Below are 144,179 nucleotides of genomic sequence, written 5' to 3'. Positions count from 1 at the left end.
TTGCATCAGTGACGCATTTCTGTTGTGAACTAATTTTCTGGTTTACCTCTGGCTTCTGGTAAGGGTGGTGGAGCTGGCTGTGTTGACATAGGAGTCGTGAGTTCTCCATCTGGGCTCCCTCTAGTGGTGACAGTAGGTAATGAAGCTGATCTAAATGGCAGAGACCTGCCACCTGAGGAGGAGGACTGTGAGTGGAAATCAGAAATCTCTGACTGGATATAAGACAGCCGACTCCCTAATTTTGTGCTGGTGATTTTTTCCTGCCCTGAGGTTCTGGTTTCCAGCTCTGTTCCTGCCTTCTCAAGCTAAGTGTGCTCTGCTATTTTTTCCCATGAGATTTGGTCTGGTTTACTCAATTTTTGTGGTTAGCCAGCCCCTGCTGGGGCTGTGCTGAATTTCCATTCTTATGTCTCTGTTTATCCCAGTTTGCTTTTTGTCCCTGATCAGATTGGTCTCTTTTTGCTCTGTGTTCAGAAAATACCAGAGTGCTGATAAAGGGAATTGAAGTCTAGTGACTTCAGGGTTTTTTGTTATCAGAAAGTGTTGGACATTTTTTGTCAGGGTTTTGTGCATGATTGCAGACAGCATCTTTCCTTTCCTGTCCGTTCTAGTTAGTGTGGGCCCCATCGTTTGCTCAGCCTATTTTTCTATCTGTGTTTGTGTTTTCATCTTGTCTCACTGACAATACATGTTTGGGGGCTGTCTATTGCTTTGGGGTCTGCTCTGGGGCAGTTTAGATTTCCCCTTTTCTTGCTTTAGGCTTATTTAGCTCTCCGGCTGTGACGAGGCATCTAGGATCATCGTAGGTACACTCCACGGCTACTGCAAGTTGTGTGGATAGGATCAGGGGTCTGCAATCCGCTTAGTTACCAACCTCTCTGGTTTTCTGTGGCTTAGCTTGTTTTTGTTTTTCCTCCTCGGTGACTCAATCATAACAGAATCACCAGCCATACCGCAGATTCTAGGGTACTCAAAAGCAGGGAAAAAAAATTGTAAAAAAAAAAAAAGTGTCAGAATTTTTTTTTTTATATTTATTTATTCCTCTTTTTCTCTGGGGCCGTAGAAGGATTTTTTCCTTAATGGAGATTAAGCAATTGTCTGATCATGTGGAGCAACTCGCTGCTGAAGTGCAGGGAATTTCCGCCTATCTCGCTCAATCACATGCTGTTGAACCAAAAATCCCTACTCCTGATGTGTTTTCTGGGGATCTATCTAAATTTTTGAATTTTAAGAATAATTGTAAATTATTTCTTGCCTTGAAGCCTAACTCATCGGGGAGCTCTGTGCAGCAGGTTAAAATTGTCATCTCCTTGCTGCGCGGCGATCTCCAGGATTGGGCGTTTTCTTTGACACCTGAAAATCCTATTCTGACTAATGTGGATGCATTTTTTCAAGCTTTGGGGCTGTTGTATGATGAACCTAATGCTATTGATCAAGCTGAGAAAGCCCTATTGGCATTGAACCAGGGTCAGGATTCTGCAGAGTTATACTGTCAAAAATTCCGAAAGCGGGCGGTCCTTACTACATGGAATGATGGTGCCTTGGCAGCTCTCTTTCGCAAGGGTTTATCAGAAACCGTAAAAGATATTATGGTGGGATTTCTTGTTCCCTCTGGTCTTGACGATTCTATGTCATTAGCAATTCAAGTTGATCGGCGTTTATGTGAACATAAAACTACACGACAGGTGTTGCCACCTTTTCAACAAATGTCTGAACCTATGCAATGCGATAGAGTTTTGTCTAGGGTGCAACATTTGGAGTATAGAAGACGTAATAAGCTGTGTTTTTTCTGTGGAGATGCCTCACATATTATTTCTGTCTGCCCTAAATGAGAGAAACGTTTTGCACACACATTTGCTGTGGGTGGCGTACAACCTAAGTTTCTTTTGCCAATTACTCTGATCTGCTCCTTATCCACATTTTCTGCCAAGGCTTTTGTGGATTCAGGAGCAGCTTTGAATCTGATGGATTTGGATTTTGCTAAACGTTGTGGTTTTCCCATGATACCTCTGTGGACGCCTATTCCTTTGAGAGGTATTGATGCTACTCCTTTGGCGGAGAATAAACCTCAGTTTTGGACCCAGGTGATAATGCGGGTCGCCCCAGACCACCAAGAAAATTGTAGATTTTTGGTACTGAATAATTTGCATGATACTATTGTTCTGGGTTTTCCCTAGTTGCAAATCCATAATTCAGTTTTGGATTGGAAATCTGTGTCTGTGGTGAGTTGGGGCTGTCGGTGTGCTCTTGGTGACACTCCTGTTTTCTCCACCTCTCTCCAGTCTCATGATGTTCCTGACTATTTGGCTGATTTTTATGATGTATTTAGTGAGAGTAAGTCTGCGTCCCTGCCTTCTCATAGGAGTTATGACTGTGCAATTGAGTTGAGGCCTGGGTGTAAATTTCCCAAGGGTCGGCTTTTCAACTTATCTGTACCTGAACATGAGGCTATGCGATCTTATATTAAGGAGTCGTTGGAGAAGGGTCATATTAAACCATCCTCTTCACCCTTAGGTGCTGTTTTTTTTTTCGTGGCTAAGAAAGAAGGTTCATTAAGGCCTTGTATTGACTATCGTTCCCCTAACAAGATTACGGTTAAATATCAGTATCCGTTACCCCTGATTTCTGATTTATTCTCCAGAGTTAAAGGTGCCTGCTGGTTTACTAAGCTTGACCTCAGGGGGCGTATAATCTTATTCGCATCAAGCATGGTGATGAATGGAAGATGGCGTTTAATACTCCGGAGGGACATTTTGAGTACCTGGTGATGCCTTTTGGGCTCACTAATGCCCCTTCTGTCTTCCAATCCTTCATGAATGATATTTTCCGGGACTTTGTGGATAAGTTTTTGATCATCTATTTGGATGATATTCTGGTCTTTTCCAGTGATTGGGATTCTCATGTGGAACATGTTCGTACTGTGTTCCGGATTTTGAAGGAGAATTCCCTGTATGTTAAGGGATAGAAATGCCTTTTTGGTGTACAGAGGATTTGATTTTTGGGATTTATTTTGTCTCCGTTAACTATTGAAATGGACCTGGCCAAGGTACAGGCCATTTATGATTGGGTTCAGCCCACTTTTTTGAAGGCTCTCCAGAAGTTTTGGCTTTTGCTAATTTTTATCGTAAATTTATAGCTAATTTTTCTGGTATTGCCAAACCACTGACTGATCTGACCAAGAAGGGCGCTGATGTGCTGAATCGGTCTCCAGAGGCTGTTTTGGCATTTCAGGAGCTGAAGCAGAGGTTCACTTCTGCTCCGGTTTTATGGCAACCTGATATCTCACTTCCATTTCAGGTAGAGGTAGATGCTTCGTAGATTGGTGCAGGAGCTGTTTTGTCCCAAAAAGATCCGGTGACTTCTAAAATGAATCCCTGTGCCTTCTTCTCCCGAAAGTTCTCCCCATCTGAACGCAACTATGATGTGAGGAATCGGGAATTGTTGGCCATGAAGTGGGCATTCGAGGAGTGGAGACATTGGTTGGAGGGAGCTAGACATCAAGTTGTGGTCCTCACTGACCACAAGAATTTGATTTACCTGGAGTCGGCCAAGCGCTTGAATCCTAGACAGGCTAGGTGGGCCTTGTTTTTCACGCGTTTTGATTTTGTGGTCTCCTTTCTTCCAGGCACTAAGAATGTTAAGGCAGACACCCTTTCTAGGAGTTTCTTTGCTGATTCTCCTATTGTGACCAAACCTACTACCATCCTAGGTGAGGGGGTAGTTCTTTCTGCCATCTCGCCCGATTTGAGACGTGCCCTGGAAGAATTTCAGGAGGACAAACCTGAGCGTTGTCCTATGGGAAAATTGTATGTTCCTGACCAGTGGAGGAAGAGAGTGATGTCTGAAGTTCATTGCTATGCGTTGGCTGGTCATCCAGGTATTTTTGGTACCAGAGATTTGGTGAGTCGGTCTTTTGGTGGCCCGCCTTATCTCGTGATGTCAGGAATTTTGTGCAGTCTTGTGGGACTTGTTTCCGGTCTAAACCCTGTTCTCATTCTAGCGGGTTGCTGATGCCCTTGCCGGTGCCCAAGAGGCCATGGACCCATATCTCAATGGATTTTATTTCTGATCTTCCTGTCTCTCTCAGAGAATGACTGTTATCTGGGTGATTTGTGATAGATTTTCTAAGATGGTCCATCTTGTACCACTCCCAAAGCTGCCATCTTTCTCAGAGTTGGTGCCCTTGTTTTTACAACAGGTGGTTTGGTTGCATGGGATTCCTGAGAACATTGTGTCGGACAGAGGAGTCCAGTTTGTCTCCAGAGTTTGGAGAGCTTTTTGTTCCAAGCTGGGAATTCAGTTATCCTTCTCTTCTGCATTTCACCCACAGACCAATGGGCAGACTGAGAGAACAAACCAGACTTTGGAATCCTATTTGAGATGTTTTATATCTGCTGATCAGGATGATTGGGTCTCATTTTTGCCCTTGGCCGAATTCGCCCTAAATAATAGAGCTAGTTCTGCCACATTGATGTCGCCCTTTTTCTGTAACTTTGGGTTTCATCCTCGATTTTCTTCAGGGCAAGTGGAATCTTCAGCCTGCCCAGGTGTTGACACTGTGGTAGAGAGAATGCAGCAGATTTGGGACCAAGTGGTGGATAAGTTGTCCCTCTCTCAAGAAAAGGCCCAGCGGTTTTCCAACCGGCATAGGACCATTGGTCCCCGGTTTAACGTGGGTGATATGGTTTGGTTGTCGTCAAAAAATATCTCTATGAAGGTTGCTTCTCCAAAGTTCAAGCCAAGATTTATTGGCCCTTATAGGATTTTGGAGATTCTTAACCCGGTTTCTTTTCGATTGGCTCTTCCAGTTACGTTTAAGATCCATAACGTGTTTCATAAGTCTCTGTTGAAGAGGTTTGTTGAGCCAGTGGTTCCTATGGCGGCACGTCCTGACCCTGTGTTGGTTGAAGGTAATGTGGAATATGAGGTAGAGAAAATACTGGATTCTCGTCTGGCCAGACGGAGACTCCAGTATTTGGTCAAGTGAAGGGTTATGGCCAGGAGGACAATTCTTGGGTCTCTGCCTCTGACATTCAGGCCAATAAATTGGTTCGTGCTTTTCACCGGGCCCATCCTGATCGGCCTAGTGGCGTGGATAAGGGTTCGGTGACCCCTCCTCAAGGGGGGGTACTGTTGTGAACTCATTTTCTGGTTTACCTCTGGCTTCTGGTGAGGGTGGTGGAGCTGGCTGTGTTGACAGAGGAGTCTTGAGTTCTCCATCCGGGCTCCCTCTAGTGGTGACAGTAGGTAATGAAGCTGATCTAAATGGCAGAGACCTGCCACCTGAGTAGGAGGACTGTAAGTGGACATCAGGAATCTCTGACTGGATTTAAGACAGCCGACTCCCTAATTTTTTGCTGGTGATTTTTTCCTGCCCTGAGGTTCTGGTTTCCAGCTCTGTTCCTGCCTTCTCAAGCTAAGTGTGCTCTGCTATTTTTTCACATGAGATTTGGTCTGGTTTACTCAGTTTTTGTGGTTAGCCAGCCCCTGCTGGGGCTGTGCTGAATTTCCATTCTTATGTCTCTGTTTATCCCAGTTTGCTTTTTGTCCCTGATCAGATTGGTCTCTTTTTGCTCTGTCTTCAGAAAATACCAGAGTGCTGATATAGGGAATTGAAGTCTAGCGACTTCAGGGTTTCTTGTTATCAGAAAGTGTTGGACATTTTTTGTCAGGGTTTTGTGCATGATTGCAGACAGCATCTTTCCTTTCCTGTCCTTTCTAGTTAGTGTGGGCCCCATCGTTTGCTCAGACTATTTTTCTATCTGTGTTTGTGTTTTCATCTTGTCTCACTGACAATACATGTTTGGGGGCTGTCTATTGCTTTGGGGTCTGCTCTGGGGAAGTTTAGATTTCCCCTTTTCTTGCTTTAGGCTTATTTAGTTCTCCAGCTGTGACGAGGCGTCTAGGATCATCGTAGGTATGCTCCACAGCTACTGCTAGTTGTGTGGATAGGATCACGGGTCTGCCATCAGCTTAATTACCAACCTCTCTGGTTTTCTGTGGCTTAGCTTGTTTTTGTTTTTCCTCCTCGGTGACTCAATCACAACACATTTCCGTCACATCTCCTCCAGTCCTTTTCCCCTGCTGTCACCCCTCACCTAACTAAAATATTTAACCTCTCTCACTCTTCTGGTATCTTCCCCTCCTCATTTAAGCATGCCATCATACATCCACTACTTAAAAAACCATCCCTCGACCAAAACTGTGCCGCTAACTATAGACCTGTCTCTAATCTTCCCTTCATCTCTAAACTCCTGGAACGCCTGGTCCATTCCCGTCTTATCCGCTATCTCTCTGATAACTCTCTTCTCGACCCTCTCCAATCCGGTTTCCACTCCTTACACTCTACTGAAACTGCCCTCACTAAAGTCTCTAATGATCTACTAACAGCTAAATCAAATGGTCATTACTCCATGCTAATTCTCTTGGATCTCTCTGCAGCATTCAACACTATGGATCATCAGCTCCTCCTAACTATGCTACGTTCCATTGGCCTCAAGGACACCGTTCTCTCCTTGTTCTCCTCCTATCTCTCTGACCGCTCCTTTACTGTATCTTTTGCTGGTTCCTCCTCCTCTCACCTTCCCCTTACTGTTGGGGTTCCTCAAGGATCGGTGCTAGGCCCCCTCCTCTTCTCCTTGTACACTGCCCCTATTGGTCAAGCAATCAGTAGATTTGGTTTCCAGTACCATCTCTTTGCTGATGACACCTAATTATATGCTTCTTCTCCTGACATCACACTAGCCTTTCTAGAAAACACCGGCGATTGTCTAAACGCTGTGTCTAACATCATGTCCTCACTATATCTGAAACTGAACCAGTCAAAAACTGAACTCCTTGTGTTTCCTCCCTCTACTAATGTACCTATACCCGACATTGCCATTTCTGTGTGTGGCTCCACTATTACTCCCCAGCAACATGCCCGCTGTCTTGGGGTCATACTTGATTCTGAGCTTTCCTTTGCCCCCCATATTCGATCAATGGCTCGCTCTTGTCATCTGCACCTCAAAAACATTTCTAGAATTTGACCTTTTCTTACTTTTGACTCTGCAAAAACTCTTACTGTTTCTCTTATTCATTCTCGTCTTGACTATTGTAACTCTCTTCTAATCGGTCTCCCTCTTACCAAACGCTCCCCTCTCCAATCTGTCTTGAATGCTGCAGCCAGGATCATATTCCTCACCATTCGTTACACTGATGCCTCTACCTTGTGCCAGTCATTACACTGGCTACCCATCCATTCCAGAATTCAGTATAAACTTATTACCCTCACCCACAAAGCCCTCCATGGCTCAGCACTACCCTACATCTCCTCCCTTGTTTCGGTATACCACCCTACCCGCGCCCTCCATTCTGCTGATGACCTGAGGTTAGCATCCTCTATAATCAGAACCTCCCACTCCCGTCTCCAAGACTTTACATGTGCTCCGCCAATTCTTTGGAATGCACTTCCCAGGTCAATACGATTTGTCCCCAATCCCCACAATTTTAAGCGTGCCCTGAAAACGCATTTATTCAGACTGGCCTATTGCCTCAACACATTAACCTAATCTATCCCTGTGTGGCACAGCCAAAAGCTTTACCATAACCAGGTTCCCCGCATCATGTTCCCACATGCTTTATGCATCCATTAGCCCTCTGTGTCTGTACTGTTACACACTTAACATTATGGCTGGTCCATACAATCAGGGCAAATGTTACCACCCACTTTTCGTGTCTACCTCTTTCCTCATAGACTGTAAGCTTGTGAGCAGGGCCCTCATTCCTCTTGGTATTTGTTATAATCTATGTGATTATTGTTATGCTGTAATGTCTATCGTCTGTACAAATCCCCTCCGAAATGTAAAGTGCAGCGGAATATGTCAGTGCTATAGAAATAAAATGTATTATTATTATTATTATTGAGGCCGCAGGAGTGCATTGCAGTAACAGGCATAGCTGTGATTGCAATGCAAAATAAAAGTGCAGTAAGTGTGGTCTTGGGCAAGCTATTTGTCCAAGGCAGATTTAAGAAAACCTGCTCTGGGCTTTTATTTTTGAAACGGACTACAGGATGGTAGTGGGGCGGTCCGTTTCCTTCCTGGCCGTGTTTTCCATGTGGCCTACGGCCACAGGTTGCTTGTAAAGCCCCCTGCAGCAAAGGGTTGAATGTGTCAGTCTTGTTTTGCAAACCTGCAGAGCAGAAGGCTCTGCCATAGCATCAGCCTGTGTGAAGCAACACGGAGCCAAGCGGATCCAAAAAGCCTGGCACCCCTCAGCGTACACGGCGGTGCAATCACCCACGGTAACCGGTACAGATTACGGACTATCTTGTTTCTCGACTGCAATCCGGAGGATACTATTTACTTTCTGTTTTGTGAGATAGGTAGAATGTTTCGACTGTGACCAGCTTTTCTCAAGGCATGAGAAAGGCTGGTCACAGCCAAAACATTGCCACACCATATGGGCTAATAAAGTCCACATTTTTTCATCATTTATTGGAATGCTGCCTCATTTTTTTTATCTATTTGTATAAATAATGATAGATAGATAGATAGATAGATAGATAGATAGATAGATAATTGTTTACAGTTGCCCTTTATGACTCGGTTAAGTAGCATAAGAGGACTAAAACAACCTGCCACTTGCCTTTAAACATCTGAAAGGACTAAGACTTAATTGCCTTCACAGTTTAGATTGTAACTAGTGTCATAGTTCCCCTTCCTTCTACTTCCCTTAAATGTTTGCTAATAGCCGAAGCATGTGAGGAAGTCATTTGACTTGTTGACCCCACTCATTTTGTTGAAGTCACGAAGGATGCCAAATGTGAAGCAGAAGGTTGTCAAAGATGAGTGAGATCTAAAAGAAAAAGTCTGAGCAGTAATACAAAGCAGAGGGGCTTCCCTTGGGACCTATTTATCTTTTAAGCAGTCTTGTGAACTGCTTTTTAGTATCAGGTGCATCATCTTGAGAAACCATTGTACATTCCAAGTAAAATTAGTTTAATGTTCCCACATAAAAAGGACCACAGCCAGGTGGCAGATCAATATATGACTACAATGTGCAAAATAAAGAGACCCTGCTTGCAAGAAGTTATGTGGACATTTATTAGGAATGCCTTTCTTATGTAAATCATGGGCATTTCTAAGCATCTGCTAATTTATGTGACAAGAAGATCCTTACAATTACATGACAAATTGCACCTCGCAAAATTGAATCATGCCAACACATTGAAGAATAATGTGTAGGCACAACCTCACTTAGCGTACAAGCCCCATATATATGCAATACATGTTTACATGAAGATAGATACAAGATGAAGAGTGTGACTGACATCAAACATCTGCACCGTGCCTCCAGAGTAAAGAGCGCTACATTCTTCATGCTTTCTACAATGCAGGTGTTCTTAACCTTGAATAATGGTTGATGTTGCCATAAAAAGAGGCATCCAGAAAACCTAATTGAACGGTGACAATCAATTCATTATCATATGCAAGTGCTGCCTAACGACCTGCATTTATACAATAATAAGCAGTCAGTCCTACCTACATGAAATAAGCCACTGACTTAAAAGACAAACATGCCTGATAGTGCCATACAGCACCACAATAATACTGTTGTTCAACACTCATAGCATACAGTACATAAGCATGTTATAATAGTATGTCCAAAAAATTAAACCGTAATGTATAATTCCTGTTTATGTGCTTCTCTTTACTTGATAGCCTAATCACATAACAAAGACAACCATATTGGTGACCATCCATAGTGTTCATACAATAGTGCCAGTCATAGTGTTGATATAAAAGGGGCATCATCAGTGTCCGGTAGTTATCTAACCTAAGCATTCTGTAACGCCTTTGGTCACTGTTGTTGTAAAAAGCCAGCAATACTGACATCTTAAGAAAAAGCTATAAAACAATAACAATGCAAATTATATACAATAATATATAGCTTCACAATATAAGAATAAAATGCTTAATATAATATGACACTGCAGCACCATGTTTAGATTGCAAATCAAATATGTATTCATAGGTAACTAACGGTGCTTGTTTTACTGATCTACGGTATCATAGAGCATGATCAGCTGCAGGTACACCATTAGTGGCACAGCTGTCACTAAGACGCCACTACCACCTCCAAGGCAGGTGCATGATGATGAACTTTTGGACTGAAAAGGGCCCATATATTGCGATCTTTCTATGTTCGCCCATGAGCATGATAGATCTAATTACCACAGTAAGACATATGTCTATACAAAATAACAACACTAAAGATGGGGTAAATTAGTTGTCCAAGACATGTCAGTGCCATTTTACTGACTAGACCGGATGGTGATGAGCTACTTGAGAGGGTATCCCTTCACTACACAACCGCTTTAACTTTCTGATAATCTATGTTAGCAGCAGATTAATCAGCGTAACATCCAGAGTCAGCAACACAGAATGTAGATTTATTCATATCCAGGTTGAAAAGCATACAGCATGAAATGTGATCAGTCTGGTATCTGCTGTGGCTTGCAGCATGGGAGCATTACAACAACAAGAAGGGAAGAGAAGGAGGGGGCATCCTGTCTGTTTTTTTTTTGTCACTGAACTTTGTTAACAATCTCACAATATGCACAATACATAAAACAGTAAAGTAGTTGTTGTTGCAGTACATACAGATCAATATGCATTATTCCAACACCCCCACTCAAAAACTACTTATCCTCTTAGTCCCAGTGTGGTCCTCAATTCTTGGAACCTGGCTTCTGAATTCTGAAACCATTGCTCGTGGCAATGGTTTTGTCATAATGTCAGCTGCCATTTTATCAGTTTCACAATAGACAAACTGAATTATGCCACGATCTATCAAATCACGTAAATAATGATGTCTGACGTCAATGTGCTTGGTTCTAGCACTGATCTTTTCACTGCATGCAAGTTTAATGCATCTTTGGTTGTCCTCATAAATCACCGTCGGCTGAGTTGACGGTGTGCCAAGATCATCCATCAATTGTTTTAGCCAAATGACCTCCTGGCTTGATTGTCTTTTTGCCCTGTGGCAGCTTGGTGAGTTTCCAAGTTTGAAGTTGATGAAGTGATTTGATTTCCTCATTAGCAGCATTGATCCACTTTGTTCTTTCATGGACAGGTAGTTCTTGCATTTCATCCCATGACTGCGGCTCTGATTCAGGTAGTGTCTTGACTATGTAGGACAGATGTTTAGCTGGTACACCTCTGTTTGATCTTGAAGATCTCCTGATTTCAGATTCACCTGATTTTTCTGTTGTTCCTTCAGTGGTTGAAGAATCCAGCCAGACCTCTACATCCTCCTTGTTATTGTCTTGTAATTGTGACTTCAGCTGGACTGCTGGCGTGATGTCACAAAACTTGGGGACACAAAGTTCTCATCAATCACTACATCTCTACTTATTGTGACCTTGTTTCCTTCTGGGTGTAGAATCCTATAACCTTTCTGGGTTTCACTGTAGCCTACCAGGATCCCTTCCTTAGCATGAGATTCCCACTTAGTTCACCTTTCTTTGGGAACATGTACAAGCTCTTTACTTCCGAATATTCTTATATGATGTAGTTTTGGCTTTCTGCTGTTCCATTGCTCAAACGGAGTTTTCTCTATAGCTTTACCTGGTAGTCTGTTCTGAAGATAGCAAGCTGTCATGATTGCTTCACCCCAATATGCTGTGGGCAGATTTGCATCAAACAACATACTTCTTCCACTTTCACAGAGTGTTCGGTTCCTTCTTTCCGCGACACCATTTTGCTCAGGATTGTACGGTACAGTGGTCTGAAATAGGATTCCATTTTTCTTTAAAATGCTCTGTGTCTCATTACTTGTGCATTCAATCCCATTATCTGCACGTAGAATCTTTGGAATTCTCCCAAATTTATTATATACCTCAGCTACATATACTTCAAGTTTCTCTGGAACTTCTTTCTTGCTGTGAAGCAGATGGACAACTGTATATCTTGAATGATCATCAATAAATGTGAGAAAATACCTCTTCTTCCCAGGAGTCTGAGTGCTCATTGGACCACAGACATCTGTATGTATTAAATCTAGTGTCTGTTCTGTTCTTGTAGTACTTCTCTTAGGAAAAGCTTTTCTAGACATTTTCCCATTGATGCAGCTAGTACATTTCATTATCTGCTTACATAGATCAATTGTAATGTCCTCAGCTAGTTGCTTTTGAACTAACTTCCTTATTGCTTCTGGGTCTCTGTGTGCTAGGCACCTATGCCATACATGAATGCAGTTATTGTGCCTTTCTTCCTGAGCAGTGTACACACACCCTTTGCATTTAAGCTGGTAAAGTTCATTTGTGATTTTTCCTTCTGCTAGTGTGTGGCCCTCTTTTGAGATGATGCAGCTAACATGCTTAAATGTAACTTCATTTCCTTGTTTTGTGAGTTTCTTCACAGATAGTAAATTACTCTCAAGACTAGGCACATAGAGCACATCTTTTACTGGGATCTTCTTGCTTTGTGTTGGTGAGATTTGACAATCAATATAACCATCTCCTATAAATTGTGAAGTCATGTACTGACCATTAGCCATAATCACTTTCTCTGACTTACTTTGGTTAAGCTTAGAAAAGAAGTCACTGTTATTAGTCATGTGACTAGTTGCTCCAGAGTCTATACACCATGCATGCTTTGATGTATTTACACTGACAGTAAATGCAGTTTCAGTATTCACAGAATCATTTTCTGCAGACACAGCACTTTTAACCCTTTGAAGACTGCTTTGCTTTTTCAGCTGATTCATTCTAGCTTTCCAGACTCTGCAGTCGGCTTTCAAATGTCCTGATTTCTTGCAAACAAAACATTCACGTGTTTCTTTTAGGTGCTTTCTGTTATCATTTAGATTTTGTGTCTGTAAAGCAGATTCTACTATGGTTACATAGAGATGCTACATATGCCATAAATAGAAAATTGAATACTTATCATGTTGCCAACACAAATAAACATACATTAACAAGTCCCTTTCCCTAGCATGATATCACCTGGTTTCTGAGGATGAACAAGCTACCGGGTAGGTTACATGGGACCCCCAAACCCACGCGTATCGACACAGTGATGTGTCTGTCGATACGCGTGGGTTTGGGGATCCCATGTAACCTACCCGGTAGCTTGTTCATCCTCAGAAACCAGGTGATATCATGCTAGGGAAAGGGACTTGTTAATGTATGTTTATTTGTGTTGGCAACATGATAAGTATTCAATTTTCTATTTATGGCATATGTAGAATCTCTATGTAACCATAGTAGTTATTGATAATATGGTATTTTTGATCCAAGGTCATGATTGTCATTACAATTGATTTGATAGACCCTAGGATGGTAACTAGCAGATACCTGGCATTATACTGAATGGTTGGCCTTGGGACCCATAGTATTTAACTATTTATCAAAATGACCCATTGTCTTTGTTTTGTTATCAGTGTCTGGTTGTTCAGACTTTTTAAATGTTTTTAAACAAAGTGTCTGTTTGTTGTGTCCATTAATAAAATTGATACTTTTTGATTATCATATCCTTGTGGTGATCCCTATTTGTGTGCATATACTTTTTTTCTTTATGTGTTTTCATGTCAATCCATTTATATGCACTAGGTGATCCCACCTAAATTGACATTGTGGATGGTGCCCGTTTATTCTATATCTTGTCATGTAAAGCAGATTCTGCATTGCATGTCCTGCTGTTTACACCTTCCGCTTTCCGCTTATATTCATCTATGAGCTTCCCTCTGACATACTCCAATGTAAGCTCATCATCTGGGCGCGCATCTAGTGCGGTTACAAGCATGTCATAGTTTTCTGGAAGACCACTAAGCAGTAATGCGGCTACATGAAAGTCCTTCAAATCTTGCCCAATGCCTCTCAGGCGTTCTACAATCTCTAGAATGCTTGTTATGTAGTCCTGCATATCCTGGCCATTCTGTAGTTTAGACTGGTACAATTTTCTCATGAGATAAAGTTTATTGCTTAAATTTATCCTCTCATGCACCTTTTGCAGCTGCTCCCACATTTCTCTTGCAGTTTCACTTTTACACACATGCACAATCTGATCATCATCTATACTGAGTGATATGGTACTTTGTGCTTTCTGATCCATCTCTATCCACTCCTGTGATACTGGGTCAGGTTTAGGCTCCTGTGTGTATTTCCACGCACCTTCTCTTATCAGCAGCATTTTCACTTTGAATTTCCAGGATTGATAATTCTGGTTAGTGAGACTTGGTAGTAAACTTCATGGAGTTGCTGCTGCTGGTGGCCATCTTTGCTATCTTCCTTTCTTTTCTTTTCTCTGTGCCCTGGGGATCTGGGACTCTAGGACTCTGGGACCATAACCTGTTAGCAGCGGATTAATCAGCGTAACATCCAGAGTCAGCAACACAGAATGTAGATTTATTCATATCCAGGTTGAACAGCTTACAGCATGAAATGTGATCAGTCTGGTATCTGCTGTGGCTTGCAGCATGGGAGCATTACAACAACAAGAAAGGAAGAGAAGGAGGGGACATCCTGTCTGTTTTTTGTTTTTTGTCACTGAACTTTGTTAACAATCTCACAATATGCACAATATATAAAACAGTACAGTAGTAGTTGTTGCAATACATACAGATCAATATGCATTATTCCAACAATCTAATTCATGAAGATTCATGAATTAGACGAGCTATGGCATAATGTTCCTGTCCAATCCCAGCTCAGGCCATTTTGGAGGAGCTAAGCAAAACTGGTGTGAAAAACACCAGACGTCAACATTTTTTGTGAAACTCCACTTTGCAGAAACTTTTCAAAGTGATTTATGACAGAATTGTATGTGTCCTAAAAGTAAAAATTTCATTTACACAATATACAGTATCTTAGAAATGTTTCTAGTGTTAGTTTCCTATATTCATCTGTATAGTATGCCTTACCCATTTACTTACATTATACTGCCTTTAGATCTTCTTCTTACTTACAGCTTCTCCATAATTTCACAACTCACAATGAAGACAACACATAGTAATCTAAAATCCTTTACATTTTAACGCTGTAGATATTAAAAGTTTTCTGATCATAAGTTCCTTTTTCATAGGGACAAGGTGGAGTGTTCTAGCTACACTATAGTGCTTTCCTGTACAGTAAGTTTTATCCAGGCAGTTATTTAGAGTGAATCCATTCCAAAATATGCCTCAAACTTAGCTTAAAATTTTTTTGAAAGACTCTTCCTTATTCATTTCAATGTTGATTCTCTGTGCTGTTCAAGTGTAGGGGTATGTGAAAAAAAACCTCCATTCTTTTAAGCTTCTTATGCTCCTAATGTGTATATGTGTATATATATATATATACTGTGCATATATATATATCATTGCTATGTGCTATCGTGATTCAAACCGTATTGTGAGGTAACGTCTATATTTCCTGTTACTGTTTAACCTATGTATATAACAGGGACAGTACAGTTAGGCTAATGCCCACTAGATGGGGCATGGAGTTCTTTATCCAGGTAGTATAGTGTTGATGGTTTAGAATAGGATGGGTTAGCTGGATAGGAATAGGGGGGACTTCTTGGCTAGAGCAGTTAGGGCAGGGGTGTTCAAACCCTGTGGACGGTCTAAGTTGCCCGGGGTTGTAAAACCCTCATTTGACATGAACTTAAGTGCTCAGGATCCTACACAGACTACTAGCAACATTCAAATAAAGTGCCCAGCTATCCAGGAAAGAGGACCAAGCACAGCAGCAAGGTCAGGGGGATAGAGTTCCCCAGTGAAAGAATTGAGAGGAGCAAAGGGCAAACAGACGGGCAAATGTTCATTATGTGGCGGCTCGCAGCTTGGGCGCATTCTCTAGGAGCTGGGGCGAAATGGCAGAGGAAAGTGGAGCACCTACCAGGGCCATGGGATACTTAGTACCAGGCCGCTTCTTAAAGGGGCAATGTCACAGTGGCGGCGACCCGGTCCGTGGCCCTGGGTGTCTATTAAAAGGGGATATTTACAGGGGAAAAATAAAGAGTTTGTAAAGTGTTCGTGGTGCCACCTGTGGTTTCTGGTCAGAGGTGACCAGTGCTGCAGTGCAGATTCTCTGGGACTGATGGTGTGATGCAGCAGAGTTGGAATAGCTCTCCACAGGCAGAGCTATTGTCCCTGGGCAGTAGTTGTAAGATGAAAGTAATAGGTGATGGTGATGTTAGATGTAGCAGTGCTGTGTAGGTGACGCAGGAAGAATGCAGAAGACACAGATGGGTGCAGTTCCAAAGCTTTACTCACAGTTCTGGTGTACACAGATGCCCACTTGGTACTGTGTCCTCCAGGTGAGGGGTCCAGCAAACTTCCAGGCAGATAGAGATCACCCTTCCAGCCCTCCCTTCAGTATGTGCCTTTCCTGGCCATCTCTCAGTGTTACTTTCCCGCCTCTTCCTACACAACACCTCACAGTCAGTGTCCCAGGCCAGCAGCCGTGGACCCTGTTGGATAATATACTCTCTGCATTTCCTTGCTCAATTATCGCTGCCTTTACGGAGAAGATAACTGTGGTTAGTGGCTGAGGTACCTAAAGGTGCCACAGCTGTCGGCTTTCTAGCTGAGTCCGTTGTCCACTCCACTAGGCTTGGGGCCGAGACCCTTCTGCGACTTGATCCCTACACCTGACGTGACGTCCATCAGTGTGGAACAAGCCCCACAGGCAGAATGTCCACTGCTCCATGCCTCTAGGATCACTTACCTCTTACAGGGAGCTTCCTTCAGTCTCTTTTCCTCCAAGCAGCTCCTCCTGTTACTTTCACCTTCTCCTCATGTTCTCTCTGAACTGCTTTGTCTTCTCCTGCTCTCTTCCTACTAGCTCCACCCACCTCCCAACATTCTTTCCTTCCCAGCAGGGATGAGATCATCCTCCAGTAGGGTCCATCCAAGGTGCCCTGCTACTACTGGGTGTGTGTTGGGTGCAGGTGTAAGAGTACTGTCATGTGCCTCCACCTTACCTGGGAAGTGGGATGCAGTACCTCTGTGGTGTCTGAACCCTCAGGGGTGCCACAGAAGCACCAGTGATAGTGAGTACGGACAGAAGGGACACTGGTAATATGAACAAGTGGCTACGACCCGACCTCGAGCTGCGTAAGATAGAGCGTAAAGAGGGGAAAGCTGCTATGGAACGTAACAGAGATTTTACTATCCATAATGATTGTAATCTGGATGAGCTGCGAAGAGACGTCAGTAAAGTTCTGCATTGTGGGTTAAGCTTGGACTCTGTCTTTATTTGTATGCAAGGGACCGAAAGTAGGCTTGGACGGCAGAGGGAGGACTCTACCAGCACCGTGAGTACTGATCGTGCTATGCAGAAAATGTTGTACCATTTTCCTGAGGGCCGGGCACCACAGTACCGGACTGTTCAGCCACGCCTATGGTCCTGTGCTTTCCTCACACATATGTAGAACTTTTTGAGCATTTCTTCTGCTTTGGGCTTTGAAAATCACCTGGTTGAATAAATTAAAATGCATGTGGCTTCCCTAATCGGACCCTGATGGAGTCCAGTCCAATCTAAACTCAAAACTCCAAATCTAAAGGCTGCAAAAAAAAAACTTTTCCAAAAGTCTTCAAAAACTTTTCAGAAAAAGAAGTACTCCCCAAAAATTGTTTCCTGAAGCATTATTCACTTAAAAAAAACAAAAACTACCTACGTCTGCACATTACCTAACTCACCTGCTGTCAGGAGACTGTTATTCACTTGCTATGCAGGAGACTGAAGTTCAGCACCTTTCCAATGCGCAGGAATGCATCCCTGAATCAGAGATGTTGATCACAATGTTGAGGCATGTCCTATCGCAATAATATATATTTGTTATGCTGCTATCACAAAACTGATGGTCACCTTGTAAAAACTAATGAATGTTGATATTTTTAATTTTCTATTAATAAAATATTTTCGAATTTCTGAATTTTTCCAGTAAACCCAGAAGAAGCCAGAAGCCTGTTCTCTCTCTTATGGATGATATGTTGTCTATATCACATTCCAGTTGTTGGGAAAACAACAGCTGTGCTTCAACCTTTTTAAAAAAAATTCCCTGACCTCCAACTGAGGCAAGCTGGGAATAAAGAGAGAAGATCTTTGCATGGGATGCTTGTGGCGAAAAATAGGATTTCATAATGGATTAAAAAGTTGGCTAACAAACACATTTGCGGTTATTCTACATGATAATCTATGTCAAGATGTGGCTTTTATGAGTATTTGTTTTGGAGGAGTGGTTAACACATGTTCTAGAGCTGCTTCATGTCCAAACTCATGAGCATTGTAAGTGTCAAAGTTATGTTACAAGCCATGTGTTTTGGTTCTGTTACAGTGGGAACACAGTTAGAGCCTTGTTAAGCAGGGTATGTCATGGTTACAATGCTAAAGGGAGCCTGGGAGGCATATCTCATCAATAGGAATGATGTGATGATGAACAAAGAGAATTTATATGCATTATGTACATTTCCTGGACCAGTTGCAGCTTACTCTTTGCAGTTTGACTGATAACAGTATTAGGTCAAATCATTTAACAGACACGCTACCTCCATATTTTTTCAAGGCTTTGTCACATTTGGCCTGTGAAAATGTTTCCATCATTTAGATATTAAATAGTATGATATATGTCTGGGCAATTTATCACCTGGACAAGTAATAGATTGGAGCAGGAGGTCATTTGGACGTATTTGTTTCATTAACATTTTTGCTATGGCAGTCTGCAACATCAGCCATTCACAAAAGCTTGGGAGGTCTTGTTGAGTAATGACTTTCATAGTACTGAGGAAGTGCATGCTGGACTGTATTTTTCACCGATTTTGTGCGTACACATTTTATACACATGGGCCATAGGACATCAACTCTATCAGACACACATGTTGGATCTGACATGTTTCCATGAAATGTCAGATGAAGAAGTTTCATTCTAAGAAATACTTTTGTATGAAATACTTGTCTCAGTTGTGCTAAGCGTATTAAGAAAACATTTTGGCTCTGGCACCAACTATACTGTATTTCTGGTTTCTATACTTTCTGGGAAACACATGAAAATATAGATGTAACCAACAAATTATCTGGGAGCATGAAAAAGAGGACAATTGTTTTGGTTGTCTTCAACATACACCATGAAATACCGATAAGAAGGCATCCACTGCTGTTTTTCCAAGGCAGGACTTGACAAACCCCATTTTAAGCAAAACTATTGTCTGTCATCTGATGTATCTATCACAGTGCAATTGACAGAAGAGGTGAAAGACCTGCAGTTATAACATGAGTTCATGACCATAGGTGCACAGATAGTGCACTCATGAAAGATATCTCTGACATGGGACTCTGAAGATAACAAGTGAACTGCAGGATCCTGGAGATGCAGCTCCCTGTCTTATAAGGATGGGAACAACATGTGCATCAGGTAGTGGGGGGTTCGGGGAGAATACTACTGCAACTGAGAGGCGGATTGAATGCTGTTGTGAAAAATGGAGGGTTGGGTAGGGTAGAAAGCTGATGCTGCTGCAAGTGGGGAGAAGTGGAGTAGCTGTTAATAAGAGAAGGATTGACTTGTAGGACCATGCTGCTGTCAAAGTGTCAGATGTGGCTAAGGGATAATGCTGCTGTAGTGATACAGTCATGTGCAGATTACATTTACTTTAGGATTTTCTGCATCTAGTGTAGTTTTAAATATCACAATAACCCAGGTGTTATGAACATAACACACACTCAGTCACAGATAATGGAAAAATGAAAGGCCTACCACAGATAATGGAAAAAGGAAAGACATACTACAGAGACACCACACACACACCCAACTGTCCCTGTAAAACTGTAAAGACCCTAGCTGCACAACTCAAAAACATCATCTCAGACCTGGCTCCCTAAAAAGCCATTGAGGGGTTACTTGTACCTCCTGGGGAATGAGAGGGGAGGTTCCAACACACTGCCAACAAGAAGAGAGCAAAATGTGCAGGAAAATATGAAAACCCATGGTGAGAAAATTAAAACACTTTCATATAAGGTAGTAAGGTTAAGCTAAGGAGAGCCAAATAATAAATGGAACAAGAATAACCTCCAAGAAAACTAAAGAGCTGAATGGAAGAAGAACTTTAAAGGAAAAGAAACAGACTCTCTGTAGGAATTCAACATGAGTTTACCATGCAAGGTAAACCCCTTAGCTGAAGGGTTGGAACTCCTAAACCCAAGTCCACCTAGAGGTATGGTCAGCATAGAAGAACAGTGATGGGTGAACATATAAAACCCAACTCAAAATATGATAGGGCAGGCCAAGATTGGAAAATGGAATAAACCTGGAGCAGAGCAAACCAAGACACACAGACAATTGGAACCATCAGCATTTGGGCAGTGATGACATGGCAATAGCTCAGCATACATGCATGTAATGTGGAGAGATAATCAATCAATCAAATTTATTATCGCCAAGTACATATTACATATATACAAGGAATTCTTTGTGGCAAAGAGGCAACATAATATATAACAACAGATACAACAAGTAACATCTAACAAGACAGATACAGTATATAGTCTACACATGACGATTTAATTGTTGAACAGAGAGTGGATAGAAGCTGTTCATATGGCGGTTGGTACTGCATTTGGGGACTCTGAAGCGACGTCCTGAAGGGAGTAGTTGGAATGAGGAGTGTCCCGGGTGAGAGGGATCGGATGAAATTTTCAATGCGTGGGATCGAATACTCTTATCATAAAGATCCTGGATTTTAGGCAGGGGGGAACCTATAATTCTCTCTGCTGTTCTGAAAGTCCTTTGTAAGCAGAGTTTGTCATGCGCAGTGGCTCCCCCATACCAGACTATCAGAGAGGAACAAATCACAGATCTGATGACAGCATTAAAGAATAAGATCAGCAGATTCTTAGACAAACCATATCTTTTCAGCTGATGCAGGAAGAACATCCTCTGTTGTGCTTTTCTTATAACAGCATCCACGTTTTTCCCCCATTTAAGATCATGAGAGATGATAACACCAAGGAATTTGGTCTCTGTGACCCTAAGAACCACTTCGTCATGGATGTAGATTGGAAGTATCTCATGTTGATCTTTCCTAAAATCCACAACCATCTCAGCAGTTTTTTTAGTGTTGAGTACAAGATTATTGGCTTTACACCAGTCACATATTCTTTCCACCTCACTCCGATACAAGTCTTCAGCATTTCCCCTGATGAGACCAATCAGTGTCATATCATCGGCAAATTTCAAGATTTTTACTGAGTCTGCTGAAGAGATGCAATCATTCGTATAGAGAGAAAACAGTAACGGGGACAAAACACACCCCTGAGGTGCCCCGATGTTTGTGACCAAGGTGTCCGAAGTGAATGGTCCAACTTTTACACTCTGTATCCTGGCTGTCAGGAAGTTATAAATCCACAAGCATAAGTTGAGAGGGACTCCAAGAGCTACCATTTTCTTATGAAGTAAATTCGGATCAATGGTATTGAACGCTGAGCTAAAGTCCATGAAAAGAATCCGGACATATGAGTGCCGTTCATCTGTATGATCCAAAATGTACTTCAGTGCCAGATTGACAGTGTCGTTTGCCGAACGATTCTCCTTATAGGCAAACTGAAGCGGGTCCCATAGCTTCTGCGTGAATTTTATCAGGTGGGACATCATAATTCTTTCGAAGACTTTCATAGCTACAGATGTGAGTGCTACTGGTCTATAGTCGTTCAACTCAGAGGATCCCACTTTCTTGGGGACAGGGATAATTGTGGAATTTTTCCAACACTGAGGTACAACGCACTCTTTCAGTGACACATTGTATATATTTGTCAGTATAGGGGCAAGCTGGGTAGCACATACTTTCAGACACATTGGAGATACACCATCAGGGCCAGGTGCCTTTTTGACCTTAAGTCCCTTCAGGATGTGTATCACCTCTGCCTCGGAGATCACTACTTGGGTGTTGCACAATGAATGATCTTTATATGAACAGACTGAGGAGCTTAGAGATGAATAGCCACTGTGTGTAGAGCTTGCCTCAAATCTGCAGTAGAATTCATTTAACTCTGCTGCCAGACTTCTGCTGGGGTTCACTATAGTGGGGTGGCTTTTATAATTGGTGACCTCTCTTAATCCTCTCCATGCAGATCTAGTATCTTTTGATGAGAACCTTTCCTCCAGAATCTTTGCATACTCGTGTTTGGCTAACTTGATCTCTTTAGATAGCGAGTTCCTAAGTTTCTTGAATTCAGTAATATCGCCTGCTTTATAAGCCTCCTCTTTTCTCTTACGGATCAACCTGACTTTATTTGTAAACCACGGCTTGTTGTTTCCCGGAAAGTGGACAGATTTGGATGGAATAAACGTGTCTTCACAAAAACGGATATATGAGGACACTGCATCAACCCATTCATCCAGACCCGAGCATGTTTCCTGGAATACCTCCCAGTCCGTGCATTCAAAGCATGCTTGCAGTTGCAATTTTGCCTCCTCAGACCATGTCTTCTTTGTATAAACTGTAGGTTTGGATGTTTTCAACCTTTGCTTGTAGGCTGGAATTAAATGAATTAGACAATGATCTGAAAAGCCCACTGCTGCTCTCCTCACTGCCCTGTAGGCCCCTTTTAAGACAGTATAGCAGTGATCAAGCGTATTGTTCTCTCTCGTGAAGCAGTTTATATGTTGAGTAAATTTGGGGAGATCCAGGTTGAGTTTTCCTTTGTTAAAGTCCCCCATTACGATCACAAATGCTTCTGGAGATCCTTTCTCCCATTCTGATATTTTGCAAGCTAATTCACCAATAGCAGCTTTAACAGATGCTTGAGGGGGAATATATACTGCAACCAGAACCATAGATGAAAACTCTCTTGGAGAGTAAAATGGTCTACAATTGAGTGCAAGGTACTCTAGATCTGGAGAGCAGCCTTTTCCCAGTATGTTAACATCACAGCACCAGCTAGTGTTGATGTAGAGACATACCCCACCCCCCCTTTGTTTACCTGAAGCTACACAATCACGGTCAGCTCTGTAGATAACAAAACCAGGTAGATCCAGACTACAATCAGGGATGGTGTCATTCAACCAGGTCTCAGTAAAACAAAGAGCAGCTGAATTGGCCATATCAGATCTCATGTTACAAAGTAAGTTCAGTTCCCCCATTTTGTTAGATAAGGAACGGACATTAGCCAATTGTAGTGAAGGAAGAGCTGTTCTGAACCCTCTCCTCCGAAGGCGTGCCAGGATGCCTCCTCTCCTACCTCTCTTGCAGTACACCTCCACAGGTTTCACAGAAGTAATGGATTTTATGTACTCAATTGTTGAATTAGCAATCATGCTCCAAGAAGGGGAGTCCATGAGAAATTGCGGATGATTCCAGAATAATAAATCGTCCCTTGAAATCATAAGAGTAGGTTTACAGAGTGCAGTGGCCATGACTACACTCAGCTTGTAGCTATAAAGACTGAACAGTCACAGCTTAGCAGAGTTAAATGTGCAACTTTCCATAAAGGGTGCTCCCAGCACTGCTGGGTGGAGGGCATGGGTGCAACAAGACAGGGACATCAGGGGAAACACCAACAGTTAGTCCAAACCTGCCCAGCTCACCCTTTCAGCTCCACCTGGATCACAAGATCTCCAGAACATCTCCAGCACCGCACACTCCACCAGCTTTCCTATCCCGGGATCATCTGCATGCTGGAAATGGGTACAAGGCAGGTAGCCAGCAGCTTCACTCTCTCCCAGCTGAAACCAGGCACGGAGCTCCACGAGGACAGAAAGACACCGGTCCCAGCTGGTCGCAGTCTCCACACTACTCCCAGCTCTGCCGAATCCTGTAGCTCTACAGCTCCATGTGGACCACAAGATCTCCAGAACAACTCCAGCACCGCACACTCCACCAGGTTTCCTATCCTGGGATCATCTGCATGCTGGAAATGGGTAATGCAGCACAGAGTGGTTCTATAAGCAATAAAGATGTAAGTTCCTATCTGCTGCAGAGCTGATATCGTAGCCACCGCGTCCCTCTGCCCCAACTTACATTTCACTTTGCTTCTTCTTGGGGGGCGACAATGCAGTTCTATGCAGAAAATCTACATAAAACTCATACTTGCAAGATAAATTGACAAGTTGTAGATTTAAAACATGCACTGCAGGTTAACCAATTGTCCTAACTTACCGTAGATTTTTTCCCCATTTTCTAGTTCTTTACATGGTAAAGTCAATGTTGTCATTCAAAACTACAATCCTTATCTTCATTGTTGTTCCTTCATACTCCCTCATAAAAAATATTTTAGGCTGACCTTCAAGCCACGAATATACTTCTGTCTTCACCTCTTCATCAGATGTGAATCTTTTTTCTCCTAAGGCATCTGTCAGGCAATTAAACAGGTGATAGTCTGATCCCATCAGAATCAGTTCATGTGCATGATGTTGTTATGAGTCGTGGATGTGAACGGGGCATAAGACTCCTTCATAGCTGACATTTATGCGACGTTTCTTAAACTTCTCTATCCATTCATATCAACTTTTTCACGATAAAACATTGTGTTCAGAATTTTTGATAAATTTTAGCACTAGACATGCCCTCAGACCCAAAAAAAACAAATAACTGCACTTTGGTTCAACAAGTGGGAAAGCCATTGTTTTTCCCACCAGTCACAAATAAACTGAAGTAACATGTTCAAACCTGTATATCAGTGACTAAGGAGAAAGCGACATTAAATAGAAAGCGCTGACAAGAGCGGCGATCAGAAGTTTTAATATAACCAGAGTGCAGATAATTTTTTGACTCACCCTCATGGAAAAACTGATATATCTTGGATGAAAGCAAGAAACCAGTGTGCAAAAATGCAAATTGGCAGGAAAGGGTTATTGTTGCTTCATAAAGGTTTACTCTTTTCCTGATGTGGTTATTTTCAACTGATATACATGATCAGTGACCCTGAAGAAGCAGATGATTGCACAAGAAAAGACTAACTACTCTGTATGTATTTGGAATTTCAGTCTCAATATCATTTGGAACTCCTCTTTCATATTCCTACAATGATGTGTAATTAGATATAATTTTCTTCCTTATGTGATATGATGCTGCGGTCTATATTTGAAATTTACTGTCTTGTTTCTATTTAATGTGAATGTAGATAAACATTCTAAAAATGTCTCTTATTTGCTTAACCACTGTACGAATGATTACTTTTTAGGGATGAGAGATTAAAATGCTTGGATTCTCGTTTCGAGTAACAAGTATACTGGGAGTCAAAGGGAAAGCCGGCAGACCTTACAAAGAGGTCTAGGGGGCAGTAAAAAGAGAAACATAGTAACATAGCAAGGCCAAAAAAAGACATTTGTCCATCCAGTTAGCCTATGTTCCGTCAGAATAAATCCCCAGATCTACATCCTTCTAAAGAACCTAATAACTGTAAGAAACAATATTGTTAAGCTCCAGGAAGACTTCCAGGCCTCTCTTGAACCCCCCGACTGAGTTCGCCATCACCACCTCCTCAGGCAAGGAATTCCAGATTCTCACTGCCCTAACAGTAAAGAATCCTCTTCTATATTGGTGGAAAAACCTTCTCTCCTCTAGACACAGAGAATGCCCCCTTGTGACCGTCACATTCCTTGGTATAAACAGATCCTCGGAGAGATATTTGTATTGTCCCCTTATATTATACATGGTTATTAGACCACCCCCTCAGTCGTCTTTTTTTTATAGACTAAATAACCCTAATTTTGCTAATCTCTCTGGGTATTGTAGTTCCCCCATCCCCTTTATTTGCTTTGTTGCCCTCCTTTGTACCTGCTCTAGTTCCATTCTATCCTTCCTGAGTACCAGTGCTCAAAACTGTACAAAGTACTCTATGTGCGGTCTAACCAGGGATTTGTGCAGAGGCAGTATAATTCTCTCATCTCGTGTATCTAGACCTATTTTAATGCACCCCATGATCCTGTTTCTCCAGGTAATTATATCATTAACTAGGATCCCCAAGTTCCTCTCCATATCAGATTTACCCAGTGGTTTCCTGTTCAGTGTGTAAGGCTGGAGTCACACACAACGATTAAAAAATCTGTCCGATTTTAACGGTCCGAAATCGCACAAAGGTTTCTTCACCATGGCTCTGTCTGTGATCCGATTTTCCAGCGTAGAACCATTTTTATTCGCATGTAAGCATCCATTTGACATCCATCTGGTGAGATTTTCTCGCAGACTTGCAAAATGGACATCTAATGGAGCCCTATGACAGGTTTTCAAACACAAAGGAAAGAATAGATATAGACACGTAGAATACATATATATATATCTAATATATAAAGCTCAAAGTGTGTATGTATGTGTGTGTGTATGTGTGTGCATGTGTGTATGTCCGGGATAGGCATCCTCACCGTCGCAGCTACAGCCACAAAATTTGGCACAGTCGCACGTCTGGACCCCGAGAGCGTCCTAAGCTATGTTGTGAGGTGAAATTTTGAGGCGTTCCAATTCACTAAACAATTTTGCCCCTATCTACATACTGGGGGAAAAAGTGTGTGCGCGTCAAGCCCCACCCCTCATTGTGATGTCATTATGCCCCTATTTGCATACTGGGGAAGCAGTGTGTGCGTATCAAGCCCCGCCCCTCATTATGATGTCACAATGGTTGCCATGGCGACCCTGATGTAATCATAGATTGCAAGCCCTGCCGCCGCTCATTATGATGTCATAATGGTTGACTATGGGATGGAGGATGTGTGATGGGTATATGGGGACGGGACTATGTGATGGCGGATATGTATATGGGCACGGGACTATGGGATGGAGGATGTGTGATGGGTATATGGGCACTTGACTATGGGATGGAGGATATGTATGACGGGTATATGGGCACGGGACTATGAGATGGCGGAGATGTATGATGGTTATATAGGCACGGGACTATGGGATGGAGGATATGTATGATGGGTATATGGGCATGGGACTATGAGATGAAGGATGTGTGATGGGTATATGGGCACTCAACTATGGGATGGAGAATATGTATGATGGGTATATGGGCATGGGACTATGGGATGGAGGATGTGTGATGGGTATATGGGCACTCGACTATGGGATGGAGGATATGTATGATGGGTATATGGGCATGGGCCTATGGGATCGTGGATATGTATGATGGGTATATGGGCACGGGACTATGGGATGGAGGATAATTATAATTTGCTATAACTAACCACAGTTAGTTACTATGCCCTGGCAGCGCCGGGCTCTTCAGCTAGTATATATATATATATATATATATATATATATAATTCATGCAGTTCTTCATAGCAGAATAGCCACTGTAATGAATTGCCGGCTTTTTGTAAAGGAAACCGGGTGCGATTTTATCGCAACTCACATATCTGTTCCGTTTGTAATCCGATTTTTTTATCGCCCCCGTAGACTTGCATTGGCGAGTCCGATCCGAAAATTGGTGACAATCGCAGCATGCTGTGATTGTCTCGGTCCGAGGAAACATTCAGAAAAAAAATCGGATGATGGGAGCTGCCCCATAGAATAACATTGGGATGAATGCAGTGCGATTTTTTTATCGCATTGCATTCGTCCGATTTAATCGCTAGTGTGACTCTGGCCTAATGATGATATTGATTCCTTCTCATGTGTATAACCTTACATTTATCATTGTTAAATCGCATCTGCCACCATTCGGCCCAAGTTTCCATCTTATCCAGATCCATCTGTAGCAGAATACTATCTTCTCTTGTATTGACTGCTTTACATAGTTTTGCACCTTTTACCAGATCGTTAATAAATATGTTGAAGAGAATAGGTCACAACACCGATCCCTGTGAAGCAGGCACTGAGAAGCCTCCTGCCCTGCCTGTCAGATCGCGGATCTGACACAGTGCAGTGCAAAGTGTCAGATCAGCGATATGACTTTACACAGTAATGTCCCACCCTGGGACAATGTAAAAAAGTTAAAAAAAAAATAAAAAATCATTTAAAAATAATTTTTTATAAATTCCTAAATAAAGAAAAAAAAATTCCCCAATAAATTCATTTCTTTATGTAAATAAAAAAACAATAAAAGTGCACATATTTAGTATCGTCGTGTCCATAACAACCCCCCTGATTAAACTGTCCCACTAGTTAACCCCTTCAGTGAACCTATTCCCCAAAAAAAAAGCAAGGCAAAAAACAATGCTTTTATCATCATACCGCTGAACAAAAAGTGCAATAACAGATGGTTATAAATAAATATGGTACCGCTAAAAACGTCATCTTGTCCCGCAAAAAACAAGCCACAATATAGCATCATCAGTGAAAAATAAGAAAGTAATAGCTTGCAGAATAAAGCGATGCAAAAATAATTATTTTTTATATAAAATTGTTTTTATTGTATAAAAGCGCCACAACATAAAAAATGATATAAATGAGGTATCGCTGTAATCGTACTGACCCGAAGAATAAAACCGCTTTATCAGTTTTACCACACATGGAATGGTGTAAACACCCCTTCAAAAGAAATTCATGAATTGATGGTTTTCGTTCATTCTGTGTCCCAAAAATCGGAATAAAAAGCGATAAAAAAAAGTAATGTGCCCGAAAATGGTACCAATATAAACGTCAACTCTTCCCGCAAAAAATGAGACCTCACATGACTCTGTGGGCCAGAATCTGGAAAAATTATAGCTCTAAAAATGTCGTGATGCAAAAACTATTTTTTGCAATATTAAGCGTCTCTTAGCGTGTGACAGCTGCCAAACATAAAAACCCGCTATAAATAGTAAATCAAACCCCCCTTTATCACCCCGTTAGTTAAGGAAAAATAATAAAATTTAAAAAAATGTTAGGGTTTGGGCTAGGGTTGGGGATAGGGTTGGGATTAGGGTTAGGGGTGTGTTGGGTTTAGGGTTGGAGTTAGAATTAGGGGCTTTCCACTGTTCAAGCACATCAGGGGCTCTCCAAACACGACATGGTTTGTGATCTCAATTCCAGGCAATTTGTGTGACATATCTCTCTGATTTAAGGGCATAGAAAATTAAAGTTTGAAAATTGCTAAATTTTCAAAATTTTCACCATATTTCCGTTTTTTTCATAAATAAACACAAGTCATATAGAAGAAATTTTACCATTAGCATGAAGTAAAATATGTCACGAAAAAACAATCTCAAAATCAGCGGGATCCATTAAAGCTGTCACGATCCATTTTTGGATCTGTGTCAGAGTCTGTACTCTCTTATATAAACCTTTTTCCTTTCTGGCTCTCGCGGGTTAATGTGGGCTTTTGCCCCCGGCTTAGTGTCTCTGCTGCTGGGGTCCCCCCCCCCAATGGCTGCTGGTGTTACTATATGTTTAGTTAATCAGCAGGTATTACCACTCCCTCCTTCCCTTTATAAGGCCACCAGCTGCTGCAGATCACGGTTGGTAATACTGGTCATTTGCTAACCAACCTTGGTGAAAACTGGACCTACCTGGTGCAGAGGGGGCTCAGCTTTTCTGGAGCAGTGGTGATGCTGCTGGATACTGATCGGGTGCCTTACACTCACACCCCCACAATTCAGGTGGTGTGAGTGTGGTGACACAGGGGGATGACTCTGTTGTCAGTTCCTGGAAGAGTTCACCATCTTGTGGCAAATGTGTGTGTGGCAATAAACATTCAGGTCCGGACCTGTGTGAGAACGAGTATGTATGGGTGTCCACCAAAAACATCGGGTGGAAGTGTGCTGCAGGGGTCTGGAGTTCTCGGGTGATCGGACCGTATCGGGTGTCGGCCATTCTCGGCCTGGGGACTTACCAGCTGGAGTTACCCCCATAATGCCCATACACAACTCATTCCCCAGGTCGGCGCTCTGGAGATTTGTGGTGCCTCTGGAGCATACGTTGTCACCTCAATCAGTCCACGTTTGCCATGAACCTGAGAGTCAGGTGGTTGTTGAGGTGAACTCTGGTGGATCAAGGCGTCCTCACCGTAGGTGTTTTTCTGATGAGGTGCAGTGTAGAGGGCCCTAGAAGGTTAATTTGGGTTTTTGCCTCCGGTAGCCGATGGTGTTACCCCAAATTTAGTGAGTCTGCTGCTGGGTTCCCCCCCTCGGTGGCCACTGGTGTTACTACATGTTTAGTTTGTCAGCAGGTGTGACCACTCCCTCTATCCCTTTATAAGGCCACCTGCTGCTGCAGATCACTGTTGGTAATACTGGTCATTTGCTAACCAACCTTGGTGAAGACTGGACCTACCTGGTGCAGAGGGGGTTCAGCTTATCTGGAGCAGTGGTGATGCTGCTGGATGCTGATCGGGTGCCTTACTCTGCTTCAGGGAGCATTGGCAGCAGATAAAGCTAAGTTTTGGTTTTTAGTTGCTTTAACCCCATGGTGTCTGTTTTATCTTTCCTTTTGTGTTATTGGTGCAGTTCACTTTATTCCCTGTCTCACCTCCTGAGGAGGGGGTTGAGGATTTAGCTCAGGGCTAAACAGGAGATAGGGACAGGTCGGGGACTTGGGCTTCACTACTATCAAGTGTACCCCCAAGTTAAGGAGAGTCAGGGCACCCCCTTTAGCCTGAGAGGCAGTTCAGGGGCCCTGGTTCCACGTTTCCTGTTTCCCCACAACTGCCCCGTGACAAAAGCGTTTCAGAGTTATAACCTCATAACGTGACAGTGGTCAGAATTGTAAAAATTGGCCTGGTCATTAAGCTGCAAAATGGCTTTGTCACTAAGGGGTTAAACATTTCCCATTTATAATTTGTATTCTCATTTCTGAGGACATTGTCCCAGTCAACCAGATTAAGGGCATCTCTAAGCTGGTCAAACTTTGTCTTCCTTAAGTTCAGTGTTTTTGTGACGCCCTGACAAGTCTCCCTAGTGAAAGACAAGCGAAACTGTACAATATTGTACAGTTCAAATGGATGAGAAAATTGCTGAATGGAGGGATAACAGCATGGGGAATACTACTGGAAACATCTCTGTCCCTCAGATCACTGCAGAGAACAAGGGTGTCACATTTTTACTAAACTTAAAGAAGTGACAATAAAACATCCCAAACTGACGAGATATTACATTTTACAGGAAAAAAACGTTACAGTATTTTTCGTATTAAAAGATGCTCTGAATTATAAGATGCATCCCAAATTTTGAGGAGAAAAATAGGAATTTTTTTAATAAAATGGTAGTGCTTCTTATAATCCATGCGTCTTATTGCTTACCGGGGGTGGTGGTTGTAGTGAAGCGGGGTCCCAGAGTCGCTGATGGAGGAGGCAGGAGTGGGGTGATGCTGCAGGCCGCAGGGTGGGATGAGGGGGTGTCTGATGTGCAGTGCCGCTGCAGGTGTCCAGTGCTGCGGGTGTCCGGTGCTTCATGAAAGGCCAGAGCCCCCCTCAGTTCCGCAGTTTTCTGTGTGGTGGACTCCGGGAAAATGACCGCCAGGGGGCGGCGCATGCGCAGATGGAGATCTCGGCATTAAGATCTCGGGAGATTAAATTTCGGCGCTGACAGTGCAAAGCCCCCTCGCAGCGGCGGACACCCCGGGCAGCACTGCCGTATATATCCCCTCATCCCAGCCTGCAGCAACGGTATTGGTTAGGTATAGATGCATTATAAGATGCACTCCCATTTCCCCCCCAAATTTGAGGGGAAAAAGGTGCGTCTTATTATGCGGTAATTTTTTTTTCCTGTATAATGACTTGCATATAAGGCAAAATTTAAAAAGGATTTAACGAACAATGAGGCTTATATAGCAACAAAATGTACCCAAGCAGATGTAATGCCCTATGGGTGAGCAATATGATACTCGTAAATTTTGACCAAGTTTTTTTGAGGCTTTTATAGGAAATACTAAATGTACCTAAGTAGATGCCATACTCTATGGTTGAATAATATAATACCAATAAATGTTGAACAATTTTTTTGTAGCAGCAAAACGTACCCAAGAAGATAAAATACCCTATGGGTGAGCAATATAATACTGCTAAATTTGGTACAAGTTTTTGGAGGGTTATATAATAACGAAATGTACTCCAGATCATGGAATAGTCTATAGATGAGCATGATAATACCAATATATTTTTGAACACTTTTTTTGGCTATTACAGTGCTCCTCACTACACTGTGTGCAGACTTATTAGGCAAATGAGTATTTTGATCACATCATCCTTTTTTTACATGTTGTCCTACTGCAAGCTGTATAGGCTTTAAAGCCAACTGCCAATTATGTAAATCAGGTGATTTGTATCTCTGTAATGAGGAGGGGTGTGGTCTAATGACAACACCCTATATAAGGTGTGCTTAATTATTAGGCAACTTCCGTTCCTTTGGCAAAATGGTTCAGAAGAAAGATTTGACAGACTCTGAAAAGTCAAAATTTGTGAGATGTCTTGCAGAAAGATGCAGTATTCTTGAAATTGCCAAACTTTTGAAGCATGATCACCGAACAATCAAGAGTTTCATGGCAAATAGCCAACAGGGTCGCAGGAAGCGTGTTGATAAAAAAGGCACAAAATAACTGCCCATGAATTGAGGAAAATCAAGCGTGAAGCTGCCAAGATGCCATTTGCCACCACTTTTGCCATATTTCAGAGCTGCAACGTTACTGGAGTATCAAAAAGCACAAGGTGTGCCATACTCAGGGACATGGCCAAGCTAAGGAAGGCTGGAAAACGACCACCTTTGAACAAGAAACATATGATAAAATGTCAAGACTGGGCCAAGAAATATCTTAAGACTGATTTTTGTAAGGTTTTATGGAGTGATGAAATGAGGGTGACTCTTGATGGGCCAGATGGATGGGCCCGAGACTGGATCAGTAAAGGGCAGAGAGCTCCACTCTGACTCAGACACCAGCAAGGTGGAGGTGGGGTACTGGTATGGGCTGGTATCATCAAAGATGAACTTGTGTGACCTTTTCGGGTTGAGGATGGAGTGAAGATCAACTCCCAGACCTGCTGCCAGTTTCTGGAAGACACCTTCTTCAAGCAGTGGTACAGGAAGAAGTCGGTATCGTTCAAGAAAAACATGATTTTCATGCAGGACAATGCTCCATCACATGCATCCAAATACTCCACAGCGTGGCTGGCCAGTAAAGGTCTAAAAGAAGAAAAAATAATGACATGGCCCCCTTGTTCACCTGATCTGAACCCCATAGAGAACCTGTGGTCCCTCATAAAGTGTGAGATCTACAAGGAGGGAAAACAGTACACCTCTCGGAACAGTGTCTGGGAGGCTGTGGTAGCTGCTGCACGCAATGTTGATCATAAACAGATCAAGCAACTGACAGAATCTATGGATGGAAGGCTTTTGAGTGTCATCGTAAAGAAAGGTGGCTATATTGGTCACTGATTTTTTTGATTTTGAATGTCAGAAATGTTTATTTCTAAATTTTGTGTTGTTATATTGGTTTACCTGTTGAAAATAAACAAGTGAGATGGGTATATATTTGGTTTTTATTAAGTTGCCTAATAATTCTGCACAGTAATAGTTACCTGAAAAAAACAGATATCCTCCTGAGATAGCCAAATCGAAAAAAAACCCACTCCAACTTCCAAAAATATTAAGCTTTGATATTTATTAGTCTTTTGGGTTGATTGAGAACATAGTTGTTGTTCAATAACAAAAAGAATCCTCTCAAATACAACTTGCCTAATAATTCTGCATGCAGTGTATTATTGACACCCATTCATTTTTTTCATAGACTGTACAATATCTTCAGGAATAAATTTAAATGTACCAAAGTTATATCCTCAGGATTTTTTAATTAGTGGTACAAGGTATTACAACAATAAAACATTATTTTTCAACTTACATGTTGCAATTTCAAAGAAGAAACATTATAACCAGCATGTGCAGCAATAAAGGCACCCCTAATTATTACTTGTTTGCACACCTTTAGCATTGATGACAACCTCCAGATGTTTCTTGTAGCCATCTATAAGCTTCTTGCACTTCTCAGCTGGTATTTTCTTCCACTATTCCTTTGCGGTTTGTTCAAGTTCTTGAATATTTGCAGAGTTCTTTTTCCGAATGGCAGATTTCAGTTCGCTCCAAAGATTGTCAATGGGATTGAGGTCAGGACTCATTGCTGGCCTTTCTAAAACAGTCCATTTTTTCTTTTTTAACTATTCATGTTTACTTTTGGATGTGTGCTTTGTGTCATTGTCTTGCTGGAGGACTTCAGTTCAAGCAGTTTTCTTATACTGGGTAGGACATTTTGCTCTAAAATCTCTTAATAATTCTCTGATTTCATGATTCCTGTGATATGGTTAAGGCCTCCAGAATCATATGCAGCAAAGCAACCCCACAGCATTATGGCTCCTCCACCATGCTTGACTTTTGGTAGGGTGTTCTTTTCCTTATAAGCTTCATTGCGCCATCTGTAAACAAACTGTTGTTTTGCATTGACAAAAAGCTCTATTTTTGTTTCCTCTGTCTACAGAACATTTTCCCAAAGGATTATGGTTTGTGAAGGTACTCTTTGGCAAAGATCAGTCATTCATTTTTATGTATTTCCTGTGAAACAATTGTCACATTTTTCTAACATTAGTGCTCTACCAAGCTGATATTTGTGCGACTTGATTGTGGCTGGGAAAAAAAAGAACTGTGGCATGCGGTATCAGGGCTCCATGCACCGCAGGCTTTCAAAGGTCCCTCACCCATCACATCTTAATTAAAACTTAAAATCAAACCTCTAAATGCTGGCCCAGACCCTGATGCCTCATGCATGGCCCATGGCATACCGCTGCTGTGACACTGTCAAATTTGTTCTATGGTTGAATTGATCACTAGTAAACTACCTGTGTTAGTATCCTTACATTTTTCTACCAATAGCAGTCTATGAAATTGATGTTTGTGGCACCTGAGTGTGGCTGGGATAAAAATCTGTTTGAGTTGTTGCCTGAGGTATCAGCGCTTCCAGCAAAGAAGGCTTACACTGCTCCATCAAACACCTCATCTTATTGGAAATTTCAATTCAAAGATCTAAATGCTGTCTCAGACCCTGATACCTCATGCATGGCCCATGGCTGACTGCTTCTGTGCCATTATAAAATGTTCTACTATGGATCAATTGATCAGCCAAATACCTATGTTACTATCCTTACATTTTTCTAACATTAGTGCTCTACCAAACTGATATTTGTGCCACCTTAGTGTGGCTAAGCAAAAAAGCAGTTTGAGCTGTTGCATGAGGTATCAGGGCTCCCAGCAAAGCAGGCTTATACCAGTCCCTCACTCACCTTGTCTTAATTTAAACTTAAATTCAAACCTCTAAATGCTGGCCCAGACCCTGATATATCATGCATGGCCCATGGCTGACTGCTGTGATGATCAATTGATGCCACTTTTCCTGGTGTATGCCCCTAATTTTTGGCAAAGTTTGGACTCCCAAGTTGAGTCTCCTTCATGTGTGTTGCATGAATTTATCAGAGCTCTCAGAGCACCAGGAATACACTTTTCACTCATTCACCTGTTACTGATTAATGTTTCAGCTAGTGATGAGAGAGCATGCTCGCCCCTACTCAGTACTCGCCCGAGCATCTCCCTGCTCGAGGAGCTTGGGTTCCCTCCCTACATGTTTGGCACTCTTTAGAGAGTTAGTGAACATGCAGGGATTTTCTGCCACACACTAATGCCGCAGCCATGTTGGTTGTGGCATTACAGTGATTGGCTGGCCACACAGCATCATCAGGTCTATATCAGACCTGCCACCGCCAAGCTTGTCACAGTCTACTGTGGAATCAGATAGTGTAGGGAGAGGTGCTGCTGAGCTAGGGAGAGATTTGCTTGTTTCTTAGTGTTGGTATACCACAATATATTATACACATATCAGTCTCAACTAACAATCCGTCTGAGGACTAATCCAGCTGCATAGATTGCGGGCCCTAGGTCAATCAGGGTTTCCCCCACAGTCTACAGCTCCTGGACCTCCTCCTCCTCTTCAGCCTCCATCTCCGAAATGACCACATCAGTCACAAGCTGGAAGCACTGCAGCACTGCTTCAGACAAGCGGCAACAGGCTGTGCTGAAGCTAACCGCACAATGGTGAAGAGTTGTGGACAGCTCTGAAAGAGCAGGCAGATCTGTGGCTGACACTGATGAACCTACAGCCAAGGCATGGTTGTGTGTGACAATGGCTGGAACCTGGTGGCAGCTCTGAGGCGAGCTCACACACGTACCATGCCTGGCCCATGTGCTTAACCTTGTGGCTCAGTGGTTTCTCAAAACCTACCCGGAGCTGCTGGATCTGCTTGTCAGAGTACGCCGCCTGTGTGCCCATTTTAGGAAGTCAGCTACAGCTTCCACCGCCCTTACCTTGCTTCAGCAGTGTTTGCAGCTTCCGGCTCACTGACTAGTGTGTGATATCCCCACGCATTGGAAATCTACTCTGCAGATGTTGGGAAGGATTTGTGAGCAGAAGAGGACAGTTGTTGACTACCAGCATCAACAAGGCCATCGGTATTCAGTTCAGACTCCACACATAAGTCCTCAGGAGTGGACATGAATGTCAGACATATGTACCATCCTATACATCTCAAAACGTCCAAAAATTAATTACCACCTGCAAAAATGCATCATTAATCAAATCCACTATAAGTATACAGAGGAATAGAGGCAAAGGTAAATCAGTACTCTGTTTTAAAATTCCAATAGTTTATTAAACATTAACTCCATAAAAATAGAACAAGGGAATTTCACATAAATACTACAGGCAAAGCAAAAAACAAAGACTATATAAATTGAGGGATATACAGTTAGGAAAGCGCAATGCATTCAAATAAAGAACTGGTACTCAAAAGACAAAATCCAATAAAGTGCCTAATGCAATAAATTAATGTCAGAATACCCACTGCATTGTATAACAGAATGCAAAGTGCCTAGTGCAAGAAGGTGCTAACAATATTGCGCTATAAGTAAACGCTCATAACCTAAACTGAATCTTATCCTCTACTTACACATGTGTGAGTCCTGGTGCAAACGCCTGCAGCAACCCCGACAGCGCCGTTTCGCCGTACCAGCTTCCTCAACAGGGGGGCATGTGTGTTTTCATTAGGTTGCCAGGCTTTAAATATCCTCATAACCAGCTGACATTAATGTCGGCGTCTCCACCTGACAACTGCGCATGCGCCAGTCCTTGGACTTCTTCCATCATGAACAGTGACTTCCTGCTCTTCATGCTTGGAATGCAAGTGTGGAACGCTATGCATCACTACTGGGAGCGAGGCAGGAAGTCACAAAGTCGTCCTGACCAGCGCATGCGCTAACCAGGCACTGACATTTTAATGATGTAAACATCTAAATGTGGGTGATAAGGGCACACTGTATGATGTTGGCTAATAGAAGAATTAATTAATTAATTAATTAATTAAATACGGGCAACAGAGATATTTCATGGGAAGCTCCCCTGCTCCCTCTGGTGGTTACCGAAGGTAGTGGAGCTGGCCAGATTGACAGAGGTCTGCCACATGATGATGATGATGATGATGATGATGATGATGATTGGAGATTTGGGGTTACTGATTGGAGTATTTAAGTCTGCAGACTTCCTGCAATCCCTGCTGGTGATTGCTTTCCTGTGCATTCAGAGGTCTGATGTCTCCTGCCCTGATCCTGCATTGTTCAGCTGAGTGGTTTATTTGCTAATCCTTTGCATCTGATCTGGTTTTGTCTCTCTCTGCTTGTTGTGCGGGTTCAGCTTGCTCCTCTGGGGGCTGTGCTGGACCACCGCTCCATATGTTGCAGCCTGTGTTAGTTTGTTCAGTCCCCTGTTGTATTGGTCTCTTTTGCTTTGCTTCCAGTTCATAACGGAGTGCTGATATAGTGGGGGCGAAGTCGTGTAACTTCAGTGTTATTTTGTACATCAGATGTGTTGGATTTTTCAGGGTTTTTGTGTGATTGCAGACAGTGTCTTTCCTTTCCTGTCCTGTCTAGTCAGTTTGGGCCCCATCGTTTGCTCAGTCTATTTTTCTGCCTGCGTTTGTGTTTCATCTTCTCTCACTGACAATATATGTTTGGGGGCTGTCTTCCTTTTGGGGTCTGCTCCGGGGCAGTTTTGGTTTCACCTTTCTTACTTTAGGCTTAGTTAGCTCTCTGGCTGTGCTGAGGAATCTAGGGCATCGTAGGTACGCTCCACTGCTACTGCTAGTTGGGTGGATAGGATCAGGGGTCTGCATTCCGCTTAGTTACCAACCTCTCTGGTTTTCTGGTGGCTTAGCCTGTTCCTGTCATCCTCCTCAGTGACCCATTCATAACACCTCGCGTTCTCAAAATTTTGGGTGACAGTCATTACTGGTGACACTTCTAGACCCACGCTACAATGAGAACTTTCGATCTCTTATTCCTGAGGTGTACAAGTCTACTAAAATGGGGCAGTACCAGAAGGCCCTTGTTGTGAAATTATTATAAAAATTTCCATCTGAAAACGCTGGCAGCAGAGGTCACAGTTCATTGGACAACCAAGGAGTATGTACAAGAAAGACACAACTCCAATCCAGTAGAGGCAGGGGAACACTGTCATATTTCTGGGAGAGCTTTCTCAGACCCTCCCATCGCACTGGCCCTGAGGCGCGGGGTACTCTCACAAGGAGTGCAAAGTTTAGGAAGATGCTGAGGGAGTACCTTGCTGACCGTACCAACATCCTCTGTGATTCCTCTGTTCCTAATAATTATTAGGTATCTAAGCTGGACACATGGCATGAACTGGCTCTCTAGCGTTTTGTTAGAGTGGGTTTTTAGTGCTACTGGTGGAATTATAACTAATAAGGCCGGAATCACACATGCGAGAAACTCGGGCGAGTCGAGCATCTTAATGCCTGGCACTGCCATTGGCACTTGGGAGCGGAGCGTGCGGCTGCATGGAAATACATTCAGCAGGACGCTCTAATCCGAGTGCCGGTGGCAGTGCGGGGTATTAAGATGCGAGACTCGTCTGAGTTTCTCACAATTGTGATCCCGGCCTTATAAAAATGAACAAGGGCTGGATTGGGCCAGACTTCTGAATATCACCAAATGATAGCAGCGTAAAATAAACTCAAATTCAGTGTCTCTTTTTTGGGAGGTCTATTCCCATGCACCTCTTAACACCAACACGTGGGTATACGCTTCCTGATTTTGGCTATTTGCTGTTGTACTCCTCATCTTTATCTCCACCACTATATCACCAGGGAGACCATGGTCCCTGATGCAACACCCATATAATTGTTTTAAAGGGGGTTTATGATGCCCATAAAAAAGTGTTATACAGTATGTTCATGAATACTACTCAGGGGTAGATGTTTGTCAGCCCATACACTTAGTTCATGGGCATTACAAGTATAGGAGACCCACTCCTTTCTAATGGGAACATTTTTTTATGAGGCCCTCCTCCACGTCTCTTCCAAGGGGAATTGGAGTGCTTCCAAATTTTTGGCAGCCCTTGCATGCACTGCATAGGCAAGCACTATCTGAGACCCAGTTCCTAACAATGGGAACATTTTTTTATGAGGCCCTCCTCTACGTCTCTTCAAAGGGGCATTGAAGTGCCTCCAAATTTTTGGCAGCCCTGCCACTCACTGCATACAGAATTACAGTATAAATCAGATAGATATAGTTTGCCTATCTAGTAGGTACTTCCAAAAATTACATAGAAAAATGTAGAAAAAGCTGGAAGCTTTTTTTTACCATAAAATTAATCCAAAATGTATTTAAATCAATATATGCAACAATGCAAAAAATGTATAGAAAGGGGAACAACATATACAAAAGAAAATTCTCATAAATCAATAAAATGATTTATTATTTATCCCCTGGATAAAGCCAAGTGCGTTGGGGTGCCCGCTGCTTTCAGGTAGAGATATAGACTCTTTATTTAGCACATTAACCCTTTGAGTTACCGATGTCTGATCTGGCATTAGCATTTCCATAGGAGATTAGACCCTTAAATTGTCCACTGGATGCCTTTGGAACATTTTCTCACCTATTTTGCATATGCACTTTATATAAACCTTTCTAGGAAAAGGGGATTAAGCCCTCTATTGATTCCCTTCTAAGAATCTCTCTCATTATTGCACATGCACTTTATTGCTCTGTTTTTTTGAGAATCTCTCCTACTGTTGTATATGCATTTTACTGATTTATGAGAATTTTCTTCATTGTTGCATTTGCACTTTATTAACCACACTAAAGGTTAACTAGTGTTACAGTTATCAGTCATTGCTCTTTAGGCCTATAAACACATGATCAGGAGGCATTTTTCTTTGCACCTTAAAATCACTGTTTTTTACTATTTAGACCCATATATCTTTGCATTCTTGTGCAATGAACATGTTTTGTCTATCTATACCATGAATTTTTTTGCGGCATTTTTTTTGTACATGTTGTTCCCCTTTCTATATATTTTTTGCATTGTTGCATATATTGATTTAAATAAATTTTGGATTAATTTTATGGTAAAAAAGCTTCCAGTTTTTTCTTCGGTTTTGTCACAATTACAGTATAGGAGACCCTCTGTTTAATTATTTTGAACAACAAAGCATAGCCGGCTTATGGATCTTTAAGAATATTGTGGGCCGACTGCTGGTCCTTTAAGAATAGACTTACATTGGGTTCGTTACTCGGGTCGAGCACCCGAGCATTCCAATTTGCTCGACCCGAGCAATGAGCACCCAAGAATTTTAGTTTCAGCTAAAAATGCTCTCCCAAGCACTGTCCCATGCACCCATGCTGCGCAGTTATACTATTTGTACTCTGGGTCAATTGATGCCACTTTTCCTGGAGTATGACCTGTTCGGGAAGCTTAACAGGTTTTTCAAGATTTATGTTTATTTTGCCATAGCAACATAGAAAATAATAAACCAATAATGACAAACCAAAAGTCCAATGCCACCAAAGGCTTATGCAAAAAAGCATATAAATCAGGAGTGCTATCCATTTTTTTATCAAAGTGCAGATAAACATTTTTTATACTCATACCGATTTGATGTGAGAAGAAAATCGAACCATGCTGCAATTTCACTCTGTAAATCGATGAGACTCACCCATTCAAGTCTAAGGGTGCAAGAGAAAAACGAATGCCATAGTATAGCATCAAAAATTTATGAATACATTCAAATTCTGTAGTATAGGGAACTGTAAATGGTCCTGTAAATGATTAATAGCTGCTGAAGTAAAAACCAACTTCATACGGATGACAAGTCAAAAGAAAATTGTTTCACTTTTCTTGATGAAAATTGGACCAATTTTTTACTGTTGTGTGTTCCTGCCCCTATAACAATACAATTACACCCAGTATACAGGACAGAAGTGGCACTGTGCAGTGTATATATAGTGATGGGTAGAGATGAGCGACTTTGCCTTTTTTCGGGTCGAGTCGGGTTTCATGAAACCCGACTTTCTCAAAAGTCGGGTCGAGCGAAATCGGCCGATTATCGTGAAAAGTCGAAGGCCAACTGAAACACGAAACCCAATGCAACTCAAAGGGGAAGCAAAGTCAGCAGGGAGTGGAGGACATTAAACAGACCTACAGTGCCCATTTGAATGGCAAAAACATCAATTTTTATTACTGAAGCTTGTCAACCTTAATTTACTTCATAATAATAGTTACGCACTGAAAACTGGGGGTTATTTGGCTAAAGTTGTTGGGGGGGTAGGGCTGGCTCCAGGTTTTCATGTGCCCTGGGCAAAAGAGCGCCCCTTTAACACATACCACAACTCATGATGCTCCGATACGGCAGAGAAATAGCGGTATAGTACAATGAAAAATACTTCACTTTTTACATCTCATGACTGATATCTATTTTAAATTCTCCAATAGCTCCAAAAACGGACAATATATAACTCCATACTGTATTATGGGCACCGCATAGTGCACTATACAGAGTAATGAGGCCCATATATTTCTCCATACAGAATCATTGGTCCCATATAATGTTTGAAACAGTATATGATGAGCTCCACATAATGCAACAGTATATGTTGGTCCCCATGGATGAAGCTCCACTGTCTTATGGGTCCAAATAATGCTCCATATATAATGGGCCCCATTTCTAATGCTCTAGTGTATAATGGGCCCTGTAAATGCTGCTCCAGTGTCTGATGTCCACCTTTGGAATGCTCCAGTGTATGGTGGTCCCCATATATCATTCTCCAGAGTATAGTGCTCCCCAAAAAATGCTGTCCCAACATTGAAAACAATTAAATAAGTCTCCTCACTAGGGAATCCCTGTACTAGTCTGGACTCCTCGTCGTCCCCATCTTCTATCTCACTGCACTTGGCTGTTTAGGCAGAGGGCGTACAAACGTGATGTCATTGCGCTCTCTGATCAGAATATCACTGTCAGGACAAGCGGAAGACATCATGGCGGTGGAGAAGGGAGAGGTAAGTATTTCAACTTTGCAAGTGCTGTGGTCCGGAGCAAGCAGGGGGGGCCCACTTGTTGGCAACGGCACTGGCACAGGGCCCCTCATAGTACGGTGGTGTGTCTGATGGCGGGTGGGCCCTCCCCTCCGCCCTCCCCCACCGGCAGAGACACTTTTGCGTACTATGAGGGGCCCTGTGCCAGTGCCGTCGCCCATGAGTATGCCCCCCCACCTGCTCAAGGAACCTGCACTTTCATCTGCACCTTCCTCTTTGTCACCGTGTAAGGTGGTATAGTATGCGGGAAGGGGAACCTGAGTTTCATCAGGGTCAGATTCTGGCTGTGTAGAATGCGAGGGGAATGTAGTGGTCTGGGTCAATGTACCAGCAGAATCATCTAGCAGTGGCTGGGCATCAGTGCACTTGTGGCGTCCCCAGGAGTACGGTCGCCACAGTGGCATTACCTTCCTCCTAGGGAGTGTGATGTCATGCTTGGGAGCAACGAAGGATCTCTCTAGCAGTTAAACCAACACACAACACATTTCCCACTCCAGGCCAGCAGGGAGACCTCTGAACCTGACTGCTGAGGAGCTGCTTTCTGTGGTCGGGAGGAGGTAAGTTAGGGCACTCTGTGCAGGGAAGGGGAAGTGTGTGGACGTGAGAAGGGGAGCTGGAGGATGAGCAGAGTTAAGGCTCACTCCTAGCTTGAGCGCATGGTCCGGATTCCGGTCTCGGAGTTTGTAGGGACACTGACATTCCTGCAGCAGAAACCAGAGGAAGTAGCAGCTGTAAATGCTCTGTACCCAACTAAGGCTCGGAGGCCCCAGCATCGACGTATGGGAGCCAGAAGGGAAAGGCTACGGCTGCCAGCCATACGAGAAAGTTCTAAAAGAGAGTCAACAGGGGGAACTTCATTGAACTTAGCACTGCGAATACCTCAGATAAGCGCTAGAGTGGAGGCCACACTACCTATCTGTGGAGAGAGAATTCGAAATTGGCTTTCAGGCTGACCAACTCCTTCTCCATCTGTACTCTGGGTCCTGGATGGCACTTACCAAGTACAGGTAAAGGAACTGCACGACTGTGTCTGTCATCTTTCTCCTGCGCCTGACGCACGGCTCTGCTACATCCTGCACTGCACACCATCTACCAACTCTTTCATCTGCCCTGCGACTACGGCCCTACCTGGGCAGGGCTTCAACATCTTAGCTGCACCACAACATCTGTCCCAGAGAAGTGATACTGCAGCGCTGGTCAATCTAATCAGAAACCACTGGTGGCGTCACGCATCATTCACCTATAAACGTAATTCACCCCTTTGCATGGACGCCCAGGGCCACGGAACGGGTCACCACCACCGTGACACATCCTTGTGAGACACCGGCCCTGTACCAATTAACCCCACTGCCCTGGCTGGCCACCCACACTCCATGTCAGATTCATCTTGGACTTGGGAATTCACGATTTGACTTGGTAACCCAGGCATGGTATGATAGAAAGAGCTGCATGGACTAATGTGAAGTGTGGCCTGCTGCATCATTCACTTTTGGTGGGGGTGAAGGACACAAGGAAAGTGGTTCTTCCTGACCTGGAGCCAGCACTTGACGACTCAGTGCTTGCATTTTTTAAAACTTCAGAAGAGGAGGGAATATTTGCTGGAGTCTGTTTCGGCAATGTAAGCCAAAACCAGTTCCTCATGCTACGGCTTTAAAAGCGGTTAACCTACTCCCAGAAAAGGTAGCCTTCCAGGCGTTCCGGAGCCAGACCATGATGCAGGGTCAACACCTCCTGCCTTAGCTGCTATTGTGCTTTTGCCACTACCAGCAGATGCACCACCACCATCAGCACCAGCTGGCCCCCCATGCCCATGGCCTCTTACATCAAACTTCAAAATTTTGCAGAAAATAGACCCAAAATAACATCAGATATATGGCAATGTATCAGCAGCGTACAGCTCTATTCATTCAAAGGATAATTGTCAATCTCCCTATATATTCCATCAGTCACACAGAGACGCTCACAGGCTCAGTATGGATTAGACAAGAATATAAAAATTAGACAAAGTATACAGTATCATCAGATAGCCGGTATATATACTGTAGTATAGCTTAAACATTCTAAATCTCTGTAGATATTTGAGGAGGCACACACTGACACTCTCAGGCTCAGTATTGGATTACAACACAATCTAAAAAGCCGTAAAATGGTAATGGATCTCAAGAGTACAGCTGTACACAGTGTAGGGGTCATTGTTGTCAATCTCAGTATTTATTTCCACAGTCAGAAAATAACTCTCAATGGTCAGTTTGGATTAGACCAGAATATAACAAGCAGTAAATGGGTAATGTATCACAAGCGTAGAGCTGTATACAGTGTTGGGGTAATTTTTAAATGTACATCTAAATTGCAGGAGTAACCCATAGACACTCACACGCTCAGGATGGATCACACCACAATGTAACAAGAAGATCCGCAAGAAATAATCACACAGGTGGGACAATGTTACAGGTGTCAATGATACTCTTAGAGTGTTGGTTGGAGGAGGACTTCCTGGCAGAAAGGGTACAGTATCACCAGATACCATGTATATATAGCATACTTTAAACATTAATAATGTACATCTATATATCAGGAGTAGTTTTGAGCCACCCCACTAGTGTTTTTGTTCGTCACACAGAAGGCAAGTTCATCGAATGTTCGTCGAACGTTCGAAGAACACCGTCGAACCCCATTGAAAACAATGGCAGGCAAACACAAACACATACAAACACATAGAAAACAATTACAAAACACCTTTAAAGGTGTCCCAAAGCAGACAAAATGCTCAGAAGACAAAAATAACATATTGAAAAGGGCAACTACATTTAGAAAAGAGGTGGAGGAGTAAAAGGAGGAGGTGGAGGAGACAGATATAGGCTTGTCATGCCCTTATGAAGTCCAGAAAGGCTGGAATAAAAATATAAACTACAAACCAAAAAAAAAAAAATTCTGAAATCGAACACGATCATATACCGTCGGACTTCCCACCAATAAATTATGCCAACTGCCGATGGGGCGGCGTTATTCTCACGAACCTCCAAACAGCGTCCATGAAGGCAAAGTGTTTGGTTTCCGGGGGCTGTATGATTGTATGATTGCAAAGCTGAACCTTAAAGGTATGTCCAAAAGAGCACCACCAGGAGTGGCGCCTGTGGCTTAATTGGATTCCACCCAGGAAACCACAACCATACAAGCTACAGAAAAGATGGACAGATTGCAAGCTTTGTCGATTCTGTGTGTGGTGTGGTATGTCTGTTTGTAGTTGTGCTAGCGATTTCTCAGCTTTATTCCGTTAGCGACCGAGACTCCGGCATGCCCCCGTGGTACGCGTCAAGCTTACTAGACGGATATGCGAGGCTTTGGCACGCGAGATCGAGCAATAACAGGTCTATTATGCCCTTACATGTCTGGGGCTGAATGCGCACTACACTGAAAGGACCAGCTTTTGTCGCTTACAGGTGCTGATAACCCGCTGAACACTGTTAGTGATGGGGATCTGGGATTCCAAATATTCCCCGTGAAAGATGATTTCCCAGTAAGTGCAGGTCAACTGCAATTATGGAATTAGGCCTAACCGGCATTCCTGAAAAAATTACGTGTCCAAACTATAGGTGCTGTAGCTTGCTTAACAGCTCGGCATCCGTTCTCAGGCCCAGTATGGATTTGACCAGATTGTACTAAGTTGAGAAAGGGTACATTATCACTGGATAGCAGGTATATATAGCATAGTTTAAACATTAAAAACCTATGTCTATAGATCAGGAGGCAGGCTCAGACGGTCTCAGACCCAGTACGGCTTAGACGTGATTGGACAAAGGTGAGAAAGGGTAACGTATCACCGGATTACAGGTATGTATAGCATAGTTTACACATTAAAAACCTATGTTTACAGATCAGGAGGCAGGCTTAGACGGTCTCAGGCTCAGTCTGGATTTGACCAGCTTGTACAAAGTTGAGAAAGGGTACATTATCACTGGATAGCAGGTATATATAGCATAGTTTAAACATTTAAAATCTCCGTGTTCTCAGTATGGATTAGACAACAATCTAAAAAGTAGAAAAAAGGAAATGTATTTGAAGCATACAACAGTATACACTTTTGGTGATATTTTTAAATATATATATTTCTGTCTCAGTAAGACAGTCCAGCCTCTCCACAATAGGAAATGAGATGCATACAATTACTGACATAAAGTCTAGTGATTGCAGAAATCTAGGAATTAAGAATCACGGGAAAAACTTCCCTCACAATTCTCAGAGGCGATGCTGACCCTCAATTAATTTGTGTGTGGAGACAGCGAAAACATTTCTTTGTGAAGAAAGTGTTGCTGTATCGCAGTACCGATGATCTCATCAGCGTTACTCATCTCCATCAAATTTTTATCACAGGGAGAGATGTAAACATGGTGCTCACTGCCTATCATGATCTGTCAGGTAACTTTGGAGTGCAAAAGACAGAAGCCACAGGCCGTAGGCGATTCTATGGGATTGGCATGAGAGGGCACATGTGCTCCGGAATGTCACACATCTGTGAGTAGGAAAACTGTAAAAGCTGATGATAAACCACCACTGCATCTCATTGTGAGTCGACGTCCATAAGAAATGGAAGCCATTGATCATCTGAAGCTAGAGCCCAGCCAGCAGCCAGGGCATGTCTACGTCTTAACCATCATCTATCAGTTCATCAAATTTGTAGTGGCAGTCCCAGTTAAGGATTTGACAGCCCAGGCTACACAGCGGAGGAGCAGGAAGAGGTAAACATTGCAAATGCTGTGGCCCTGCCCAAGCAAGGGGGGCACACTCGTGGGCGTCGGTACTGGCACAGGGCTCCTCATAGTACGGCGGTGTGTCTGACGGCGGGTGTGCACCCCCACCATCAGAGACACTTGATTGCACTATGAGGGACCCTGTGCCAGTGCCCGCGCCCAAGAGTCGGCCTACCCACCTGTCCAGGGCAACGGCACTCACACGGTTGCGTGCGCTAGGTGGTGACCCCGGCCATGGGGGGGCAGCCCAGTTAGGGAGGTTTACAAAATGGCATATGTTGATGTGGGACATTCAGCTGCTGCTAAAGGCGAAATTGGTCAAGTCTGAGGAATAGGAGGACAAAAGCAAGCCATTTTTCTGGCAATGTGTCATCAGGGTAAGGTGGGACAAAATGCTTGGAAACCCATGAATGGTTCATTTTAATGAAGGTTAGATCATCCACATTTTCGGTCGAAAAACGGGTCTTTTTTTCTGTCAGGATTGATGCAGCTGCACTGAAGACTCTTTCCGATAGCACACTTGCAGCTGGGCAAGCGAGCTCCTGTAAGGCATATTGTGCCAATTCTGGCCAGGTGTCCAGTTTAGCGGCCCAATAGTCAAATGGGAATGACCTGTGAGGGAGAACATCGATATGGGACGATAAGTAGTTTCTAACTATAGTTACACTAACAACTGCTGTCTCCTGTCACTTTCAATCGATGCAATATTACCAGTCGTGTGAGCGGGACTTGAAAAATCAGTCCACAACATGGTCATGAAACCCCTGTCTCCAATGCCACTTCTGCTGTGTGCACCACGAACACCGCTTCCAAGCTGCCTCCGGCCCCTACGGCTCGTGTGAGAACCATCACCGCTGCTGTGTGCTGGAAATGCCTCAACCAACCGGTTTACCAGAGTTGCTTGTTTGTTAGCCAATATAAGGTCAAGGTTCTCCTGTGGCATTATGTTATGGAATTTGCCTTTATAGCATGAATCCAGGATGCTGGCTAACCAGTAGTCATCATCGTTCATCATTTTGGCAATGCGGGGGTCCCTTTTTAGGATCTGCAAGGCATAATCAGACATGTGGGCCAATGTTCCCAGTGTCAATGATGCACTGCGAGTGCTGGGTGGAGGAGCACTTTCTGGCAAATCCACATCTCTCCAGTCACGCACAAACCCTGTACCAGACCTTGCCAAGCCAAAATTTTCTCTAGCCCCACGAGAAGCATCCTCCTCCCCTAAATAATCATCCCCATCATCATCCTCCTCTTCTTCCTCCACCTCGTCCACGAGACTTCCCTGACCAGACAATGGCTGACTGTCATCAAGCCTTTCCTCCTCCTCTTCCTCCTCGGCTGCAGATGCCTGCTACTTAATGTGCGTCAAAGTTTGCATGAGCAGACGCATAAGTGGGATGCTCATGCTTATCATGGCATCGTCTGCGCTTACCAGCCCTGTACATTCCTCAAAACACTGAAGGAATTTACATAGGTCTTTCAGCTTCGACCACTGCACACCTGTCAACTCCATGTCTGACCTCAAAGTGCCTGCCCGTGTATCCTCCCACAAATGCATTACGGCCTGCCTCTGTTCGCACAGCCACTCAACCATGTGCAGGGTGGAGTTCCACCTTGTTGCAACGTCGATAATTAGGCGGTGCTTGGGAAGGAGGAGCAATCGCTGCAGATTCTGCATACGACTGGAGTGTACCGGCGACCATCGGATGTGTGAGCACAGTCTTCGGACCTTCTGGAGCAGGCCTGTTAACTCAGGATAATTATTGAGGAAGCACTGCACCACCAGGATCAAGGAGTGAGCCAGGCAAGGTATGTGTGTGAGTTTTGAAAGGGCTATGGCTGCCACAAAATTCCGGCCGTTATCACTAACTACCTTGCCTGCCTCAAGATGTAGACTGCCCAGCCATGGCTCAGTTTGTCGCTGAAAGTAGTCGGCCAGTACCTCCGCGGTGTGTCTGTCGCCCAAACACATCATCTTCAACACAGCCTGCTGACGCTTTCCACTAGCTGATCGATAGGGGGACACCTTGTGTGCAACACTGGCAGCTGCGGATGGAGCCTCGTGTGACTGCGCTCTGTGGATGAGCTTTCGCTTCTGGAGGAGGAGGAAGGTCGATCGCCTACAGCCAACTGTTATCTATACCGTGGGCTAGGCAGCACTGTCCCACCACCGCTGTCCCCTGTGGACCCCGCATCCACCACATTTACCCAGTGCGCAGTGATGGACACATAACGGCCCTGGCCATGCCTACTGGACCATGCATCGGTTGTGAGGTGCACCTTTCCACTCACTGATTGCTTGAGTGCATGGAGAATGCGGTCTTTCACATGAAGGTGGAGGGCTGGGATAGCTTTGCGAGAAAAGAAGTGGCGACTGGGTTGGTCATAGCGTGGTACTGCGTAGGCCATGAGTTCGCAGAAAGCTGCGCTTTCAGCCAAGCGATAGGGCATCATCTCTAACGAGATTAATTTGGCAATGTGGGCGTTCAAACCCAGTGTACGCGGATGAGAGGATGAGTACTTTCTTGTCCTACTCATAGTCTCTGGTAGGGTGAGCTGGACTTGAGAGCTGCATATGGTGGAACTAGCAGTGGACAAGGCGGACTGAGAGAGGGTTGATGATGGTGATGGTGTTCTTTCTGATTGCCTAGATTCAGTCTTTCGTTGATATAACATCGTGATTCCTTGACTGCTTTGGCCTTGCGACGACACCTCAACATTTGCTGCTGGTGGTGTGCTAACCGGTGGGCTTACAGTGGGGGAAACAATGTAGCATTGCTGACTACCTTCTATTGGGAGCAGGTGCACATGTGGTATGTGAGGTTTGGTAGTCCGTCCACGCTTGCAAGTGCATGGTGGTTAAATGTCTAGGCATGCAACTGGTATTCAAATTTCTCAGATTTTTCCCTCGGCTAAAGGTCTTTGCGCACTTCTTACAGATAACCTTTGCCTGATCATTAGGATTTTGTTCAAAAAAGTGCCACACTGAACTCTTCCTACTATGGAAGACATTTTGAGGCCTTGCACGCTGTGCTATTTTGACCGTCTGGCTAAGCTGTCCTGCAACTCTTTTGGTTTTTGTAACCCGTTTTTGGACTGCTCTGGGTCTGCCAGATAACAGCTGTTGCGATGTCAATGCCTGCTGCGGATGCTTCTCCTCCTCTTCTGAGCTATTGGCAGCGGCACCCACTTCCCGCAATGGATGCCAATCTGGGTCAACAACTGGGTCATCCATCACCTCCTCTTCAATGTCATGTGCACCTTCCTCTGTGTCACCGTGTATGGTGGTATAGTATGCAGGAGGTGGCAACTGAGTTTCATCAGGGTCAGATTCTGGCTCAGTACACTGCGAGGACAATGTAGTGCTCTGAGTGAATGTAACAGCAGATAAATCTAGCAGTGGCTGTGCATCAGTGCACTCCATGTCAGATTCATCTTGGCCTGGGTAATTCACGATTTGATTTGATAACCCAGGCATGGTATGTGAAAACAGCTCCATGGAGTAATCTGTAGTGTGGCCTGCCGCATCCTTCAATTTTGGTTGAGGTGAAGGACACAAGGAAAGGTGTGGTTCATGACCATGAGCCTCCAATGACGACTCAGTGCTTTTATTTTTTAAAACTTCAGAAGAGGAGGCGATAGAGCTGGAGCCTGAGCCAGCAATGTAAGCCAAAACTTGTTCCTGAAGCTCCGGCTTTAAAAGCGGTTTACCTACTCCCATAAAAGAGAGCCTTCGAGGCCTTGTGGAGCCAGACGATGATGCAGGCTCAACACCTCCTGCATTTGGTGCCATTTTGCATTTGCCACTACCAGCAGATCCAACACCATCATTACCTGCTGCCAACCCCCGCCCACTTCCATGGACTCTTCCACCACACTTCCTCATTTTTGGGGAAAATGTACCCAAAATACCACCAACTATATGGTACTGTAAAACAAGGTACAAGGTGTATATAGTAGTGGGGAGTATTTGAATCTCTCTACAGACTTCAGGACACAGTTGTATTCTGTCAGGCCCTGTGTATTTTACACCTCAAAGTAACAGACTGATTCTGGATGGTGTAAAAAAGGTGTATAAAGGACTGGGGAGAAATTGAATCTCTCTATAGACTTCAGGACACAGTTGGATTCTGTCAGGTCCTGTGTATTTTACACCTCAAATTAACAGGCTGATTCTGGATGGTGTAAAAAAGGTGTATAGAGGACTGGGGAGAAATGGAATCTCTCTTCAGACTTCAGGACACTGTTGGATTCTGTCAGGCCCTGCGTATTTTACACATCAAAGTAACAGGCTGATTCTGGATGGTGTAAAAAAGGTTTATAGAGGACTGGGGAGAAATGGAATCTCTCTACAGAGTTCAGGACACAGTTGTATTCTGTCAGGCCCTGTCTATTTTACACCTGAAAGTAACATGCTGATTCTGGATGGTGTAAAAGAGGTGTATAGAGGACTGGGGAGAAATGGAATCAGTCTACAGACTTCAGGACACAGTTGGATTATGCCAGGTACTGTGTATTTTACACCTCAAAGTAGCAGGCTGATTCTGGATAGTGTAAAAAAGGTGTATACAGGACTGGGGAGAAAAGGAATCTCTCTACAGACATCAGGACACAGTTGGATTCTGTCAGGCCCTGTGTATTTTACACCTCAAAGTAACAGGCTGATTCTGGATGGTGAAAAAAGGTGTATAGAGGACTGGGGAGAAATGGAATCTCTCTACAGACTTCAGGACACAGTTGAATTCTGTCAGGCCCTGAGTATTTTACACCTCAAAGTAACAGGCTAATTCTGGATGGTGTAAAAAAGGTGTATAGAGGACTAGGGAGAAATGGAATCTCTCTACAGACTTCAGGACACAGTTGGATTCTGTCAGGCCCTGTGTATATTACACCTCAAAGTAACAGGCTGATCCTGGATGGTGTAAAAAAAAAGTGTATAGAGGACTGGGGAGAAATGGAATCTCTTTACAGGCTTCAGGACACAGTTGTATTGTCAGGCCCTGTGCATTTTACACCTCAAAGTAACAGGCTGATTCTGGATGGTGTAAAAGAGGTGTATAAAGTACTGGGAAGAAATGGAATCTCTCTACAGACTTCAGGACACAGCTGGCTTCGGTCAGGCCCTGTGTATTTTACACCTCAACGTAACAGGCTGATTCTGAATGGTGTAAAAGAGGTGTATAGAGGACTGGGGAGAAATAGAATCTCTCTACAGACTTCAGGACACAGTTGGATTCTGTCAGGCCCTGTGTATTTTGCACCTCAAAGTAACAGACTGATTCTGATGGTGTGAAAAGGTGTATAGAGGACTGGGGAGAAATGGAATCTCTCTACAGACTTCAGGAAACAGTAGTATTCTGTGTTGTGAGTTCATTTTCCCCTTCGTCACTGAGGTCTGGTGAACTCCCTATTCTGGTAAAGGAAGGTAATGAGCCTGATTATCAGGCACCTGAGCCTAATGAGGATGACTGGCTGAGTGGAGTCACGGACTGGATATAAGGCCGCCGACGCCCTTCTGTCCTGCGGGTGATTTCTCTGTGGACTTCTAGGACACCAGTCTGATTCCTGCTCCTCTAAAGCTAAGTGTTCTGTTTTGCCTGTTAGCATTTGTGTTTTGTTTTTTGTTTTCCTTGCTTTTCTGTATTCTGCCATTCCCTGCTGGGGTGAGCTGAATCTCCTTTTGCCTGTAGCTCTGTCTTCAGATATTACTGAGTACTGACATAGCTTTTTTGAAGCCTAGCGTCTTCAGGGCCTTTTTCACTGTCAGTCTGTTGGCTCTTATTTTCATAGGGTTTTTCACAGATTGCAGACAGCAGCCTTCCTGTCCTTTTCTATCTAGTTAGCTTGGGCCCCGTCTTTGCTCAGTCTATCTTTCTGTCTGTGTTAGTGTTTTCATCTTGCTTCACCGTCATTATATGTTGGGGGCTGCCTATTGCTTTGGGGTCTGCTCTGGGGCAGTTTAGATTTCCCCTTTCTTTCTTTAGGCCTATTTAATTCTCCATCTGTGATCGAGGGGTCTAGGGCATCGTAGGAACCCCCCACAGCTACTGCTAGTTGTTTTGATAGGTTCAGGGGTCTGCAATCCGATAGCTGCCAACTTCTCTGGTTTTCTGGACTTAGCTAGCATTTCTGTTTTTGCCTCCAATGGTGACTCAATCATAACAGAATCACCCGCCAAACCGCAGATCCTAGGGTCCTCAATAGCAGGAAAGAATTGTTTTTTAAAAAAAAAAAAAAAAAGGTGTGTGTATATTCTTTCCTCTATATCTCTGAGGCCGTAGGGGGAATTTTTTTTCTCTCAATGGAGATAAATCAATTGTCTGAACGTGTGGAGCAGCTCGCTGCGGAAGTGCGGGGAATTTCCGCCTACCTTGCTCATTCGCATGCTGTTGAACCAAAGATCCCTACACCTGATGTATTTTTTGGGGATCGATCTAAATTTTTGAGTTTCAAAAATAATTGTAAATTATTTTTTGCCTTGAAGCCTAACTCGTCAGGGAGCTCCGCGCAGCAGGTTAAAATTGTCATCTCTTTGCTGCGTGGCGATCCCCAGGATTGGGCGTTTTCTTTGAAACCAGATGATCCTATTCTGACTAATGTGAACGCATTCTTTCAAGCTTTGGGGTTGTTGTATGACGAACCTAATGCTATTGATCAGGCTGAAAAGACCCTGTTGGCATTGAACCAGGGTCGAGATTCTGCAGAGTTGTACTGTCAAAAGTTCCGAAAGTGGGCGGTCCTTACTACCTGGAATGATAATGCCTTGGCTGCTCTCTTTTGGAAGGGTTTGTCAGAAGCCATAAAAGATACTATGGTGGGATTTCCTGTTCCCTCTGGTCTGGACGATTCTATATCATTAGCCATTCAGGTTGATCGGCGTTTACGTGAACGCAGGATTGCACGAGAGGTGTTGCCACCGGTTGAACAGACGTCTGAACCTATGCAATGTGATAGAGTTTTGTCTAAGGCGCAACGTCAGGAGTTCAGAAGGCATAATAAGCTGTGTTTTATCTGTGGAGATGCCTTGCATATTATTTCTGTTTGTCCTAAACGAGAGAAACGCTTTGCACACACGTTTTCTGTTGGTGGTGTTCAACCTAAGTTTCTGATCTGCTCCCTGTCCACATTTTCTGCCAAGGCTTTTGTGGATTCGGGAGCAGCGCTAAACCTAATGGACTTGGATTTTGCTAAACGTTGTGGATTTCCGATGACACCTCTGCAGACGCCTATCCCTTTGAGGGGGATTGATGCTACTCCTTTGGCTAAAAATAAACCTCAGTTTTGGACCCAGGTGGTCAAGCGGGGCGCCCCAGACCATCAAGAAAATTGCAGATTTTTGGTGTTGCATGGTCTGCATGATGCCGTTGTTCTGGGGTTTCCCTGGTTGCAAATTCATAATCCAGTTTTGGATTGGAAATCTGTGTCTGTGGTGAGTTGGGGTTGTCGGTGTGCCTTTAGTGAGGCTCCGGTTTTTTCCACCTCTCCTCAGTCGCATGATGTTCCTGACTATTTGGCGGACTTTTATGATGTATTTAGTGAGAATGAGTCTGCGTCCTTGCCTCCTCATAGGAGTTATGACTGTGCAATCTAACTAAGCCCGGGGTGTAAATTTCCCAAGGGTCGGCTCTTCAATTTATCTGTACCCGGGCACGAGGCTATGCGGTCCTATATTAACCCCTTCCTGACATCAGATGTACTATCCCGTCCATGGGACCCGAGCCCCTATGCCCATGGACGGGATAGTACGTCTAGCGCGATCAGCGGCGCCCACGTGTTGAGCGCCGCTGATCGCGGCCGGGTGTCAGCTGATTATCACAGCTGACACCCGGCACTATGTGTCAGGGGCAGTCACGGACCGCCCCCGACACGTTAACCCCTTGCACACCGCGATCAAGCATGTTAAAGGGAAGCATCGGCAGGGAGGGGGCTCCCTCCGTGCTTCCCTGAGCCCCCCACGGCAGCGCAATGTGCAGCGCTGCTGCGGGGGACTCCTTTCCTCCAGGCCCCCGGATCCAAGATGGCGACGGGGGCCTTCGGGAGCCTGGAGGAAGCTGGCTTCCTCAGTGCCTGCAAAGCGCAGGCATGAGGAAGCCTTGTGCACTGCCTGTGACAGATTGCTGATCTGTCACAGTGATCTGTGATGTGACAGATCAGCGATCTGTCACAGGACAGTGATGTCCCACCTGGGACTATGTAATAAAGTAAAAAAAAATTTAAAAAAAGTTTCAAAATAATTTAAAAAAAAAAATCGCCAAATAAATTAGTAAAAAAAAAAAAAAATATTCCCCAATAAATTCATTTTTTGAAAATAAAAAAAACCAAAACAATAAAAGTACACATATTAGGTATCGCCGCGTCCGTAACGACCAGCCCTATAAAACTGTCCCATTAGTTAACCCATTTAGCGAACCCCTTAAAAAATAAAAATAAAAAACGAAGCAAAAAATAATGATTTATTATCATACCGCCAAACAAAAAGTGCAATAACGCACGATCAAAAAGACGCATATAAATATCCATGGTACCGCTGAAAACGTCATCTTGTCCCGCAAAAAACGAGCTGCCACACAGCATCATCAGCGAAAAAATAAAAAAGTTATAGCTCGCAGAATAAAGCGATGCAAAAATAATTATTTTTTATATAAAATAGCTTTCATTGCATAAAACCGACAAAACATAAAAAAAGACCTAAATGAGGTATCGCTGTAACCGTACTGACCCGAAGAATAAAACCGCTTTATCAATTTTACCGCACGCGGAACGGTGTAAACGCACTCCCCCTCATGAAACGCTGGTTTTTGTTCATTCTGCGTCCCAAAAATCAGAATAAAAAGCGATCAAAAAATGTCACGTGCCCGAAAATGGTACCAATAAAAACGTCAACTCGTCCCACAAAAAATAAGATCTCACATGACTCCGTGGGTCAAAATACGGAAAAATTATAGCTCTCAATATGTGGTGATGCAAAAACTATTTTTACAATAAAAAGCGTCTTTTAGCGTGCGACAGCTGCCAAAAATAAAAACCGCCATAAATAGTAAATCAAACCCGCCGTTATCACCCCCTTAGTTAGGGAAAAATAATAAAATTTAAAAAATGTATTTATTTCCATTTTTCCATTAGGGCTAGGGTTAGGGCTAGGGTTAGGGTTAGGGTTAGGGTTAGGGCTAGGGTTAGGGCTAGGGTTAGGGCTAGGGTTAGGGCTTGGGTTAGGGCTGAGATTAGGGTTAGGGGTGTGTTGGGGTTCGGGTTGGAGTTAGAATTGGGGGTTTCCACTGTTTGGGCACATCAGGGGCTCTCCAAATGCAACATTGCGTCTGATCTCAATTCCAGCCAATTCTGAGTTGAAAAAGTCATATGGTGCTCCTTCCCTTCCAAGCTCTGCCATGCGCCCAAACAGTGTTTTACCCCCACATGTAGGGTATCAGCCTACTCAGGACAAATTGCAAAACAATTTTTGGGGTCCAATTTCTCCTGTTACCCTTAGGAAAATAAAAAATTGGGGGCAAAAATATCATTTTTGTGGAAAAAAATGATTTTTTTTATTTTCACGTCCGAGCGTTATAAACTTCTGTGAAGCACTTGGGGGTTCAAAGTGCTCACCACACATCTAGATAAGTTCCGTGGGGGGGTCTAGTGTCCAAAATGGGGTCACCTGTTGGGAGTTTCAATAGTTTAGGTACATCAGGGGCTCTCCAAACGCACATGACACCCGCAGACCATTCCATCAAAGTCTGCATTCCAAAATGGCACTGCTTCCCTTCCGAGCCCCGACGTGTGTGCATACAGTAGTTTTCTCCCACATATGGGGTGTCAGCGTACTCAGGACAAATTGGACAACAACTTTTGTGGTCCAATTTCTCCTGTTACCCTTGGGAAAATGAAAAAATTGGGGACTAATTGATCATGTTTGTGGAAAAAATACGATTTTTTTATTTTCATGCCCGGGCATTATATACTTCTGTGAAGCCCTTGGGGGTTCAAAGTGCTCACCACACATCTAGATAAGTTCCTTAGGGGTTCTCGTTTCCAAAATGGGGTCATTTGTGGGTGTTTCCACTGTTTAGGTACATTAGGGGCTCTCCAAAGGCAACATGACACCCGCAGACCATTCCATCAAAGTCTGCATTCCAAAACGTCACTACTTCCCTTCCGAGCCCTGACGTGTGTCCACACAGTAGTTTTCTCCCACATATGGGGTGTCAGCGTACTCAGGACAAATTGGACAACAACTTTTGGGGTCCAATTTCTCCTGTTACCCTTGGGAAAATAAAAAAATTGGGGACTAATTGATCATGTTTGTGGAAAAAATACGATTTTTTTATTTTCATGCCCTGGCATTATAAACTTCTGTGAAGCCCTTGGGGGTTCAAAGTGCTCACCTCACATCTAGATAAGTTCCTTAGGGGGTCTAGTTTTCAAAATGGGGTCATTTGTGGGGGGTTTCCACTGTTTAGGTACATTAGGGGCTCTCCAAAGGCAACATGACACCCGCAGACCATTCCATCAATGTCTGCATTCCAAAACGTCACTACTTCCCTTCCGAGCCCTGACGTGTGTCCATACAGTAGTTTTCTCCCACATATGGGGTGTCAGCTTACTCAGGACAAATTGGACAACAACTTTTGGGGTTCAATTTCTCCTGTTACCCTTGGGAAAATAAAAAAATTGGGAAATAATTGATCATGTTTGTGGAAAAAATACGATTTTTTTATTTTCATGCCCTGGCATTATAAACTTCTGTGAAGCCCTTGGGGGTTCAAAGTGCTCACCTCACATCTAGATAAGTTCCTTAGGGGGTCTAGTTTTCAAAATGGGGTCATTTGTGGGGAGTTTCCACTGTTTAGGTACATTAGGGGCTCTCCAAAGGCAACATGACACCCGCAGACCATTCCATCAATGTCTGCATTCCAAAACGTCACTACTTCACTTCCGATCCCCGACGTGTTCCCATTCAGTAGTTTTCTCCCACATATGGGGTATCAGCATACTCAGGACAAATTGGACAACAACTTTTGGGGTCCAATTTCTCCTGCTACCCTTGGGAAAATAAAAAAATGGTGACTAAAGGATCATGTTTGTGGAAAAAATACGAATTTTTTATTTTCACGCCCGGGCGTTATAAACTTCTGTGAAGCACTGGGGGGTTCAAAGTGCTCACCACACATCTAGATAAGTTCCTTGGGGGGTCTAGTTTCCAAAATGGTGTCATTTGTGGGGGGTTTCCACTGTTTAGGTACATCAGGGGTTTTCCAATCGCAACATGGTCTCCGATCTCAATTCCAGCCAAAAACGTCAAATGGCGCTGCTTCCCTTCCGAGCTCTGCCATGCGCCCAAATAGTGGTTTACCCCCACATGTGGGGTATCAGCATACTCAGGACAAATTGCACAATAACTTTTAGGGTCCTGTTACCCTTGGGAAAATAAAAATTGGGGTGAAAAGATCATTTTTGTGGAAAAAATATGATTTTTTAATTGTACCGCTGTACGTTATAAACTTCTGTAAAGCCCTTGTGGGTTCAAAGTTCTCACCACATATCTAGATAAGTTCCTTGGGGGGTCTAGTTTACAAAATGGGGTCACTTGTAGGGGGTTTCCACTGTTTAGGTACATCAGGGACTCTCCAAACGTGACATGGCGTCCGATCTGAATTCCAGCCAATTTTGCATTGAAAAAGTCAAACGGCGCTCCTTCCATTCTGAGCTCTGCCATGCGCCGAAACAGCCGTTCCCTCCCACAAATCAGGTATCAGCGTACTCAGGACAAATTGCACAATAACTTTTGCAGTCCAATTTCTCCTGTTACCCTTGGTAAAATAAAAAAAATTGAACCTGAAGTATTTTTTTTGTGAAAAAAAGTTAGATGTTCATTTTTTTTTTAAATATTCAAAAAAATTCCTGTGACGCACCTAAAGGGTTAATAAACTTCTTGAATGTGGTTTTGAGCACCTTAAGGGGTGCAGTTTTTAGAATGGTGTCATTTTTGGGTATTTTCTATCCTATAGACCCCTCAAAGTGGCTTCAAATGTGATGTGGTCCTAAAAATAAAATGGTGTTGTAAAAATGAGAAATCGCTGGTCAACTTTTAACCCTTATAACTTCCTAACAAAAAAAATTTTGGTTCCAAAATTGTGCTGATGTAAAGTAAACATGTGGGAAATGTTAGTTATCAAGTTTTTTGTGTTCCGTATCTCTGTGATTTAAGGGCATAAAAATTCAAAGTTGGAAAATTGCGAAATTTTCAACATTTTTGCCAAATTTCCGTTTTTTTCACAAATAAACACAAGTTATTTGAATGAAATTTTACCACTAACATGAAGTACAATATGTCACGAGAAAACAATGTCAGAATCACCGGGATCCATAGAAGCGTTCCAGAGTTATGACCTCATAAAGGGACAGTGGTCAGAATTGTAAAAATTGGCCCGGTCATGAACGTGCAAACCACCCTTGGGGGTGAAGGGGTTAAGGAAGCGTTGGAGAAGGGTCATATTAGACCATCCTCTTCACCCTTAGGTGCCGTTTTTTTTTTTGTGGCCAAAAAGGATGGTTCATTAAGGCCTTGTATTGATTATCGTGCCCTCAATAAAATTACTATTAAATATTAGTATCCGTTACCCCTGATTTCGGATCTATTCTCTAGAGTTAGAGGTGCTTGCTGGTTTACCAAGCTTGACCTCAGGGGGGCGTATAATCTTATCCGCATTAAGCAGGGGGATGAATGGAAGACGGCGTTTAATACTCCGGAGGGACATTTTGAGTACCTGGTGATGCCTTTTGGGCTCACTAATGCCCCTTCTGTCTTCCAGTGCTTCATGAACGATATTTTCCGAGACTTTGTCGATAAATTTTTGATTATGTACCTGGATGATATTTTGATCTTCTCCAAGGGTTGGGATTCTCATGTGGAACATATTCGGACTGTGTTCCGGATCTTGAGGGAGAATTCCCTGTATGTCAAAGGATCGAAATGCCTTTTTGGAGTACAGAGGATTTCATTTTTGGGATCTATTTTGTCTCCGTCAACTATTGAAATGGACCCGGCCAAGGTACAGGCCATTTATGATTGGGTTCAGCCCACTTCTTTGAAGGCCCTCCAGAAGTTTTTGGGTTTTGCTAATTTTTATCGGAAATTTATAGCAAAATTTTCTAGTATTTCCAAGCCATTGACTGATCTGACTAAGAAGGGTGCTGATGTGTTGAATTGGTCTCCGGAGGCTGTTGCTTCCTTTCAGGAGCTGAAGCGAAGATTTACCTCCGCCCCGGTTTTGCGGCAACCTGATGTCTCACTCCCGTTCCAGGTAGAGGTGGATGCTTCTGAGATTGGTGCAGGAGCTGTTTTGTCCCAAAAACGATCCTGTAACATCTAAAATGAATCCCTGTGCTTTCTTTTCCCGAAAGTTCTCTCCATCTGAACGTAACTATGATGTGGGGAATCGGGAACTGTTGGCCATGAAATGGGCATTTGAGGAGTGGAGACATTGGTTGGAGGGAGCTAAACATCAAGTTGTGGTCCTCACTGACCACAAGAATTTGATTTACCTAGAGTCGGCTAAACGCTTGAACCCTAGACAGGCTAGGTGGGCCTTGTTTTTTACACATTTTGATTTTGTGGTCTCTTTTCTTCCTGGAACTAAGAATGTCAAGGCAGACGCCCTCTCTAGGAGTTTCTTTGCTGATTCTCCTGTGGTGACCAAGCCTGCTACCATCTTAGGCGAAGGGGTAGTTCTTTCTGCCATCTCGCCCGATTTGAGATTTGCTCTGCAAGAGTTCCAGGAGGACAAACCTGAGCGTTGTCCCAGTGGAAAGTTGTATGTTCCTGACCAGTGGAAGAAGAGAGTGATGTCTGAAGTTCATTGCTCTGCATTGGCTGGTCATCCAGGTATTTTTGGTACTAGAGATCTGGTGAATCGCTCTTTTTGGTGACCCACCTTGTCTCATGATGTCAGGAATTTTGTGCAGTCCTGTGGGACTTGCTCCCAGTCTAAATCTTGTTCTCGCTCTAGTGGGTTGTTGATGCCTTTGCCCGTCCCCAGGAGGCCATGGACCCATATTTCAATGGATTTCATCTCTGATATGCCGGTCTCTCAAAGAATGACTGTTATTTGGGTGATTTGTGATAGGTTCTCTAAGATGGTTCATCTTGTACCACTCCCTAAGTTGCCATCTTCCTCTGAGTTGGTGCCCCTGTTTTTGCAACAGGTGGTTCGCTTACACGGGATTCCTGAGAACATTGTATCTGACAGAGGAGTTCAGTTTGTGTCTAGATTTTGGAGGACTTTCTGTTCCAAGCTGGGAATTCAGTTGTCCTTCTCCTCTGCTTTTCACCCTCAGACCAATGGGCAGACAGAGAGAACAAACCAGACCTTGGAGTCGTATTTGAGATGTTTTATTTCCGCTGATCAGGATGATTGGGTTTCATTTTTGCCCTTGGCCGAATTTGCTTTAAATAATAGAGCTAGTTCTGCCACTTTGATGTCACCTTTTTTTTGTAAGTTTGGGTTTCATCCTCGATTTTCTTCAGGACAGGTGGAGCCTTCTGCCTGCCCAGGTGTTGACACTGTGGTGGAGAGAATGCACCAGATCTGGGACCAAGTGGTGGATAAGTTATCTCTCTCCCAGAAAAAGGCCCAGCGGTTTTCCAATCGACATAGGACCATTGGTCCCCAGTTTAAGATTGGTGATATGGTGTGGTTATCATCAAAAAAAATTGCTATGAAGGTGGCTTCTCCTAAGTTTAAGCCTAGATTTATTGGACCTTACAAGATATTGGAGATTATTAATCCGGTCTCTTTTCGTTTGGCTCTTCCTGTCACATTTAAAATCCATAATGTGTTCCATAAGTCCTTGTTGAAGAGGTTTGTTGAACCAGTTGTTCCTGGGGTGGCACCTGCAGACCCTGTATTGGTTGAAGGTAACATGGAATATGAGGTAGAGAAAATACTGGATTCCCGTCTGGCTAGACGGAGACTCCAGTATTTGGTTAAGTGGAAGGGTTATGGTCAGGAGGATAATTCCTGGGTCTCTGCCTCTGATATTCATACCAAAAGATTGGTGCGTGCATTTCATCGGGCTCACCCTGATCGCCCTGGTGGCGTGGTTGAGGGTTCGGTGACCCCTCCTCAAGGGGGAGGTACTGTTGTGAGTTCATTTTCCCCTTCGTCACTGGGGTCTGGTGAACTCCCTATTCTGGTAAAGGAAGGTAATGAGCCTGATTATCAGGCACCTGAGTCTAATGAGGATGACTGGCTGAGTGGAGTCACGGACTGGATATAAGGCTGCCGACGCCCTTCTGCCCTGCGGGTGATTTCTCTGTGGACTTCTAGGACACCAGTCTGATTCCTGCTCCTCTCAAGCTAAGTTTTCTGTTTTGCCTGTTAAGCTTTTGGTTTTGTTTTTTGTTTTTCCTTGCTTTTCTGTTCTGCCATTCCCTGCTGGGGTGAGCTGAATCTCCTTTTGCCTGTAGCTCTGTCTTCAGTATATTCCTGAGTACTGACATAGCTTTTTTGAAGCCTAGCGTCTTCAGGGCCTTTTTCACTGTCAGTCTGTTGGCTCTTATTTTCATAGGGTTTTTCACGGATTGCAGACAGCAGCCTTCCTGTCCTTTTCTGTCTACTTAGCTTGGGCCCCTCTTTGCTCAGTCTATCTTTCTGTCTGTGTTAGTATTTTCATCTTGCTTCACCGTCATTATATGTTGGGGATGCCTATTGCTTTGGGGTCTGCTCTGGGGCAGTTTAGATTTCCCCTTTCTTTCTTTAGGCCTATTTAATTCTCCAGCTGTGATTGAGGGGTCTAGGGCATCGTAGGAACCCCCCACGGCTACTGCTAGTTGTGTTGATAGGTTCAGGGGTCTGCAATCCGATAGCTGCCAACTTCTCTGGTTTTCTGGACTTAGCTAACATTTCTGTTTTTGCCTCCTACGGTGACTCAATCATAACAGCCCTGTGTATTTTACACCTCAAAGTAACAGGCTGATTCTGGATGGTGTAAAAGAGGTATATAAAGGACTGGGGAGAAATAGAATCTCTCTATAGACTTCAGGACACTGTTGGATTCGTCAGGCCCTGTGTATTTTACACCTCAAAGTAACAGGCTGATTCTGGATGGTGTAAAAAGGTTTATAGAGGACTGGGGAGAAATGGAATCTCTCTACAGACTTCAGGACACAGTTGTATTCTGTCAGGGCCTGTGTATTTTACACCTCAAAGTAACAGGCTGATTCTGGATGGTGTAAAAAAGGTGTATAGAGGACTGGGGTGAAATGGAATCTCTCTACAGACTTCAGGACACAGTTGTATTCTGTCAGACCCTGTGTATATTACACCTCAAAGTAACAGGCTGATTCTGGAGGGTGTAAAAAAGGTGTATAGAGGACTGGGGAGAAATGGAATCTCTCTACAGACTTCAGGACACAGTTGGATTCTGTCAGGCCCTGTGTATTTTACACCTCAAAGTAACAGGCTGATTCTGGATGGTGTAAAAGAGGTGTATAGAGGACTGGGGAGAAATGGAATCTCTCTACAGACTTCAGGACACAGTTGAATTCTGTCAGGCCCTGTGTATTTTGCACCTCAACGTAACAGACTGATTCTGATGGTGTAAAAAAGGTGTATAGAGGACTGGGGAGAAATGGAATCTCTCTACAGACTTCAGGACACAGTTGGATTCTGTCAGGCCCTGTGTATATTACACCTCAAAGTAACTGGCTGATTCTGGATGGTGTAAAAAAAGTGTATAGAGGACTGGGGAGAAATGGAATTGTGGCGCCCCTGAGGCTCAGTCGCCACAGAGGTGCTGCACCTTCTCCTAAGGTGTGGTGCTCCACCAACTAGGTAAGTTGAGAACTCCTTTCCACACTCCAACACTCACACCCACACACAGGATAGTTCAGCAATGGACCAGATTGTGGCTCCCTGCTTAGAGGGTAGCAGAGCACCTTTCGTGGGTCCTTGCTTCGTAACACGATATGTGCTGGGAGGTGGGTGGAGTTAGATATAAAAGAGTGGGGAAGTTTATAATTACAGATCAGTCTGGAGTGCAGTCAGATGGGGCATCTGAGGCAGAGAGCAGGCTGACAGGACGTCAGCCTGACGGGAGGTCAAGGCGGAGGGTGAAGTGTGCAGACGTGTGGAAGGAAGCTGGAGGTTGAGCTAGGAAGGAGAGCTCTCTCAGTTTGAGAGCGCACGAACTGGAGCCTGGTCTCCACGGCTGTACGGATACTAAGGGTCCTACAGCAGAAACCAGAGGAGTAGGAGTCTGTAAATGACCTACTCCCATCTAAGACTTGAGGCATAACAGCAGCTTGCATAGAGAGCCAGGACTCAGAGAAGGGAGTCCCCAAGAGAGGCTACAGCTGTCTGCCGTGTAAGTAAGGTTCTTGGGATCATCTGACAGGAGGAACTTCAGAGTAACTTAGTACTGGAGTGCTACATTCAAACAAGCGTAAGGAAGGAGACTGCACAGCCCGTCTGCTGAGAGAGAATCCCTGAGTTGCTTCCAGGCTAGCCTGCTCCAATACCATCTGTAATCAGGACTGTTATGATTGAGTCACCGTAGGAGGCAAAAACAGAAATGCTAGCTAAGTCCAGAAAACCAGAGAAGTTGGCAGCTATCGGATTGCAGACCCCTGAACCTATCAACACAACTAGCAGTCGCCGTGGGGGGTTCCTACGATGCCCTAGACCCCTCGATCACAGCCAGAGAATAAAATAGGCCTAAAGAAAGAACGGGGAAATCTAAACTGCCCCAGAGCAGACCCCAAAGCAATAGGCAGCCCCCAACATATAATGACGGTGAAGCAAGATGAAAATACTAACACAGACAGAAAGATAGACTGAGCAAAGAGGGGCCCAAGCTAACTAGACAGAAAAGGACAGGAAGGCTGCTGTCTGCAATCCGTGAAAAACCCTATGAAAATAAGAGCCAACAGACTGACAGTGAAAAAGGCCCTGAAGATGCTAGGCTTCAAAAAAGCTATGTCAGTACTCAGGAATATTCTGAAGACAGAGCTACAGGCAAAAGGAGATTCAGCTCACCCCAGCAGGGAATGGCAGAATACAGAAAAGCAAGGAAAACAAAAACAAAACACAAATGCTAACAGGCAAAACAGAACACTTAGCTTTAGAGGAGCAGGAATCAGACTGGTGTCCTAGAAGTCCACAGAGAAATCACCCGCAGGGCAGAAGGGCGTCGACAGCCTTATATCCAGTCCGTGACTCCACTCAGCCAGTCATCCTCATTAGGCTCAGGTGCCTGATAATCAGGCTCATTACCTTCCTTTACCAGAATAGGGAGTTCACCAGACCTCAGTGATGAAGGGGAAAATGAACTCACAACAGTACCTCCCCCTTGAGGAGGGGTCACCGAACCCTCAACCACGCCACCAGGGCGATCAGGGTGAGCCCGATGAAATGCACGCACCAATCTTTTGGCATGAATATCAGAGGCAGAGACCCAGGAATTATCCTCCTGACCATAATCCTTCCACTTAACCAAATACTGGAGTCTCCGCCTAGCCCGACAGGAATCCAGTATTTTCTCTACCTCATATTCCATGTTACCTTCAACCAATACAGGGTCTGGAGGTGCCACCCCAGGAACACCTGGTTCAACAAACCTCTTCAACAAGGACTTATGGAACACATTATGGATTTTAAATGTGACAGGAAGAGCCAAACGAAAAGAGACCAGATTAATAATCTCCAAAATCTTGTAAGGTCCAATAAATCTAGGCTTAAACTTAGGAGAAGCCACCTTCATAGCAATATTTTTTGATGATAACCACACCATATCACCAATCTTAAACTGGGGACCAATGGTCCTATGTCGATTGGAAAACCGCTGGGCCTTTTCCTGGGAGAGAGATAACTTATCCACCACTTGGTCCCAGATCTGGTGCATTCTCTCCACCACAGTGTCAACACCTGGGCAGGCAGAAGGCTCCACCTGCCCTGAAGAAAATCGAGGATGAAACCCAAAGTTACAAAAAAAAGGTGATATCAAAGTGGCAGAACAAGCTCTATTATTTAAAGCAAATTCGGCCAAGGGCAAAAATGAAACCCAATCATCCTGATCAGCGGAAATAAAACATCTCAAATACGACTCCAAGGTCTGGTTTGTTCTCTCTGTCTGCCCATTGGTCTGAGGGTGAAAAGCAGAGGAGAAGGACAACTGAATTCCCAGCTTGGAACAGAAAGTCCTCCAAAATCTAGACACAAACTGAACTCCTCTGTCAGATACAATGTTCTCAGGAATCCCGTGTAAGCGAACCACCTGTTGCAAAAACAGGGGCACCAACTCAGAGGAAGATGGCAACTTAGGGAGTGGTACAAGATGAACCATCTTAGAGAACCTATCACAAATCACCCAAATAACAGTCATTCTTTGAGAGACCGGCATATCAGAGATGAAATCCATTGAAATATGGGTCCATGGCCTCCTGGGGACCGGCAAAGGCATCAACAACCCACTAGAGCGAGAACAAGATTAAGACCGGGAGCAAGTCCCACAGGACTGCACAAAATTTCTGACATCATGAGACAAGGTGGGCCACCAAAAAGAGCGACTCACCAGATCTCTAGTACCAAAAATACCTGGATGACCAGCCAATGCAGAGCAATGAACTTCAGACATCACTCTCTTCTTCCACTGGTCAGGAACATACAACTTTCCACTGGGACAACGCTCAGGTTTGTCCTCCTGGAACTCTTGCAGAGCAAATCTCAAATCGGGCGAGATGGCAGAAAGAACTACCCCTTCGCCTAAGATGGTAGCAGGCTTGGTCACCACAGGAGAATCAGCAAAGAAACTCCTAGAGAGGGCGTCTGCCTTGACATTCTTAGTTCCAGGAAGAAAAGAGATCACAAAATCAAAACGTGTAAAAAACAAGGCCCATCTAGCCTGTCTAGGGTTCAAGCGTTTAGCCGACTCTAGGTAAATCAAATTCTTGTGGTCAGTGAGGACCACAACTTGATGTTTAGCTCCCTCCAACCAATGTCTCCACTCCTCAAATGCCCATTTCATGGCCAACAGTTCCCGATTCCCCACATCATAGTTACGTTCAGATGGAGAGAAATTTCGGGAAAAGAAAGCACAGGGATTCATTTTAGATGTTACAGGATCCTTTTGGGACAAAACAGCTCCTGCACCAATCTCAGAAGCATCCACCTCTACCTGGAATGGGAGTGAGACATCAGGTTGCCGCAAAACCGGGGCAGAGGTAAATCTTCGCTTCAGCTCCTGAAAGGAAGCAACAGCCTCCAGAGACCAATTCAACACATCAGCACCCTTCTTAGTCAGATCAGTCAATGGCTTGGCAATACTAGAAAATTTTGCTATAAATTTCCGATAAAAATTAGCAAAACCCAAAAATTTCTGGAGGGCCTTCAAAGAAGTGGGCTGAACCCAATCATAAATGGCCTGTACCTTTGCCGGGTCCATTTCAATAGTTGACGGAGACAAAATAAATCCCAAAAATGAAATCCTCTGTACTCCAAAAAGGCATTTCGATCCTTTGACATACAGGGAATTCTCCCTCAAGATCCGGAACACAGTCCGAATATGTTCCACATGAGAATCCCAATCCTTGGAGAAGATCAAAATATCATCCAGATAGATAATCAAAAATTTATCGACAAAGTCTCAGAAAATATCGTTCATGAAGCACTGGAAGACAGAAGGGGCATTAGTGAGCCCAAAAGGCATCACCAGGTACTCAAAATGTCCCTACGGAGTATTAAACGCCGTCTTCCAATCATCCCCCTGCTTAATGCGGATAAGATTATACGCCCCCCTGAGGTCAAGCCTGGTAAACCAGCAAGCACCTCTAACTCTAGAGAATAGATCCGAAATCAGGGGTAACAGATACTGATATTTAATAGTAATTTTATTGAGGGCACGATAATCAATACAAGGCCTTAAAGAACCATCCTTTTTGGCCACAAAAAAAAACCGGCACCTAAGGGTGAAGAGGATGGTCTAATATGACCCTTCTCCAACGCCTCCTTAATATAGGACCGCATAGCCTCGTGCTCGGGTACAGATAAATTGAAGCGCCGACCCTTGGGAAATTTACACCCCGGGCTTAGTTAGATTGCACAGTCATAACTCCTATGAGGAGGCAAGGACGCAGACTCATTCTCACTAAATACATCATAAAAGTCCGCCAAATAGTCAGGAACATCATGCGACTGAGGAGAGGTGGAAAAAACCGGAGCCTCACTAAAGGCACATCGACAACCCCAACTCACCACAGACACAGATTTCCAATCCAAAACTGGATTATGAATTTGCAACCAGGGAAACCCCAGAACAACGGCATCATGCAGACCATGCAACACCAAAAATCTGCAATTTTCTTGATGGTCTGGGGCGACCCGCATGACCACCTGGGTCCAAAACTGAGGTTTATTTTTAGCCAAAGGAGTAGCATCAATCCCCCTCAAAGGGATAGGCGTCTGCAGAGGTGTCATCGGAAATCCACAACGTTTAGCAAAATCCAAGTCCATTAGGTTTAGCGCTGCTCCCGAATCCACAAAAGCCTTGGCGGAAAATGTGGACAGGGAGCAGATCAGAGTAATTGCCAGAAGAAACTTAGGTTGAACACCACCAACAGAAAACGTGTGTGCAAAGCGTTTCTCTCGTTTAGGACAAACAGAAATAATATGCGAGGCATCGCCACAGAAAAAACACAGCTTATTACGCCTTCTGAACTCCTGACGTTGCGCCTTAGACAAAACTCTATCACATTGCATAGGTTCAGACGTCTGTTCAACCGGCGGCAACACCTCTCGTGCAATCCTGCGTTCACGTAAACGCCGATCAACCTGAATGGCTAATGACATAGAATCGTCCAGACCAGAGGGAACAGGAAATCCCACCATAGTATCTTTTACGGCTTCTGACAAACCCTTCTGAAAGAGAGCAGCCAAGGCATTATCATTCCAGGTAGTAAGGACCGCCCACTTTCGGAACTTTTGACAGTACAACTCTGCAGAATCTCGACCCTGGTTCAATGCCAACAGGGTCTTTTCAGCCTGATCAATAGCATTAGGTTCGTCATACAACAACCCCAAAGCTTGAAAGAATGCGTTCACATTAGTCAGAATAGGATCATCTGATTTCAAAGAAAACGCCCAATCCTGGGGATCGCCACGCAGCAAAGAGATGACAATTTTAACCTGCTGCGCAGAGCTCCCTGACGAGTTAGGCTTCAAGGCAAAAAATAATTTACAATTATTTTTGAAACTCAAAAATTTAGATCGATCCCCGAAAAATACATCAGGTGGAGGGATCTTTGGTTCAACAGCATGCGAACGAGCAAGGTAGGCGGAAATTCCCCGCACTTCCGCAGCAAGCTGCTCCACACGATCAGACAATTGCTTTATCTCCATTGAGAAAAAAAAAAAATTCCCCCTACGGCCTCAGAGATATAGAGGAAAGAATATACACACACTTTTTTTTTTTTAAACACAATTCTTTCCTGCTATTGAGTACCCTAGGATCTGCGGTATGGCGGGTGATTCTGTTATGATTGAGTCACCGTAGGAGGCAAAAACAGAAATGCTAGCTAAGTCCAGAAAACCAGAGAAGTTGGCAGCTATCGGATTGCAGACCCCTGAACCTATCAACACAACTAGCAGTAGCCGTGGGGGGTTCCTACGATGCCCTAGATCCCTCGATCACAGCCGGAGAATTAAATAGGCCTAAAGAAAGAAAGGGAAAATCTAAACTGCCCCAGAGCAGACCCCAAAGCAAAAGGCAGCCCCCAACATATAATGACGGTGAAGCAAGATGAAAACACTAACACAGACAGAAAGATAGACTGAGCAAAGATGGGGCCCAAGCTAACTAGATAGGAAAAGACAGGAAGGCTGCTGTCTGCAATCCGTGAAAAACCCTATGAAAATAAGAGCCAACAGACTGACAGTGAAAAAGGCCCTGAAGACGCTAGGCTTCAAAAAAGCTATGTCAGTACTCAGGAATATTCTGAAGACAGAGCAACAGGCAAAAGGAGATTCAGCTCACCCCAGCAGGGAATGGCAGAATCCAGAAAAGCAAGGAAAACAAAAACAAAACACAAATGCCAACAGGCAAGCAGAAAACTTAGCTTTAGAGGAGCAGGAATCAGACTGGTGTCCTAGAAGTCCACAGAGAAATCACCCGCAGGGCAGAAGGGCGTCGACAGCCTTATATCCAGTCCGTGACTCCACTCAGCCAGTCATCCTCATTAGGCTCAGGTGCCTGATAATCAGGCTCATTACCTTCCTTTACCAGAATAGGGAGTTCACCAGACCTCAGTGACGAAGGGGAAAATGAACTCACAACACAGGACCCTGGACTGCAGTTATCAAGTAAAGGTACAGAAATTGCACCCCGCTGTGTCTTGTCTGCTTCCTACCTTTCCGGCAATGCTACATCCTGGTGCCAACCACATCTACACTGACCTGGGACTATAGCTTCACCTGTGGGGAGCAACTACATCTTTGCTGCACCATACCATCACTCCCAGCGGATCTGTCTGCAGCGTCGGCTTAACATCTCCCTTGCCGAACACCACAGGTGGCGTCACGAACTATTCCATTACACCATTACATTTCCCCATTACTTGGGTGCCCAGGGCCACGGACCAGGTCACTGCTGCTGTGACACATTCCACTGACACTGGCCGGGTACTGAGTACCCTACAGCCCTGGGAGGGCAACCCAGAATCTCTCTACAGACTTCAGGACACAGTTGTATTCTGTCTGGCCCTGTGTATTTTGCACCTCAAAGTAACTGGCTGATTCTGGATGGTGTAAAAGAGGTGTATAGAGGACAGGGGAGAAATGGAATCTCTCTACAGACTTCAGGACACAGTTGGATTCTGTCAGGCCCTGTGTATTTTACACCTCAAAGTAACAGGCTGATTCTGGATGGTGTAAAAGAGGTGTATAGAGGACTGGGGAGAAATGGAATCTCTCTACAGACTTCAGGACACAGTTGGATTCTGTCAGGCCCTGTGTATTTTACACCTCAAAGTAACAGGCTGATTCTGGATGGTGTAAAAGAGGTGTATAGAGGACTGGGGAGAAATGGAATCTCTCTACAGACTTCAGGACACAGTTGGATTCTGTCAGGCCCTGTGTATTTTACACCTCAAAGTAACAGGCTGATTCTGGATGGTGTAAAAGAGGTGTATAGAGGACTGGGGAGAAATGGAATCTCTCTACAGACTTCAGGACACAGTTGGATTCTGTCAGGCCCTGTGTATTTTACACCTCAAAGTAACAGGCTGATTCTGGATGGTGTAAAAGAGGTGTATAGAGGACTGGGGAGAAATGGAATCTCTCTACAGACTTCAGGACACAGTTGGATTCTGTCAGGCCCTGTGTATTTTACACCTCAAAGTAACAGGCTGATTCTGGATGGTGTAAAAGAGGTGTATAGAGGACTGGGGAGAAATGGAATCTCTCTATAGACTTCAGGACACAGTTGGATTCTGTCAGGCCCTGTGTATTTTAAACTAAATGGCAAAGCCACTAAGGAAGTCTCAAGGTATCCAAAAATTCATTTTTAAACAGCAGAAAAAAAGCCAGCAACACTTACCTGCCCAGGTCTAAGAACAAATGCACTGCAGGCAAAGCAAGATGCTGGCAACACAGGTGCAAAATACCAGATTAACAGCCACTCTCCACATACCCATTCCTGGAGGGGGTGACTGCCCAGTATAAAATTGCACAATAAAGGCCCGCATAGGGCGCTGTACACACAAGGGAACTACACAGTGTCTGGCTCACAGCCTATTAGTCACGCCCCTACTATTTGACTATGCGGGCTGGCCAGCACACCCTCAATGCATCCCAGTGTGAACACCCTTCATACGAGACCAAACGTGTTTGGGCTCGGCTGCACCCTGAAAATTAATATAGTGCAAAAAGTACACAATTAGTGTGGTATTAGCTGATATTTTGGCCAAAATACTTGAGCCCGTAAACTGCACCAAAGTTCCTCACGCTTACGGGTCCCTACACTAAACTAAATAGCAAAGTCACTAAGGAAGACTCAAGCTCTCCAAAAATTTATTTTTAAACAGCAGAAAAAAAGCCAGCAACACTTACCTGCCCAGGTCTAAGAACAAATGCACTGCAGGGTGCAGCCAGCCCATAAAGCAAGATGTTGGCAACACAGGTGCAAAATACCAGATTAACAGCCACTCTCCACATACCCATTCCTGGAGGGGGTGACTACCCAGTATAAAATTGCACAATAAAGGCCCGCATAGGGCGCTGTTCACACAAGGGAACTACACAGTGTCTGGCTCACAGCCTATTTGTCACGCCCCTACTATTTGACTAGGCGGGCTGGCGAGCACACCCTCAATGCGTCCCAGTGTGAACACCCCTCATACGAGACCAAACGTGTTTGGGCTCGGCTGCACCCTGAAAATTAATATAGTGCAAAAAGTACACAGTTAGTGAGGTATTAGCTGATATTTTGGCCAAAATACTTGAGCCCGTAAACTGCACCAAAGTTCCTCACGCTTACGGGTCCCTACACTAAACTAAATAGCAAAGCCACTTGCTGATCACTGTCATGTTTTTACTGCAGAGTATTTTTTGCAAATTTGTCATTTTGTGTTTTCTTGTTGTGTTTCAGCCATTGGGTGGTGTGAGCATTGTCTGACCGACTTTTTCACACTTGTGCATGTCACATATATTTTTAATCTGTTTTTTCCTTGCTCAGCATGGTTTGGGAGACCCCACCCCTCTCCTGTGTGACATGTACATAAACGAGCTGTCTTACACCACAAGCCCATACACTAGGAGGCACCTGTCTGTATCCTGTTCATTTAGACACTGTTCACATGTTCAAGTTTTAAATACATTAGATAGAGACTGTTTCATGAAGGGTTACCGTCACGTGGTGAAGCGGCTTGGTATACATTTTTTGCAAAAAATGTATCGACTAAATACCCTGTATTTGTTATACAGCACTTGCTGATTACTGTCATGTTTTTACTGCAGAGTATTTTTTGCAAATTTGTCATTTTGTGCTTTCTTGTTGTGTTTCAGCCATTGGGTGGTGTGAACATTGTCTGACCGACTTTTTCACACTTGTGCATGTCACATATATTTTTAATCTGTTTTTTCCTTGCTCAGCATGGTTTGGGAGACCCCACCCCTCTCCTGTGTGACATGCACATAAATGAGCTGTCTTACACCACAAGCCCATACACTAGGAGGCACCTGTCTGTATCCTGTTCATTTAGACACTGTTCACATGTTCAAGTTTTAAATACATTAGATAGAGACTGCTTCATGAAGGGTTACCGTCACATGGTGAAGCGGCTTGGTATACATTTTTTGCAAAAAACGTATCGACTAAATACCCTGTATTTGTTATACAGCACTTGCTGATTACTGTCATGTTTTTACTGCAGAGTATTTTTTGCAAATTTGTCATTTTGTGCTTTCTTGTTGTGTTTCAGCCATTGGGTGGTGTGAGCATTGTCTGACCGACTTGTTCACACTTGTGCATGTCACATATGTTTTTAATCTATTCTGAGATCAGCATAAGTAACATGGCAGTCAGCGTGCACGCCCTTTTTTACCCCCTGTGATGCCACACAAAGCAAGCCAATCACTTGCATGCCCTTTTCAAAGATGGTGGTGACCTCTGCCTATGTCATCACGTTGCCCACAGTGTCCGTTCTTCCTGATTGGCTGAAAAAGAGCGCTAAAGCATCTTTTGAAACGCGACTTTGGCGCGATGGTCGCCGACCTCACGTTATGGTCGGGTTTCGTTTCATGAAACCCGACTTTGGCGAAAGTCGGCGAGTTTTGAATTTTTTCGACCCGTTTCGCTCAACTCTAGTGATGGGCAAGCACTAAAATGCTTGGGTCGATCAAACTGGATGCTCGGGTGCTTGACCCGAGCAACAAGCCCAATGTAAGTCTATGGGAAAACCGAGCATTTTTGCCGTGATCCCTCCCTTTAGGGTCTAAAAACATCTGAAATCGATGGGAACAGTGCTCAAATGCATGGAAATATCATGGGGAATACCCCTGGAAGCATTTCTGACTCCCAGTTCACAGCTGTGAACAATGTTGTCAGAGTATTACGCCATTTTTAGGCGCACACTAAAACATACAAGAACGAAACCAAAATGGATTTTCCTGGGAAATATGTTAAGAAACATCCTTTCCAGGGTAATGGTTTGTATGTAAGGCAAAATAAATAACCCAAAACAAAAATGTTCCTCCACCACTTGGGCTATGTTCACAAGTAACGTTTTTGATGCGTTTTTCCACTGCAGCATTGCTTTCAACCAATACAAATCCATTCACTGGGAAATGTAATTTTAACATTTAACAACCTTGGCCATGTGGAGTGTGACACACATCCTGTTCCATTTATGAAAAAGGGACTCTGAAAGTCACAAAGTCTATTTTTATAGGCTCAGCAGTCAGCCCTCACTTTTCTTAGACAGCCATAAGACGGCTATTTTTTGTTGTTCCCATTATTAAACAGTGGGTCTCCTATACTGTTATTGCCTGTGAGTGGCTGGGCTGCCAAAAATTAGGACACACCCCAATAACCCTTTGACAAGACATACAGGAGGGCCTCATGGAAAAATGTTCGCATTATAAGAAAATGGGTCCCCAATAGTGTTTGCCTATGCATTTTTAATGCAAGGCCTGCCTTGCCCCAAAGTTACACGCACCTCAATAACACTTGGACCAGACGTCCTTGATGGCCACATGAAACCAAAGTTCCCATTATTTTTCATTTGGTACTGCCATACTGTTAGCCTATGCATTGAATGCAAAGCCTGCCTTGTCCCAAAGTTACATGCACCCCAATAACTCTTTGAACCGACGCACCCCAATAACCCCAATAACACTTTGAACAAATACAGCATAATGACACATAAAACGTACAGGTACCCAACATATGTACATGAAGTGCATGGGGGCCACACAGAAGGAGGAGGGGGCATAACTGAGGGGACCGGCCACCTCCTTGCACACACACAGACTTTATTCAAAATTTTAAAAGGTCGACTTAGCAGCATACGACCACCTTGGCAGATTGCCAGTCCAGGCTTCTTCCTATTCCTTGCATGTTATACATTGTGATCAAGATCACACACAGTCTGCATAATCCCTGCCCTCTCACCTTTATTCCTGTGCTACGTCACTTTGGCTATTACCCTTCATTGTCTTTTTTATATGTGCAGATAAATCACTGTTTATTACCTTTATATTGTGTCTTCACTGTCTTTTGATGTCGGTATTGTCACATCATTGAATTTGTTTTCCCTGGATTGTGACTCTGCAGTGTTTATTACTCATGTTCTGTGTTCATTATTCCTTTAATTTGCCTTTCTTGTATGTTTTCTGTTTAGGCTAGTTTAGGTTATAGAAAATGTTCATCTTGTAAATTTCTCCCCTTTAGCTCATGCTAAGTTAAGCTGTTGTCCTACCGATAATCCTTTTTTTCTCTTTATGTCTTATGTCATTGCTCAGTGATGAAAGTTTTCTAAAGATTTATGGTTCCATAGTTTCATAGTTTTAAGGTTGAAGGTAGACCTAATTCCATTGAGTTCAAACTATAGGCCAGGGGTCCCCAACCTTTAGCTTGGGAGCGACATGTGGCTCGCGGTTCCATGAATTGTGGCTCGTGACTGGCTTCCAGCTTGGTGCATTAGCTCAAGGTCTAGCAAACAGGTATGAAGAGTACATCTCAAAATGGTGAATTTTGTGAGTAGCCCTGCACAGAAGAGCAGATCTGGATGCACATATACTGCTCTTAGGGGTTTAGAGATGTTTTAGGTATGGTACGCTGGAGGATGGTACTACCTGTTCTTGAAGCTGGATGTGACTGTGTGTTGGGAGTCCTTGATGGGAGAATACTGAATGGGGGTATTGTGGGAACCCCTGGATCTCAGTGTACTGCTTTGGAAAGATTTCTGTGGAAAAAACAAAGGATCACACTGGCGCTGATCAAAATGTACCTGAAAGACGGGAGGACACTTCCAGTATCAGACATCACTGGCCATTGCGCAGAAAACTCCGCCCGATGTCTGATCATCACATGCAGGACTCTGTCACACTTCCCCCAGCATGTGAATGCCAATGACAGGTCAGTTTCATTTCAGCAGCAACTTTGGAACTTGCTATTGAGCACGGCAATCTAATTTGCATTTGAAAATCTCTGTAGAAAAGCTTTGGTTATCATTATACCTGTAATGGGGGATTTGGATGACACTACATTGAAGGGGTGGGAGCTGGATGTGGCTCGCGCACCTCTCTCTGTGCTGAATGTGGCTCGCGACCCTCTCTCTAAGCTGAATGTGGCTCTCAAGGTCAGAAAGGTTGAGGACCACTGTTATAGGCTAATGCTACAAACTCCTCTATTCATGGCTGCTCCTAATTACATGAAACCTGTTACTGTGATCGTTTTTCATCTTTACTATGAAAGCTGACTATAGGTAGAGATGAGTGATCACTAAAATGCTTGGATTCTCGTTACTCGAACCTAGCAATTCCTAATTCTAGAATGCTTGTTTCGAGTAATGAGTATAATGGGAGTCAATAGGAAATCCAAGCATTTTTACAGCAGGCCCTATAATTAAGTTTGGGGGGCAGTGAAAATCTTGAAATGGAAAAAGTGCTGAATGGAAGGAGAACAACATGGGGAAGACTCCTGGAAGCATCTCTGACACCCAGATTGCTGCTGAGAAAAATGGTGTCACACTTTTACTCCACTTTAAGGACTAGCAAAAAAAAACATTCAAAATCGACAAGAAATTGGAGTTTACCTGAAAAAAAATGTTAAGAAACATTTTTTGCTGTATAATGACTTTTACATAAGGCAGCATTAAAAATGGATTTTTAAAAAAATAGCAATTAAAATAAACCAAAATTTTAATTTTTAGTAAGAAATTGAAAATTTTTATATAATTTATAAAGGAAGCAAGAGCTGACAAAAATATGATGTAAGAGGTACTTAGATACACTATGTGTTAGACATAAAGGAGAGCCTCATACACATTCTGTTCAAATTGTCATGTAGTGGTACTCCTAGACTCATAAAGACGATGCACGAAGTGCAAACCCTTTCAAATATTACAAGCAGGGTCATCCATACATCCTTGAAGGCACCAACTGTAGTGCCTCATTCAAATATTATAAACAGAATATAGTTGTGGAACTCCTCCACTTCTAAAGGTTCTGCACAGTGAAAAACCTGCCAAAAATTACAAGCAGGGTCATCCATACAATCTTGAAGAAATCAACTGTACAACTGTAGTACTTCATTTAAATATTATGAGCAAAGTATAGTTGTGGTACTCCTCCACTCATAAAGGTTCTGCATAGTGCAAAGCCTGCCAAAAATTAGAAGCAGGGTTATTTATACACCCTTGATGGTGACAACTGGACAGCCTCATTAAAACATTAAGAAAGTGTACACCTGTAGCAGGCCAATTTTGCTTTCTATTTCAAACCAACAAAGTTTAACACAAAGCAGGTTCTAAACCATATATGTATTTATTTTACTCACTTATATAGCACCATTAATTCCGCAGCGCTTTATAGACATTATCGGCACTTCTCCCATTGGGCTCACAATCTAATTTCCCTATCAGTATGTCTTTGGAGTGTGGGAGGAAACCTGAGAACGCAGAGGAAACCCATGCAAACACGGGGAGAACATACAAACTCCTTGCAGATGTTGTCTTTGGTGGGATTTGAACCCAGGACCCAAGTACTGCAAAGAAACAGTGCTAACCACTAAGCCACCGTGCTCCTCCTATGACAATAGTCAATCTTTTAACCAAAAATATTTTGTAAACTGTACCAGGTCAAGTGGTTTTTAAAAATTTTAAACCACCGAAATTTTACACAAAGCACGTTAAACTGTATGCATGAATCATTGAATCCATAAAAATTTTTGGAAGCTTTTTTAGCATTTAATATACCAGCGAAATGTAACAAAAAACGCGTTACAAAGTATGGCTGAATCAATGAATCTATGAATTTATTTTTTGGAAGGGTTTTTCTGAGTTTAATATACCTGTAAAATGTAATCAGAACCATGTTAGAGTGTATGGATGAATCCTTAAATCCATAAAAAGTTTTGCAAAGTTTTTTAGAGTTTGATATACCAGCGAAACAAGAGCCATGTTACAGTGTATGGATCAATCATTGAATCTATAAACGTTTTTTCAAGATTTTTTTAATTTTTGCATTGCAATGAAATGTAACAGAAAGCACATAATACTGTATGAATCAGCAATTACCATATTTTCAGACAATAAGACTCACCAGACCATAACACTCACCTAGGTTTTAGAGGAGGAAATTAGGAAAAAAAAACTGAAGCAAAAAATGTGGTAAATTCTGTACTTACTATACCATATACTGGTAAATATGGTCCCCTCATCCCCATCCTGATACACATGGCCCCTCATCCCTATCCTGGTATGCTTGGCTCCCTCATTCCTATCCTGGTATGCATGGCCCCCTTATCCCTACCCTGATATGCATGGCCTCCTCATTCCTATCCTGGTATGCATGACTCATCATCCCTAGCCTGGTATGCATGGCCCCCTCATCCCTATCCTGGTAGGAATGGTCCCCCTCATCCTTATTCTGGCAGGAAAGATTGCCCTCATCCCTATACTGTATGCAATGGTCCCCATCTCCTCCAAGTATGCATGGTCCCATCCTTATCCTGGTATGCAGGGCCCCATCCTTAACCTGGTATGATTGGCACCCATCCCAGTGCTGGTATGATTGGCCCCATCCCAGTCCTGGTATGCATGGCCCCATCCTTATCTTGGTATGATTGGCCCCATCCTGTTCCTGGTATGCATGGCCCCATCAGGAAAAGATAAAAAAAAATCATTACACTTACCTTTCTCCGCTCGCTTGAAGTGTCCTGCTCTGGTGCCAGGAACTGCTTTATGCTTGCAAGCAGCGCATGGAGGGACATCAAGCGCTGCTCACAAGCAGAGCACTGCATCTATAATACTCCCCGGGACTGTTCTTCGCAGAGAGCATTGAGTATTCATTGCTCTTCAGTAGCGCACAGTGTGCCACTACTTAAGAGAAATGAATATTCACCTCTCTGGGTGTGGATTGAGGTGAATATTCATTTCTCTTAAGTAGTGGTACATGTGACCGCCGACAGTAGCAGGAAGGCGGCAGCTGACACTATGTGCCCTACTGAAGAGCAACGAATACTCAATGCTCTCTGCGCACATAGTCCTGGGAGTATTCCAGCAGCTGCCCCTCGGCTTGCAAGCATCACATGATGGCCCTGCCAAGTGCTAAGCGTTAAGCAGCTACTGGCACCAAAGCAGGACACTGCGAGGGAGCAGAGGAAGGTAAGTGTAATGGTTTGTTTTTTAAACTTTTCCATTTGGGCCATGCATACCAGGAATGGGATGGGGCCAATCATCCCAAGATAAGGATGGGACCATGCATAATAGGACCAGGATGAGGCCAATCATACTAGGATAAGGATGGGACCAATAACACCAGGAACGGGATGGGGCCAATTATACCAGGATGCCAAAAGGAATACAATATTCATTGCCCTCTACGCCCATGGGTGTGAAATGCAGTGAAAATTAATTTCTCTTTAGCAGCAGGCACAGGAGTTAGCCACAGCCACCAGCTCCTGCCTCTGTGAAACCGCTCTCCCACCTCCTCACCACAGCCGGACTATAAGCTTTATAAAACACTGAAATGTAACAGAAAGCTAGTAAAACTGTATAAATGAGTAATTGAATCTAGACAAATTTCTCACTGCTTTTTTATAGTGTTATATATACCACTGAAATGTACAGAACAACATGTAATACTGTATGAATGAGCAATATAATACAAAAAAAAATTAGCAACTTGTTTTGAGGGTTATATATCACCAAAATGTAAGCAAAAACATGTAATACTCTATGGATGAGCAATATAATACCGAAAAAATTTTGAACAATATTTTGGAGGGATAGATACAACTGAAATGCATCCAAGAGCATGTAACACTCCATGGATGAGAAATATAATACCGATACATTTTTTACAAATTCTGGGAGGGTTATAAATCACCGAAATGTACTGAAGAAGACATAATACACTATGGATGAGCAATATAATACCAATAAATTTATAAATATTTTTTTTGAGGCTTATATACCACCAAAATGTACCCAAGAAGACGTAATACTCTATGGATGAGCTGTAATACAACTGCAGAGTAGTTGAGCGCAACCACCACAAGGAGGCGCCGGTAAGGGAATAAGGGTTGCACTCACCGTGTAGCACCACAGTGCAGACGAACAGGCCACCACTACGAGTTGGCAGAGTAGTAAGACAGGCCGGGTCAGCAACAAACAGGAAGACGAAGTACCAGAGGTCACAGCAATGCACATAGTCACAGACAAGCCAGAAGTCAAACGAAACGGGAACGTGGTATCCAAGACGTGAGATGGAAAGGGGAGTCAGGGTACAAACCAGTGAGTCATAAGCTGGTCGGTAACGTGAATCAGAGACAGAAAAACAGGAGCGGGGTTCAGAGTTCAAGCAAAGTCATACACTGTAAGGAAACCACCAAACGTACACAAAGTCATGGATAGGGAATGGGTCAGACACTAATACGGGAAGTCAGAGGCAGAAGGATCACTTGGCTATATGGGTCAGCTGCTCTAGTCTGGAAGCATGATCACTGACATTGCCTGCAGGCTGCAGCAAGCTGAAATAGCAAAAACAGATCCAAAACGAGGCAGAGGGGATTAACCCAGCATGACCAGTCCAGGGAGAGGATAGCAGAAAACAAACCTCGGACTGGATCATGACATGACCAATATAATACAGATACCTTTTTGAACAATTTTTTTGAGCGATATATACCACTGAAATGCACCCAAAGAGATGTAAGACTCTATGGATCAGCAATACAATACTGATACATTTTTAACTATTTTTGGAATGGTTAGATACTACTGACGTACTCAAGAAGATGTAAAATTCTATGGATGAGCAATATAACACCGATGCATTTTTTAACTTTTTGAGAGGGTTAAATGGCAAATGGTTTTGGTAAGCAATATAATATCAATAAATTTGTGATCAATATTTTTGGAGGGTTATATACGAAATGTACCCCAGGACAGGTTATAATCTATGGATGAGTAACTGAATTCAGATACATATTGGAACTTATTTGGAGGGTTAGCAATCATAGAAATTTACCCAAACCACAGAATAGTGTGTGGCTAAGAAATTTAACAAAGCAAAAAATGTTAACACTTTTTGGAGTGTTACATACAGTATTACAGAAATGTACTCCAGACCACAGAATACTGTATGGGAACAAGATTTAACCCAGCAAAATTTTTTAGCACTTTTTGTGGATGTTATTTATCACAGAAATTTACCCCAGACTATGGAATAGTGTATGGGTGAAAAATTTATCCCAGTCAAACTTTTTAACTCTTTTTTTTGGAGTTTTACATACCACCATAATATACCAATAACCAACTGTATGAATGACTAATTGAATCCAGAAATAAATTTTGAAGATAAAAATTTTCAAAGTGTAGTTTATGTACTTCTACACTGATTAAGGCTTTGCAGAAAGTGCAAAGCCAGGAACAAGTTATAAGGAAGGTCATCCACAGACATCTGAAAAGCAACAACTGACAGACCTCATTCAAACATTTCTAAAGTGTAGTTGCAATAGTCCTACATTCATAAAGGCTTTGCACAATATGAAAGCCAGTAAAAAATATAAGGAGGGTAATACAGTAATCCTCTTCAGGTGTCTGCTTCTTTTCCTTCCTCGGGAGGTTGGGGGGACTGCCTACACCTGCTTCCTGTAGCCCGATTCTCAGGTGTCTGAGCTGTAAGTTACCCAGATTCCGGTATTGCCGGAGCCCAAGACATATAGAAATGAGCAAAAGTTGTCTGTGTCACCTGCACTATTAGTGGCTCTCACATAGGAGGTGGGGAACCTCTCTAGCCACCTCTAGAAGGGTTCAATCTGCTCCTTTCCTTCTGAGATCACACTCACTGCATACCAGAGATGTTGCCCCTCCATTTTAAGGACCATGACCACCAGGTTCCAGCCACCAGCTCTTGCTATCTTCGAGGTAAATGCTCAGTCTCTACTGCCCAATGGATGAAAGAAATGTGATGACGGGTCCAAAACTCTTCAATGGACCCCCTTCTCTGCTGATGGTCATAAGTAAGGTGACCCCCCTGAGATGCTAACTCTTGGTACCTTGTGACTAGCAGGCCCGATATAATTTCTCTAAACCTGTTCCTGGCTCACCTCCTTGTCTCTTCTGACCAGCCTAGGCCCCACAGCCTGCTCACCAGTTCCTGGATCCTGGTTCTCCCATCTGCAGTCTGCAAGATCTTTAGCGGTAAAGGATGTGGCCTGGGTGATTCCGAATAATTGACTGCATCAGGACCAAAGGCTTCTGTCACCTCTGTTATTGTGCCAGCTTCCACTGGCTCCATTATTGCTTCAGTCACTCCCTCGAAAGTCTTGCATGGTTCTGTCATCCTTGTCACCCACTAAGCACGTTACACAGTATGAATGAATAATTGAAGACATCATAAACTTTTAACACTTTTTTTTAGCATGTTATATACCACAAAAATGTATCCCAGACCATGGAATACTGTATGGAGGAGAAATTTAACCTAGCAATATAGAACAATTTTTCAAATTTTTAAACTTTTTTTTTGGAGTAATATATATTACAGTAATGTACCCCAGACCACGGAATACTGTATGGGTGCGAAATTTAACGCAGCAAAAAATGTTTACTCTTTTTTGGGTGTTATACAGTGGCGACCAAAACTTTAGCATTTTTTTTTAAAGTGTAATTACTTCTGTCTGGTTGTTGTGATGCTATTTTCCTGGTGATTTTAGTTAACTGAAAGCAAATTGTTGTCAGCTCTATGGTCGGATTAATCCAAGTTCAATCTGTTTCATAGTGACTTTAGGGTATGTGCACACATAGTTTTTTGTCTCTGCGGATTTTGTAGAGAAAACCGCAGGAAATCCGCAGGACAAAGTGCTGCGATTTTTCTGCGGTTTATCTGCGGTTTATCTGCGTTTTTTTCTGCGGTTTTGCCCTGCGGTTTTCACCTCATAATGGATGAGGTGTAAAACTGCAGCGTTTCTGCACCAAACAATTGACATGCTGCGTTTTGAAAACCGCAGCAAAACCGCGCGGAAAAAAACGCAGCATGTGCACAGCTTTTTTTTATTTCCATAGGAAATAAAGGTACTGTACAACGCAGCAGAATCTGCAGCGTTTCTGCAGAGCCAAAAATGCTGCGGAAACGCAGCAGAAACCGCAAAGTGTGCACATACCCTTATATTCCGCCCAATTGGAAAACATAATGCTGTAAGGTAACAAACACCTACAGTGAAACATGGTAGTGGAAATATCATGGTTATATTGGAGGATGGTAAAACCTAAGTAGGCAGGGGCTGGAAATTCCAGCAAAACAATGATCCCAAGCACACATCCATTTTTAGTCAAAAATTGATTAGTGAAGAAAAATGTTTGCCTGTTGCAATGGCCAAGCCAATCACCTGTTTTAAACCCTATAAAGCACCTTTGGGATGAGTTTGAAAGACTCGTTGGGGCTTGTACCCATAGCAATAAAAATTGTTTGCACATTTGCGAATGGAATGGAGCAAGATCCCTAAGGATGTCAGGGATACCCTAGTGGCTTCAATGTCAGTGTGGTGCAGTAATTAAAGCAAGAGGTTATGCTACAAAATACTAAGTTATGGCATTGTAAACAATGCATTACTCTCTATGTTGTGATCAATAAATAGTATATGCAAAACTTTTGACAGTCAGTTTTCAGTTTAAATGACCATACCTACATTCTGAAGCATGATGACAACTTCATGCACTTTCAATTCATCACCAGGAAAAAAGCATCATACCAACCAGACAGAAATAATCACATTTAAAAAAATGAAAACTTTTGGTCGCCAGTGTATATTTTCAAAATGTACCCTAGACCACAGAACAATCTATGGCTGAGGAATTAAACCCAGAAAAATTTTTGAGCACTTTTTTGAGTGATAGATATCACAGTAATATACCCCAGACCACTGAATACTGTATGGGTGAGAAATGTAACCCAGAAACATTATTAACACTTTTTTACAGTGTTAGATATCACAAAAATGTTCCCCAGACCATGGAATATTGTATGGCTGAGAATGTTGAAACAGCAACATGTTGAATGCTTTTTTTGGAGTATTACTGTATATATCACAAAAAGGTACCTCAGACAATGGAATACTGTATGATTGGGAAATTTAACCCTGCAACATTTTTAAGATGTTTTTGGAGTGTTACATATAATAAAAATGTACCCCAGACCACAGAATACTGTACGGGTGAGAAATTTAATCCCACAACATTTGTAACTCTTTTTTGGAGTGTTATAAATCATAAAAATGTACCCCAGACCATGGAATACTCTATGGGTGAGTAATTTAATCCAGAAAAAAATGTAAACACTTTTTTGGAGTGTTATATAACACCAAAATGTACCACAAAGCACATAATGCTCGATGGATGACATATGTTTCATTTTTTCACATAAAAAAATAAAATGCTGTGGTTATATATTTTGCAAGGGACTACACAGCCCTAATCCCTGTCTACAGACTGGATTCTGTCACTCTCCCTGCTCCTGCGACTCTTTGTTCCTCCCTATGCTAAATGCAGATTGTATGTGATAGCAACTGCAAAGCAAATGATTAGCCCTTAAAAGGCCTCTTAGTATGATGGCTTAGCTTCAACACCAGTATCAACACTAAATGACTCTGATTCGTTATACCGTGTACACAGAGGCCTGGACAAGCACTTTCTCCCTCCAATATGAACTGTCACAGAGCTGAGCAACGGCTTCATTCATTCAAGGGGCTCCTGTTATGAATGGGTCACCGTGGAGAAAAAGCAAACAAGCTAAGCCACAGAAAACAGAGTGGTTGGTAACTATGCAGATTGCAGATCCCTGATCTTACCACACAACTAGCAGTAGCCGTGGAGTGTGCCTACGATGAACCTAGACGCCTCGTCACGGCCGGAGGACTACATAAGCCTAAAGCAAGAAAAGGGAAAACTAACTGCCTCAGAGCAGACCCCAAAGGTATAGACAGCCCCCACATCTGTGTTGACGGTGAAACAAGATGAAGGCACAAACACAGGCAGGAAAATAGGCTGAGCAAACGATGGGGCCCAAACTAACTAGACAGGAAAGGAAAGACACTGTCTGCAACCTGCAAAAAAACCCTACAAAATAATGTCCAACACTTCTGATAGCAAAATTAACCCTGAAGTCACTAGACTTCTCCCACTATATCAGCACTCTGAAATATTCTGAGACAGAGCAAAAAGAGACTGAACTAGTAAGGGCAAAAAGCCAATTGGCAAAATACTGATAAATAAGAGTGGAAATTCAGCTCAGCCCCCAGACGGGGCTGGCAGACCACACAAAAAACTGAGTAGACCAACAAAATCAAGTGTGAACATTAGCAGAAAAACTTAGCTTTTGATGACTGGAACAGAGCTGAAAACCAAGAGCTGACAAGCAAGAAGGAATCACCAGCAACTGAATAGGGCGTCGGCTGTCTTAAATCCAATCTGAGAATCCTGAGATCCAATCGTCATCTTCATTCTCAGGTGGCAGATCTCCACCGATCAAACCAGCCACACCACCTCCCGTCACCACCAGAGGGAGTCCAGAAGGGGAACTCACAACTGGTGAGAATGAACTCACAACAGGCGTCTGTTCTGATGATGTCAAATGGCCAGCCAATCACAGTAATGCCACTACCAACATGGCTACAGCATTACAGGGATGCGCAGGCCATCTCCGTATGCTTATTGGTTGTGTAACAACAGGTACCAAACATGCAGGGCGGTGGTTTGAGTTTTACATTGAGCACCGCCCAATGCTCTCCAAGTAAGGAGTACATATCTTGTATGTTACGGGCTGGTGGAATGCACCAAATAATATGATAGTTGCTGCGTTCGCCAGGGCCGGATTTAAGAGGTGGGTGGCCCGGGGCCCATTTTGGAAGGAGGCCCATTTTTCAAGGTGTTGCAATATGTAATGCAAAAACACAAAATGAAACTAACGCAAGCTTATTTACAAAAATCATTTGCGCAGAGTAATTCAGGTAAAATCTTTCATTTTTTACAATCCAGGCACTTTCCTTGATTTTCATGCTGCAAAATCACTAATGATGTCACTAAAGTCCAATTCACACAGTATATCTGACTCGATGCTCATGATAGCCAAATTTATAAGTCGTTCCTGCTTCATGGATGTCCTTAATCTGTTTTCAACTAATCTGAGTTTTGAGAAGGAACGCTCACCACTGCAGTTTGTTACCATCAAAATTCGATATATCCGCTATCTCAATATTTGGGAAAGTGTCCTGCACACCCTTTTCCATGATAAGCTTGCACATGAAAAGTTCAGTGCTGATATCTTTTGGCTCCTCGTCTGTGAATAAATTGGCAAATGTAACAAACTGACACAGTTCATCGATAATTGTAATGTCCAAGCCATCTGAATGAGACCTGGCGAGTTGCTCTGCTGTGGTCTTAAGCTCGTCTGAAGACAGTTCTTTCAGATGGCTAAAAAAGCTAAATTTGCTTGATATATCTTTATATGCTTGAAGATATTGGTCAAGAGAAGCAATAAACTGATCAATGATAGGCAAGAAAGTTTCTGCTCTGTATTTTTCAGAAGGGCTGAGTTGTACTTCTTCCGTATGGCCATAATCCAATGGATTGAGACACACGTTTTGGCGCCTGTGTCGAGTTATCGTCTGAACATACTCAGATGTACCAGACAGCTCTTCACCTTCCTTCTCATAAATTTTGAAGGCGTCACACTTTGATGCGACATAGTTTAAGTTGGTCAGTGACGCCACAGCAGTGTTTAGATCGAGTTTTGCGTGTTGTAGATTTTTACTAGTAGCATCTGTTCTTTGCAGGATATCATTCCAGAAGGTAGTGTTAATACCAATTTCAAGCTGATTCATTTGTCTTAACAGTCCTTCTGCTTCACACTGTACACAGCTTTTTTTCTTCAAAGTCATCAGCAATCTGTTTAAGTACATCTTTAATCTGCTGATAGTCATTCTTAAGGCCCTTAGTAGCCTCAGCTCTGCAAGACCAAAGCATTGTCGTGACACATTTGATAGTCAATGCTGTTGCTGAGTCAATATTTTTCAAAGCCTCAGTCAGGAGCTGATGCCGATGCATTGAAACTTTGAAGAAGAGGAACAGCTTTTCAAGGAAGTCAAAAAAAGTACAGCACTCGAGCAGATTTCTACAGCATTTTTAGCAACCAGGTTTAAAGAGTGTGCTGCCTGGCTGCCGCATTTAATAAGCTAAGCATTAGGTACAGGTACTAAGGAAGTCTGGCTAGCCAGGTCAGTGGATGCTGACGCAGGTGCCATGACTCTGCCGCTCTTCGCCAGCCACTTACAGGAAGGACCGTGGCCAGGTCCCTACACTTTCAATAGTTTCTCTTTTGTTAAATGTTCCTTACCATTAGAAATGGTTCACAGCAAAGATAGACGTGTATTTTACATGTTTTGAGATACAGTATTTATCCCTATATTGGTGGATGGCACCCGCTTGGTGGGTGGCCCAGGGCCCAGGCCACTTGGGCCCCCTCCTAAATCCGGTCCTGGCGTTTGTAGCCCGGGGTCCACCGTGCAGAGGTGGTAAACTGCTGCTTAGTAATGGCGGTTGTATAAAGCGGTATACGAAGGTCATACACGGGTTAATGTCACCCGGTGTGAACAGGAGCGGTCTCTGTTATGTCACAGAGCCGCAGTACCACGAAACTTAAATGCCGAAGTCTGTTAGCACTCACAGAGCTCGGCAAGGGGGTGCTCAGAATGTGGTCACAGAACTCTGCCCCAAGGACACGGGGTCAGAGTCCCTCTAGACCTTCTGAGCACGTGGCATCGCACCTGCGGACACCACTATAGACGCTTACCTTGGAGAAGTGTCGAGCACGTGCACCGTGGTGTGTAAAGCCAGCGGTGGACACTGATTCCAGTCTCTGTCTCAGCCTCTACCTACACCTAGACCTGGGCGCTTGACAGGCTAGGCTGCACAACACATGCGTACCAAGGGTGGGGGTTTCCAATGAGTCATTCACCAGAGACATTCATACATGCATACAACACTCACTCCACATGGTCTAATCTTTGTCTATAGTAGCGCATGGCAATGCAGCCATGCAACTCTTTTATAGCAGCATCATTCCGGGACCTTCCTGACCTTCCTGATGGTCCAATCTGAGCTGGAGAAGGTCCTGAGCATGTGACCTCCGATCTCCAATGAGATCATCCTACGGGCATGCTTAGTGGACCGAAAGGAGGACTTAGGGTACCATTACACCTAGCGACTCACCAGTGATCCCGACCAGCGATATGACGCGGTCAGGATTGCTGGTGCATCGCTAGGTGGTCGCTAGTGAGCTGCCACACAGGCAGATCTCACCAGCGACATCGCTGGGGACGGGGATCGCTACTTACCTGTCAGACGAGGTGATCCTGACGTCCTCCCGCCCACGTTCACACGTCGCTTGTCGGCGCCACAGGAAGCACCGCAGGAAGTGACCGACGAGGAATGGTCCAGGAGCTTCTCGCGCGATCAGCGATAACCAGCGGGGGAGCCGGTCGGAGGTAAGTATCACATGCAGCGATATCGCTAGCAATATCGCTGCAACGTCACAAAATCGGTGACTTTACAGCGATATTGCTAGCGATATCGCAGTGTGTAATTGGGGCTTTAGTCCCTGGAGTAGCTCGCTGCTGACCAGCCTGCGTTGCTATATCTGGACTAGAGGTGGCAGCAGCAACTAAACCTACAGAGCTGGTCTGAGCAGAGCGCCTGGATCGACGAGTCTGCTGAGCAGCCTCCTGTGCGGCCGGAGAGAAATGGGAGACTGACAAATGCTAGACTTGGGATTCCTACTGTGCAGCGACCGGAACCCGACACCTAACATTGTATGAGTAACCGTGCTGACTTTGCTTTTTAAGAAAAATAGGAATTTTTTTTATACTCACCTGTTGGAAGCAATAAATAACAATACGCAGATATTGTTAATATTTCAGATCTCTCATCTGACTATTTTCTAGAAATATGAAGAAAACACAATATGCACTCCTATAATAGGTGCCTAAGTAGGTTCCCACACCATACATAGAGGTAAAAAGTAAAGTAGGCACTCAACTTATGATGAACTTTTTGTAGTTTTTAATGCAGACAAAATAATATAAAACATTTCGTCCACAGTCAGCCTTCCTCAGTTACAGCTTATGCATTGGCTTGAGTGTGGGGTCCCAACTGGTATAACTAGTATATTAGGATGCCCAGGTGGTGTGGCATGACAGCATGTCAGCTGACAAGTGGTGGATACCGCATAATTGCCTGACACGCTGGCACATCACACCACCTGGAAATCCTAATATACAGGTTAAACCAGTTGGGACCCCACACTCAAGCCAATGCATAATCTATAACTGAGGAAGGCTGACTGTGGCCAATACATTTTATATTACTTTGGCTGCATTAAAACTTCAAAAAGTTCATCATAAGTTGAGTGCCTAGTTTACTTTTTTCCTATCTTTTAGAAATGTCAAGGTTTATAAGGGTCCTTGATATGGGGCACATAGAATGGACATTGGTCTGCCAAAAGCATTTTTCAGTTTACTGCGAATATAGTGCTATATACATTGCTAATATATACATTGCTTTTCAACCATGCTTCCACAAAATTTGCAAAAAAATAAAACTCAGGAAATATGCCTAGACAGAAATGATGGTACCCCTAAAAATAATGTGACAAAAGGGACATGTTAAATCAAGGTCTGTCCACTAATTGGCATCATAGTTGTCTACAATCTTGGAATCAGTGAGTGGGCCTGTATAGAGGGCTAAAATAAGATTGTGGTAAACATAGTATATGTGCAACCAAAACAATTTAATTAGTTACATGGCAAAATGATTTACCCAGGTCGCATATATACCATAGCGGTTGCAGCCCAGAACATCACGTGCCTCTGACGTCACGCAGGTCCTGTGCTGACAAGCACAGCGTGACGGTCAGGCACATCGTTCAGCATGCGCAATTTTTTTTCAGCCTGCATATTGCGCTTACTGCCGCCGGCCGGGGCAGCACTGCTACCGAGACTATTGCAAGTGATACGGAGAAAGGAATCATTTGGTTATTTAATAGAGGAGTGATATTGATACTAAAAGGACCTGTGGAACCTGTAACTTGGAATCAGCAGCGACTTCATTCAAGTCTGTAGCCACCTACTTCACTTGTGGCAGCCTCAACCCTTAATACTGGAGGAGGTAACTTTGATCCATGTGCAATATCTGTTACTGGGCACCTTGATTTCAGACTGAGTTCATTCCTTTTTTTTTTGGTAGTTTATCCCCTACTGCAATAGGAGACAAGATATATGTGCAATATCTGTTACTGGGCATCTTGATTCCAGACTGAGTTCACTCCTTTTTTTTTGTGTATGGTAGTTTAACCCCTACTGCAATAGGAGACAAGATCCAAAGGGATTTATATGACTAGTTTTGTGCTAACTATACTGTTTGTCCTAATTTGGTTATTCATTACTGGCTCATATATTTGTTTTTCCATTTTATATTACGGTGACTCCAAGCGCAATAGTAATATTTTTTAGTTCTACAGATACTCACTGTGCTGTTTGGTGATATGGTGTGTATCGCACTCAACATGGACTAGATGAAGCAATGGAAAGAGTTGTCTCAGGAGATTAGAAAGAAAATTATAGACAAACAAGTTAAAGGTAAAAGTTATAAGACCATCTCCAAGCAGCTTGATGTTCCTGTGACTACAGTTGCACATATTTAGAAATTTAAGCTCCATGGGACTGTAGCCAACCTCCCTGGATATGGCCACAGGAGGAAAATTGATGACAAATAAAAGAGATGGATAATACGAATGGTAACAAAAGAGCCCAGAAAAACTTCCAAATAGATTGAAGGTGAACTTCAAGCTCAAGGAACATCAGTGTCAGATCATACCATCCGTCATCGTATGAGCCAAAGTGGACTTCATAGGAGGTGACCAAGGAGGATTGTTGAAAAAAAATAATAAAAAAAGCCAGACTGCAATTTGCTAAACTACATGTTGACAAGCCACAAAGCTTCTGGGAGAATGTCCTATGGACAGAAGAGATAAAAATGGAACTTTTTGGCAAAGCACATCAGCTCTATGTTCACAGATGGAAAAATGAAGCATATCAAGAAAAGAACACTGTACCTACTGTGAAACGTGGAGGAGGCTGTTATGCTCTGGGGCTGCTTTGCTACATCTGGCACAGGGTGTCTAGAATCTGTGCAGGTTACAATGAAATCTCAAGACTATCAAGGGATTCTAGAGAGAAATGTGCTGCTCAGTGTCACAAAGCTTGGCTTCAGTGACAGATCATGGGTCTTGCAACAGGATAATGACCCAATACACACAGCTAAAAACACTCAAGAATGGTTAAGAGGAAAACATTGGAATTTTCTGAAGTAGCCTTATATGAGCCCTGACCTAAATCCTATTGAGCATCTTTGGAAAGAACTGAAACATGCCATCTGGAAAAGGCAACCTTCAAATACGAGACAGACAACTGGAGCTCTTGAGGAGTGGGTCAAAATACCTGTCGAGAGGTGCAGAAGTCTCATTAACAGATACAGGAATCGTTTTATTGCAGTGATTGCCTCAAAAGGTTGTGCAACAAAATATTAAGTTAAGGGTACCATCACTTCTGTCCAGGTCTACTTCATGAGTTTTATTTTTGTTTAAATTCTGTGGAAGCATGGTTGAAAAGTAATGTCTGACTTTTTAATTTCTTAATTTTCATAGATTTTTAATTTATTATTACTTTTGTCAGATTCAAGTTATTTCTGTTACTATTGTGGGTTTTTCTGTCATTAAATGAGGGGTACTAACAATTTTGACCACGTGTGAATACCTTCTAGTTGCCCAATTTTCATGGGACTGTCTTGAAAAACTGCATCCAATAGTGGCCATCATTTCAAGGGTTTACGTAAGAATTCCTGGGTGCATGAGATGTAAGCCATACACATGTTCCATGAATGCGGATGTAAATATGACTTTTTTAGCTAATTTCTATTGGGTAATTTTTGGAATTTTGTAAAGTCATAAATATTTTTTTATAACATAATTCTCGGCCCTTCATTTTATATCAGTGGCCACCTATCCTAAGTAAATAATGTGTTGGAGCCCAAATTTCACAACAGTTCCATGATTCTTTGCTACATTATTTAACAGATCAAAAGAAAATCATTTCACTTCTTGGGTATTATTGCTGCCCATGCACAGAGATATTTGACTATTCACATTCCATTAGCATTCCAGAGAGGCCCTCTGACTCAAAAGAAGAAATCTGACATAATGAGATTGGTCAGACAAGAGAGTTACATTTCACCATTCTGTGATCAGAGGCATCTTCCATCAAAGAAAGTAAAAATGGAGTCTGCTGCAGCATTTTCACATGCATCCCTTTCAATCAACATACAGTGGGGAAAAAAGTATTTAGTCAGTCAGCAATAGTGCAAGTTCCACCACTTAAAAAGATGAGAGGCGTCTGTAATTTACATCATAGGTAGACCTCAACTATGGGAGACAAACTGAGAAAAAAAAATCCAGAAAATCACATTGTCTGTTTTTTTTTCATTTAATTTACATATTATGGTGGAAAATAAGTATTTGGTCAGAAACAAGCAATCAAGATTTCTGGCTCTCACAGACCTGTAACTTCTTCTTTAAGAGTCTCCTCTTTCCTCCACTCATTACCTGTCGTAATGGCACCTGTTTAAACTTATCAGTATAAAAAGACACCTGTGCACACCCTCAAACAGTCTGACTCCAAACTCCACTATGGTGAAGACCAAAGAGCTGTCAAAGGACACCAGAAACAAAATTGTAGCCCTGCACCAGGCTGGGAAGACTGAATCTGCAATAGCCAACCAGCTTGGAGTGAAGAAATCAACTGTGGGAGCAATAATTAGAAAATGGAAGACATACAAGACCACTGATAATCTCCCTCGATCTGGTGCTCCACGCAAAATCCCACCCCGTGGAGTCAGAATGATCACAAGAACGGTGAGCAAAAATCCCAGAACCACGCGGGGGGACCTAGTGAATGAACTGCAGAGAGCTGGGACCAATGTAACAAGGCCTACCATAAGTAACACACTACGCCACCATGGACTCAGATCCTGCAGTGCCAGACATGTCCCACTGCTTAAGCCTGTACATGTCCGGGCCCATCTGAAGTTTGCTAGAGAGCATTTGGATGATCCAGAGGAGTTCTGGGAGAATGTCCTATGGTCTGATGAAACCAAACTGGAACTGTTTGGTAGAAACACAACTTGTCGTGTTTGGAGGAAAAAGAATACTGAGTTGCATCCATCAAACACCATACCTACTGTAAAGCATGGTGGTGGAAACATCATGCTTTGGGGCTGTTTCTCTGCAAAGGGGCCAGGACGACTGATCTGGGTACATGAAAGAATGAATGGGGCCATGTATCGTGAGATTTTGAGTGCAAACCTCCTTCCATCAGCAAGGGCATTGAAGATGAAACATGGCTGGGTCTTTCAACATGACAATGATCCAAAGCACACCGCCAGGGCAACGAAGGAGTGGCTTCGTAAGAAGCATTTCAAGGTCCTGGAGTGGCCTAGCCAGTCTCCAGATCTCAACCCTATAGAAAACCTTTGGAGGGAGTTGAAAGTCCGTGTTGCCAAGCGAAAAGCCAAAAACATCACTGCTCTAGAGGAGATTTGCATGGAGGAATGGGCCAACATACCAACAACAGTGTGTGGCAACCTTGTGAAGACTTACAGAAAACGTTTGACCTCTGTCATTGCCAACAAAGGATATATCACAAAGTATTGAGATGAAATTTTGTTTCTGACCAAATACTTATTTTCCACCATAATATGCAAATAAAATGAAAAAAAAACCAGACAATGTGATTTTCTGGATTTTTTTTTCTCACTTTGTCTCCCATAGTTGAGGTCTACCTATGATGTAAATTACAGACGCCTCTCATCTTTTTAAGTGGTGGAACTTGCACTATTGCTGACTGACTAAATACTTTTTTTCCCCACTGTATGTGTCAGTTTATGTCAAAGTTATTTTTATTCAATCTTTGTTGATTAACTCCCCTCCAGACACCGTCCCCCCAGAATTACAATGATGCTGTAGTCAGCATGTACAGTACTGTATGTAGCTAGGTGTACTGTACAATGTGATAATGTGTGACGTAATGGACGTATGCATCACAGCAGTAAAAGCTATTGTATTAAAGGATATATCAGTTGGAAGAAGTAAAACTCATTCCTTTTATCAAGAAAACTTATACACTTTTATAATATATCTTTTAGTTATAAGTCTTCAGTTTTCAATATTTTCTGTCATTGTTTGAGAGTCTTCATTCCTAACTTTATTAGGATGAAGATCTGTCTTGGTCATGTGATTGTGAGGTGGCCAGGGTGGTAATCATGGAGAGGGGCTGTTGTGTTCCCAGACCATGGCACCCCGCAAAGAAATTATAATTTACTGTCTGATGTGTGGTGTGGGAGTATTGCACAGTTTTCATGTTTGCGTTTGCAGATCCTGCTGATCCCATAGTCCTGCCTCCGGATGATAAAGTAAGTGCTGTCCCGTAACCGTGTAATACTACACTCCTTCCCTGTATGTATAACTGTATATACATATATATATATATATATATATGTGCTGTTAATATATAATTGTAACATAGGGAAAGCGTAGTACCGGAGTCAGTCACTAGAGGGGGTACATGACACCTTAGTGTAATAGACAGTGCATATAGTTAACTATAGGAGGAGTTTACTTGGGGTAAGACAGGAACAGTTTCCTTGTGAGTTCAGAAGGGGCTAGGGAGCCCAAACAGCTTGGGTGGGCTTAGAGCCCGAGTTATCCAGTAGCTCCGTAACATTTCATGCATAGGACCCAGCCCTCCAGGGCCCAGTGCACAGAAGTGCAGCTATAGCAGCAGTGTGACAGCAGTGGAGAGTAGAAGTGGAGAAGAGGTTCAGAACAGTAAGGGGACGGAGGTCGCTCATCAAGTGGCAGATCATCACATGGGCTGATGCCCTCAAATCTGCAGAGCACAGAGTTTGAGCAGGGAGGACACTGCATTACCACAATAGTCAGTGCGACCTGGGCACATACTGGGGGACCAAGGAAGGAGTGCAGGGAAAGTGGAGAATGGAAGCTGTTTGGAACAATATGCAAATGCTGTCTGATAAGGATGTGCTGTGCAAAGAGGAAAGTAAAGTTCTACGTTTTCAGTTTGATATGGACTCATATTGTACAACATTGCTAGCAGTGGAACTTCAGCCCGCCTGATGGGACCCTGACAGTGCAGAAGGTGAAGCAGAAGGTATGCTGCAGAGGGGACAGTATTTTCATGTGTCGGAAGACCAGGGTGCGCTAAAGCACATTCTCTCAGCCACAACTATGGCCCTGGCCCTGGCCCTCCCTCATAATATCACACACTCCGCTTTAACAGTGTAACTTTACTTGATAACAAACAATCCATGGCAGTTTCAGTACAGCACAAGTTCATGTTTTCAGCCTGAGAGTTCCCTCACAGGGCTGGCTCTTCTAGCCTCTGAGATGCTCTTCTTGGCTCTGCGGTCCCATACTCAGCCTGAGTTTTCCCTTTCAATGCTTGCTCCTCTAACCTCTGAGATGCTCGTCCTGGCTCCGGGGTCCCCATATTCCTGTGCCCACTTTCCCTTAACTGGTTCCCACTCTGTCTCCCATTCACTGGGAGATGAAAAAGGTTCCTCTGTCCTGATTAGAACCATAGGCCCCGGATTCTCTATGGGATACCATTGTACAAAGTGGCGGCAGACCACATTCTGCTTTTCCCAAGTGTTCTGTGCCTTTCCGTACTGTGTGGCCCTCCGGCCTGTTCTGCCTTCTTCTAAATCACTCTCTAGCACTTTCTTAATGTTACAACTATAATACCCTACTGTACACAGCTCCCACTGATTGACTGAGAATCAGGAAGTCTCCCGTAGAAAAACTCTTACCCCTCCCAACTTGGAAATCCCCTACTTTAACTATTCTTATACTGGCACCCTAGTTTCCTGACTCTTTTGTTCCCCACTATGCTAAATCCAATATTATCCTAATTTATAGCTAACCCTCTTTTCTTATCCTTTACATCTTTCCCTAATCTTGTAACAATATCAAAACACATAAAATTAGATGTAAAACCATTATACAATATAACAACCACATTATTATTAGTAAGGTACATGTAAGCATCATTTACATTACCACACATTAATTGTATGCACATTGACACTCGGGGGAGATGCTCATGACAGCTTCTGTCACACTCTTACATGATCATCACTATAGTTGAGCAAAAACATTCACAGGATTGACACCAGAGACGTTTGTGGGTAGGAGGAGGCTTGCAGGGCCACAGAGTACCGATCTAGCACCTGGACCAAGAACTGCATTATCTTTTTGCTCAACTCTAATGATCACTGCTCATTGTAAGCTTTCATTTCTGTACTGCAAGTGTGACAGGCTGTTCACATTTCTAAGCCTTACATGACTAAGGTTAAGGTCCCATTATCAGTGGGTTTCATCATAGAATCATAGAATGTTAGAGTAGAAAGGGACCTCCAGGGTCATCGTGTCCAACCCCCTGCTCAATGCAGGATTCACAAAACTATCACAGACAGGTGTCTGTCCAGCCTCTGTTTGAAGACTTTCTTTGAAGGAGAACTCACCACCTCTTGTGGAAGCTTGTTCCACTCATTGATCATCTGCATTGTCAAAAAGATTTTTCTAATAACTAATCTGTATCTTATCTTCAGTTTCATTCCATTTACTTCATCAGTTAAGGCCCCATCACACATAGCCATCTCGCTAGCGAGATCGCTGCTGAGTCACTAGTTTTGTGACACAACAGCGATCTCACCAGAGAGATCGCTAAGTGTGACAGCGATCAGCGACTGGCCCCCCTGCCGGTATCGCTGATCGCTCTTGGAAACCTCTGGACATTTCTTTCGTCGCTGATCTCCCGCTGGCCAGCACGCATCGCTGTGTGTGACATGCGGGAGACCAGCGATCAGCGATAAAATAATTAAAAAAAAAATATATTACTATTCTCACCTTCCAACATCCCGCGCAGCATTCCCGCCTCTCTCCACGCTCCGGTCCCAGTAATCCTTTGCAAGAATGATCGCGAGACTTCGCGATCCGGCGAGAACAGACGTCATCGCGGTAATTCTCGCAAAGGATTACTGGGACCGGAGCGTGGAGAGAGGCGGGAATGCTGCGCGGGACGTCGGAAGGTGACAATAACAATATTTTTTATTTTAATTCTATTTTTGACATGAATCAGCGCTGAACACAGCGATGTCGCACGCGCGGCGTCGCTGTGCTAATCGCTGGTGAAGCTGTCTGTTTGAGAGACCCCTTTATCATAATAAAGGACATTAAAGTTGTGAAGAATAACCTCTTCTCAAATCAAAGTTCTCAGAAAAAAATGTGTGAGCAGGAAAATTCAAATTATGCCAGATCCCCTCATCTCTAGTTCTTACTGTATATCTTTTTCTGCACAAGGGTCCTCTTCTGTCTGTGTCTGCTCCTGTATAGAATATTAGTCTGGGTGGTATGAGTGCCAATCAATATATTTATACCAAAACTCGGTTTAGTTAATATAATATTTAAATTTTTACTGTATATGTCAAAAAGTTACTTATTGAGTGCAAGGTCATAGTTGGGATACATTTTTATAAAGTGAACCATGAAAGAAAGAACTGGAACATGGTAAAAAGATCAAAATATTTTGTGCATTTGTGCTTCTCAAGTTTTTTGTTTTGAGTATTTTCATTTCAGTGAAATAACTAAGCAGCTATGGTTTCCTATAGTGCGGCTGTCAGCTGTTTTGTTCATCTTGTTATATATTATTATAAATTGAGTTCAAGCATGTTCTATTAATTTTTTAGGGTACCAACACCTATACTTTGCATTTTTAAAGAATTGTCTTTTTCAAGGTCACATTAAATTAAAAGTGAAAAAGAAAATGGTAAAAGAAAATGGACAGCTAAACCAGATAACATGAATAAGGGTGGGCTATCATTTAACATTATCTATCACGTGTTGTCACATAAATAAAGAAGAAATTATTTTTTATTGAATCTCGGTTGCTGGATCAAAGTAACTATGTTCTTTCACATGAAAATAAGGTGTACACAGGATGTCCTACTGCTGGAACTACATGGATCAGCTAAAATAAGCAAGAAAAAATCAGAAGCTCCTGACCCATGCAGTATACACCGTGTGCAGAATTATTAGGCAAGTTGTATTTGAGAGGATTCTTTTTATTATTGAATAACAACTATGTTCTCAATCAACCCAAAAGACTCATAGATATCAAAGCTTAATATTTTTGGAAGTTGGATTGTTTTTTTTTTTAGATTTGGCTATCTTAGGAGGATATCTGTTTGTGCAGATAACTATTACAGTACAGAATTATTAGGCAACTTAATGAAAACCAAATATATACCCATCTCACTTGTTTATTTTCCCAGGTAAACCAATAGAGCAACACAAAATTTAGAAACATTTCTGACATTCAAAAACAAAACAAAAAAAATCAGTGACCAATATAGCCACCTTTCTTTACGATGACACTCAAAAGCCTTCCATCCATAGATTCTGTCAGTTGCTTGATCTGTTTACGATCAACATTGCATGCTGCAGCCACCACAGCCTCCCAGACACTGTTCCCAGAGGTGTAATGTTTTCACTCCCTGTAGATCTCACATTTTTTTGAGGGACCACAGGTTCTCTATGGGGTTTAGATCAGGTGAACAAGGGGGCCATGTCATTATTTTTTCTTCTTTTAGACCTTTACTGGGCAGCCACGCTGTGGAGTATTTGGCTGCATGTGATAGAGCATTGTCCTGCATGAAAATCATGTTTTTCTTGAACGATATCGACTTCTTCCTGTACCACTGCTTGAAGAAGGTGTCTTCCAGAAACTGCCAGTAGGTCTGGGAGTTGAGCTTCACTCCATCCTCAACCCAAAAAGGTCCCACAAGTTCATCTTTGATGATACCAGTCCATACCAGTACCCCACCTCCACCTTGCTGGCATCTGAGTCGGAGTGGAGCTCTCTGCCCTTTACTGATCCAGCCTTGGGTCCATCCATCTGGTCAATCAAGAGTCGCTCTCATTTCATCAGTCCATAAAACCTTAGAAAAATCAGTCTTAAGATATTTCTTGGCCCAGTCTTGATGTTTTATTTTATGTTTCTTGTTGAAAGGTGGTCGTTTTTCAGCCTTCCTTAGCTTGGCCATGTCCCTGAGTATTGCACACCTTGAGCTTTTTGATACTCCAGTAACGTTTCAGCTCTGAAATATGGCAAAACTGGTGGCAAATGACATCTTGGCAGCTTCACACTTGATTTCCCTCAATTCATGGACAGTTATTTTGCGCCTTTTATTTATCAACACGCTCCTTGCGACCCTGTTGGATATTTGCCATGAAGCGCTTGATTGTTCAGTGATCACGCTTCAAAAGTTTGGCAATTTCAAGACTGCTGCATCCCTCTGCAAGACATCTCACAATTTTTGACTTTTCAGAGTCCGTCAAATCTTTCTTCGGACCCATTTTGCCAAAGGAAAGGAAGTTGCCTAAAAATTAAGCACACCTTATATAGGGTGTTGCTGTCATTAGACCACACCCCTCCTCATTACAGAGATGCAAATCACCTGATTTACATAATTGGCAGTTGGCTTTCAAGCCTATACAGCTTGCAGTAGGACAACATGTATAAAAAGGGTGATGTGATCAAAATACTCATTTGCCTATTAATTCTGCACCCAGTGTATATATGTCATGACGATCACCTGTGCACATGAAACTGATAACACAGCTCTGCTCCCCGCAGGTTAACACTCTAAATTCTGCCATTGATATTGAAGGCAGCATTTAGAAGGCAGACAGAATGAGGGAGCCTACAATGACGTCATCAAGGGGGCTCGATGGTTGCCATGGTGACCCGATGTTTTCATGGCGACATCAGGGTCACCAGCCTCTAGCAAATTAGTTAGATCTTGTGCAGTGCAGCACTGACATTTACAAAGTATAGCAACTTTATAAATGCGATGAGCCTGCTGAAACTCAAAGTCTCCTAGTGAGGCTAAGTAAAAAGTAAAAAAAGTTGTAAAAATATATTTTTAAAAATCACAAAATAATATAAAAAATAATGCACATATTATACCCCCCAAAAAATATTTTTATGAAAAAAAAGTACACATATTTAACATGGCTTTGTCCAGAATGACCCGTCCTATAAAAATGTAATGTTGGTTAACCCCTTCTGTGAACACCATTAAAAAAGCAGAGGCAAAAAACTATGCTTTATCATCAAAAGACGAATGTAAATAAATATGGTATATATAAAAATAACATCTTGTCCCGTAAAAAACAAGCCACCATACAGCTCCATCAGTGGAAAAATAAAAAAGTTTTAGCTCTCAGAATAAAGTGATGCAAAAAATAATTATTTTTTCTATTAAATTGTTTTTATTGAGTAAAAGCGGCAAAACATAAAAAAAGATATAAATGTAGTATCGCTGTAATCATACTGACCCGAAAAATAAAGCTGCCTTATCAATTTTACCACACACAGAACAGTATATAAAAAAAGCAAAACAATTCCTGAATTGTAGGTTTTTGTTCATCCTGCCACAGAAAAATCAAAATAGAAGTGGTCAAAAAATGTCATGTGCCCAAAAATGGAACTATTAAAAACGTCAAATTGTCCCACAAAAAGCAAGCCCTCATATGACTCTGTCAGCAAAAATATGGAAAAATTATAGCTATCAAAATATTACAATGCAAAAACTAGTTTTTGCAAAAAAAGCATCTTTTTGTGTGTGACAGCAGCAAAACATAAAAATCCAATATGAATCTTGTATCGTTGTAATTGCACTGACCCAAAGAATAAAGTTGCCTTATTCACTTATACCGCATTAGGAACGGCGTAAAAAATAAATAAAAGCAATTCTTCATCTGCTGTAGATTTTTTTCATTCTGCCTCCTAAAGAGCGCAGTAAAGCTCTGCTCACATTTATCCTACGCTCAACACTGAGCGCTTACACCCGGTTTTCCGTGTAAATCTCTGAAAGACGTGATTCAGATGGAACCCCTGGTGGAAGATTCCCTATAATGAGGCAGACAGAGGCACTGTGGAAGCTGTCTGTTCGTTTTTTTAGGCGTGCATAAAATTAACGTCGGCCACAGTTATGTGCACCTCTGAATAGAAGGCCATCTCTGAACAGAGGCCAGACGATGTCCAGAAAATCTCTGTTGCCACAAAAAAAGTAAATCCCCACTCAAGTTCATCATTTGTCAATGGAAATATAGGGGGCTTCCACATTACACAAAGTCTCTGAATAAGCTAAATGGCTCCTTACCCACAAAAGAAATTCAGCAAATTCTGTACTGCCAAATCCAAATGCTCCCCTTCCTGCTGCGTCCCAGTGTGCCTAACCCATATTTAGCATTTGCATGTTTGGCATTTCTGTAGCTATAAAAGCCTGCTTGATTTACTGGTGTGTGCCTTGAGAGGCATGAGCTGTCCACTACAACTTACTGGTCACTACAACTTACTAGTCACTATAGTGTACTGGTCACTACAATGGTAGTTTGCAATTTTCACTCAGCAACATCCACTGCTGCTTGTTTCTGGAAATCTCCCATGGAGTCAAAATAGTAATTACACCTGTAGATAAATTCCTGAAGGGTATAATTTCCAAAATGGGGTCACTTGAGTGGGAGATTCTGCTCTTCTCGCACTTAGGTGCTCTGCATATGGATTCTGCAAACTATTCTAGGAAAATCTGCGCTCCAGGAGGCAAAAAGCGCTCCTTCCCTCTCGAGTCTCACCATGTGCCTAAGCAGTAAGGTACAGTCACATATAGGGTATTCTACATTCAGCGGAAATTGTGGGACAAATTTAATGCCATTTTTACCCATTTCCCATGTGAAAATGTAAAATCTGGGGCTAAAACAAAATTTTAATGGTAAAAATGTAATTATTTTCTCTTCACTGCCCAATAGTATAAAATTATGTGACACACCTGTGGTGTCAATATGATCACTGGACCCTTAGATTCATCAAGAGGTGTAGTTTTGCAAGTGGTTGCCCTGATGGACAAGCATGGCTCTTCCCACACCCATGCCTCTTTCACCTCACCCTCTGCCCATTCTGACTCTCTCTTTTTTATCAGGCTAAGCATAGCCTGATGTCAGACTCCATTGTGCCATGTCTTATGGAGATCATTCCTCTCCATAGTTTGTGTTTGTTACAACATATACCTTTATTAGTAGCTTAGGTAACTCATCCTTAATTATTTTGCCTTTTTGAACTTTTATACCCTTATTCTCACTGGCTCTGCATTCATACGACCTCTCTTTCAGTGCATGATTATTTGAGCTCATTTAGAGTAGACAGCATTTGTTTATTTCCAACTAATTACCATGGTTGCCTTTCATTTTTGTATCAAATTATTGTGCTAGTTGGTTATATACTACTTGGGCAGGGGTATGATTTTGTAATATGTCGCATGTTTTTAAGTGATTTTATTACTTTTATGTGTGTCCTTTTGTATATATAAAAGTGTATACTTATTCATTTATTGGGTGTGCACATCCTTATTTTATTGATTCTTTCTTCTCCCATTAATGTTATTGTACCTTCAATGCGGGGTGTACCATCCGGTTTAGTATTATATTTGGCTATATATGCTAACTAGATTTTTGGTGCACCCCTCTCCCTAAGATTGTTGTTCTCGGTGGGTCATGGCACCCGCAAAACACAACAGTAAAGTCTGCACTGTAATATGACTCTCCTTCCTTTCTGAGCTTTGCACGGTGCCTGAAAAGTATTTCTCAATTAAATGTAGGATATTGGCGCAATTTTTGCAAGAAACTGAGGCCAATTTTTTCCTATTAGCCCTTGGAAAAATTAAAAACTTGGGGCTAAAACAACATTTTAGTGGTAAAAAAATGTAATTATTCTTTTTTTACTGCCCAATGATATAAAATTCTGTGAGACACATGTAGTTTCAATAAGATCACTGCATCCCTAGATAAATTCATTGGGGGGTGTAGTTTGTCAAATGAGGTCATATATGGAGGGTTTTGATGGTTCTAGCACTTTAGCGGCTCTGCCAATGTGCCAAGGCATCCTCAAAACATTCCAGCAAAATCTGAACTAGAAAATATGGCGCTTCATCCCTTCAAAGCTGTGCACTCTGCCTCAGAAGTTGTTTTTGACCACATATAGGTCAATATGAATATCAATGTACTCAGGAGAAATTGCACAACAAATTTTGGTGTCCATTTTCTCCTGCTATCTTTGTGAAAATGAAAAAATTGAGGCTAAAACAATAGTTTTGTGAGGAAAATGTTTCTTTTTCATTTTCACAGATCAATGTGGTAAAATTCTGTGAAGCACCTGGGGTTTCAAGGTGCTCACCACATGTCTTGATAAATTCCTTGAGGCATCTAGTTTCCAAAATGAGGTCACTTGTCAGGATTTCACTGTGTAGGCACATCATGGGCACTCCAAATGCGACATGACACCCACATACCATTCCATCAAAGTCAGAGTTCCACAACACCACTCCTTCCAAACTGAGCCCTGCCGTGCACCCAAATGGTAGTTTTTCGCCACATATGGGCTATCTGCGCTCTCAGGAGAAATTGCACCACTTTTATGGTACAATGTTTTCCTGTTACTACTGTGAAAATAAAAAAATGGGGCTATAAAAACATTGGTGGAAAAATATGACTTTCTTTTTTTCACAGATCAACGCTATAAACTTCTGTGAAGCGCCTCGGGGTTCAAGGTGCTCACTACAAATCTAGACACATTACTTTACAGGTCTAGTTTCCAGAATGGGGTCACTTGTGGGGCTTTTGCACTGTTTTGGCACATCAAGGGCTCTCCAAATGCGACATGGGGTCCGCTAATGATTTCAACCAATTTTGTATTCAAAAAGTAAAGTGGTGCTTCTTCCCTTCCAAGCCCTGGCGTGCACCAAAAAGTACTTTTGAGACATAGGCATACTCGGGAGATATAGAACAACAAATTTTAAGGTTCATTTTCTCCTGTTACACTTGTTAAAGCCAAAAATTTGGGGCAAAAAGATTTTTCGGGAAAAAATGGATTCTTTGGTTTTCACGGCTCAACGTTATACATTTCTGTGAATCACCTGTGGATTCAAGGTGCTCACCACACATCTAGATAAGTTCATTGAGGGGTCTAGTTTCAAAAATGGGGTCACTTGTGATGGGTGTCCACTGTTTAGGCACATCAGGGGCTCTGCAAATGTGACATGGTGTCCGCTCTTGATTCCAGCCAATTTTGTGTTAAAAAAATCCTTCCCTTCTGAGCCCTGCCATGCATGTAAACAATACTTTCCCCCACATATGGGGTACTATCAAGCTCAGGAGAAATTTAAAAACAAATTTTGGGGTACATTTTCCTGTTTCCCTTGTGAAAATAAAAAAATATGGACCTAAAGTCAAATTTTTGTGTAAAAAGTAATATGCATTATTTCTTTCCACATTGCAAAAATTCCTGTGAAGCACCTGAAGGGTTAATAAATTTCTTGAATGTAGTTTTGATCACCTTAAAGAGTGCAGTTTTTAGAGCAGTGTCAATTTCAGGTACAGTATTTTCTGTCATAGAGATCCTTCAAAGTCACTTGAAATGTTGTCACGAAGTGACTAGCTCAATGCGACACGACCCAACGATTGGTCGGTCACCAAATAGCAAGCAAACTAGGGAATACCGGGGACACAATTACAACTGTGGGCCCTGCGATAGGGAACGGGGAAATGGACACCTTCTGCACTCTCCTGAGGATGTGCCCTGCTCTTACTAGCATCCCTATATAGGTTCTTTCAACCTATTGCCGAGCAGGATGCTGTAGCCCTCACTTGCCCTGCATCTATCCCTAAGTAGGGAGTTGTGTTGTGAGTTCATTTTCCCCTTCACCGTTGATGTCTGATGAACTCCCTCTTCTGGTGAAGGAAGGTAGTGAGGCTGATTACCAAACACCTGATCTGGTAGATGATGACTGGGTTACAGGAACTGCTGACTGGATATAAGGCAGCCGACGCCCTTCTGAGTCGCTGGTGATTTCTCTGCTGGATTCTTGGAAACCAGTCTGATTCCTGCTTCCCAAAGATAAGTTTTTGCTCTGCTATTGAACTTATTAGTTTTGTTTTGTTTACCTTGTTTTTTGGAGTTCAGCCATCCCCGGTCGGGGGTGTGCTGACTTCCATTTTTGTCTCTGATCAGTTTGTCTCTTTGCTCTGTCTTCAGAATTTACCTGAGTGCTGATATAGTCATTTTTGAAGTCCTAGCGACTTCAGGGCCTGTTTTTCCTATCAGACGGTTGGGACAGTTTTTGTTGGGTTTTTTGCGGATTGCAGACAGCAGCTTTTCTATATAATTTTTTTTTCTTACAGTAAGTTAATTTTACTTTGGTTGCAAGTAGCTGATTCGTCATCTTGAATACTCATAATCTGAATAACATCCCATGAGATAACTTCAGGCCATCTGCATTGTCTGACGGATGAAGTGTTCCCATAGGAAATCTTTGAAAACAGATTTTCAGCTTTTGTAGCGTTTTCTTTCTGAATTATCCAACATAGTATTCTCAGTTGATCTTTCTCTCCATTTATAGTTCATTCCGACATGTTTTATCAGCAGATCAATAGAACTACTGTATGTATGTTTAATATGGTTTGTCTCTCCTTTGTCATAAAAACATCAATATACAATGCTTATAACGACTAATATACTATTTTTGGACTTGTGCTTGGTACTGTGTTTCCAAATGGTTAATTTGTCCTGTTGATGAACAGTAGAACTACTATTTTCTCACTCTGTTCATTTTCTTCAAGTACACCAAAGCTCTACCTTACTTGCTTAGCTTAGTTAGAACTGGGCAAAGGCAAAGGCAAAAATAGGAGGTGTGTTGGATGGGATGATGAGCTGCGGATAAGGTGGGACATGTGAGTGTTGTTGGTTAAGATTTTTCTTCACATTGGAATGCATTGCATTAAACAATTTTTTTCTCTGATGAGAATAATTATCTCACTGAAAATCACGCTTATCAAAGTTCTTTCCTTATAGACATGTGGCCACAACAGATGAGTCAATTTACATGAATTCATGAATTATGAAAATTCACACTTTCTAGAAAAGCATTTTTATTTTTATAATTCACTCCATGCAATTTCAGCAAAATGGCAGCAGCCTCTGGCCACCATTTAGCGAAACCATATAGGGCCAGGCACCTCTTACCTGTCCCATTGCCCCACAGTTAACTCTCTGGTCCTACACTCCTTTTCTTTTCACATTTCCCCATCATTCACATCCTTTTTTCCCATTTCACTTGATGCCATGGCTTCCATTACTGACAAGGCACCCAAGGCCTAATTAGCACAGTAATTTCAAAGTCCAGTGAGCAGTGGTTGAAGTATTAATTTTAAATTAATAATCCGATATCTGCTGTTAATTAGATGTTTGTGTTTGCTGGCCCCGAGAGTGTGAGCGTCATCATCGTCAATTGTGAGAGCGAAATATAAACATTGGGAAAAAGTGCTGTGTAACAATGAATTGTCTGTCTAGACAGATTGTATATCACCCCAGGGATTATTCCATGCTATCGCCCATCCAGGCCTGGTATAAAGCACGTCTCTTACCTCTAGGGGTATCGCTTATGTTGCATTTGTGTTGCATTACTTGATTTCTTGTTGATTTCCTTGCCTTTTCATTACTTAACCCCTGTATAATAAACCTGTCAAGTTGTTTTGATCTCAACTTGACAGGTTTATTGGACAGAGATTCCCCAAGTCAACCCTTGCCAGAAGAAAAAGACCCTCCTGCAATCTACAGAGCTCCTAGCAAAATTTAGGTGGAGGCACTGCACCATTGCAAGGTGAGAATTACCAGACACTCTGCCTCCAGAGTTGGGTCTAACGGGAGCCACACTTTTATATCGACAATCATACCAAATATGTTTATTTTTTTCTAGTTATTTGTTTATGGATTAGGAAAAAGGGAGATTTATACTTTTATATCATTTTAATCTTATAAAACACATATTTTTAAAACTGATTTTAATAATTTTCAATTATTTACTCTCCATAGTAAACTTGAGCCTGCACTGTATAGTAAAAAATACCAATCTTCTATGAAGCTCAGCCCTAATCTGATCTTCATAGGAGTATAAAGATGGCAGCGGAGAGTGGGAAAAGACACCTGAATGGGCGTGCACAAGAATCACAACTATTTAAATGCCACTGTCAGAGAATGTCAATGGCATCAATGAACTGACCTAGATCTGGTCATGGCAGTTAGAGGCAGTTTCCGACTGCATTATACAGCTGACACCTGCCTCTAAACACAGCTCTAATGGCAATGATGGCAATTGAGGGAAGGGAAGGATAACTGAATGGATGCGAACACGGATCATAATCATCTAATTAACATCTTATTGAGTAAAAATCAGCGGACTAAGCTAGTTCTGATCATTACAGCTAGAGGCAGCCACCAGCTGTATAATGCAGCTGACAATTGCTGTGCATAGAGCAGGATCATTTGCCCCATGTACACAGGGCCGTTTTTAGGGGGGACGGGGGGTGCGATCGCCCGGGGCGCCACCCAAGCCAGGGGGCGCCTGCAGGGCCGCACCTATCATGAGCCAAGTTGAGCTATTTGCCTCAGGCGGCAGTGCTTCCTGAAGACAGGGGGCGGCAGAGCAGGCCCCTGTCAGATAACGTGGTGCCAACTCTCCCTGTAACCCCTGCTGTGTCACATGTCTGACTCCGGCAAGGAAGTTTTTCTGTGGGCGGAGTTTGTGCTCTGTCCCGTTGTCTCTATGGAGTCTGCTCTGTGCCTGTATTGTCTATGGAATCTGCTCTGCATTCCCGCCTTTCATCTTCCCCTCATCAGGATCTGGGTGAGTCCAGACATGGAGCATCTGTTACTGTATGCACAGTCCTGGCCCCAGTGATGTGTATATACCCCAGTGTCTGTATATACCCCAGTGTCTGCCCCAGTGATGTGTATATACCTCAGTGTCTGCCCCAGTGTCTGTATATACAGTGGGGAAAAAAAGTATTTAGTCAGTCAGCAATAGTGCAAGTTCCACCACTTAAAAAGATGAGAGGCGTCTGTAATTTACATCATAGGTAGACCTCAACTATGGGAGACAAACTGAGAAAAAAAAATCCAGAAAATCACATTGTCTGTTTTTTTTACATTTTATTTGCATATTATGGTGGAAAATAAGTATTTGGTCAGAAACAAGCAATCAAGATTTCTGGCTCTCACAGACCTGTAACTTCTTCTTTAAGAGTCTCCTGTTTCCTCCACTCATTACCTGTAGTAATGGCACCTGTTTAAACTTGTTATCAGTATAAAAAGACACCTGTGCACACCCTCAAACAGTCTGACTCCAAACTCCACTATGGTGAAGACCAAAGAGCTGTCAAAGGACACCAGAAACAAAATTGTAGCCCTGCACCAGGCTGGGAAGACTGAATCTGCAATAGCCAACCAGCTTGGAGTGAAGAAATCAACTATGGGAGCAATAATTAGAAAATGGAAGACATACAAGACCACTGATAATCTCCCTCGATCTGGTGCTCCACGCAAAATCCCACCCCGTGGGGTCAGAATGATCACAAGAACGGTGAGCAAAAATCCCAGAACCACGCGGGGGGACCTAGTGAATGAACTGCAGAGAGCTGGGACCAATGTAACAAGGCCTACCATAAGTAACACACTACGCCACCATGGACTCAGATCCTGCAGTGCCAGACGTGTCCCACTGCTTAAGCCTGTACATGTCCGGTCCCATCTGAAGTTTGCTAGAGAGCATTTGGATGATCCAGAGGAGTTTTGGGAGAATGTCCTATGGTCTGATGAAACCAAACTGGAACTGTTTGGTAGAAACACAACTTGAATACTGAGTTGCATCCATCAAACACCATACCTACTGTAAAGCATGGTGGTGGAAACATCATGCTTTGGGGCTGTTTCTCTGCAAAGGGGCCAGGACGACTGATCCGGGTACATGAAAGAATGAATGGGGCCATGTATCGTGAGATTTTGAGTGCAAACCTCCTTCCATCAGCAAGGGCATTGAAGATGAAACGTGGCTGGGTCTTTCAACATGACAATGATCCAAAGCACACCGCCAGGGCAACAAAGGAGTGGCTTCGTAAGAAGCATTTCAAGGTCCTGGAGTGGCCTAGCCAGTCTCCAGATCTCAACCCTATAGAAAACCTTTGGAGGGAGTTGAAAGTCCGTGTTGCCAAGCGAAAAGCCAAAAACATCACTGCTCTAGAGGAGATCTGCATGGAGGAATGGGCCAACATACCAACAACAGTGTGTGGCAACCTTGTGAAGACTTACAGAAAATGTTTGACCTATGTCATTGCCAACAAAGGATATATCACAAAGTATTGAGATGAAATTTTGTTTCTGACCAAATACTTATTTTCCACCATAATATGCAAATAAAATGAAAAAAAAACAGACAATTTGATTTTCTGGATTTTTTTTTCTCAGTTTGTCTCCCATAGTTGAGGTCTACCTGTGATGTAAATTACAGACGCCTCTCATCTTTTTAAGTGGTGGAACTTGCACTATTGCTGACTGACTAAATACTTTTTTTCCCCACTGTACCTCAGAGTCTGCCCCAGTGTCTGTATATACCTCAGTGTCTGCCCCAGTGTCTGTATATACCCCAGTGTCTGCCCCAGTGATGTGTATATGCCCCAGTGTCTGCCCCAGTGATGTGTATAAACCACAGTGTCTGTATATACCCCAGTGTCTGCCCCATTGATGTGTATATATCCCAGTGTCTGCCCCAGTGATGTATATACCCCAGTGTCTGCCCCATTGATGTGTATATACCCCAGTGTCTGCCCCAGTGATGTATATACCCCAGTGTCTGCCCCAGTGATGTGTATATACCCCAGTGTCTGCCCCAGTGATGTGTATATACCCCAGTGTCTGCCCCAGTGATGTGTATATACCCCTGTGTCTGCCCCAGTGATGTGTATATACCCCAGTGTCTGCCCCAGGGATCTGTATATACCCCAGTGTCTGCCCCAGTGATATGTGTGTATAACCCAGTGTCTGCCCCAGTGATGTGTATATACCACAGTGTCTGCCCCAGTGATGTGTATATACCACAGTGTCTGCCCCAGTGATCTGTATATACCCCAGTGTCTGCCCCAGTGATGTGTATATACCCCAGTGTCTGCCTCAGTGATGTAAATACCCCAATGTCTGCCTCAGTGATGTGTATATACCACAGTGTCTGCCCCAGTGATGTGTATATACCCCACTGTCTGCCCCAGTGATCTGTATATTCCCTAGTTTCTCCCTCAGTGATGTAAACACCCCAATGTCTGCCTCAGTGATGTGTATATACCCCGGTGTCTGCCCCAGTGATGTGTATATACCCCGGTGTCTGCCCCAGTGATGTGTATATACCCCAGTGTCTTCCCCAGTGATGTGTGTATACCCCAGTGTCTGTCCCAGTGATGTGTATAGACCCCAGTGTCTGCCCCAGAGATGTGTGTATACCCCAGTGTCTGCCCCAGTGATGTGTATATACCCCAGTGTCTGCCCCAGTGATCTGTATATACCCCAGTGTCTGCCCCAGTGATATGTGTGTATACCCCAGTGTCTGCCCCAGTGATGTGTATATACCCCAGTGTCTGCCCCAGTGATGTGTATATACCCCAGTGTCTGCCCCAGTGATGTGTATATATCCCAGTGTCTGCCCCAGTGATTTTGGGAGGTTTCGCTGATGTCACTTGTCATGTCCTGGTTGGTGGGGGGGGTGAGTGATGTAATGGCACAGGAGAGGGTCAGAGGCTGCACACAGAAGTCTGCGCTGGCTCCTATAGATGATGATGGACCATTACCGGCTCACAGATGTTCGGTGAGGACGGGAGCCACTCTCGTTATTCTCATACGTTATCATCCCAAATGAAAACCATTGTTTCCTAGAATAGAGATGGATGTCTTACATAGAATCATAGAATCATAGAATCATAGAATCGTAGAGTTGGAAGGGACCTCCTGGGCCATCTGGTCCAACCCCCTGCTCAAAGCAGGATTCGCTAAATCATCCCAGTTAGATGTCTGTCCAGCCTCTGTTTGAAGACTTCCATTGAAGGAGAACTCACCACTTCTCGTGGCAGCCTGTTGCACTCATTGATCATTCTAACTGTCAAAAAGTTTTTTCTAATATCTAATCTGTGTCTCCTCCCATTCATCTTCATCCCATTGCTTCTAGTCTTTCCTTGTGCAAATGAGAATAAAGTTGATCCTTCTACAATGTGACAGCCCTTTAGATATTTGTAGACAGCTATTAAGTCTCCTCTCAGTCTTCTCTTTTGCAAACTAAACATTCCCAAATCCTGCAACCTTTCCTCATAAGACAGGGTTTGCAGACCGGTCACCATTCTGGTCGCTCTTTTCTGAACTTGCTCCAGTTTGTTGATGTCTTTTTTAAAATGTGGTGCCCAAAATTGGACACAATATTCCAGATGAGGCCTGACCAAAGAGGAGTAGAGGGAAATAATGACTTCACGTGATCTAGACTGTATGCTTCTGTTAATACATCCTAGAATTGCATTTGCCTTTTTTGCTGCTGCATCACACTGTTGACTCATATTCAGTCTGTGATCTATTAGTATACCCAAGTCTTTTTCACATGTGCTGTCACTTAGCCCTATTCCTCCCATTCTATATATGCTTTTTTCATTTTTATTGCCCAGATGTAGTACTTTGCATTTCTCCCTGTTAAAAACCATTCTGTTAGTTGCTGCCCACTTCTCCAGTTTAATTAAATCTTTTTGAATCCTCTCTCTCTCTTCTCTAGTATTAGCTATCCCTCCTAGCTTTGTGTCATCAGCAAATTTAATCAGTTTACCCTCAATTCCTTCATCTAAATCGTTGATAAAGATGTTGAACAATACAGGGCCCAGGACAGTGCCCTGTGGTACCCCACTTGAGACATTCTTCCAACTGGATGTGCAGCCATTTACGACCACTCTTTGGGTCCGATCACTAAGCCAGTTATGAATCCACCTAACAGTTGCCTTGTCCATTCCATACCTAGTCATTTTTTCAATAAGGATTGTATGAGAGACTTTTTCAAATGCTTTGCTGAAGTCAAGATATACTATATCTACAGCATTTCCTTGATCCACCCAATCAGTAATACCGTCATAGAAGGAAATTAAATTAGTCTGACATGACTTATTAGTTACAAACCCATGCTGACTCTGTTTAATCACTTCATTCTTATCCAGGTATTGACATACATGTTGTTTAATAATTTGTTCAAAGATCTTTCCTGGTATAGAAGTCAGACTCACCGGCCTATAGTTGCCTGGGTCCACCTTCTTCCCCTTTTTGAAGATAGGAACAACATTTGCTCTTCTCCAGTCTTCTGGCACTTCTCCTGTTCTCCAAGAATTTTCAAAGATTATGGAGAGGGGTTCAAAAATTTCTTCTGCTATCTCCTTCAGTACTCTGGGGTGTAATTCATCTGGACCTGGAGACTTGAATTCATTTAGGTTAGCTAAGTGTTTCCTCACTATCTTTCTGTTTATAGATATCCTGGATTCTTCTATTCCCTTAATAGGACAGTGAAGAACAGTTGATGTTACATTTCCTTTCTGAGAGAAAACAGATGCAAAATAGGAATTTAAAAGTTCAGCCTTCTCAACATCCTGTCTTACCATTTCATCATTTTCATCCTGTAAAAATCCTATAGCATCTTTGACTTTTCTTTTACTTTTGACATATCCCCAAAATCCTTTGTTATTGCTTTTGACATCTCTTGCAAGCCTCAATTCATTTTCAGCTTTAGGTAATTTGATTTGTGCCCTGCAGGTTCTGCAGACAGCATTATATTCTTCTTTAGATATGCCTCCCTCTTTCCATTTTATAAACAATTTTTTCTTCCTTTTTAGCATGTGCTTAAGTTCTGTGTTCATCCATCCTGGTTTCCTTAAATGCTTCCTATTCTTCCCTCTTTTCGGAATTGTTAACAACTGTGCTTTGAGAATTTCATTTTTCAAGATTTCCCATCCTTCCTGGACATTTTTGTCTTTAAGAATATCCAGCCATTGGATCCCTCCAATTCTCTTTCTGAATCCCTTAAAATCTGCCTTTCTGAAATCTAACCTTGACGTCTGAGTCTTCACAGGTCTTCCGCCTCTAGTTATCCAAAATTCTAAAATAGCATGGTCGCTACCTCCTAGGGTCCCAGCCACTTTTACCTCCTCAACCATTTCCTCCCTGTTTATAAGGATTAGATCCAAGGTAGCAGATCCCCTTGTTTTCTCCCCTACCTTTTGGATGATAAAGTTGTCAGCAAGAGAGGATAAGAATTTCCTTGACCTGTTAGTTTTGCCTGAGAGAGATTCCCAACAAATGTCTGGATAGTTGAAATCTCCCATGACAACTATGTCATATTTTTTGGAGAACTTGGCCATTTGATGCATAAAGAGTTCATCCATATCTTCAGCTTGCACAGGCGGCCTGTAGTAAATGCCTACAATGGTGTCCTTTCCATTGTTCTGTCCTTGTATTCTTACCCAAACAGTTTCCACAGAACTCCCAGTCTCTAAAGCTTCAATCTCTGTGCAGATATACGCATTTCTAACATACAATGCGACACCCCCTCCTCGTTTATCAAGTCTGTTTCTTGCAAATAAGTTGTATCCTTCTAGTCTTGTATTCCAATCATGTGTATTGTCCCACCAAGTTTCAGTGATTCCAATGACATCATATTTCTTTTCCTGTGTTAGTAGTTCCAATTCTCCTTGTTTGTTGCCCATGCTTTGTGCATTAGTATAGAAACATTTTAGTTTGTGATTGGTTTCTCTTTCTCCAATATTTTTATTAATTAGATTCTTTCGTCTTTGTTCTTCCTTTCCACTTCTAATAGCAGAGTTCTCAATAGCATTTGTCACACACTGCAATCCTTGCAATTTGCAGATTGATAGCACAGGGTCTGTGAGTCACTGTGTGTGAGGCCGGTTTCACACGTCCTGATATTTCTGGTACCGGAAAAACCGGTACCGGAGATATCCGTGACTGAGTGTGTAATACTTGAGGTACACGTGTGGCAACCGTGTGCCGCCCGTGTGCCACATCAGTACAACACAGGAGGCCGCCGTGGAAGAAGCGCTACAGTAAGCACTGTTTCCCAGCAGCGGGTGCTGATGACTGCTCTCATCATTCTCCCCTGCTCTGCCGGCGATCGGCGTGAGCAGGGGAGAATGATGAGCATTATATTAAGGTGAGAACAATGACAGCAAGTGGAGGCTTTTGGGACTATTACTCCTATCAACCTACACCTGCTGCCGCTAATAACAGTGACATGAGGACACGTTTATCTAAGTTTATCTAAAGTAGTCAGCATGCTAATGTTTGGGGGGGGGTCGCTTTTTCGATGTTCGCCCTGTTGGCAAAATTCCCTAGAAACTGCCCTGCATGTACATCCTATGTTAACTTGGGATTAACACAGTGATAAATTTAATTTATGTTTAGATTAAGCACTACCACTTATGAAGCTAAAAAATGTAAAAACTACATAAAACATATCCTACAAAAAAAGTCTTCATAATTCTACGTAATGTAATGTTAAAAAAAACATTGTGCAAGGCAGATTGCGAGGAGAAAACAAAAAAAATTCTAAGTGCCTTGGAACAAAATTTGCTTGGTAATTAAAGACTTAAAAGTAAGTTTGTACACCCACTGAAAGAATTTTGTATATTGTTTTTATACATTGAAAAAATGAAGCAAATAGTTTGGATAAAAGTATGCTACTGTTTTGTGTATACAGCTCTTATGCAGTCTTATGGGTTTCAAGGCTAGCAGACTACAAACAAACCCATCAGAGTCTACAGTCTTACCCCCTTCTATCTGACCCTACACAATGCAGGCAGCGAGGGCTTTGTGTATAGTCTGTTACCATAAGGATAATTAGCTCAGCACAAGAGCTGTACCTACAAACAGAGTATATTTAATAAAAACTGTTTTTTAAACACTGCTTTATTGTCTCTATATTTATCATATTTTTAAGTGGTTCTTTACTCATGATATATGCTATAAAATATGGCCCGAAGCTCTAAATCCATCCCTCTTATTCTGAAAGGGAAGCATTTTTCTAATCGACGTACTATTTACATAATACTACATTGTCAATGGTTAACAAATTCTTAAAACAACTTTCTTTTTCCAGGGGCTCTATTCGTTATATGACCTAGAAGCAGACGATAAATGCCGCACTTTAAATTATAATCTTACTGTGGGCAGATTCATTTCAGAATATTAAAAGTTTGGCTTTGTTTCTCTTTGGACTTAACCTGTATGACCCAAGCAGCTGCTTAACATGGTAAATGAAGTTTATAGCTTTATATAGGTCCAATTTGCAAGTTTTGCCACCAACCTTTGTACTGTTTTGGATTTAACGGTCTTCTTTTGTGCCTTACTTCTAGCTGTTGAATTTAGATTTGTAAGAGTGCCACCTCAAGGCCAAGAGCACAAGAGGCATGAGAGGGAAGCGGGTCACCTTACACTGTCTTGGATCTACTCTAAACAAGCTAAAATCTAATACTATATAAATATTAACGTACACAGTAGACTAAAAGTATTCTATAAACATTTACTGTGAATGGAGGCATTAGTGAAGGCTTAGGCCCGGTCTGAATTCCCATGAAATTTGTAAATATTTCTTTCATTTGTTCTCCATTTACAATTAGTTGCGGTCAAGCTGATCAAAGTCGACAGAGGCCTGTTGCATGTGAACCAGCATCCCTCACAATGACATCCACAAAGCAGAATGAAATATGAAATATCGGGTTTCCGCGGATGTATGAACTTGTAAAAAATCTGAAAGAATAGGAGGTTTTTCACACTGAGTAATGTGAAACATTTGGTGCGGATTGTAGGCCTCAGAAGAGGAAAACTGAGAGCCAAAATCCAAGAGACAATAAAACAGAAGCAGGCTGAAAGTTAAAACAACAGCTATCCTTCGAATTCTATTGATTTAGATGTCATTGTAGTATGAATGATCTAACCATGATCACCGCATGATGTTAGCTTTGTCTATATTACCGTCATACTAGTGGCGAATTCCACGAGCATATATATATATTTATATATACAGTATATACAGTATATTTAGATATTTATCTTTTACTTTAAGATGATTTGGTTAGAAGTGGCTAGTTGCTGGTAACTGATCCTGGAATGGCAGGTGGGTTATACAGCACAGGACTTAATCAAGTCTACATGGAAGGACGTTGTAGCCAACTCAAATAAATAACTCAATTATCCAAATGGATAGGTTTGCAGAAAGCTATAGAATAGCTCCATGTGACTGCAGTCAATGAGTTCTCTCCTTTCTACGGTATCTCTTTAGCAGACTTGTCCTGTTCTAAATTGAAAAGCACCATTATAAAACAATCTCCCTAAATAGCAGAGTTTACCTTTAATTGCTTCTTATACCTTTACCATCTGTCTTTCGGTGTATGGCTTTTACACACACAGTATACAGTATAGCGCACCAACAGTAGGCAGCCGCAGACAAGGTGTAAATTCACTGGCTAAATAATAAGACATAAATGTATGCACAGCGCTTTCTACATAATATTTGGCATTTTAACAGCTCGAATATTTAATACACATGCTATTGTGTTAATGTACACTTAATTACCAGTCTAGAGCGCTCCAGAGGTACATTACATAAAATATGTCTACTTAACACTTACTCTAAGTCCAGAGCAAATACGTGTTTTCAATATGTCAGTGTTTGTGTGATGAAAAAAAATCAATTATGAATAGTAGATGATAATTTACATCTAGCATTTTGCTTTTACCATTTAATATCCGTAACATAAGTAAGGCTCTAAATGGTTCCTTCCATTTCAAGAAACGTTGTATAAATAAATAGGACAAGTGGGAAGTAAAAAACGGTATAATATTTCTTATCAGATATTTATTTCTCCACTTATGGGCCCATTCTTGAGGCCACCAGATTAAATTAATATGAGGGCCCACTGCGTTTATTTGTGAAAATATTGGAAATTTGGTGAAAATTTAGAAAATGCCGCAATTTTCAACTTTTAATTTTTCTGCCATTAAACCAGAGAGTTATGGTCCACAACATAGTTAATAAATAACATTTCTGACCTGTCTACTTTATATCTGAATCATTTTTTAAATATAATTTTTTTGTTAGGAAATCAGAATAGTTAAAAATTTTATCATCATTTTCTAATTTTTCCAACAAAATTTACGAAACTATTTTTTTTTTGTTATCATATTTGAAGTGACTTTGGGGGGGGCCTATATGATAGAAAATGCCAAAAACTTACACAATTCTAAAAACTGTACCCATCAAAGTATTGAATACCACATTCATGAAGTTTATTAACCCTTCAGGTGTTTCAAAGGAATTCATGTAATGTGGAAGGAAAAAAATAAGCATTTTACTTTTTTTCACAAAAATTTGTTTTAGCTGTTTGTGGTGATACCCCATATGTGGGGGAAAGCAATTTGGGCACACAGCACGGCTCAGAAGGAAAGGTGCGCCACTTCACTTTTTGAATGCAAAATTAGCTCCAGTCATTAGCGGACACCATGTTGGGTTTGGAGAGCCCCTAATGTGTCTAAACTGTGAACCCCCCCAAGTGACAACATTATGGAAACTAGACGCATCACGGAATTTATCTAGACATGTGGAGAGGAATTTGTAACCCTGAGTGCTTCACAGAAATGTACAACTTTCAACGATGAAAATTAAAAAACATTTTTTCCTGCAAATATGTTGATTTGGCTAAAATTTTTCATTTTAACAAGGGTAGCAGGAGCAAAATGGACCATACAATTGCTGTTAAATTTCTTCTGAGTACATGAATACGCCATATGTGGTCAAAAACTGCTTTTGATGCAGTGAAAAGCCTAGAAGGGAAGAAGCACAATAATTTAGTGGAGATTTTACTGTTATGCATTGTAGGTGCCAATACCCACTGGAAGAGATCCTGAGGTGCCAAAACATAAGTGATCCCATTTTACAAATTACACATGTCAATGAATTCATCTAAGGGGGTAGTGATCATATTGACATCCCGGGTTTGCCTCAAAACTTGATACCTTTAGGCAGTGAAGAAAAAAGGATTACATTTTTACAACAAAAATTTTGTTTTTGCCTCATATTTTACATTTTCACACAGAGAATTGGGTAAAAGTGGCACCAACAATTGTCACACGATTTTTGTTGAAAGTGGAAATACCCCATATGTGGCTGTACAGTACTGCTTAGCCACACTGAGATTTGGGAGTGATGGAGTGCTATTTGCCTCCTGGAGCATAGATTTTCCTAGAATAGTTTGCAGACTCCATATACAGAGCCCCTAAGTGCTGGAAGAGCAGAATACCCCCCCTCAAGTGACCTCATTTGGGAATGTATCTACAGATGTAGTGATGATTTGACTTTATGGGTGTTTTACAGAAACAAGCAGCAGTTGCTGCAGCTGAGTTAAAATTGCAAATCTGCTATTGCAGTGCCCGTACATTGTAGTGCCCAGTACGTTGTAGTGCCCAGTACATTATGCCCAGGTTGTGCTTCTGGAGACAAGCACCTATAAATTAGGCGGGCTCTCATCGCTACAAAAATATCATCACAAAGTTAATTCTTCCAGTTCTTCAATACAAAAAGTGAAACTAATATATTATATAGCGTCATTAAAAACAAAGTGATCTATTTCAAAAGTTTATTTCTGTTAATGTTGATGATTATGGTTTACAGCCAATGAAAACCGAAAAGTCATTATCTCAATAAATTAGAATAGTTTATAGCACCTTTTAAATTCCCAAATGTTGGCCTACTGAAATTAATGTTTAGTAAATGCACTCAATACTTGGTTGGGGCTCCTTTTGCATCAATTACTGCATCAATGCAGCGTTACATGGAGGTAATAAGCCTGTGGCACTGCTGAGGTGCCACAGGTTATGGAAACCCAGGTAACTTTGATAGCAGACTTCAGCTTGTCTGCATTATTGGATCTGGTGTCTCTCATCTTCCTCTTGACAATACCCCATAGACTCCCTATGGGGTTAAAGTCAGGTGAGTTTGCTGTACAAAGAAGCACAGTGATACTGTTGTTTTTAAACCAGGTATTGGTACTTTTGGCAATATGGACAGGTGCCAAGCCCTGCTGGAGAATGAAATTTTCATCTCCTAAAAGCTTGTCGAGGCTCCTGCGCAGGCGTATTGATCTGCCCTGTTGAGGGTAGAGCAAAGTGCTTCAGTGCTCAGGTGCTGAGAAAGGTCAGAGAAGTCCAGATCCTGTGCACTGCAGTACTTTGCTTTGCCCTCAACACACCAAAACAGTAAGCCTGCACAGGAGCCGCGACACGAATCAAGGAGGAGGGCGTCATCGCTAGAAGATGAGAGGACCCGGACCTGCGACGCCCATCGGACCGGACCGCTCCTGGGTGAATATAATAAAACTTGTTTTTCTTCTCTTTTAGGTTAAATCGGGGGCTTATCTACAGCATTACAGAATGCTGTAGATAAGCCCCGAAAGGCAGTGGCTGCAGCTTATTGCGGAAAAACGAGCTGACAGGTTCCCTTTAAATGATTTTGCTAAAGAGGGGCTAGCTCTGCACTTACAGATCGCTGTCGCTCTCTCTTTCTCCACCCTCTCCCTGCTTCCTGACTGGTATGAGTGACCTGCTTCCCCCACCCAAGATCTAGTGCAAACGCCGTCATACTCTCTGAATGATGCAATTGTAGGGATGTGGACTGTTTTAGCCTGTTCTTACCCCTGAAGACAACAAATGTGCTTTGCGAATACTGTTGTGTAGAGTTGAGCGATACCGTCCGATACTTCAAAGTATCGGATCGGAATGGATCGGCCGATCTTTAAAAAAAGTATCGGTATCGCCGATTCCGATACCGGAAGTCCCATTCAAGTCTATGGGACTTCCGGTATCGGAATAAGAAAAATCCTGTTTTTCCCTTGTACAGCCTCTCTGGGGTCTGTACGGGCCTTTTGGGGGGCTGTGCCGGCCTGCCAGGGGGGTCTGTGCAGGCTCCGGTGGTCTGTGCCGGCCTGCCGGGGGGCTGTGCAGGCTCCGGTGGGCTGTGCCGGCCTGCCGGGGGGCTGTGCAGGCTCCGGGGGGCTGTGCCGGCCTGCCGGGGGGCTGTGCCGGCCTGCCGGGGGGCTGTGGAGGCTTCGGGGGTCTGTGCAGGCATCGTCCGATGGGACTACAAGTCCCATCGGGCGATGCCTGCTACCATGACAGTGATTGACACATTAGCCAATGATGGGACAGTAGTAGTCCCATCATCCGGCTAATGTGTTGAATGTAAAAAAAAAAAAAAAAAAAAAATTACATGCTACATACATGCTACATTGCTACATACATACAACATGCATACTACATACATGCTACATTCATACTACATACTACATACATGCTACATTCATACTACATACATACTACATATATACTACATGCATGCAACATGCATACTACATATATACTACATTCATACATACTACATATATACTACATGCATGCAACATGCATACTACATATATACTACATGCTACATACATACTACATATATACTACATACATACTGCATGCTACATACATACTACATGCTACATACATACCACATACATACTACATACATACTACATGCTACATATATACTACATATATACTACATGCTACATACATACTACATATATGCTACATACATACTACATACATACTACATGCTACATACATACTACATATATACTACATACATACTACATACATACTACATGCATGCTACATACATACTACATGCTACATACATACCACATACATACTACATACATACTACATGCTACATACATACTACATATATACTACATGCATGCTACATACATACTGCATGCTACATGCATGCTACATACATACTACATACATACTACATGCTACATACATACCACATATATACTACATACATACTACATACAATACATTCATACAATACATACATAGACATAAAGTACATATAACATAGAGTAACATACTTACCAATACTTGTCACATTGTTCCCCGAAGCCATTGTCTTTTACGGAATAAATATTAACATAACAAACCACAAAAATACTCTCCCACGATCCGAAGCAGTCCACGAGTGTGTCCCACGACGATCTTGGGTAGAGAACTGCAGCATCAGCTGTTGCTGCCGTTCTCTACGGGCTGCAGGAATCCAATGACGGAAGGTAGGTATCCTTCCGCACTGTATTCCTCCGCCACTTAAAAAAAAAAAAGTCCCTAGTCTCACTTTATGCCATTGCTGCGTGGGAATTTCCCACACAGCAATGGCATAAAGTGAGACTAGGGACTTTTTTTTTTTAAGTGGCGGAGGAATACAGTGCGGAAGGATACCTACCTTCCGTCATTGGATTCCTGCAGCCCGTAGAGAACGGCAGCAACAGCTGATGCTGCAGTTCTCTACCCAAGATCGTCGTGGGACACACTCGTGGACTGCTTCGGATCGTGGGTGAGTATTTTTGTGTTTTTTTATGTTAATATTTATTCCGTAAAAGACAATGGCTTCGGGGAACAATGTGACAAGTATTGGTAAGTATGTTACTCTATGTTATACACTCACTGGCCACTTTATTAGGTACACCATGCTAGTAACGGGATGGACCCCCTTTTGCCTTCAGAACTGCCTCAATTCTTCGTGGCAGAGATTCAACAAGGTGCTGGAAGCATTCCTCAGAGATTTTGGACCATATTGACATGATGGCATCACACAGTTGGCGCAGATTTGTCGGCTGCACATCTCTGATGCGAATCTCCCGTTCCACCACATCCCAAAGATGCTCTATTGGATTGAGATCTGGTGACTGAGGAGGCCATTTGAGTACAGTGAACTCATTGTCATGTTCAAGAAACCAATCTGAGATGATTCGAGCTTTATGACATGGCGCATTATCCTGCTGAAAGTAGCCATCAGATGCCTGTTCTTAACTGAGAGGAGTGGTACCCAGTGTGGTCTTCTGCTGCTGTAGCCCATCTGCCTCAAAGTTCGACGCACTGTGCGTTCAGAGATGCTCTTCTGCCTACCTTGGTTGTAACGGGTGGCAATTTGAGTCACTGTTGCCTTTCTATCAGCTCGAACCAGTATGCCCATTCTCCTCTGACCTCTGGCATCAACAAGGCATTTCCGGCCACAGAACTGCCGCTCACTGGATTTTTTTTCTTTTTCGGACCATTCTCTGTAAACCCTAGAGATGGTTGTGCGTGAAAATCCCAGTAGATCAGCAGTTTCTGAAATACTCAGACCAGCCCTTCTGGCACCAACAATCATGCCACGTTCAAAGGCACTCAAATCACCTTTCTTCCCCATACTGATGCTCGGTTTGAACTGCAGGAGATTGTCTTGACCATGTCTACATGCCTAAATGCACTGAGTTGCCGCCATGTGATTGGCTGATTAGAAATTAAGTCTTAACACACAGTTGGACAGGTGTACCTAATAAAGTGGCCAGTGAGTGTATGTACTGTATGTCTATGTATGTATTGTATGAATGTATTGTATGTAGTATGTATGTAGTATATATGTGGTATGTATGTAGCATGTAGTATGTATATAGCATGCATGTAGTATGTATGTAGTATGTATGTAGTATATATGTAGTATGTATGTAGCATGTAGTATGTATGTAGCATGCATGTAGTATATATGTGGTATGTATGTAGCATGTAGTATGTATGTAGCATGCATGTAGTATGTATGTAGTATATATGTAGTATGTATGTAGCATGTAGTATGTATGTAGCATGCATGTAGTATATATGTAGTATGTATGTAGCATGTAGTATGTATGTAGCATGCATGTAGTATATATGTAGTATGTATGTAGCATGTAGTATGTATGTAGCATGCATGTAGTATATATGTAGTATGTATGTAGCATGTAGTATGTATGTAGCATGCATGTAGTATGTATGTAGTATGTATGTGGTATGTATGTAGCATGTAGTATGTATGTAGCATGCATGTAGTATGTATGTAGTATGTATGTGGTATGTATGTAGCATGTAGTATGTATGTAGCATGCATGTAGTATGTATGTAGTATGCATGTAGTATATATGTAGTATGTATGTAGCATGTAGTATGTATGTAGCATGCATGTAGTATATATGTAGTATGTATGTATGTAGTATGTATGTAGTATATATGTAGCATGTAGTATGTATGTAGCATGCATGTAGTATATATGTGTTATGTATGTAGTATGTATGTGGTATGTATGTGGTATGTATGTAGTATGTATGTGGTATGTATGTAGTATGTTAGTATGTATGTAGCATGTAGTATGTATGTAGCATGCATGTAGTATGTATGTAGTATTTTTTTTTTTTTTTTTTAACATTTAACACATTAGCCGGATGATGGGACTACTACTGTCCCATCATTGGCTAATGTGTCAATCACTGTCATGGTAGCAGGCATCGCCAGATGGGACTTGTAGTCACATCGGACGATGCTTGCACAGACCCCCGGACATCAGCACAGCCCCCCGGCAGGCCGGCACAGCCCCCCGGCAGGCCGGTACAGACCCCCACAGGGTGCACAGACCACCGGCAGGCCGGCACAGCCCCCCGGCAGGCCGGTACAGACCCCCACAGGGTGCACAGACCACCGGCAGGCCGGCACAGCCCCCCGGCAGGCCGTTACAGACCCCGGGCAGTCCACACAGCCCCCCGGCAGGCAGGCACAGACCCCCGGAAGGCCCGAAATGACGGCGTATCATGATGCGCACACACCGCGCATCATGATGACGTCAGGCTGTCAATCAACTTTGAACTTCCGATTCCGATGCCGACTTCCGATATTGAAAAAATATCGGAAGTCGGTATCGGAATTCCGATACAGCAAGTATCGGCCGATACCCGATACTTGCGGTATCGGAATGCTCAACACTACTGTTGTGCGGTTTTATATGTAAAAGTAATATGTGTTCAATCTAAAGTATTATGGTGGGGTACGGTATGTAAAGTGTTAATGCATAATGTGAGTATAGCATAGGGTAAGCTTAGGATGGCATAAGGTATAAAATTAGGATAATAGGTTTAGCATATATGATAGGAAATGGTTAAGGATAGAACTAGACCAGTGGGTTGACACTAATTCTGATAAAAAGGAGGCACTTACCGGTAACAAGATCATGTGATGCTCCACTCCCTTTTCTCATATTGGTATTATACTGTTCGTATATTGTATATATAAGGCACCTGATGCTGCTATGTGTATATATATATATATATATATACATATATATGCTGTGTAGATAGAGAAAGTGAAGTTATAGGGTTAGCCCATAGAGGGGGCATAGTAGGATAGGAATACGAGCTTAGTATAACAACTAGTTAAATTAGGAGGAGCCTTCTGTGGGTAAAACAGGAGTATTCCCTGAATGTACTTAGTAGGGCCAGGGAGCACAGACAGTCCTGAAGGACCTGAGAGCCCGGGCAACACAGTGGACCCTGTAATGTTACAAGCTAGGAGCCCAGTTGTCCAGGGCTTGGGAACTGAAGGACACAGCAGCAGTGGAATGCAGGGCAGCAGCAAGATGTGCCAGCTGACTACATGGGCAGATCCCTTTACGTCTGGGGTGATACAGACAGGGGAACTCCTGAAATTAGTTAAGCCAGATAGAAGGAACGCTGCAGTATCGGACGAGTTGGTACGACCCGGGAGCATTCTACAAGAAGTAGGGAAAAGCACAGGAATAGACAAGGATGTGTACTGTGATGTTCCCTGTGAAGCTACTGTAGCTGAACTGGACGTACTGCGAAAGGATTCAAGTAAAGTTGTTTGCTACAAGTTGAAACTGGACTCTGTCTCTCTGTGTGTGAAACCAATAGAAGTGACCCCCGAGCAGATCAGAGGGGACCCTGATGGTACAGAAGGCATTAAAGAAGGTACTAGCATACCTTCAAAGGGATCATTGCATGTACAGTATGTGGCAGGAGATCAGGGTGTGTTTCAGCAATCTATGTCAGCCATTACTACGGCCCTGGCTCCCCTCACACTTGGCATAGTGCATCAGGATCCAGCAGCCTTGCAATGTGCGAACGCCATGGATGTGATGAAGAATACCGTTAGTGTGATTAATACTTTGGATGTGACTGATATTCTGGATGTGACTGACACTTGGATTGTGACAAAGATGGCAGCTTTGAAGATGGCAGAAAATGGCACGTAGATGGAGGATGACAACTTTGATCCCACACCTTGTGGGCGTTCTGACTCAGAGATGATGCAAAAATCTGCCTGGCAGAGCCGGCGGCCTAAACTGGTGAATGGTGCCCCCCCATGGTGGTCGCGTCCGAAAAGAAGGAGACCTTGCCCCTTGCCACAAGTTGCAGAGAAATGGGTGGAGCGGCCAGAGGCAACCCCATCTTGGAATGGGTGGGGCCTGGAAGAGAGCCCCGTGTGCAGCTGCGCGGCGCCATTGTGAGATATGGCACCAGCAGAGATGGACCATTCGTGTACACATCACTGCAGAGGCATAGGCCGCGTCGAATGGAAGTGGCAAGAAGAAGAGAGGGCCTGACCCGGACCACAGTGGGGAGTCACCGAAGAGTTTGGAGCCACCGTTTCCCTGTACCTGCTGAGGATCGGTGCCAGCAGCTGCCAGAGAGAGAACTTCATTGTCAGGAGCCGGAACATCATCGTCGGGAGTTGGAGGCCGGAGAACCGGAAGCAGAGACTGCCCCGGAGGAGCTTGCACCAGAAGTGGAGGAGTCAGAGTGCGCAGCTGCATCGGCGAAGGGATCAGACGGTCACGGGATGGTCACAGACAGGATACTGGAGCAGGCGGCAGTGAGTGATCCTTGGCCCCTGACCCCTGAAGGCTGGACTGCACCTATGCCCATGCATAGCGACACCCTGTCCCTTGGCCCGTCACATTTTCACCAGGAGATAAAGGGCCCTTTTCCATCCCCCGGATTGGATTGTGGGAGTCGTGGAACACAAAATACAATGGGAGAAGGAGGTGTGGGTGAAGCTGTGCCAACCAGGATGGGGCGCTATGGCCGGGCAGCTGGTGTACACCGATGTGGACCATGGCTACGGTTTTATACGTGAAATGGACACAAATGCCAAGGTTTATGTAAATGCTGCCTCAGTGAAATTCAGCAGGCCCTTAAAGGATGGAGATTGGGTCAAATTCTATAAGGAGGATAGCCCTAGGGGGTATTTCGCAGTGGCAGTCACGCTGTGCCAGGGGGATGACTTGGACCTTTATGGGGGCGTGGAACAGGCTCAGTTGGCCCCCTGCTCCCTGGTCACTGCCCGGCCAAGCCCTAACCCTGCCATGTCACTGCAAAACACGACGCCTGCGGCTGGAGGGTCATCGTCGATCTGAACACGGGAATGGAGCCCGAAGGACAATAAGCAGGATGGGACTTGTGCCGCTGAACTGTGGAAAAATTCTTATATAGTGCTCGTTGCACAATTTTAAAAAAATGTACTGGACTGTTCTGCATCCCTGAGGGAAAAGGAGTCCTGGAGCACTAAATTTTAGTGCATTGTAGTCGGACCGAGCCACGGTGGAACGTAGAGAAGCCTTGTACTTTCTTGTACCTATTAAAAATGTTATTCTTTACTTGCTCGGGGATGACCAATCTTAAAGGAGATGGGACCCGGGAGCATTCTACAAGAAGTAGGGAAAAGCACAGGAATAGACAAGGATGTGTACTGTGATGTTCCCTGTGAAGCTGCTGTAGCTGACTGGACGTACTGCGAAAGGATTCAAGTAAAGTTGTTTGTTACAAGTTGAAACTGGACTCTGTCTCTCTGTGTGTGAAACCAATAGGAGTGACCCCCCAGAAATCAGAGGGGACCCTGATGGCACAGAAGGCATTAAAGAAGGTGCGCTGCAAAGGGAACATTGTATATATGTGGCAGGAGACCAGGACGTGTTTGAGCAATCTATGTCAGCCACGACTATGGCCCTGCCTCCCCTAACAGGGACATACCTAGAAAATGCTGGGTCCAATAGCAGATGCTTTAAACCTTACATTTACTGTAAATTAATTTAGACAACCAGACTCCCTAAATTAATTTATGCCTCGGACCAGATGTGCTAGGTTAGTCAAACTCAAAATTAGACAACCAAAATTGGACAAATTAATCTGACCCAAACAATCTACTTCTTAATTTATTTCTTATACTTCTACTCTCTGATGAAAACATTTTCTATGGGGGTTTTTGTATATAACTTTTGCGAGGCAGAGGTTCACCGCGGTTTAAGAATTTCTATTGTGTGCTATTTATCAGGTTTATACTGGGAGAGTGCATATATGATTGGAAATATTCTCTCTGTATTCTAGGGTAATGAGAACCCTTTTTTGTATATACTAGGTAGTACTCTATAGATATATAAAATATTTCTCTTTGTGAACCTACTATCTACCTTTTTGATATATGGACTAGGGCTATAGTAAAATCTTACAAAGGGATTATTTGGCTCAGATTGTGCTTTATTATAAGCGTCTTTGTTTTCATCTAGTGCCCCTAACCTTTTTTGGTGCCAGGGGAGCCCTCCTAGCTCTGCTGTTGATAGTACTAGTACATCACTTAGGTTAGTTCATTAAGACCTACACAATCTAGTGTCAATATCAAGTATATCTAGTTAGACCTCTAAGAAGAACTACCAGTGGACTAGGAGTACACTTATACAAGGACTTCTTACCATCAAGCCAAGTAATATATATCTGGAACATTTCTCCCCTTTCTCACCTACCTGTTTCATTTCTATTACACCCCATGCCACTATAGGGCCCTATAGGGTGAGAAGGGAGAGCCGTCGTGGAGCGGGGGCGCCACTGCGCAGGTCATAGGGTGCCAACCTCCACTGTCAGGTAGGGATATCAGGCCAGTTCAGGGACAGGTACCTCCCCATGGTGTTTTCACCACTTTTTCAGTATGATGCAGTGTTAGTTTATTTAAGCTTCAATTTTTATGTGGCATTTTGTTAATAAAGGTTAATGTTTTTAGATATATAGAAGAGATAACTGTGAGCTGAATTATTTTGGTCTCTTACTAATTCATTTTTTGAAACTGTGATACATGGTAACCAGCCTAAAATACATTAATATAAAAGAAATAATTGAACTGCTGTTTATTTGATCATTCAACCTTCTGAAAATTAAAATAAGGCTCTGCTCACATTTATCCGGTGCTCCGCCTTGAGCACTAACTGTTTGATTTCCATCTAAATCTGCAAGAAACACGATTCAGTTGAGACCACTGATGGAAGCATTCACTATAATGAGGTAGACAGAATCACTTTGCACTCCATCTGTCCTCTTTTCTAAAGGTATCCCTTGCTCTATGCTGAGCAATTAAATCAAGGTTTCTGTCTAAATCCATGAAAAATGTAATTGAAACGATCACTGATGGAACCATTCATTGTACTGATGCAGATAGAGTTAGTTTGGGCTTCAACTGACATTTTTTTATGGCCATAGGTGGACACTGAAAGCAAAAGGCTCCTGTGTAAGAATAGTGTATGGGGCCCCACTTTCTTAAAGGGGAAATCCATTTAATGTTTTTTTGTGCTCATCAGCTTGCGCTAGGGAAAAAAAATAAAATCAGAGTTACTCATTTTCACCTCATCCAGTGACATCTCTCTGCTACTGCTCTATCTATGTTTACAGTATGCAGTGGTAATGTCACATGTGACCAGTGTAGTCAATCACAGGGCTCAGAAACTTGTGCAGTCTACCTCGGCATGACTGTTGCGCTCAGCGATGAGCTCCATCAGTCACATGTTTTAGTCATGACATCACGGCAGCAGCCTGAAAACAAACACCACAGCAGTATAAAAAGGAAATTGATGACTTCGAGGAAGATGAATATTCCTGATTTTATTGATTTTTGCAATGGCAAGCCTAAGGGCATTAAAACATTAAAATGAAAAATCCATTTAAATAACATCATTTGACATAATAAAAACATGTTAGACACACATCAAAAAATCATAATGCACATGTCATACATGTAAACAGCACACTGCACACGTATGGTGGCATGTAAAAATTTCGGCACCCCTGGTCAAAATTACTGTTATTGTGATCAGTTAAGCAAGTTGAAGATGAAATGATCCCTAAAAGGGCTGAAGTTAAAAATGACAATTTCCTTTGTATTTTAGGCAAAAAAATATATACAAAGTCATTTTTTACATTTGAAAAAATATTAAAAGGAAAATGGTCCTATGCGAAAGGTTGGGCACCCTTGGAGATTTTTGTTCTTAGATAACTTTGACCAAGGTTTCAGCCTTAATTAGCCTGTTAGGGTTATGGCTTTTCACTATCATCACTAGGAAAGGACAGGTGATGCAAATTACTCAGCTTTATAAAAATCCAGCCTCCTTTAACCTTGTGCCAAAAAACAGTTTGAAATGTAATTAATAAGTAGCAGTTAACAAGAACAGTGGAGCTCAAGATAAGGTCTGGAAGATCAAGCTAAATTTCAGTGAGAGCTGCTCGTAGGTTTACTAAAGAGGCAAATCAGAGCCTCCGCTTGATTGCAAAAGACCTTAAGAAAGATTTAGCAGACTCTGGAGTTGTGGTACATTGTTCTACTGTTCAATGGCACCTACACAAATATGGCTTTCATAGAAAAGTCATCAGAAGAAAATCTCTCCTGCATCCATTACTCACCATAAAATTCGGCGTCAGAAGCATGCAAAAGAACATTTAAATAAGCTTGATGCATTTTGGAAACAAGTCCTGTGGAACTATGAGGTTAAAATAGAACTTTTTGGTCACAATTAGTGATAAGTAGTGATGAGCAAATATATTCGGCACTATTTGTTACTCACAAGAATATTACGGTATTCGGGCTATTCGTTACTCGGCGAGTAATTAGGTATTCACGCTGTTATATATTCGGGTGACCCGCAATTCATGTTTGGCGAGTGCAATGCAAGTGTCAAGAGTTTTTCAGGCAAGTACAATCTGTTTTTTCACACCTAGCATCAGATTTACATCAGAATGCAGTGCGATTGCTATCCTATTGCAAAGAGATTTTAACATAAGCTTTTATGAGCTTTTACATAGAGGAGTTCTCTATGTCATTTACACATCGTTTTCAAAGGAAATATTCTTCAAAACACACATCTATATATGAAAATGAGTGTATGTATGTGTGTGTCAAGCCACGCCCACTCCACATAGCCACGCCCACTCCACATAGCCACGCTCACTCCACATGCAAAGCCCCGTATAATAAATATCTAATATATACATATACTGTATATAATAAATATCTAAGCTAATATCTACATATATATATATATATAAATATGTAATATATCTATTTCATTGGCACATCTTCTTGACCTCAACAGGTTACACTGCCTGTGTTGCCCACAACAACCAATTACTAAGCATCTTTCATTTCACCAGTGCTATTTAAAATATGAAAGCGGAACTGTGATTGGTTGCTATAAGCAACAGTTTTCCTTGTACACAGTTATGGTAAATGAGGCCTATTATTCTTATCATTTCTATGGTGTTTTTGTCCTTCTGTAAAGCTGGAAATAACACAATTTATTACCGTGCTGACACAGACCAGCATATGACACAGACTGCAGGGGAAACCCAGAATCAGAACGTCTCTTTGTCTGGCATGAAGCATCTCATTAACTTAAAAATTCAAACTTAGATTAAAAAAAGAAACACAAGACGGATTTCTCCAACCCACGTATCATTTTAATCGGTGTAACAGCGCCAACCTGACAATGCCTGGTTCGCTTTAAACTTATTTACACAGCTTCAACTAGTGCCACTATACATTAGGCCTTCTTTACAATTTCTAATTAAATGGTATTACACTCCCACAAGGTTGAATCTGCTTACTCTAAGAGAAAAGCTGTATTACACCTTAATGAGCAAGACTTACAGAAAGAAGAAAGAGAGCCAAGACTTACAGAAAGGAGTACAAAAATGGAAGAAAAGGAGGCAAGAGCTGCTTCCTCAAGGACCACTGAAACATCTCAGCAGAGACTGTGCCTCCACCGTGTACAGATGGGAGGGAACCTGCGAGATGTACAGGTATATACTATATACAGGGGAGATGACATACAGGCATATACTATATACAGGAGGAGATGACATACAAGTATATACTATACTCTATACAGGGGAGTGACATACAGGTATACTCTATATACTGTGGAGATGACATACAGGTATATACTATATACAGGGGAGATGACATGTAGGTATATACTATATACATGATGAGATGACATGCAGGTATATACTATATACAGGAGGAGATGACATACAGGTATATAATATATCCAGGGGAGATAATATACAGGTATATACTATATACACAAGAGATAACATACAGGCATATACTATATACAGGAGAGATGACATACAGTTATATACTGTATACAGGGGGAGATGACATACTGGTATATACTATACACAGGAGAGGTACATACAGGTATATACTATATACATGGGGGATAACATACATGTATAAACTATATACAGGGGGAGATAACATACAGATATATACTATATACAGGGGAGATGACATACAGGTATATACTATATGCAGGGGGAGATGACATACAGGTATATACTATATACAGGGGAGATGACATACAGGTACAGTATACACTATATAAAGGGGAGATAACATACAGGTATATACTATATACAGGGGGAGATGGCACACAGGTATTTACTATATTCAGGGGGAGATAACATACAGGTATAAACTATATACATGGGGAGATGACATACAGGTATATACTATATACAAAAGGAGATGACATACAAGTATATACTATATACAGGGGATACTATGTCCGGGCAACGCTGGGCTCTTCAGCTAGTATATACAGCTCTGGCAAAAATTAAGAGACCACCACATCAAAACCCTGTCATGGGCAGCCCATTCTCCAGACCTGAACCCCATTAAAAACCTTTGGAATGTAATCAAGAGGATGATGGATAGTCACAAGCCATCAAACAAAAAAGAATTGCTTACATTTTTGCACCAGAAGCAGTGTGAAAGACTGGTGGAAAGTATGCCAAGACGCATGACAGCTGTTTTAAAAAATCATGGCTATTCCACAAAATATTGATTTCTGAACTTTTAAAACAGTTAAAACATTAGCATTGTTCTTTCTAAATGATTATGAACTTGCTTTCTTTGCATTATTTGAGGTCTGAAAACACTGTTTTTTTTAAATTTTGACAATTTCTCCTTTTCCAAAAAAAAACTTCTGACAACATGTCTCCGAATTTCCAGGTATAAATTTCTGGCACAAAAATTTAAGCTGTTCTTTGATGGTTTGTGACTATCCATCATCCTCTTGATTGCATTCCAGAGATTTTCAATGGGGTTCAGGTCTGGCAAATGGGCTGCCCATGACAGGGTTTTAATGTGGTGGTCTATTAATTTTTGCCAGAGCTGTATGCAGGTGCTTCTCACAAAATTAGAATATCATCAAAAAGTTAAATTATTTCAGTTCTTTAATACAAAAAGTTACACTCATATATTATATAAAGTAAAAACAGAGTGATCTACAGTATTTCAAGTGTTTATTTCTGTTATTGTGTGTGTACAGCTTACTGTACATGTATTTAATTGTTAAAAGATTATTTTTCAGAAAAAAATGGCATGGGTTCCCGATTACCGTATTTTTCGGACTATAAGATGCACCGGACCATAAGGTGCACCCCAATTTTCAGAAGGAAAATAGGAAAAAAAATAATAATGTGTCAAATAGGGGTCCATCTTACAGTCCGAATTCAGCTTACCTGGGAAGGGATCCGGCACAGGTGGAGGAGTAGTCACAGGGGTCATTCAGTGGTCCAGGCTCGTGTGGTGGTGGCTCTGTGCTGGGGCAGGTTGGTTGTGCTGGGGCAGGGGCAGCTGTGCTGGGGCAGCTGTGCTTAGGCTGGGGCAGCTGTGCTGGGGCAGCTGCGCTGGGGCTGGGGCAGGTGGGCTGTGCTGGGGCAGCTGTGCTGGGGCAGGGGCAGCTGTGCTGGGGCAGCTGTGGCAGGGGCAGCTGTGCTGGGGCAGCTGTGGCAGGGGCAGCTGTGCTGGGGCTGGGGCAGCTGTGCTGGGGCAGGGGCAGCTGTGCTGGGGCAGTTGGCCTTTGCTGAGCTGGGGCAGCTGGGCTCTGCGGGGTGAGGGTGGCGGCGGGCTGTGCTCCGGTGCAGGGGTGGCGGCTCCGCCGGCATTTCCTCACAGCCCGGAGGCCCCCGTACACCCCTTGCTGGCCGCCGCCACGTTGCGGTGGCGTCCGGGAACATGGACACCGGAAAGATGGCCGCCGGTCCGGGGATGGCGCATGTGCGGGTTCAGATCTCGTCCCGAGATCTCGGGGGACGAGATCTCGTTGCCGAGATTTGAATCCCGTCCCCCGAGATCTCAGGACGAGATCTGATCCCACGCAATCGCCGTCCCCGGACCGGCGGCCATCTTTCCGGCGTCCATGTTCCCGGAGGCCACCGCAACATGGCGGCGGCCAGCAAGGGGTGTTCGGGAGCCTCCGGGCTGCGAGGAAATGCCGGCGGAGCCGCCGCCCCTGCACCGGAGCACAGCCCGCTGCCACCAACGCACCGCAGAGCCCCGCCAGCTGCCACCACCGCACCGCAGAGCCCCGCCCACTGCCACCACCGCACTGGAGGTTAGTATATTGCGAACATAAGACGCACCCCCCACTTCCCCCAAAAAGTGCGTCTTATGGTTCGAAAAATACGGTAATTTTTTTAACCTGCAGAGGGAAAGCCAATGGCTGGGGCAGATGTTTATAGCCTGGGAAGGGCGTAATACCCATGGAGCTTCCCAGGTTATTAATATCAGCTCACAGCTGTATACTTAGCCTTTATTGGCTATTAAAATGGGGGATCCAAAAAAATGAAGCAGGGTCCCCCTATAATTAATAACTAGCAAAGGCTATGCAGACAGCTGTGGGCTGATATTATTAGCCTAGGAAGGGGCCATGGATACTGCCCCCCAGGCTAAAAACAACAGCTATCAGCTGCCCCAGAAAAGGCGCATTGATAGGATGCGCCAATTCTGGCACTTAGCCTCACTCTTCCCACTTGTCCTGTAGCGGTGGCAAGTAAGGTTATAGTTGGGGGGTGATATCACCATTGCATTGTCAGGTGACATCAAGCCCAGAGGTTAGTAATTGCGAGGCATCAATAAGACGCCCCCATAGCAAACTCCATAGTCATATTTTATAAAAACACAAACACCCAGAAAAAAGTCCTTTAATTGAAAGAATTGCATAGACTCCTTTAAAAAATCTTAATTAAACCATACTTACGACATGGCCCATTCCACAAACGCCATTGTCTTCTGCAAAAGAGTTAAAATAAAAAAACAACAATATTCCTCACCTTTCCACAGAGTTGATGATAATCCATTAGTCCCACGATGGGTCTAGCTCTGCTATATCTAGATGGCAGGCTGCATTCAGCAGAGACACTTAGCAGCGTGTGCTCAGTGTTTCATGTGAACTCCTTTTACCTGTCTGACGGCACTGCGAGCATGTGAAAGTTCTCATGCTTGCAGTGCCATCAGAAAAGTCCTGTAGGTTCACAGCCAATGAACTCACTTCACCTATCTGACGTCGGCGGGAGCGCCATGGGAAAATGGGAGTGAGGGAGCTGAAGGTCAATGTTGCCCATTCTTTGTAGGTGGTAAAACTTGCAAAATCGTCAGTGTATGAAATACTTATTTTCCCCACTGTATATGCCCACATAATTACCACTTTGTTGCTTCATAAGTTGCAGAAAACTCTCATGTGCTTCCTCTCCTACAGTGTCCCATCCTACATAATCAGAAACAGCGAATGTAGACATCATTAGCCGCTGATGCAGCAGCCTCCATGCTCTCCTGAGCAATGAGTCCCTGCCATCTTTTCCCCCGTGCTTTTTCATAGAGAGGGCCTCTCACTGGTTCTAGGGCCCATCAGGATTCATTAGTTTACAGATGAGCCAATCAGACCCCAGCAATTTTATTACTGTTCATGGCCCTCTTCTAGCTGTTACAGTCCACCTCCCCTCTGGGCCCTGGTGCTGCTGCACCAGCTATATGTCCGCCCCTGGTTCCAGCAGTGTCTATATTTATGTAAACCATTGCTGGGTACATTTTTTATTATTACTTGTAAAATTCAAACATTTTGAACAAAATCTTTGAACTGTCTGTGGAGCAAATATGTTCACTGCATCCTACATGAATTCCTTGATGGATGTAACTTCCAAAGTATAGTCACTTCAGGGGGGATTTCACTGTTTTGGTACCACAGGAGATTTGGAAATGTGTCATGGCGCTTGAAATCTATCAAGCAAAATTTGTCCACCAAAATTCAAATTGCACTTCTTCCCTTCTGATCCCTGCTGTGCACGCAAACAGTATGGTACATGTATGACCACATATTGAGAATCATCATGCTCAGTAGAAATTGTCTAATCAGTTGCGAGGTAACTTTTCTCATATTACCTCTTGACATACCTTCCAACTTTTACAGGACGGAAAGAGGGACAAATTTTGATCACATTCCTAGCCACAATACAGAACACACCCATTTACCATTTCTTTCTATCCTGGCAGAATGAAATGTCAGAGCGACCGTGGCAGTGAGGGTAATTCAGCAGACCATCCTGGACCGTAGGGCACAGATCCAAATCCAGAGCTGTCCCACTGTATCTGAGATGGTTGGGTATTTAAGCTCCTCGACAAACAATTATTTCTCAAACACTGCTATCTTTTTATATCCCATGTACACTATATGGGCTAAGTATTGGAATACATACACATTACCACTACAGGAGCTTTTATGACATCTCATTCTAGATCCATAGTTATTAATATGGAGTTGGCTTCTTTAACTTTATGGTAAGGATTTCTACAAGATATTGTGTCAAAGGGAATTTTTTTGTGTCTTCATCCAGGAGGTCATTTGTGAGGTCAGGCACTGATGTTGGATTAGGGATGGGCTCACAATTTACATCTTAGTTCATCCCAAAGGTGTGCTCCGGACTCTGTGCAGTGAGTCATGTTCTTCCACCAAACTCCCCTAACCATGTCTTTATGGACCTTGTGCACTAGGCATAGTCATAGGAAACAGAAAAGAGTCTTTCCAAAACTGTTCCCACAACCTGGAAGCTACAATTTTCTAAAATGTCTTGTACTGAAATATCTAGATTTCACTGTTCTACGTATTTTCAAAAGTTGTCAGATTCAGTTATGAAATTAGCCATTTCTTAACTATTTTGACCTCCTGAATTCAAATTTGACAATGAAAATGTTTAGTTTGCTCTTGTTTCTATGATATCAAAGAGTTTTTCTTTTTCTGTTACATGAAATTAATGCATAAAAGTTTAAATTCTTTGAAACATTATTGTTTTTGCATGTATAATGAATTTTCCAATTTTCTGATATTAAACACTATTGCCAATTATAAACAGTTATAGAAATTGCAATACACAATTTGTTCCACATTCAGTGACAACTCTTTTTTGCTTGTCTCTTGTATTCCTGCATTGGAACATCACTTACAATTGTCCAAGAGTAATCTTTAAGCATTGATTAATTCAATTTTCCTTGATAATTTTCTCCATAGGCGCAATATCTTGGTGAAATCTCTCATCGTGCTCATTGCTCACTGCCCTGCAGTTTAGTGGAAAAAACTCTAGATACAAAAGCAAGAAATGAATATTTAAGGACATGTTATAGTCAAGATCCTTATATGTTTTGAGGAGATTTTTCCACAAACTCTAAATAGTTATCTGCTCTTGAGTTTCCCAAAAAATTATTTACCACTAATGCAAATGCTATCCATGCAGCCTTTTCCTTACCCTGCAACAAAAGGAGAATTTCCTCATCTTATAGAAGCTTATGAATCAGAGGTCCAATAAAGACTTCTTCCTTTATTCTTTTCTTCTCTTCTCTCAATCTTGGAAATTTATCAATACTTTTGCATTTTTATCCATTCCCTTTACAAAGTTCTTCATTAGGCCCAACTTGATATGCAATGGTGGTAGCAAAATCTCATGTGGGTCAGCAAGTGCTGGATGCAGGACATTTGTACTTCCTGACTGAAGTGAATGAATGTTGGAGTTCAGTTTCTTTTATTGTGGGGATATTCTCTTGGATGACATTCCCTCTCACACACAAATCAGCAGTACTTTGTGTATCCACCCTGCAGACCAAGTAAGAAGGCAACCGCCTATACGTTACCATAGAGGGGCCACAAATGATGATCATAGTTCAGACACCTCAACAGCTGTTTCATGTTGTCATAGAGTTCTTTCACGTGGACTGCATAACCTACTGGAATCAAAGGTAGCACATTGCCATTATGCAGCAAGACGGCTCTTAGGCTTGTTTTGGATGAATTGATGAAGAACCTCCATTCCTCTGGATTATGACTTATCTTCAGAGTGTCCATTAAACTGTTGATGTTGTTGCACGCCATAAGATCACCCTTCATGAAAAAGTATTGGACAAGAACTGTATCACGGTTGAGGAACAAAAAATCTGAAAATCCTTTGCTAGGATTGGCGCGAGCTGGGGGGTTGTGGCCCCACTATGCCATAAACCAGACTACCCTGGAAGGGGATTAACTAAGACAGCTGCCTTGGTCTTCTCTGGAGCCTCCAATGGTGAGGTCAGGTTGTGCGGCAGGCAGCTGGCAGGTGCCACTCCAGGGTGGTGTCTGGCTGTGACTGCAGATCCCACTCGGGGACAGGACACTTGTTCAGCTGCGAGTGACAGGCAGGCAAGTAGACACGGCAGGCACGGCTGAGACACAGGGTAGGCGGGCACGGCTTGAGACACAGGACAGGCAGGCACGGCTTGAGACACAGGACAGGTGGGCACGGCTTGAGACACAGGACAGGCTGGCACGGCTTGAGACACAGGGCAGGCTGGCATGGTATGAGAAGGAACAGGTAGAGGCCTGTTCACACAGCAGGTGCAGGTACCGGTATAGGCAGGAAGGAGTGAAATATGTTGGAACAGGTTAGGAACTGAGCCGCAGGAGTTTGGAGTAGGCGGAGCCACAGGAGTGCGGAGTAGGTGGAGCTGCAGGAGTGCAGAGTAGGCGGAGCCACAGGAGTGCGGAGCAGGCGGAGTTGCAAGGGTGCCGAACAGGTGAAGCTGCAAGGGTGCAGAGCAGGCAGAGCTGCAAGGGTGCAGAGCACAGACAGGGAGGACACAAGGAAAGACACAGCAGGGAAAGAAGCCAAGGACAAGGAGACTGACAGACAGAGGTAGGACAGAGTTCAGTCAGGGAAACAGTACGAGACAATGTACAGGGACCGAAGGACACAAGAACCAGGATATTCTGCCTCCTGGAGGGCGGCCAGAGAAGTACTAGGCAAGGTACAGAGACAAAGCTAGGACAAGACAGAGACCAGGATTTTCACCTCCTGGCGGGCAGCCAGAGTGTACTAGACAAAGCTAGGAGTAAAGCCTCTCAGAGAAGGTGAGACATAGGACATGGCCTGGCTTACTCTGAAGCAAGGAGCTAACTGAATTGAGACATTGCACAGGCAATGTTCCAGTGGATGGGGCAGGCCTAAATAGTCGAAGGCTCTAGGTAATTGGTCAGGGACACATTTGCCAGGTGCACCTTGACTCCATTGCTGATCCGCTTGACAACCGCACAGAAAATTGAGAGACACAGAGAGAGGGTGGTTTGGCCCGGGCACCGGGGAACAGCAGGAAGCGCCTTCTGCACCGGAGCTGCTACTGACATGGGGTCTAATGGGGCTCACAGTGGTGACACAGCTGGCCCAGACTCTGGAACACCGGACTGGGATTTGGGAACACCAGGTACCAGAGGGAGGGAGGCTGCGTCAATGTCATCTCATGCATCACTGAGCACACAGATTCTATCTCGGGGAGATGGCTGTGTCATGTGCCGGCATCTGTCCGCCATCATCCTGCCAGCACACTCCGGGTGTGTACGAGGGGGAGATCACAAGAAGGATCGGCTGACAAGTCCCAGATGTGTCTGATCACATTGTGTAGGTCTGTGGGCTGCTGAGCTGTCAGATCACTCAGAATGTGTGATCTGTTAATATGCAAGAGATCTATATTGGGAGATCACATTGGTGATTGTCCATGGTTATGTCACTCCTATGTGAGGAGATCCCATGGGTGAAGCTTGTGATTGGCTGACCTGTCAGGAATCTGTGAGATCTCATTGGTAAAGTGTAATCTGGTGATGTGTTAGAGAAATATATCAGGTATATGGTCTCCTGATCTGTTGAGAGATCACTGGTGAGCTTTGTGATTTGCTGATATGCAATAGATCTGTATGAGGAGATCACATTGGAGAAGTGTATTGTCCGCTGATGCGTCACAGATGTGAGGTCTGTGTCTGCTGATCTGTCAGATCACATTGGTAGAGCGTGATCTGCTACTGTGCTATGGATCTATGCGAGATCACATTGGTGTATTATCCACTGATATTTGTGAGAGCGATCTCTGAAGTCTGTGATCTCTGCATTGTAAACAGAATACATGTACGGACACCAGTACACTGCACTATACACAGTATACAGGTACGGAGGCCGGTACACTGCACTGTACATAGCATACAGGTACGGAGGCCGGTACACAGCACTATACATAGCATACAGGTACGGAGGCTGGTATACTGCACTATACGCAGTATACAGGTACAGAGGTTGGTACACGGTACTGTACACAGTATACAGGTATGGAGGCCGGTACACTGCACTGTACACAGTATACAGATGCGGAGGCCGGTACACTCTACTTATTGGTACCATTACATGGACAGTATGCAGTCGTATTTAAAGTGGTTTCCCATGAAGGAAGTTAATTTTAATCAATACATCTTGGAATAATAATTTCCACAATTGGCTGTGTTTAAAAAAAAAGTTCATGTTCTGAGATAATCTTATAAATGTGCCCCTGCTGTGTACTGTGTAATGGCTGTGTCTGACCATGCAGGAACATGGTCTGATCATACCACAGCTCCTGGGCAGGGGAGGAAGCATAAGAGTATACTGACATTACAGCACGGGACAACAGCTGATTCTTTCTTCTTCTTCTTCCTTCTCTGCTGTGGTATGATCAGACCATGTTCCTGTACGGTCAAACACAGCCATTACACAGTAGACAGGAGGGGCACATTTTTAAAACTATCTTTAAACACATCAAATTGTGGAAATTATTATTATTCCAAGATATATTGATTTTAAATTAACTTTGCTCGTGGGAAAAATGCTTTAATGCTCCTAGTCCAGTCGTAGTAATGTAATTCCTTCTTTAGATTGTTGGATCTCTCCCAACCTTTAGTAACTGTTCACACATGAAGCTCCGTTATGTGTACACCCGACTGCTTAGCTTATGGAGCTCTGGGCACTAATGTGCCAATCAGTGACTGCCCATACATAACCTGGTACACTTTATTAACCATTGACCTCTCTGTGACTTTTAGCACTTTTTTAGACTTTTTGTGCTATCCTACTCTAGGCCATCAATGAAAGCAAATGAACCTCTTCGCGAACCAAGACTACACCACCAAGAAAATAGTTCATTAAAGGGATGATTCAGAGAATATTTTTAAATGCCTTGGACTGCATTAAAATAAGATAATATAGAAATAATACATACACTCCTCAATTCCCAAGGAGCAAAAATGCTGGTATTTGCAACTAAGCATTGAAATTGTGAAAGAGCATCCTTACTATGCTCAGTATTAATGGTAGCAAACCCGTTAAAAAAAAAGATTCTTGGAAAGGGAAACTCCTTTTAATCAGCAATTCTGTTTATGTCTTACTTTAACCCACCCAGAGGTTACAAGTATTAATCAATATTAAACCTCCCCAGTGCCTGTTATGTCATCTTACAAGTTTCTGCATGCATTCCACAGGTTGAATCACACTGTCTGTTCCCATTCATGTCTAATTAATCAAATGAAATATTTCCTACTAAGCTTTTATTTGTTTTACAGTAAATTAAACTCATTTTTTCAATTCAGTAGTCTAAAACCATCCAATATCTCCGAATCAGAGACACAAAGGAAAGATAAAAAAAAGCAGTAATCCAATCGGAGTCAGAGTGTAATAACTTTCTCTCACTTTTCTCCTTTTTTATTATTTCAATAATAATTTTATTGGCTTATAAGGAACTTCTAAGTGTTTTATGTTTGTTTTGTTCTGCCAGTAAAAAGCCAGAAACACATTTATAAATTATTGCTGTTCATTTGTTGGAAGAAACACATGGAAAAGTATATCAGGTTATGTGAGCCGTGGGATTAAAATGAGTTGGTATCAAGTGTTTTTTTTTCTCTTCCTTTTTATTGGATGAAACATTACATCTGCTTCCAGGTAAGAGATCGCTATTAATGTGGCAGCCATAATAAAGCCAAAACAATGCAAGCAACAGTTTTGCCTAGTCAAAAAATAATTCAAAAGCTATTGAGGTATTAGTTAAACATTCTAGTTAGGTCATAGATTTATTGTTTTCAGACCAATTACTGCAACAATATACATGTACAATAAGTTACTCCTTTGATGTAAAGTTTATGGTTTTGTGAGCCAGGAAACTTTTGGCAGAGTTAAAATAAGACTCATTGGTTTGTGCTTTAGTATAAAATATGAGCATCTGTGTTGTGCTTCCTGAAATAGATATAGACAGAATGCATATTCACTTCTTCTTTCTTGTAAACAATGCATCAATCACTGTTTTCGGTCCTGGTCTAGAGATAAATGCCACACTTGTATTACCGACATTCTTTATGATATATATGTTAATGAGGCTGCCAAATATTGAAATATTGTTTATGTCTATTCTGTAATGAGGAAAAGGCATTAAATGGAAACTGTCAATAGGATCATCCCTCCTAAGCCTTCTATATAAGACATAGGGGCGGCACAGTGGCTCAGTGGATAGAATTGCAGCGCTGGGGTCCTGGGTTCAAATCCCACCAAGGACAAAATCTGCAAGGAGTTTGTATGTTCTCCCAGTGTTTGTGTGGGTTTCCTCCGGGTACTCTGGTTTCCTCCCACACTCCAAAAAACATATTGATAGGGAATCTAGATTGTGAGCCCATCGGGAATAGTTTGTATGTTCTCCCTGTGTTTGTGTGGGTTTCCTCCAGGTACTCCGGTTTCCTCCCACACTCCAAAAAACATATTGATAGGGAATCTAGATTGTGAGCCCATCGGGAATAGTTTGTATGTTCTCCCCGTGTTTGCGTGGGTTTCCTCCAGGTACTCCGGTTTCCTCCCACACTCCAAAAAACATATTGATAGGGAATCTAGATTGTGAGCCCATCGGGGACAGTGATGATAATGTGTGCAAACTGTAAAGCGCTGTGGAATATGTTAGTGCTATATAAAGATTATTATTATTATAGGTCACAGGATGCTGAGTAAAATGACACCTTGATATCTGTGATGCAAGGTCTAATTCCAGAAAAATCCACATTCTTCTTATATGTAAATAAGCTGTCTGAGACATGTAACTAACACAGGAGAGTAGAACTGAATTTTGTCTCACAACAAACATGTTAGCAGCTGCAGCAACCACAGCTCTGATGTATTGTAACTAGAATTTGGTTAAAGTGGTCTGGAATGAGAGGGGGCGGATACAGATCACAGACAGTTATTGTAATGAGTTCCCAGAAATCCAGGCAAGGGCGTAACCCCCATCTTTTTTCTTTACAAAAAAGAACCCTGTGGCAATGAGGGATAAGGATGGTCTGATATGACCCTTAGCCAGGCTTTCCGTGATGTAGTCCTTCATGGCCTGTCTCTCTGGACCAGAGATATTATAGAGTCTGCTACTGGGCAGCTTGGCACCATTAATGAGATTAATGGAGCAATCATAAAAATGATGGGGAAGGAGTTCTTGACATCCCTGCTCAGAGAACACATCCCCAAAATCCAATAGGTAACTAGGTGCAGACTAGGTATCCACCCTAACCAACCGGGTACCCAAGCAACGTCCTTGATAATACACACTCCTTTTAGCTACTCCCGGAGTCTGCCAGTCAATTACAAGATTGTTCAGAGCGAGCCAAGGAAGTCTCAGTACCACAGGTGAGGCGAGAGCCTCTAGCACATAACAATCCAACACCCCATGGCATGGCCCCCACCTGAAGCCGCAAGTCTTAGATGACTCGATCAAATTAAACCCCGCCCCACTGTCCAGAAATGCAGATACATCCACCTTAATTCCACTCACGTGGATTTCTGCTGGTAGAAAAAACTGTCCTACACACAGAGGTGATAAGTACACCAGGGTTGCTAACTTCCCCGCAACCCGGGCCATCTAGGTTTTCCGGAGGTTGTTTACTAAGTAATCGGGAAGGACACATGTCCACAAAATGGCCCTTTTTACTACAAAAGAAACACACTCCCTCCTTATGCCGGACAACAGACAATTTAACAGGATGTGATACAACTCCCACTAGCATGGGTTCTTCAGTAGGCTCAGTGCTGCCCTCCTTCGACTCCGGACCTCCTGCACCCAGAGGTGACTCCCTATGTCTCTGGCGAAGATGGCGATCAACTAGCATCACCAGAGACTTGGCTGCCTCAAGGGAATCTGGAGTCTCATACAGAGCTAAGGCATCCTTCACCCTTACAGTAAGCCCCTCACAGAACTGAATATGGAGCGTGGGGTCATTCCACTTGGTATCCATGGCCCACCTCTGGAACGCAGAGCAAAATTCCTCTGCTGGTCGGTCTCCTTGCTTAAGCTGGTGCAGTGTAGACTCAGCTACAGAGACATGAT

This window comes from Dendrobates tinctorius, unplaced genomic scaffold (assembly GCF_039654945.1).
Source record: "Dendrobates tinctorius isolate UK_male_01 unplaced genomic scaffold, ASM3965494v1 ptg000207l, whole genome shotgun sequence".
Lineage (NCBI taxonomy): Eukaryota > Metazoa > Chordata > Amphibia > Anura > Dendrobatidae > Dendrobates > Dendrobates tinctorius.
Note: the sequence above shows the minus strand (reverse complement) of the source record.